The 103,269-nt window shown below is 37.5% G+C and overlaps 1 protein-coding gene across 2 annotated transcripts; it reads left to right on the top strand.

Moving 5' to 3' along the window:
* Positions 1-14,263: 14,263 nt before the first annotated feature.
* Positions 14,264-102,374, top strand: cdc42ep2 (CDC42 effector protein (Rho GTPase binding) 2). 2 transcript variants are annotated; one of them, XM_039769045.1, is made up of 2 exons: positions 14,264-14,341; positions 99,894-102,374. In XM_039769045.1, exon 2 carries the CDS (start codon positions 100,241-100,243, stop codon positions 101,015-101,017), a length of 777 nt encoding a protein of 258 aa, XP_039624979.1. In that variant the 5' UTR covers positions 14,264-14,341; positions 99,894-100,240; the 3' UTR covers positions 101,018-102,374. The 2 variants fall into 2 exon arrangements, with proteins under 2 accessions (XP_039624979.1, XP_039624978.1); XM_039769044.1 differs by lacking the exon at positions 14,264-14,341 and adding an exon at positions 63,857-64,058.
* The last annotated feature ends 895 nt before the right edge of the window (positions 102,375-103,269 follow it).

Genomic DNA, 103,269 nt, shown 5'->3' with positions numbered 1-103,269 from the left:
GATATTAGCACTGCCTTTACAAAAGCACACCCTGGATATAAACTGTTGGAGATGCAACACCTACCTGGTTAACCTAGATGTGGTCTTCTGGTAGTTGAATGCCCAGATCAGAGCCTGGTGGTCTGTGTAGACTTCAAAAGTTGTTCCCTCCAGGAATTGCAGCCACTTCTCAGTGGCCCACACAACAATGAGGCATTCCTTCTCTGTGGTGGAATAATTGTACTTGGCACCCTTCAGTGACTGGGAGGCATAGGCCACAACTCTTTCCTCCCCCTGATTCATTTGGGAGTGGATGGCACCAAGCCCGAGGTCACTTGCTTCTGTGTGGACGTGGAAAGTCAATGTGGATCTGGCTTTGCCAGGACTATTGATGATGACTAGGCCTTCTTCAGCGCTTCAAATGAGTCCTAGCAATCCTGCTACCCACCACTTCAAAGGGGACCCCTTTCTCGGCAGTTGGAATAGAATATCTGTGATGTTGGTGAATTTGTGGAACCACCTAGCCATCCCCAGGAAGCACTGGAGACTTTTAACCTCATGGAGTGCAGGGTAATCCAAAATGGGCTTAACTTCTTGTCCACCCAGACCCCATCCGCTGACATTACATAACTGAGAAAGGTAAACTGGTTTTGCATAAATCTACACTTCTTGATGTTTGTGAGGTGAGCCTTGTGAAGTCGCTAGAAGATAGTATGCAAACATGTTAATGGATTATAGTTAGAATTATATATGAAAAATCAGTTGAGAGATGAACGTAAAATCAGAATTACTGCTCTTATGAAAATTGTCACAAATCTGCTGCTAGACACTGATATTGCCAAGAAGATAAACACAAAGTACTGGTAATGCTGTAGAGTAATCCAGAAGAACCTATACTGTGTAGTGATTTGTGAGGTGCAATTTTTTTCTTTAAATGCAAAGTGCTACACTATACGGGTTAAATAAGAGAAACACTAACCAATACAAGGGTGACATCAAACTGCAAGCAGTTTCTGAAGAGTTGTGTATAATAATTTTCTCATCCTCCTCAATTGTGGTCAAGTTTTTAAAGAGGTGGGATAATCTTTGATCCAGTTCTGGCTATACAAATAAATAAAACACATAACAGCATTAACTTCTGTTCTGCAGTACATGTCTATATTAAAAAGCATTTTCTACTATGACAAATTAAGGAAACTGTTTGTATTCAGTCCTGAAAAAAGACCTATGTGTGTATCATATCTAGAACCAAAAATCAGAGACCTTTGGGAGTCTGCAACAAGCTGCAGAGGATATGCTGAAAGCATTTTAGAACTTGCGTTGAGGAACTGGGCAGCGTTTGGGTTGCACAGTGATCTCCACTTATTTGTAAGCTGTTTATATATATATATATATATATATATCTATCTATATATCTATATATATATATATATATATATATATATATATCTATATATATATATATATATATATATATCTATATATATATATATCTATATATATATATCTATATATATATATATATATATATATCTATATCTATATCTATATATATATATATATATATATCTATATCTATATCTCTATATCTATATATCTATATATCTATATATATATCTATCTATCTATCTATATATCTATATCTCTATCTATCTATCTATATCTATCTATCTATCTATATATATCAGATGTGATAAAAAAATCCCCATCTTTACAATACTATCTTTAAGTAGTCAGACATGTTTACAGATATTATATAGATAAGTTGAACTGAGTTCTGAGTTAGCTTTATTCTTGCCAAACACTCTGGTTGGTGGTCTTTGTTTGAATTAACCAAATAAGTCTTATTTACATGACTCTTTCCCAATTGAGTCCTGTCAATAATATGTTAAAAACAAACCAAGCTGTGTGTGCTATACCTGTTTTACAAAGCTCAAGTGTGTATATTTTATATACTGTAAAGAAGCAAATTCAGTTCACAGTGCTTATTCTTGCAGAACAGGGTACAAACCCATCTCAAATTGCGTCTTGAAAACATTATGTGGACTTTTTTTTTTATATATATATAATAATGTTGAAGGATGTAATTATTAAGAAAGTATTAGAAAAGAAGCTTGCAATCATACAGTGTAACAGTTCCCCACTACCACCACCGCCTTTACTTCATAGATGCTGATTGAGATGGAGGTCTCTCAGTGTCTCCTGCAGTCCTTGTGACTTCTTTGTCATGGTGATGTTCAGGGACAAATTGTTGCCACTACTGTCGTCTGGTGTGCCACTCCTACCTATGTATAGTCTTGTTGTTGGATGTTACTCTAATCACTGTGGTGTTTATCAGCAAATTTTATTATACGATTGTTAAGTATCATTTGGTTGTGTAGCCATGGTTGACCCTAAAAGAGATTCTTCTTCCTTTGAAGGCACTTTATCAGGCACATATTAGTAGCTGAAACAATCAAGAAGGAATCAGGTTAATAACTATTAACACTATCTCCCAATAGATAGGATTCAAATAACTTTTATTTAGGTACCCAAAACAAACAAGATGTATGTTTCATTGTCAACAAAAATAAGAGCAAAAACAAGTTGTCTAAATATTTTATCCAGTAAAGTAATTTGTTCTTATGAAAATAGCATCCACCATGGTTCTTCAGTTTGGTCCTAGTGAGCCATATTGTTTACTTCTCTTTATAGCAAGTGATCTTTTAATTGGATATTTAATCTCCGTACTAAACAACTATAGCCTCTAACTGTTTGCTGTTCTTCTAGTGTAACTTGTGAGACATTACAGGGCATGTTTTGCTTTCTCAAGAAGAATGTTAGTTCCCAGAACTGACCTTTGGCTCCTTCACTTGCTTGTTAAGACCACTCCTGTGTTTACATTGTACTTTGGTGTTCTTTGGAATGTGACTAATTCAGGTGAATAGACGTAAGTGCAGCTGCATGTAGGTGTCTGTCCTGTGGGGGAGCAGCTAGCTGATTCTCATTCAAAGTTGTGTTTTTATAAGACCAATTCCCTACCTTTAGTAATGTCTTATCTAAAAACAACAGAAATAATACATGCATTTAACAAATGTCACAATGCAATATAATTTAGGAGCACCAAAACTGTCTACTGTACCTTGGAGGTGGAAGGTGGAGAACCATTAAATAATACTGTACTTTTAAATTATCTGCAGTTTCTCTTTGTCTATTGTATTCTCTTTGTAACTATTTGGAAAGTAAAAAAATAAAACAACTAAATCTTCTTAATGACATTAGAAATAGGGAATTATGTCTTAAATGTCTTAAATTTCCCATAAATATACAGTACATTTTGCATAGTACACATTTTATTGCCACACAGTGGTTTATTAGTGGTGCAACAGAGCTCCATAGATGTGACTTTTATTCCCCTTATTACCTGCCCAAGTGGGGTTTTTTCTGCACACTTATGTTTTCTACCCAAAAACATCTTTTTTTTTAAGTTGTATGACAGTCAAGTGGTTGTGTGTCTGCACAAGGCCTTCAATTAACTGATGTCTTATCTAAGGTTCTTCATTTCCCAATTGGTCCCAATTCAGCCTGCAACCATCGATTGGCTTAATCAACTTCAGAAAAATGTGAGTTATTATATGTTTTTATTCTTCAGTGGATAAAATGACATTTGAATATCAACCTATTTTGTCCCTTGCAATGTTTTGTAAATTTATTTCAGTATGGCTTTCTGACTTTCTGCATGTGGAAAATATCTTTTTAGTGAAAACTGTATTTTATCTACTGTATATATAAATTAATTATATATATATATATATATATATATATATATATATATATATATATATATATAATATAAAATGTATTGGTATTGAGAAAAACAGAATAAGTAACTGACCAGATAGAAAATAACCTGATGGCAGCACAGGGTCATGACTTACATGGGATGCTCATCCATCTACATACACAAGCACAGCCGGGCCTGATACTTTTAGATTTGCCCATCAACCTGGTTGGTCTGTGGCTGTGAACCTATTTCTGGATGAAAGTGTAATCGCCACAACTGTTGCATCACAGGGTGAAATTAAAAAGGAGTTTGAAAAGGTGTCATACTGCAGTTTTGCCTGCTGCAATTATCACTCGTTTTTTTGTGTTTTTTTTTTCCCCATTTCTTGTCAGTATTGTAATTGTGACAAAAGGAGGAAGAACTTCTCAGTGACTTTCACCTGCATGTTTATATAGATTGTTCTGCTTTAAACAGAATGTGAGGAATGTCTATATAGGCATGCCCCTTATTCTCATGTTTGTAGTAAATGCTTTATTTCTTAAGGGTGGCAAGGTGGTACACTGGTTCATGTGCAGCTTCATGGACTCGCCACTCTGGTTTTGAGTCCTGTGCTCGATCTCTTTTTATGTGGACTCCCCCAACCGATACTCTGGTTTTCCTCTCTCATCTCAATGACACGCATATTAAGTTGCCTGAGAATTCAAACAGTCGTGCACTAGTGTGCTTTGTGATAGACTGTTGTCTCGTCTGAAGATGATTTCTTCTATTTGCCTAGTGCTGCCTGGATAGGTTCCAGCCCCTGTGATTCCTAAATTGGATTATGCAGATCTGGGAATTTTACCTTATTATAGGAGTCTGCTTGTTTGTTTAATATGCGGAAACAGTTAAGAGCAGAAATTAAATACACCAATCAAAACACTACCCCCAAGGTTTGGCTTAGAGATACTTTTGCTGTAAAACCATCACTAAGTGGGAGAACCCATGGCACTAGATACATAGGTAGAGGGGATATAAGAAAAGCTTTTAAAAACTGGCTAAATGATACATTGGGGGAGATAGATAACCAATCTTGATTGACTTTAAAGCTTTCTCTGGTTTGTAAAAGTTTAAATAAATTTCTCCTTTTGTGAAAGTGCAGACACTTCACATGACAGACGTTGCCAGAGGTTTGCAGATGTTCTAATGCCACTGCAGCGAGTTATTTCTCTTTTATGTTGATTTAGTAGCATTAGAGTGTTGTTGTTACAGGGCAGTCACGTTACCAAACTAGCAGGGCCTGTCTGCCTAATAATGCACACATCTGTTCACTTTATAAAATACAATGGATGAATAATCTGACTGTTTTAATTATGCACATGTATTATTATTCGTGTTAAGTGTTTAGAACATTAAAACCTTGATAGGTTATCAACAGGAAAAAATATGCAGAAGTGAACTGAAGTGCATGTTTTCTGATTGTCAGATTTATGGGGAAATATGATAATTAAACCTGCCCTGCCTTTAAATAAGTTCACACTTCAAATAAGGTTGTTTCTCATTTGTTTCTGATTAGTCACACTATTAGTTCTTTTTCATTTTTGCATACCTTACAGTGACACAGTGTATGAATTGTCTTAACGGGATGCTAGGTTACAATGTGAAATAATAAGATACATTTTATATGTGTATTTTTGTTTGTTCAATAGTTGTTTGTCTTACAGATTCCATTGTTGTTGCCCAAGTTCCATTTTAATTAATTTTGGAGAAGTTTAATTTTGGTACCATTTTGGTTAAATTGTCATGGCAGCATTGTCTCACAATACGTAGAGTATAATTTTGTGCTGGTATTAGTCTGTGTTATCCCTTGGTGGATAAATGTTTTGTTTCATCTAGCCTAGTTAGCCTTTTTTCAGTTAGACACTAGAGGTAGGTTTGTTTTTGGCTTTTTAACTCCTTTGATTACTGGTGACTTATTTATGACTCATGTACAGTATGTCTCTAACTTTGATACCATCCTCAGGTGTTTTCATTCTTGGACAATAAGAACAGCGTCAGTGCACTTTAGTGTTTTTTTGAATTAGTTTGTTTGGTTGTTTGCTTTTGTTGGTTTCTTATTTATTTATATTTACTCTTAAATTTTTGTATCATTGTTTTAGTGACATCCTTTTGCTTTTATTATCAGTGCCACCATTTTGTGTATTTGTTTGCATCAGTGCCACCATTTTGCTTGTCTGGTCATCATAATGTTGTGTAGCTGCCATGCATCTTAGTGGTCATTTTATTTCAAATGGTCGCTCACATTAAATACTGTATGAGCTTTGGGTAAACTCATCACCAGAGAATTGTGCACAAACAACAAATCAATTTAAACTATAACTTTGGTTTCAAATTCATATTGAGTATAAGTTTTGCTTTATTCTTTAAACTTATGTACTGACCTTACCTTTAATATTCTTGTGAGACACCATAAAGAAAACTCTGATCTCTAACCACTCATTCTATCTGTCCAACGGGTCACATTTAGTCCTATTTGATGAGTGTTCATATTGTAAATATGTGACATAGTTCTGACGCAAGGAATTGCATTATTTGGGGTGTTGATGGTGATGGAAAATGCTGTCCCAATTGCCAGTCCAAAAACTTCCATAAGTACTAATCAGGACTGACCTTTATTAAAAGACCTGTATTAAGAACTGTACAGGTTTATGTGTGTGCCAATAAGCTAAATCAAATGTATTAATATGTTAAAAGCATTAACTTTTGAACTTTAATGAGAGAGTGGGCTTCCAGCCACGGGAGGCCCTTTTCATGCGTCTGGCTTGTTATTATCTCCCTGTGTCAGTTGTTAAAGTTTTTATTTGAGCTTTTCTAATTTGAGTGTCTAATCTGTCCATCTCTGCAACCGTTGCCCAACATGAGTATGGTGGAACACACTGAGCCCTGTCATTTTTGTATGTAAACTTAGCTGCAATAGACGGGCTTCCAATCCAAAATTGGTTCCTGTCTTGTTACCAATAGCTCTGTGCAACCTTGCAATATTAAAAGCTGGCTATTAAGACTCCTCATCTCACTGGGAGAGTGGATCAGGTAAACAATGACATTCTTAAACTTGATTAATCTAATTCAAATTCATGAAGCGCCAAAGATCAGATTATCCCAGCAGCACTGGACAAGCAGCCTCCACTGCTGGGCCAGTTCACACATCTGGTTTGGAATCATCGACCAACCTAATCAGCACAGCTTTAGGTATGATGGAGAAAATGCTGAAATGAGGATCAACAGTAACACAAGAAGGCACAGGATTCAAGGCCAGGACACTGGTACGTGAAACGGCATCATCACCTGCTGCACTATCTAAAATATAACTGTGCTGATTTTATATAAACTGTAGACATAAACACTATATTGTTATATATACACATTATAATAACTCTTCAAGGGTGCATTGTAATGATGATCTCGGGTCATTGTAAATACATTAGCTCTAACCTACATACTGTGCCTCGTGTCGTGATACTATTTTCTAATTCCTATTAGACGAATAACATGTGGTGTGTCAACACGCCAGCATTGCATTAACCTTTGAAAAAATAAAAGTGATGTCAGTTTAAATGGGAGTAAGAGATTCGTTCAATGCAAATGCACAGGAATTTCCAGATTACATAAAAAAAGAAATACTGAAAGTAATGTCACGCATTACCAGGTGCACATAGTTTATGGTTTTGAGTAGCATATCTTTAGTGCTTTACATTCCTGAGACTTTTTAGCTAAACCAAAACCAGCAAACTGGAATATTAATATTGAACAAATAGGAAAGGACAAATGCCTGGTTGCATGTTCCTACTTGGCTCTTTCAATATTCTCTGAATTGCATTGTTGAAGGTGGATGTATCAAATGACTTAAAATCAGACCAGCCATTGACATGGTAGAAAAAGTAATTCCTGCATGCTGTTTCACACATGTAATTCACTAAAAGGGTTGATGTCACTTTTCATTTGGCTGATTTTGTTTCTTTACTTTCACATTTTATTTTTAGAGTGCTTTTCCCATGCATAAAATTCTTCATAAATATTCAAACGGTGGCAGTAAGAATAAAATGACAATACAAAAAAACTAAAGCTGGTTATAACAATAGCTATAAGGTAATAGCTGAATATGGTATACCAAATAAATCAAATGCAATATTCTGTTTTAGCAGAAGATTAAATAAACACAAATAAAATATGTAGTACTAGAAGATAGTGGACATGTACATCTAGTTCTAGGTTACACAACAAAAACCTGTTTAGACTGAGTGACTGTGAGGAAGAATGATAAGGGTGGCATCACATTAAACAGATGGGCCTTAAGTTGCATTTTAAATGAGTAAACATGTTGCATGTTGATTAGCACATATGTGTAAAGAAAATTTCACATGACAATGACCCTATAAAATTGTAACTTTAGGATGATCATTCCAAGTGCTGAAAACTCCATCCTCCATGGAATATGGAATAGTCAAAGGCACAAGAAGACTAGCTTCCATGTTCAGTTAAAATGGGAGATACTTTCTCAGTCTGGAAAATTACAGACAATTAAAATTGACATACTGAAGTGGTGCCTGTTTTAGATTGTGAAAGGTAAGGGTATAATGGTGTTTTCATGAAATGATACTGAATATGAGATTCGGAAATGTTTTGAGTGTCAGAAATTACTGTACAAAGTTAATCTAAGTGTTGCTTGCATTTTGACAAATAGGAGGGGGTACCCAGAAATAACCGGAATCTGTACCTGGCGCGTAATCTAGACTTAGTTGTGAATTTTGACACCAGGTGTAGCATATGTACAGTATTCTGTGGCAGTTTGCCAAATGGTGTTGCTCCGTATTGTTCGTACGGCATTCCATCTCGGTTTTTCTTGGTGCTTATTAAATGTGTTCTGCGATTTTTGTAATGGGTGATCATAAAGAACAGTGAGTCTGCATTAAATTTTGTTTTCTCTTAGGGAAAACATTTGCTGAAACTGTACTGATGCTTCAAACTGCTTTTAAAGAGGAAGCTTTAAATAAAATGCAGGTCTACGAGTGGTTTTTGTGTTTCAAATGAGAGGAATTGTCACTTGAACACCAACCAAGATCTGGCCGACCTTCCACAAGTACAAATGACACAAATTTTGGAAAAAGTTTGCAATGCGATTTATGACGATTGTTGTCTGACTATTGAAGAGATTTCTGAAATTACTTGTGTACTGGAGTTCTTGCCACCCTCCCTATTTGCCTGATCTTGCTCAGTGCAATTTTTTTTTTTTTTTTTCTTTTTCCCGCATTTGAAAAAAGAACTCGATAGAAAGCGTTTTTGTACCATGGAGGAAGTAAAAGAAAAATCGCTGCAGGGCCTTGGACAACAATCCTCTTCAGCAGTTCCAAAAATGTTCCCACCATTCATTCACATGGAGAGTACTTTGAAGGAGACTAAAGTTTCAGTAAGTAAAAATTATTAAAACAATTTTTTGGGTACCCCATCGTATATTAAATTTCTGTTGAAACCTGGATTCAACAGAAAAGTTATCTTTTATGTCTCTAAAGTTGCTGAAGGGGAAACTCACCTTTTTACCTATTGCAGATACCTACTGAACCAACCCTTCCATTCCATCCATTTCTGGAATCTGCTTAATCTATTCCAAGGGCCAGAGCCTTTCCTAGCACCCTGATTTGCAAGACAAGAACCAGAATATCCTCCACAACAGAGGAGGAGCTCATTCATTAACAAACTAACCAATTTCAATTCCACGCTGGAGGCAAAACTGAAATTGAATTAGAGTTTCAGGAATTTGGATTCAATTTAATGAAATTCTGTGGAATTCCTGGCTTTGTGCTTTTTTCTTAGCAAACAGCATATATGAAATTAATTGTATGATACATATAACAAAAATAAATAGTTAAATGCACTATTCAAGTAGTAAGAATATGAGGTTAAAACAAATAATAACTTCTCAATTTTATTACAATTTTCAAATATACCACTTATACAAGCAAAGGATTACAAAAATATTTTTTTTGTTTTATAAATATAAATTGCTAAAGCTACAACATAAGGTGGTGTATAATGCACTGCCTTTCTTGCTTCTGATACATGATTATTCAAACCATAAAATACAATAATGAATCATTCGCACAGACACATTAATGTTCTCTCATTCATATAGTTTTACTTTTTTTGCATCAAATCTTTACATGTTCAAGTTTCAAATCACTAAGATTGCACCTCTCTGGCCTAAATATCTTGCCAGTAACCCTGGGTGCAGATGAGGCAGGAATAGCTAATTATTGGGCTTCTGGTACCAGTTCTGGTTGTCTTTCCACTACAAGAGAGGACCAGACTCGTCAGTATGGCTTGGTAGGCTTAGGTAACTTGATACCTCATGTGATGTTGGTACCTGTGTGGTTGCAGATAGGACCTGGATATCCATAAATGCATCAAGCTTTTGTTCTTCTCTGTGGGGATACAGAACAATCCTTTGTAGTTTGGGGGAGAGTGAGTGAGTAACTTGTTTATTTGTATCTCCTTGACATTGTGGCATTGGCATGCAGGCAGCAGAAGCTACTCCATATTTTGTAATTTAGACAGGCATTTTTCATTTGAAGATTTCCTTAGTGTGACCATTTTACTTAGTCTTAAGATTTTCACAGAACTCCAAAAACCTCTTAAAACGTAGAATAACATAACTTGTAGTTACAACTTTATCAGCTTTGCATTGATCTGTTTCCCTAGTGTTTCACAGAGGTATTTGATGAGCTTCATCTCATTTACTGTGAACTGAACAGAGGCTTGCAGCTTTGACAATACATATGGAGGCATCAGAACAAATAACCTTATCATTTTCATCATTGATATTCTTTCTATTTGCATTTGGAGCTGGAGGCGCTATATGTTTTTCATGAATTTCCACTGTTCTTGTTGATGTGTGGCTAAAACACGTAAGCCTCTGTACTTTTGCCATCACACTTTTTTAGAGGATCAGCTTGTTCCAGGGCATCACAGACCACAGTGTAGAGGAAGCATGGGCTTCTGTCTGGTGGCAAATAATCCAGTTCATTAGTTACATAGATTTGTACAAGGTGAGCTCCATCACCATTATTATTCTGCAAAGTTATTGTGCGGAGTGAATGATGCAGATAACACATCCACATTTTCTTCACATGGAAATGAAAATAAATGATCTTGGATAACCTTTAATACGTACAGTACATTATCGTTGAGTGTATTTGATGTGTTTGTATTTTATGTGATTCATAATATTTGATAATTTATCTTGACTTGTTAAATACAGTATTATTTATCTCAGAAGTGGAATTTTGTGCTGGATTCAATTCAATACCAGTATGCATTCAAGAAATGGCATTCGAATTTACCATGCAGTTACAATTCAGTTCATGAATGGTCCCAACTCTGAGCCCCACACATGCACTACTATAGTGTATTCATTCACGCAAAACCAATTCAAAATGATCACTGACCCTGACCTGTATGCCTTTGGGGAATGGAAAGCTGCTCTACCTGGAGAAAACCTACATGAAGTGTGACCAGGATTGTATCTGAATCTGCTTTACTGAAGCTAGGGAAAACTGTGCCACATATTGTGACATGGGAGTCCCTTTCTTGAACCCCAAAACGCGAGGCTCAGTCTCAGTACTTTAGTAAAACCAACTTTATTCAGCTTGAAACAAGAACAGCACTTTTATTTATTGTAGCAAGATCTACCACTCTCCTGTACACAGACACAGTAATCAGGCAGGGTCATGACCATGTAATCCTGTTCCCTGCATTTTAATGTTCCTTGCATCACCCATCGACGGCAAGCACTTATAGCACAACCTAGTTCAACTCAGATCTGCTTTAGCTGCAAGCTGCTACAGCGTTGGTAACCCGCAAATTGTCCATTAGGGGGGGAAGCCCAAAAGACTTTAAAAACCTTACCATATACTTTATTATAATAAGGCATGAAGTTCAGATGTGATACCTTTTAATGAAACAAATTTTAGTTTACAGGTCACAGGTGAATCTGTACCTTGAAGTTCCCAAATGCACCTGGTTAGCTGCTAGACTAATGTCTCATATTTGTTATATCATTACAGAATTAAATAATATGCCAAGATTGCAGCTGAACTTTCCAGCTTTTGTACAGGCATTGGGGCCATCAGGCAGCAAATTATTAGATGTCCAATTAGTTCAAGCTTCTGATACTTTGGAAATGTGAAACTCTGCTGCAAAGTCTATATGGAGTCATGTAATTTGTTATCCCCTGACGTTTCTATTTGTGGAATCTGACATCCTCAAGGCAACGAAATCCTGCATTGCAGCCACCTCCCTCTGACTATAACTTGAGTTATATACTACAAGCTTCATCGGTCATTCCCTGTTATTCTTGCATGAAATGGTCGACAGGCTTCAGTCATTACATCATATTTCCTGTGCCTGTATAGGTTTTACCTACCAGATCTCAGACATGCATGTTAAGGCCATGTCACATTTGATGATTTTTCCAGCGATTTTTATATCATATCCTTCATTTACATAACATTAGTAAGGCAGTCCCATGAAGGTCAACTCACTTCAACTAGTCTGTGACTCAACCTGACAAAACTAAACAGGTTTGAGCTTATCTTTAGTTGTAAAGGTGGGCTCAGCGTGCATGAGAGCTGACAGCCATTTAATGTTCCTCCTGAGGTACAATACATATAATGCAACAAGTAGGAATAAGGAACATCTGTGTTTTGAGCCTTGAAAACAAAAAAGAACTTGTTTTGTCTGATGTGTTTTACGTACTACAACTGAATGGAGCAAAGAACAGAGCAGAGATTGTAGCTGAACTTGCCATACCTATTAATGCTTTGTACTGCAATGGATTCGGTTCTCGGAAAAAAGGACAGGCTGGACAGTGCTGTAAAACTGCAGTCAGTAATTCTGACACACCCTCTGACTAGAAGTTGCATAATGTGGCACTGGCTGCAGGCTTTTTGGAAACTCTAAAGTGGCCCAGTATGAGTGTGTGCGAGTATACTCTGTGATGGACTGACACTGTGTCCAGTGTTGGCTGTGTCAATTTACACTGTGATTGGCAGTGGTTTCCTGTGACTCTGACCTGGACAAGCAGGTTAAAAAATGTATGGATGACTCTTTAATAATGAACAACATTTCTAAACTACAGTGTGATCACTGCATGTTACTTACATTTTCCAGATTCGTAGATGAAGTCATTGGTGAGAACACAGAGGTTAGCTTATATCCAGTTCTACACCTGTGCGCCAGGTTTAGGCATACTGTAGCTGGATCAATCAATCAATCACTTTTCTTCTGCAATCACGTGTACATATATCAAAACAGATTAATCTCTCTCTCTCTCTCTCTCTCAATCTTCTTCATTGGTATAATCACACTAAAAGTAGAGCTAAAAAGATGCACCTGAGTCTTTCATGGCAGAGATGATAGAACACCAGTGAGTGCGGATTTGTAGCCGTCTGTCTAGTGAAACGGTTGAAATTAGACAATAGGTTTTGATATAATGACGAAGGGTCATATGCTAACAAGGCTTGCCATTATAGCCATTGATCTGTAGAGTATTCGCGTAGCTTTCCCTCGCGCTCACTTTCCCAATCCAGAGAACAATGGCTTTGTTGCCAAGGCGACAGTTTAAATGGCAGATGGATGTTGGCTTAGAGGCGCGCAGACAGCATTTTCAAATTTAAACAGCCGGACTTTCAAAGAGAGCGTCCTCACCGCTGCCGATGCGCCGACTGTTTAAGAGGTAAGTTCCAGTGCATGGCGTTCTCATATTGAGATACGGTTACAGCAGGTTCAGTAACTAATCGTAAACTAAACTTGAAATCAGAATGTGTTAACATGATGATGGAGTAGAGCCAGGCTAGAGTGCTTGGAGCAGTGGTGTGGTTACACGGTCCGCTACTGCGAAGAGAGGATGAACTTTGTGTGCAGCTGTAAATAGTACGGAGGAAGAAGTGATGAAATGGTAATGCGAAAAAAATAACGACACAAATATTGTTTCCCCGTTATATGCAAGGGCATGTCAGTTTTACGAAAGGATATCTTGGGAGTGTGGGTGGGATGTAGCAGTGTTAGCTGAATCAGAAAACTTAAAAAAAAAAATAAAAAAAAAAATAGCACGTGCTAGTATAAAATGTTATCCGTTAATGAGGCACAAAACAAAATAGGTAACTAGTATAAAAATAAGGTTGTATGCAAACTGAGGCTGTACGTCTGCGTTGATGCTACTGGTTATGAAGTTCATGTTTTAATTTTCATATTTCGCATTTCTTTTAATGTAACTAAAGTATTGAATATACTATTGGACACGTTTCTTGCATGCTGATTGGACGACGTTTAATCTTTTAATTCGTTATAATGTAAAGGCCACGCGTTATGCGACGGGGAAGTGCCAAGGGAAAAAGTAAAGAAAACCGATCTCGCTATTTGTCACGCAAGTCGAGTTGACTGTGGGCGATTCAAACGTAAGCGCGTGCGCAGAACGTCTTCTCGTGGCCAGTCTCGTCGTCTTCGCTGCGCTCACAGTGAAGTTGTCGGGAACCGCGAGTGCATGTATACAGCAGGAGTATACAAACTCGGGTAATAAATATTTTATGTATTACAGTGTGTTTTAACTTAGGTATGTGTATACACAGAATTAAATAGATTATAGTGTACTGCGTAACACTAGTGCATCTACGCTATGGCACCTGTGCTCCCAATACCAGCACGGTGGACTCTGCACGCCATCCCTGTGCGTACATGGGAACTCAAATGTTACTTAGTTTTAACGCATTCGAAAAACTAGGGTGTTGGGTTAATTCTAGAAACTGAAATGCTTCAGATTACCAGTGTGTAAAACAATGAACTAGCTCACGTCCACTCCGTAGAAGTGATCAATTTTGAAAATTGACAGGCGAGCATTGACAGATACAGTCGTACAAAAAGTACATCGATGGAGAGCTTTTCTAATTCTGATGGATTCACGAAGATGGGTGAAAAACAAACCGTAGCGCATTTTACTGTTAATCTTAAAGATGTGAATGTTACTAAAGTACAGCTACAGTGTAGTTTTTATACAGTAAAGAGGCACTTAACCGTTTAATCTTAAAGATGTGAATGTTACTAAAGTACAGCTACAGTGTAGTTTTTATACAGTAAAGAGGCACTTAACCGTTTAATCGCATAACAAACCCAACTTTAGTTTGTACTGCACCATGGGTCTCCAATACAAATACAATCACAACAAACCATATACGGTAATATTTTTACAGTAGTTAACAGTTTCAAAGTGTATTTTAACAGCATTTTTGCCAGTTATTTACTGTAAAAAGTATACTTTTACAATGTGGTTCAGGCAGGCAGTGTGGCGTAGCAGTTAAGACTTTTTACTTCATATTGTGGGCTCAAATCCAACTAATGGATTTGTGTGACCACCTCATCTGAACTGGAAAAACAAAAGAAAAGTAACCAGGCATAATCCAAATAAATTAATGTACTGGCGTAATTGTTATGTTTCCAATTATTTCAAACTAAAAATATTTTACCATTTAACATTGATAATTTAGAGTATGTACAACCATTTGTCGGTCACTTGAGTTACCAGGTAACTAATGTAAATTGAGAAGATTCCAAAAAACTACTATGAACTGGATTACAAGTACAATACAATGTTTCTGTAAAAAGAACAAGAGCTGTATTTATTTTGTGAACAGCCTGTATTTTTGACGTCTAAAATTGCCTTTTTTTATAACACAGCATATTGTGATAATGCAGAGATAAAAAAAAAAAACAAATACGGTTGCATTACTCTTTTTAACATAATTTTAATATTATTTGTTTGTACAACTTATTCCTTACACTCTGAAAAATAACTCAAGCATTTTAAAGATTGGTTGTAGGTCTGAATGAGAAGATAGCTCCTGTGTGATCTGGGAACTCGGACACCAATTTTCATTGGCCATGCTTTTCCAGCAGTTCATTTTGTGAGCCCACATAGTCCAAATTAGGATCAAAAGATGCTAGCTAGGCCTCCACCATGAAACAGTTACTGTCTGAAAAGAGACACCTTGATACACAAAATGCCTGTAAATTTCCATTACATGCTATCTCCTTTTTCTGAAAAATGATGCACTCCTGAAAGATTCCAGTTTGATGAAGAGTTCTACAATGTGTGCCTTTAAGAAATTAGAGTGACTAGTGATATGAGTAGAGAACAGTAGGGTCTCTACTGTCTGCTGTATATTTACTGATCAGGTGGGACTGATGCACTTTGTCTTTGTATTTTTCCAGTTTCTTATTAATTAATTTACGTGGATTAGGTCTGCTACTGGATTCTACAGACACATTGACAGTATACTTCAAGTAACATCGTGTTAATTTATGACAAATAAAGTGACAGGTGTTTGGTAAAAATGTCTTGACATGACTTATCTGTCAGCATCTTGTTACCCCGTGCACTGTTTCAGATTGTCTATGCAAAATTCAATTTATTTTTGATTGTACCTTGTTTAAGAAGTTGTAAAGTACTAATAATAAATAGTGGAAAGTATTAGTGGGTCAATGTGTCCAAAATCAAAAAAGAAAATGAAAGGATGCATTTTGTTTTCAATAAAGTGTGTGATCCATACTCACTGGAGTCTCCTGTATGTCAGGGGAGTTTTGTTGCTTCTATAAACACTAAATTTCAGGAATTATCATGTAGTCAGATTTTGAAGCCCATATTTATTTTACTATGTGGAACTCATCTTTGTTAGTCCTAAAAATGATATGTTTTAAAAAAGAGAATGTAAGTAAACAAAGCTATCTTTGATGAGGTTTCTTCCTTTTTTTGTAAATGCCAGATGAAACGATGATGGACAATGCATTTTCATCATTACTTTTACCCAAAAAAGTTGATGGTTATGCTTCAGATTATAAAATTTGAAGGACTGATGAAGAGACTATTGACATTTACTGCCCTCTAGGTGGAAATTAATATTACAATGCTGTGATTTTTATCATTCCTGCTGATGCCCTACTGAGCTAGACATCTGCACAATAGTGATTTTGTCTAGATGGTTATGTTTAACATAATAATGTGGTGCAGCTCAAAGATTCAGCTAGTAGTAAAAGAATGACATGTTAATCAACTCACATCCCATCACCGCGAACATGAAGAGGGGATATTGTATGGGAGCAAAGTCCCTGGGCAGAGTAAGGGTTAGGAAGTTTGGGCTAATTGAGTTGTGGACTGAGCAGAGAGTGTAGCAGAGTGTGTTGATGTAGTTATGTTAGTGCAAGTGCACTGCATTTGACTTGAGGTTTTTCTAAGGTTCCTCACATTGTGTTTCTTGTCTTCAATTAGACTAAAAGCCATTCAGAAGCTAAATAGGTCAGTCAGTCAGTCAGTTTTTTTTTTAAATATGATCCTCTCTGATTAGCATTGTTATAAGCACAGTTCCATTGAAACTTCACTTTAATCACCTGCAGTTTATGTCAGTTAAATTGTTTATGAGGCTAGCCAGATCATCTCTTTGTTTGGCCTTTTGTTCTAGTAAGACTAAAATATTGCAGTAATTAACTGTCAGACAGACAGACTTTGCATTACAGCAGCATGGACAAATTTTCACTTTGTTTTTATTTTGCTGCATCTTGCTTTTGTATTATGAATAATGCAATTAAAGTATTTGATATGTTTATGTGATATGGCTAAAAATAATTTTAATTATTTAGAAAGCAGACAGACATTTTAGAAAAAATATGAACAAATCAAATTAGATAATTTCAAATATGGAAAAAGAAAAAAATATTTTCATACTACAAACAATTAGTAATAGACTATTACTGAACTCGCAAAAACATGAAAAAGTACAACATTTTCTAACCCGCTTAATCCTGAACAGAGTCGCAAAGGGGTGTAGTGCAATATTACCATTAGAAAATTCCAGACATCCAGAATTTTTTTTATTATAGATCTTGAAGTTATTTTAATCCATTGTTCTTCCTTTATGAACTTGGGGTATTTTACAGTTTGGAGAGATGTTTCATTTTTGGTGTGTCTATTCCATGTTGCACTGAGAACATTCCATGAAATAGGCTGATAACTAACAAGAAAAGAGTAAAAGTACTGTTTTAGCCAACATGTTTTGAGACTGTAGTCTTTCTCAGAGCCAGTTGCGTAATACTGTTAAAATATCAAACAGTTGTTTTTCACCAGAAATTAAAACCGGGTCAACACACATTGACGTTGATAGAGTAAATAACTTTAAAATAACAGTTGAGAGTGTTAGCAAACATCACCTTTATGGGTTTCCGAGCTTCAGTCTATAAAATACAGTATATTATACAGTAGTAGCCAAAGAAAATCCAGAAACCTATGCTAATCCATTTGGATGCTTGGAATTACCTTAGTAATATTGTTGTAATATTTTTTATGTTATGTTTGAGTTGTATGGCATTCTATTACTGCTTGTAGTATAAATTTTTTTTTATTTTTGTTGAGCTAATGTTCTGAATTCATATTATTCATTGATATTACAAGAGCTACAGTGAATATAAAGTGTTGTAATTTCTACACGTTGTGACCAACATTTATGCAATTACCCTTAAATTAATGTCTGCCATGTGCACTTTAATCACATCTAAATTGTTTTATTTGTAATTTTAAATTGTGGAGCAGAGGGGTAAATCAAGGAAAATTGTGTCTTTTTCCAAATTTTAGTGGACAGGACTATATGTTTTTTCTAAAGTTTTCAGTTGCTTCCTTAATAATTATGAATCTCCCATAGCATTACTGAGGACAGTTAATACCTTGTGAAAATGAATGACAAGAGAAAGTGGGTAAAGTAAGCAACTATCAATGGCATCAATAAAATAAAAGTAAACTATCTCGTACACAACAACATAACCCACATCATCGGATTAATGTGCAGTGTTTTTAAAATACTGAATCATTGCATCTAAATTAATAAAGCTGCCATCTGTACAACGGAAAAATTTTAATCAATCCATCCTCTTTCAGTTCAGTTTAATGTGACTGTTGTATTGTGAGTAGGTAGCATTTTTCACAGGACACACCCTTACACAGACCAGCACTCACTCACGCTGTATATGTACGCATCAAAACCAGAGGTGATGGAAAAAAACACACGGACATAGCGATACATATGCAGTGGCTGAACTAGGATCTGAACTCAGTCTTTTTGAGCTGTAAGACAGCAGCACTAATCAATTTCCCACAATGTGCCCTGACAACAAAATCTATGAAGATATACAGTATTTTAAAATAGTGTAACATTCTCGAACATGCTTAACTTTATTGATGGTTGTGGAGGTCTGGAGATAATCCCACAAACCTGGAAAAACTGCTGGATAGGGTCTTAGAACCTCAAATCGTTTTGGCAAAACCAAATTCACACTCACATACCCATACTTACTAAATGTAATGTTTGGAAGGAAAACCAGATGACCCAGTGGATATGTGGAAAATACACAAATTCCACATAGACAAGAACTGGGCACAGGACTAGATCCCTATATTTGTGAGGCAACACTGCGTATTACTAACTCCAATCTTCTTTTACAAGAGATAAAAAAATATATATTCAATTTTTTCAAAGGAGAATCTAGAAAGAAAGTAAATAATACTATGGTAAAAAAGACAAAAAACATTCAGGTTTTTAGGGAGTAAATTGTTAAATAAAAAATGGAATTTGTAGGGGTTGTTCCTGATGTTTGTGCCTTTTTGGGCTGTGTGGAAAAATTTTTCTCTGTCTGGCTCTTGTACAGCTGCGGGAAACCCTGACCCCAATTATCCTTGTGGCAGCAAATGTGATGTTTGCAGCCCCAGTTGTTGTTTTACCTACAGAACTTTTTCTCAGATGTTGTTTGTTGTCATATCCATGAGGCAAGCTCTACATACAATACATTTATTTGTGCACAGACCTCAGTTCTTAAGCTGAAATATTGCTATATCACTGGTAATGATGTCAAAAAAAGAAATCAGTGCTTTCCTCTTTTCTTTCTGATTTTTCCTGTCCATCTCTCGTTTTGCTTATGTCTGAGAAATGTTCTGTCATGATAGTGAGATGTGTTGACTTTAGGTACACTTAAAGGAGATCTTTTGTTTCTTCTTTTCTCTCATAATTAATGTGATGCATACTTTTTCTAAAGCTACTGGTCAGTGCAGAGTATTCCAGCTAATTAGTTTTCACTGTGCATTAAAATGTGAAGTCTTAGTTTGCATCTTACATTTATTTTTAGTTAAGTAAGTATAAAAGTAAAGCACAGATTCTCAGCTGTTAAATTTTGCCAGATACATATTGTGAATTGAATTTTAAAATTGGTTAATGCATCAATCTTTTTGCCATATTGATTGGTTCTTTTTGCATCAATTATTGTCCAATAAGAAATACAACTAATAAACAGAAGTGAAATAATTCATAATAATCAATAAATTGATTCCACTTGGACACAAATAGTTCTGTTCACTTGCACTGTTAGGACAGCTTGAACATATCATTTATACTTATGCTGATCCTCATCACTTTGGAATTCTATTTCATGTAAATATTTCTGCCAAGAGCAGAACATTTACTGGCATCCAAGCATGCATAGTTGCACAAATAAGATATAATTGGTAAGACGTTTGTCAAGAAATAACCTCAAAATGTGACAACAGGGATGCCACACTAAGGTTTACACAGCTAGAACTCTCAGCATATACTTTTTATCAAACTAGTACAGCACTGTCAGGGCTCTTTGTGTATGGTGCACTCTAAAGTAGAATTACAAAAGTAAAACATAAAGGATTTGCTCTTTTCACTGACAATTTTTTGCATTTGCTGCTGTTTGTTTGAAGTTTGATTTTGGCTTTGTATTTGTTAAACAGTATTAATGCATTGGCTTGTTGCAGGTAAAGGTGTCAGCACAATGCCCTCTCTTATGCTTTTTCTTCATTCCAGTGAACCTCACCCGAAAGAAAGAAATGAGCCTTGATATATACCTAGGGGCCTTTACTTAGGCTGCCTGCCAATATTGTGCAAACCATTTGTTTAATGTTATTCATTCTTTAACTGATACCAAAGCTCACAGCTTGCGAATGTAATATCAATCATCATAGCTAAGCAAAATGAAAATACTCACAGTTTGTGTTTTTAATGGCCTATGGGAACCAGTAGTTGAAGGAAAAAGTGCAGAGCCCAAACAGCAAGTAAAACCCAAGGATACTTTGAATTATGAGAAACAGACCATCATACTCCCCTACATCATGCACAGAAGTTATGAGGCATTTACTTATTTGCAAATAAATACAAGTACTAATATCCAATTCTGGAATGGATTAATCAATTACACCCAGTGCTGCCAGAATAATGATCTGGTCTCCTGTGCTCCTGAGTTGGATTAAACTGGTTTTAAAAGTGAATAAATGGATAGGTGAATAAAAGTTACAAATCACATTAATGATTTAAAATTAACCAAATAGTTTTAATGTAAGTCAATAATACAAATACAATACTTAAAGCATGGAAGATACAGTAAGCCACTGGACAGTGGCCCAGCTAGAAAGCAGAATATAATAGTAATAATTAAAACCAAAAGACTATTATAAATTAATATTTTAAATAGAACTGTCAGTACTTGTCTGAAAAACTTTACATAAAGATGTTTACAGCACAAAAGACAATATATAACTGCAGTATATTTTGTAGGAATAAGCAAAAGATACAATATGCTGACTCTAAAATAAACTACATTGCTGTTATTTTTTAATGTGATTCATGGTGTACAGTTTGAACAAAGGATCATACAGAATAAGTTGTTGTGGAGAGAGGCAGACATTTTTGTAAAAAAAAAAACATGTATTCAGGAAGTCGTGAGAATACTACTGGATGACCTTGTATGTGGATTATGCAACATGAGTAATGTGGGATTTTTTTCATGGACTTTTTTGGGACTAGTTTGCTGTTGATCACCATAGATAGCTATTCTATCACAAACTTTATTCCCATTCTGCATGAAAATACGTCATTACATTTTTTTCTTGACCATTATTACAAAGTACATGGAGAAAGTAACATTTAAATATCATTTTTGGATGGAGTATTCCTTTAATCTCTATTATTAGTATTGGACTGCTGTCACTTGTCTGTGAGAGACATACATTCAGGAATTTCAGTGTACTGTGTTCTTACACACTTGGCAATATGTTTAAATCTGAATAAGGGTACTGATCAGTGTTGATTGATAACATTTGTCAAAGTGTTCTTTGCAGCAAATATGCTGTGTTCATCGGTGACCATGTTTGCAGAATATTTTCCTGGAAATTAGCCATGTGAGCTGTCGGAACAATGTGCAAAACTTTCATGCATGCGTACTCAACTGCATACTTAAGTTGCTTCCCAATCTGCATCTTGCATAAGTGATGTAACTACTCCGGACAGATTTTTACCCCACATGTGTTATTAATAAAATAAAAAATAAAAAAACTAGCAGTCTACACATATAGATCACAATCAAAAACGTGCTATCAGTCTCTGATCTATGCTTTGCATTTTTTTTTCTTCCATTAAAATGATAGGAATACTTTGTAAATAGCAATAAATATTTCAATATTATTATTATTATTTTACGGGGTTTAAAGTTTATTGAAAATGCAATTAGCCCACATCCCCATCCCTTATGCGGACCTGGGGCCTCATGTATAAACGGTGCGTACGCGTAAGAACTTTTCCACGTTCAAATCGCGATGTATAAAACCTACACTTGGCGTAAAGCTACGCACTTTTCCACGGTACCTCATGGCTTGTCATACGCAAGTTCTCCGCTCGGTTTTGCAAACTGGCGGCACCCAGCGTCAAAGCAATGGTACTGTTCTTGTGTGATTACTCATTATTTTCATGACGCGGCTTTATAAATACACAGAAACTAACCGCATATTGTTTATTAGTGTAATGCATCTGATTGTAATTCGTAACAATATAATGATCCAGGGAACAGCCATAGTATTCCAAATACCATAACTGCTTTAGCGTTGTTACTCTCACTTCTTTTTCTTCTTCTTCTTCTTCTTTTTTCAGCTCCTCCCGTTAGGAGTTGCCACAGCGGATCATCTTTTTCCATATTACTCTCACTGCACCACTTGGAGTATTTATATCACTGTATCTGAGTGTGAATCACAGCAGCAGCTGATCGGAAAGAGAATTATCGGTATACAGCTTTAAGGATACGCTGTCTCCGCCACTGCAAAATGTTTTAAAGCCTTTCCTGTACGGACCTCGCGGTTCAGAAACAGTTTAATCCCAAGAACTTTAAATGCACTCAATCAATTGCTCCTTGTAGAACGGTTTGTACTTAGAAGTACAATCACCCCACTGTAAACTTGCACTACAGTTATAATATCTCACAACCTGGGCCACTTTATAAAGCGCGTATTTACATATGATGACGATATAATTTTTAAGGTGAAATGCAGCAAAATATGTTTGTTAAATTATACACATAAAACTTTAACTTCATTTAAATAATCTATATTCTTCACTGGGAGTGTCGTGAAGGATTGAATAATTAAACATGTACTACGAAGATATTTCAATGTTCTTTAAACGTTTTGAAGAATCGGCGCTATGCTTACAGATGGCTTAACGTCTATTACAGAGCTGATTGTATGGCGATCGGTTACTTGGGGTTAAGAAAAGCAAGGACTCTTGGGCGTGCACCAATATATATTGAATATAAAACAGAAAGAGAAAATAACAACACAGCTAAAAACGCAGCGACAAATTTCGACAAAAGATAAATGCTTGTCATGAGCACGAGGCTCATGAAACACATGTTTAATAATGTGCTTTAGCTCCTATCATCATGAAAATGACATCACGTATACATCTCAGTATTTTAGTTATTCAGAGAGCTGTAATATCACAAATGTAATGGACTCTGTGTCCAGTTGGAGGAAGAGAGCCAGTTTAAGAAGCAAGTAGTGATTCACACACATAGATCACATACGAGTAGAAGATCAAATACAAAACAAAGCATTTAACGTGCTACTTTAATTACGATGTAATTTTGAGAAACTGGTTAATTAAACGATTTTAAGATGAAGTTTATAATGTTCTACTAAATGACAAAATAAACTACGTGATTAAAGTGGAAAATTCGAGATTAAAGTTGGCATTTCGTGCTTTTCCCACCGTGTGCCTTTTTCTCTGTACCCTAATAAGCTTTCATATGACACTCAGACAGTGGGCTTACAACTCGGCTTTCCACGGCGACTTTGATATGTGACTTCTTTTTTATTTCCGGCACTGTGCGATTTTGTGGATGTGAGCTTTCATGTTTCTCCAACACGCTATGTCACTCGATCAACTTCCTTTTGTTGATTATACCACGGCTTATTTGAACAAATAGTATATTTTTTCTTTGCCTCCACTTGGTATTCGCTGAAATTCTTATATTTTCCCCGTGATTTATATTGATTTACATATTCAAATAGGCGTAATTCTGGGAGGATTTGGGGCGTTACATAATGCACGTGCACGAGCGTTAGTTTTCACGCTGATCGGGATTTATGTAACGGAAGGACGTGGAAGTTAGATACGCACAGATTCCTGCATCTGGATTTTTCTGTGCGTAAGCACATTTCGGCTTTTGTGCTTACGCCATGTTATAGTGCGAGTTCTACGCAAGGCGTTATACATGAGGCCCCAGGTGAGTGGGCTGCAGCTATGTATATACATTATTTATTTATTTTGTTTCCCTTATTGCTAGGTTGTTGCCATTTGTTGTACTTGTAGGTACTTTTCATAGGGACATCCACTGAAGCGCGGCGTGATAAGTCACCAGAGTGAATTCGCGACCCAACAGGCAGTAACAAAGATGGGTCACCGCCCACTAAATGGCCAAAGCCTCCCTCTCCAATGCCGCATACCTGGTCTCTCGGTCCAGCAGTTTCCGGCTTAAGTACATCACGGGGTGTTCGACACCATCGACACTTTGGCTCAACACAGCGGCCAGGCATGTGTCTGAAGCGTCGGTCTGGAGAATAAAAGAAAGACCAAAGTCAGGTGTCCTTAATACTGGTGCTGACGTTAGGGCCTTTTTTAGGTCACTGAATGCATGTTCTGCCTTGTCATTCCATACCAACTATAAGGGAGCGCCCTTCTTTGTTAAATTGGTCAAGGGTGCTGCCCTTTCGGAGAAACGGCGTACGAACCGGCAGTAGTACCCCGCCAACCCCATGAAAGCCTGCACCTGTCTCTTGGTATTCGGAAGGGGCCATTCCAAGATGTCTTTGATTTTTGAACATTGTGGCCTCACCTGTCCTCGTCCAACTAGGTAGCCTAAATACTTGGCCTCTTTCAAGCCAAAAAAGCACTTACGAGGGTTTATGCGGAGGCCGGCATTAGCTAGTGTCGCAAGGACAGCGGAGACCTGCAATAGATTTTCCTTCCAGGTGCCGGAATAGATGACTACGTCATCCAGGTAGGCGGCACTATAGGACTGGTTGGGCTTCAGCACTCTATCCACCAGACGGTGAAGGGTCGCTGGGGCCCTGTGCAGCCCAAATGGGAGGACCTTGATTTGCCAATGTCCGTTAGGGGTGCTAAAGGTGGTTTTCTCTTTTGCAGATGCCGTTAAGGGAATTTGCCAATACCCTTTCGTCATATCAAGAGTAGTCAAGTATCGAGCCGTACCCAGCCGCTCAAGTAGGTCATCTATACGGGGCATCGGGTAGGCATCGAATTTGGAGGCCTGGTTTAGACGTCTAAAATCGTTACAGAACCTCCAGGAGCCGTCTGGCTTAGAAAAGAGGACGATAGGACTGGACCAGGGACTATGGCTCTCCTCAGTAATGTCCATGTCCAACATCCGATGCACCTCCAGTTCCACTTCAGCGCGTTTTGCCTCCGGGAGTCTATAGGGTCTCTCCTGGACGATTACTCCGGGGTCCGTGACAACCGAGTTAAGAAAATATTACACTTGCTTTAGTTCATCCAATACCTTGAATGTAATACAACAGGCTTTTGAGAATGCAGCAGGGTTCTGTTAAATAAAAAAGAATATTTTGGTAATTGCATGATAGATTGTTATTTGAAAGACAAGCTTAAATGAGTTATTTAAATTTTATGCAGTCTAGACCTGTCTCTTTAAGGAATTCAAATAGTATATATGACCAGTAGTTTATGGATTATACAAATGCATTTGAAGTCAGTAATAAATAAAACAGTACGACTACCATTTCCTTTCAAGTATAATTAGTATCATAATAACAACCCATTATTTGAGCACAGCTGCATATGAATCTGCAAATGATGATGTTGCACATCAAAAAAGCTTTAAACAGCTAGAGAAGAAACCAAAATGATGACTTGATGATTACAGAAAAGCAATGATGGGCTGTAAGCTAACATTCTGTTATAAACACTGCATTTTTCCAAACAATATCAGTAACAATTGGGCTAAGCAACAGGCTGTATTGGGGGGTATTGTCAGAATAAAAAGAGAGGATTCAGCCTGCATTCTTTTTTCAGTAATTATCACTTTAGAATTTCTCTTTGCTGGTCTGTGTCAACATTATTTGGTTACTTGAAATAGCCTGAAGAAGAACATAAATTATGTTATGAAATTATGAATTACAAAAAATAAATTGATGGAAGGAATTTGAGTTATTGTGCACTGGTAAGGAGACTGAATTTTGTTAATGGATCATCTTTTTCTATATCGTCCTGTCTTCTGCATCTTGCTCTGTCACACCTATCACACGCATGTACCACATTGATAAATCTTCTCTTAGGTCTCTTTTCCGTTTGCCTGGCAGCTCTATCTTTAACATCCTTTTTCCAATATACCCAGCATCTCTCCTCTGCACATGTCCAAACCAACACAAACTTGCCTCTCTGACTTTGTCTCCTAACCGTCCAACCTGAGCCAACCCTCTAATGTAATCATTTCTAATCCTGTCCATCCTCGTCACAGTGCAAATCTTAACATCTTTAACTCTGCCACCTCCAGCTCTGTCTCCTGCTTTCTGGTCAGTGCGTCCGTCTCCAACCCATATAACATAGCTGGTCTCATTACTATCCTGTAGATCTTCTGTTTCACCATTGCTGATGACCGTCTGTCACAAATCACTCCGTGACACTCTTCTCCACCCATTTCACCCTGCCTGCATTCTTTTTCACCTCTCGTCCACAATCCCTATTACTCTGTACTGTTGATCCCAAGTATTTAAACTCGTCCACCGTCGCCAATTGTACTCCTTGCATCCTCACCATTCCACTGTCCTTCCTCTCATTCACACACATATATTTTGTCTTGTTCCTACTGACCTTCATTCCTCTCCTCTCTAGAGCATATCTCCACCTCTCCAGGTTCTCATCAACCTCCTCCCTACTCTCAGCATGATCACAATTTAGTCTACTTCTCTGCCACTCCTGACTCTTCTCAAGGCATCCTGTCATATGCTTTCTCCGGGTCCACAAAGTCACAATACAACTCCTTTTGGCCTTCTCTATACTCCTCCATCAACACCCTCAGAGAAAACCTAACATATGTGGCGGTCTTTCTTGGCATGAAACCATACTGCTGCTTACTAATCATCACCTCCCTTCTTAATCTAGCCTCCACTACTCTTTCCCATAACTTCATGCTGTGGCTCATCAATTTTATACCCCTGTAGTTCCTACAGCTCTGCACATCCCCCTTATTCTTATAAAGTGATACCAGTACACTTCTTCCCCACTCCTCAGGCATCCTCTCACTTTCCAAGATTCCATTAAACAATCTGGTTAAAAACTCTACTGCCATCTCTCCTAAACACCCCCATGCTTCCACAGGTATGTCATCTGGACCAACGGCCTTTCCATTCTTCATCCTTTTCATAGTTGTCCTTACTTCCTCCTTGCTAATCCGTTACACTTCCTGATTCAGTATCTCCACATCACTCATTATTTTCATTCATCGGCCTCTTGAAGTACTCTTTCAATCTTCTCAGCATACCTTTCTCACTTGCATATCTTTCTCAACTCTGTTCATCTGTCTAGCCAATCAGTACAGGTCCTTTTCTCCCTCCATATTGTCCAAACTCTCATACAACTCATCATACACCTTTTCTTTAGCCTTTTCCACCTCTCTCTTCGTGAGAGTGTGCTGAGCTTTTTAATATATTTATATTTTTATCCAAATTTAATGTATATTTACAATGCTTTCTATATTGACAGGAGTCTAATCAAACTAGATAGTAGAGACTCTATTCCCCTCGTCCTTAACCTTTGTTTAGTCTACATGTTGCCGAATCATTTTCTACATATAGATCTGATCCATGATGAGTTAATTCATTGTAATGAAGAGCTGTCTGAGTACAATTCGCAGTGATTACTTCAAGCAGATAAAATCTGCAGTTGCTACCACACAATTGTTTTTAAAATAATGCATGCCTACTTCTAGTGTTTTTTTTTTTTTTATTCTTCATCTACTGTCTTGGTTGTTACATGTTTGGTTATCCCATTCATAATCCCATGTGCCTTTGACCTAGTTTACACAAACACAGATACATTTGAAAGTGCATCTTTGTTTTTTTTTTTTTTTTTATTCATTTTGACCTTTAATCAGTACAGAAATGTAGTTTTCGACCATTAAAGAAGTGTTTAAATTTGAAAACATTAGGTCTTCAGGTAACAGTGTAGATTTTTTAAAGCCTTTTGAAAGCACTGATATATAATTATCATTATCCTGTCATCTCATTTTTAATGTCGCTGAAATTCCTTACTTAAGTTCTGTGCAATTGTTGATGGGTACTGTGCCTTGAAATGCTCAAATATTTTGCTGCATTTCTTTTGGCAGGACTCCCAGTCCTTATTTTCCAAGGCTTTCACGGCCTTATCCTTGTATTGTTGGTGAACTATTCGCAACTAAGGCAATGGCTCCAGCTGCAAATGAAAGTGCCGGGAATGTGGTGGTATCCAGGTGGCGTCTCCGCCCCTATGCCTGTTGGGAGAAAAGGGCCGGACCCCGGCTTCCCAGGAGTAGGACCCGCTTCGGGGGAAAACTGCCCTCGCAGGACGTGCCGCACCTCCCGAGTGGTCTTCGCTGGCAGTGGGGCACTGTCAGAGGTGCCAGGGGTGACGACCGGGCCGGGACGCCTTAAAGGACCGGAAGAGGGCGTGTGCCCGCCTTGGGTCATGTGGGGGCCACCACCCTGGTTGCTTTGGGGGCCACGGGCTGAGGGCATGGAAACCCAACCCTGTAGGGGCCCGTGGTCACCGCCAGGGCGTGCCCCAGTGCCTTGGGAACCCTGGACCCCAGTACTTCCGCCACACCAGGAAGTGCTGGGGTGGAAGAGAATCAGGGACACCCAGAGAGCTTCCGGGAGAACAGCCGGCACTTGTGCCACACTGGGGTATGTCAGTGGGAGATTGCCGGGGAGCACCTGGAGCTCCTCCGGGTGCAGATAAAATGGGCTGCCTTTCTTCATTCGAGGTGAGAGTCGGAAGCGGAGTGGACTGAGCCTACTGAAGGAGGCGCGGGTATTTTGCAAGTGTGTATATATACACACACACATATATATATATATATATATATATATATATATATATATATATATATACTAGTAAAATACCAGCAGCATGAGAAGTAGTGTGTTAAAGAAGCAATGAAAAGAAAAGGAAACATTTTGAAAATAACGTAACATGATTGTCAATGTTATTGTTTTGTCACTGTTGTGAGTGATGAGTGTTGTTGTCATATATATATATATATATATATATATATATATATATATTTACACACACACACACAAACATATATATATATATACATATCTATACATATACACATACATATACATACACACATACATACATACACACACATATATACACACATATATACATATACATACATATCTACATATATACACACACAGCTATTTCGTATCAGTGCAATACGCTGCTTGTTAAAACGGATGATACCCGCTCTTACGTGCAAGTCTGCGTGGATATTATGAACTATCGTATTTGTTCAAGTTCTATTTAAATTTTAAATAGAAGGAATTTTTATTTAGTCGACAGAAATATCTTTGGTAGGAATGGTAAAAGCAGACAGGAATATTATTCCTGAATAAATCAACTCAAACCTTAAACAACTTATAATATTTTGCTCTCTATAAAAAATATCCTGTCTAAATTATACAAGTTAGAAATAAAGTAAACATTAAAAGAACAAACATTCAAATTTCTTTACTCTTATGTAATTTTATACTTTATAAAAAATAAACTTAGATTTTAAATATCCCAAAAGATTTCGCTCTCCATAAAAATATATCCTGTCAAAATGATACAAATTCAAATGTGCTATCGAGACCTACTTCACTCACGCTCGTACATTTTCTCCCCATTTCGCTCTCAGGCAAAGATGATGTGGCGGACCGTGGTCCCGAGGAGTCTGGACTTTCGCCCATCTGATCCAGGTCAGTCTCTGAAAAGCCGTATCTTGAACTTGGGCTTGCCGATCTTAGTTTGGATGTAGCTTTAGTTTTCGGTTCTTTCGGACCCCCTTTCTTGTTGGCCATGTTTATATATGTTTGCATATACTGTAGTAGTGCCCCTCAGGTCAGATAAATACAGGGTATCTCAGGATAATAAGCTATAATATGAAAAATAACACCGCTGCTAGCGGAGCTCCGCTTCAGACGTCCATCTCTCGCAATGGACGAGACCAACCAACTAAATCAAACACCCCAGAAATATTATCATTGGATGCAGAAAAAGCATTTGACATGATTGAATGAAAATACCTTCTTACTACATTGGAGATATTTGGGTTTGGCCCGAACATTTGTGCATGGATCAAATTACTGTATACCAATCCAGAAGCTTCAGTTTGTGTTAATAACATTTGTTCAGACTACTTTAAACTAAAATGTGGCACCAGAAAAGGATGCCCCTTGTCACCGCTACTGTTTGCAATCGCCACTGAACCACTGGCAATACACTGTCAAAACAATGATCAAATAGAGGGGATTATCAGAGAAGGACTGGAACAGAAAATTTCTCTATATGCAGATGATATGGTACTGTATATATTAGACCCACAAAATTCTGTGCCAGCAGTCTTAACAGCACTCGCAGAATTTCAAAAGATCTCCGGTCTCAGAATTAATCTGAATAAAAGTGTACTCTTTCTAATGAATTCTCAAGCATATAAAATTAGGTTAGGTACCCTACCTTTTATCATTGCAGAACAGTTTAAATACCTAGGGGTAAACATCACAAGTAAACATAAATCTGTTTATCAACAAAATTTCGCCATCTGCCTGGAAAAAATTAAGCAAGACTTGCATAGATGGTCAACCCTTCATCTCACTCTAGCTGGAAGAATTAACACTGTTAAGATGAATATTCTTCCTAAGCTCCTTTTTTATTTCAAAACATCCCAATATACATCAATAAATAATTTTTTTAAATTTATTTATTTATTTATTAATTTTATTACAATCAATACATAGCAATCAAGTTTTTACAAAAAAAAGAATTATGCTAAGAACAGATCGATCCCCACCCTTGAGAGAGAGAGCAAGCCAAACGGTGTAAAATTTAAGGCTTTTAAAAATACCTAAATCAACAAATTCTCTGTGCTTTATAAAATCATTTCAAAATATTACTGATTAGATCCTGCCATGTTTTGAAAAAAGTCTGCACAGATCCTCTAACTGAGTATTTGATTTTTTCCAATTTTAAATAATATAACACATCAGTTTCCCACTGACTTAAAAGAGGAGAGTTTGGGTTCTTCCAGTTTATCAGAATAAGTCTGCGTGCCAACAGTGTAGTGAATGCAATCACAATTTGTTTGTCTTTCTCCACTTTAAGACCCTCTGGAAGAACCCCAAACACAGCTGTTAATGGGTTAGGAGGGATTGTGAGTCCAAGACTGTCTGAGAGGTAATTAAAAATTTTTGTCCAGAATAATGTTAATTTGGAGCAGGCCCAGAACATGTGACCTAGTGAGGCTGGGGCTTGGTTGCAACGTCGCAGGTTGGATCATGCCCTGGAAACATTTTGAGAGTTTTAGTCGAGACAGATGTGCTCGATATATAATTTTGAGTTGTATAATTGTATGCTTTGCATATGGAGCTTGAGTGAATTCTCTGCATTGCTACTTTCCACTCCTTTTCTGATATATTAATTGAGAGGTCATTTTCCCAGTGTCCTCTTGGATCTTTGAAAGGAAGGGATTGTAAAAGGATTTTATATATTGTAGAGATGGAGTCTAACTCCTTGAAATTGAGCAATAATTTTTCCAGCGTGGATGAGGGTGCAAGATGAGGAAAATCTGGAAGGTTCTGTTTAACAAAGTTCCTGATTTGAAGATAGTGAAAGAAATTTGTAGCTGGAATGTTAAATTTGGAATGTAATTGTTCATAGGATGCAAAGGCGTTGTCTATATAAAGATCTCTAAGCAAGTTAATTCCAAATTTTTCCAGATATTAAAACTGCATATGTTTGTGAGGGTTGAAAGAGGTGGTTCTTTTGCAGGGGTGCCACAGAAAGAAGCTTCTCCGTCTTAAAATGCTTTCTACATTGGTTCCAGATTCTAAGTGAGTGGAGCACAATTGGGTTATTAGTGTATTGCCGATAACGTGTGTTTATTGGAGCACAAAGCAAGGAATACAAAGAAGTACTGCAGGATTTTACTTCTATTGCGGTCCATGCCTGTGTATGTTCTTCTATTTGTGTCCAGGTTCTTATCGACTGTATATTTGCGCCCAGTAATAAAACTGGAAGTTAGGTAGAGCCATGCCACCTTCTGCCTTTTGTCTTTGTAGGGTCGCTCTTTTGATGCGTGGATGTTTAGAATTCCAAATAAATGAGGTTATTGTTGAATCTAATTGCTTAAAGAACGATTTATTAATGTATATTGGTATGTTTTGAAATAAAAAGGAGCTTAGGAAGAATATTCATCTTAACAGTGTTAATTCTTCCAGCTAGTGTGAGATGAAGGGTTGACCATCTATGCAAGTCTTGTTTAATTTTTTCCATACAGACACGAAATTTTGTTGATAAAGAGCTTTATGTTTACTTGTGATGTTTACCCCGAGGTATTTAAACTGTTCTGCAATGATAAAAGGAAGGGTGTCTAATCTAATATTATATGCTTGCGAATTCACGGAAAGAGTACACTTTTATTCAGATTAATTCTGAGACCAGAGAGCTTTTGAAATTCTGTGAGTGCTGCTAAGACTGCAGGCACAGAATTTTCTGGGTCCGATATATACAGTACCATGTCATCTGCATATAATGAGATTTTCTGTTCCAGTCCTTCTCTGCTAATCCCCTTTATCTGATCAGTATTTCGACAATGTATTGCCAGTGGTTCAATGGCAATTGCAAACAGCAGTGGTGACAAAGGGCATCCTTGTCTTGTGCCACGTTCTAGTTTAAAGTAGTCTGAGCAAATGTTATTGATGCAAACTGAAGCTTCTGGGTTAGTATACAGTAATTTAATCCATGCACAAATGTTGGGCCAAACCCAAACTTCTCCAAAATAGTAAAAGGTATTTCCATTCAATCATGTCGAATGCTTTTTCTGCATCCAATGATAATAATATTTCTGGGGTGTTTGATTTAGTTGGTGAGTATATTACATTAAACAGGCGTCAAGATTTGAAGATAAGTGTCGGCCCCTAATAAATCCAGTTTGGTCTTGTGATATTACTGAGGGAGCACTTTCTCCATCCTTCTAGCTATGATTTTAGAGAGTATTTTAACGTCGTTATTCAGAAGTGAAATTGGTCTGTATGATGCACATTGTAATAAGTCCTTATTTTGTTTTGGAAAGACAGTGATTAGTGCTTGGCGAAAGGTTTGTGGAAGAGATTGGTTATCTCTGGCTTCTGTAAATGTTGCTAATAGGAGGGAGCTAGCTGAGCGGAGAATTTCTTGTAAAACTCTGCAGGGTAGCCGTCAGGGCCTGCTGCTTTTCCACCTTGGAGTGACTTTATAGCATCCAGTAATTCTGATAATGACAGAGGTTTATCGAGCTCCTCCACACTAATAGCGTCAATTTGTGGTATCTGTAATTTATCCAGAAATGCATTAGATTGTATATTGTCTTCTTTAAACTCAGTAGTATATAGGGATTTATAGTAGTCTCTAAAAGTGTACATTATATTTTTGTGTTCGATGATTTTATCTCCATTCGTGTTAGTAATTACGAGATTGCGTTGTACATCTTGCTTGTGAATTTGTTGCGCTAAAAGCTTATTAGCTTTCTCTCCATGTTCATAATAATGATGTCTGGATTTGTAAATTAGTTGTTCGGTTTCTTTAGTTGTCAAGAGGTTTAATTCTGAATGTAGAGCCTGCCTCCTCTTATGTAGAGTCTCGCTTGGTAGTCTGGCATGTTCTTCATCTATTTTAGTAATTTCGCTTTTTATCTCTGCTACTTTCTTCGCTCGGATTTATTTCTGTGGGAAAGATATGAGATAATCTGTCCTCTTAAGAAGGCCTTAAGAGTTTCCCAGAGTATTCCTGCAGAGATCTCAGGGGATGTATTTGTCTCTAGAAAGAATTCGATTTGTTTGGATATAAATTCAGTACAATTCTCGTCAGCTAATAGAAGCGGATTGAGGCGCCATCTGCGGGGTGAGTGTATGGGGCTTAGTAATTTCAGCTCCAAGATCATCGGAGCATGGTCTGAAATAACAATAGCATCGTATTTACAAGATTTAATCTTAGGCAAGAAGTTATTATCTATAAAGAAGTAATCAATCCTTGAGTAGCAATGATGTACTGGTGAGTAGAAAGAATATGTTCTTGAATTTGGGTTTAAAACCTCCAGGGATCTGATAAGTTGTGATCAGTTATAAACTTTGTAATTATCTTTGCGGTGTTAGTTGCGTTCCCCTGTGGAGGAAGTCTTATCTAAAAGTGGATTTAGAACACAATTAAAGTCCCCAGCCATTATAAGTTTATGAGTGTTCAGATTGGGAATGGATGCAAATAAATTTTGTATAAATTCCTTATCATCAACATTAGGTGCATAAACATTTATCAAAATCATTTTACAGTTAGATAAGTCTCCCATGACCATCACATATCTCCCTTCAGGATCCAATACTACATCTGATGCTACAAATGGTACTGTTCTATGTATGAGAATTCCCACCCCTCTAGTTTTCTTTGTAAAACTAGAATGGAACATTTGGCCAGTCCAGTCTTTTGCAGCGGAACTGATCCTTACTTAGTAAGTGGGTTTCCTGTAAAAATACTATTTTAGCATTTAGACCTGTTAGGTGAGAAAGTACTTTCTTTCTCTTTAATTCGTGATTCAGGCCTTTAACATTCCAGCTTACGAAGTTAACTGTCCCATCATGGAGACACTGATTCTGAGTTTTTGGTGTCATATTATAGTCTTAACTGGAAGTGAAATAGTTTAGGTCTTAATTTCCTATTCCCCCAAGAGTTGTTGCCATGCAGCTTATTATTACGTTGATAGTTATAATTATAAAGATTGAGATGATAGATTAGATATAGATCAAGCCTGCTCTCTTTCTCTTCCCCTTAACCCCCACCCTCCCTTTTTGCCTCCCCAGGTGAGGCTAAAACCCACTTCATGCAGTCCCAGTCCTCTGACATACCCAGAGACAGAGCACGTCCAAAGCACATCAAGCCCCCATGCAGTGGCGCTTTAAGGTTAAAAGATAGAGATATCTGTTACCAATATAGTCTTTAAAAGAGGAAAAAAAAAAAAAGAAAAGAATTTTGCACTTAATATATATATATATATATATATATATATATATATATATATATATATATATATATATATATACATATATATATATACATACATATATACATATAATCTTCATCAATTTTAGTGCATTAAGATGATATCCCCAGATAATAAACCCAGGTGATGGTGTTAAAGATGTGTCCAAAACAAGCATAACAAGTCTTAATGCAGTAATAGCAATAACAGCAAACCAAGGGTATGATATTGAACAGTCTCATTTAGGGTACACATGAAATAATTAGAAAAGAAAAAGAGGAGGAAAACGTAATTAAGCACAATAAAACATAAACATTTAGCCCTAGTAATACTAAGTAATGATAAGTAATAAGTAAGTAATAATAATATAAGAATATGAGAATATATGCTGATAAAAACCCGTATTTTAAAACAAATAGATCAGACAGTAGATTATTAATCCTAGCTTTATCATTTACCGCCATGACTCACAATTATGTATCAGAATAGTCCGGGATCAGCTTTCTTAACTCATTTTCTGCCTCCTCCTTGCTAGCGAAAACATAGAAATGACCCTGCCATTCCACTTTCAGTTTTGCGGATACAGGAGGCCGTATTTGACATTGGCTTGCCGTAGCAGCTGTTTAATATTATAGAAGGCGGCGTTTGATAGCTGTTGCTGGAGAGAAGTCAGGGAAGACGCGAATGTGGCAATCTTCATATATAATATCTTCCTTTTTTTTCCTGAGGAGTTCCATCACCTCTAACTTAAATGATAATCGTTCAAAACGAACTATAAAAGATCTTGGTCAGGGTCTGACGGTGTTTGATCAGCGTGACGCGTAAGCGCTGCTATCTCAGATTCTGCTTTAAAGTCGCCCCCGATTATTTTAGAAAAAAGTTCAGTTCGAATTTCACCGGGTTTAAACTTTCTCGATTCTCCGGCAAGCCTTCAATTCTGACATTATACCTTCTATTCCCATCTTCTAAAGCAGCCAGTCTGTCTCCAAGTTTTTCTCCGAGTTTTTTACATTCCGAACTGACATTTACTGCTCTTTCCTCGGCACAGGCAGCTAGATGTTCGGCTTTTTCGATCCGATTCGTGAATGTCTCACTAAGATGCTCCAATCGATCAGCAAGCATGCTCAGTTTAGCCGAGTTTTTCTCAATGCGCTCTTCAATTTTACCCAGCACCTGTCGAAGTTCAAGTTGTACCTCTTGACGCAGCCTTTCATTTGCCTGTTGGAATTCCTGTCGCAGCCTTTCATTTGCCTGTTGGATTTCCTGTCGCAGACATTCATTGGCCTGTTTCATCTCCTGTTTTAATTCCTGTTTCAGTCTCTCAAGTGCCTTTGCCGTTGCTTTCTCATTAGCCTTCTCGCTTTTCTTTATATCTTGCGTGAGCTCAGCGAGCAACACTTTCAGTTCAGATAGCTCAAATGTGCCTTCTTGTACCGTAGATGAAGCAGCAGAAATTTTAAATAATTTTTAAGCAATTAGATTCAACAATAACCTCATTTATTTGGAACTCAAAACATCCATGTATCCAAAGAGCGACCCTACAAAGACAAAAGGCAGAAGGTGTCATGGCTCTACCTAACTTCCAGTTTTATTACTGGGTGGCAAACATACAAGCTATAAAAACTGGACACAAATAGAAGAACATACACAGGCTTGGTCCGCAATAGAAGTAAAATCCTGCAGTACTTCTTTATATTCTCTGCTCTGTGCCCCAGTTAATGCAAGCTATCGGCAATATACTAATAGCCCAATTGTGCTTCACTCAGTTAAAATATGGAACCAAAGTAGAAAGCATTTTAAGATGGAGAAGCTTTTCTCTGGGGCACCTCTGCAAGAGAACCATCTCTTTCAACCTTCGCAAACAGGCAGTTTTTAATATCTGGAAAAAATTTGGGATTAACTTACTTAGAGATCTTTATATAGACAACGTCTTTGCATCCTATGAACAATTACATTCCTTATTTAACATTCCAGCCACACATTTCTTTCACTAGCTTCAAATTAGGAACTTTGTTTAACAGAACCTTCCCGATTTTCCTCATCTTGCACCCTCATCCATGCTGGAAAAAATATTGCTCAATCTCAAGGACTCGGACGCCATTTCTGCAATATATAAAATAATTTTACAGTCCCTCCCTTTCAAAGATCCAAGAGGACACTGGGAAAAAGATCTCTCAATTAATATATCAGAAAAGGAGTGGAAAATAGCAATGCAGAGAATTCACTCGAGCTCCATATGTGCAAAGCATACAATTATTCAACTCAAAATTATATATCGAGCACATCTGTCTCACCTAAAACTCTCCAAAATGTTTCCAGGGCAAGATCCAACCTACGAATGCTGCAATCAAGTCCCAGCCTCACTGGCTCACATGTTTTGGGCCTGCACCAAACTAACATCATTCTGGACAAAAATTTTTTTTTACCTTTCAGACAGTCTTAGGGTCACAATCCCTCCTAACCCATTAACAGCTGTGTTTGGGGTTCTTCCAGATGGGTTTAAAGTGGAGAAGGACAAACTGTGATTGTATTTACTACACTTTTGGCACGCAGACTTATTCTGCTAAACTGGAAGAATCCAAATTCTCCTCTTTTAAGTCAGTGGGAAACCGATGTTTTATACTATTTGAAATTGGAAAAAATCAAATACTCAGAGGATCTATACAGATTTTTTTTTTTAAACATGGCAGGATCTAATCAGTAATTTTTTAAAATAAGCTCTTAAAGCACAGAGGAAGCAGTTATTTTTGTATTTCTTTTTCTTCCCCATTCATCTTTATTGACTTATCAAACTTATCAATTAAGGTATGCTTACAAGCCTTAAATTTTACTCCGTTGCCTTGCTCTCTCTCTCAGGGGTGGGGGTTGACTTCTTCTCAATTCCACTTTTTGTAAAAATTGATTGATTTGTATGGAATGATTGCAGTAAATTAATAAAAGGTAAAAAATAAATAAATGCGCAAGACATGGAAATATTTCTCTGGAAGAAATATGCATTGCCTGTCATGATTGTTGGGTTTGAGGACAAAGGTAATACAATGTTTAATCTAGCTAACATTTGGTTTATGTTGTAATTTGTAACTGTTTTTCATTTAACAAAGTATATCACATGCAACTTGTAGTATGCAATAGTTTCCGTTAGACTTATTTAGTTGTAAATATACTTAGAAGATGCAAAACATAATATAAAATGTTTAAAATTAAACTTAAATTGACTTTAAATTGCAATGCTAAATAAAAGCTGCGTGATAGGTGATTCTGGCAACTGCTGTATGTTTAGAGGTCGAGCTATTTATAAAGTTGCAATTTCTAAGCATCCATGCAAAACAGTTGTTGGGAAAAAAAAGAAAAATCAACAAACATCGGCACATCACAATAGGCTGACTAAGTAGATTTCCAGTAGAAATTGCAACAAGTCGGTCCATCTTACAGCCTGTTTAAAGGGTAAGCTTGCTGTTTTTCAAGTCAAAGTTATTTCTTCACAATCATGGTGTACAGTAATCCCTCGCTATATCGCGCTTCGACTTTCGCGGCTTCACTCCATCGCGGATTTTAAATGTAAGCATATCTAAATATATATCACAGATTTTTCGCTGGTTCGTGGATTTCTGCGGACAATGCGTCTTTTAATTTATGGTACATGCTTCCTCAGTTTGTTTGCCCGGTTGATTTCATACAAGGGACGCTATTGCCAGATGGCTGAGAAGCTACCCAATCAGAGCATGTATTACATATTAAATAAAACTCCTCAATGATATACGATATGCTTCCCGCGTGCTGCTTCGTACACTTAAAAGCTCTAACAACCCGTATTGATTTTTCATTGTTTGCTTTTATCTGTGTCTCACTCTCTCTGAGAAATACAGGCAGATACTTATCCATCATGCAATACCATCAGGGAGACGTATGATTGGCTCCATTATCTGCTCCTGACGGAGGGGCTGTTTGCACAGTTGAAGTTTGCTTAGAAGATACAGACGCGCCTGTAAAAAAATGCTGAAAGGCTACCTCCACATTGATCCCTTCATTGCGCCGCTTTATCGCGGTGCTTGCATACTTAAAAGTTCACCAGCCCTATTGATTTTTGATTGTTTACTTTGTTCTGACATTCTCTGCTCCTGACGGCGCACCTTGAAGAGGAAAAGGGTGTTACTTCATGTCTAGAGGGCTCTAATAATGTTAAAAACATATTTAGAAGGTCATAAACAGGTTTTCAATGCTCTAACTGCGAAAATATTAGATTTATAAATAAAGAATCGTACTTCTTGGAAATCCATTTATCTGGCTGGAGCGGATCAACCGCTATAAACGAGGGTTTACTGTATAACTGTGCGGAGAATATTTATAAACAGTGTGGGAGAGTTTCTAAGAGCTTAAAATATATAAAAATAACCATACAAACATATGGTCTCTACTTTGCGGATTTTCATCTATCGCGGGGGGTTCTGGAACGCAACCCCTGCGATCGAGGAGGGATTACTGTATATTAATTTGCCAAATAAAATTGTGTTCTAAAATGAAACATTTTTTATAAACATTAAAAATTCTTTGTCTGTTCTTGCAACTTACAATAGGCATTTTCCCATCACAGGAACTTTGTTTTCCGGAACCAATGAGTTTCTTCTTGATGTAGGCACTGGGCCACTTGTGGTCCCTGGCCACCTTCATGTGTTGCATTCCCACCACACAACAGGAACTGTAACCTTTATGTAAAATATGTGATGTGCAGGGAAGAGTGATGTGGTGCAAGGTGAATCTCATGCTGGAGTTCAGAGGGGAGCCCCCAAACCCCCCCACCACAACAACTGAAAGCTTCAATATGGTGTATGGGGCGGTACACCAGGGAGGCAGCTATGAAGAGTGATTCGGTGCAAAGTGTGGCTTGATCGGGAGTTCACTATATCGTGACTTCATGAGAGAGAGGATCTCTTTAATGCAGTGCATCGTGTTATGCTCCAGGAAGGCAGCAGTGAAGAATGATGTGGTGTGAAGTGCATTGCTCTACCAATAACTCTCCAAAGTCCAAAATATTAACAGAATTCATTAGATGGCTCCAGTTCCTTGACTTTTGGTCAAAGAATGAGTACAATTTATCAACCGAACCCTACTCATGATAGTTCTTCACTAAGTGATAAGTATGTGCCCTGTAGTAGGAGATAAAAAGCTACCAGGAACTACAAATGGCCTGACTTTCTGCAGTGGGAATGCTACAAAGGTTTCTAACTTTCTAAAAAGTCCCTGGTTCCTAAAAAAAAAAAACACATCGCATCACCACACTGTTTATCAACCCCCCAAGTTGCCACAGTCCAGGAGATCAAACTTCTCTTACTGGATCGGGACAAAAAGTCCCATTTTCCAGTCAGTTCGGATGATACCCATCTCCCAAATGGAAGCAAAGATTGCTTGCAAAGCAAGGAGGACAGCCTTACCACAAGCTTAGAGAAGCTCACCCTGGATACCACAGATCCCTGCAGCCTTCCGTACCTTCAGCTGCTTCACCACCTGCGCAATCTCAGGAAGACTGGGTGGTTCACAGCTAATTTGAGAATCAGCCTCAAGAACTGTGGACCCAGAGATGTCCAACGTCCAGGCTGGAAGATCAGCATTAAATAGCTGCTCACAGTAGCCAACCTAGTGGGTCACAATTGCAGCGTCATCCATAATGTCCGTTCTGTCACCTGCCCTGACTGTGACTCTAATGCGTAATGCTTTGATTCCTACTTTAAGGAGGATGTGGGTCGCTTGCTAACAGATTCCTCTAACAAATGCTTCTTTATCTGCCCTCAGAGCCCTCGCAGCTGCCCTTCTCAGTTCCAGGTACAGACTGGAATTGCCATCAAGCCATGCACTGTGTCTCCTATCGATGATACCCAGGGTGTCCTGTGAGATGAAACACCTTCTTCTGGGCACACTAGTAACATCAACACAACCCTCGGTACCCTTCAGGGTCTTTTCATGGAAAGTCTCCCACATCACATTAGGATCAGTAGTCACACCCAAGTCTAAGTTCCTCACACAAACTGTGTGCAAACTTATTAGAGACAGCCTGATCTTGGAGTATGTCTAGGTCCAGTCTCATTCTCCTAGTAGGTGGTAACCAACAGGACTTAAGGTGGATCTTCAGAGTAGGAACAAGAAGTCTGTGTTCATAATTCACAAACTGGAAACTTCTGTAGATCGTGCAGTTTTATAAGAGCCTCCAGCATCTGCCCATGAGGATGTGATTGATCTCCTTAACCACTCTTGCCAGTACTGTTAATGGCAAGTCCAACGATCTGGCTCTGGGCGCTGGAACCAGCGGTCCGCAGTCCCTGAGCTTTTGCAAAGTCAAGGAACATGTCCTGGGTTTGATTTTAAACTGCATCTGCCCTGCAAACGATCTTCCAACTTGTAGGGAAGACTTGGAGGCTAGTGGCAGGATTGCTACTCCGGTCACCATATATATAAAAACTTAACAGATTTCCAAAATGACAGACAGGACTTATTTCTGCTCTTTGTGGGAGTAGCTCTGCTGCAGTCACCCATCGGAAAAGTGCTTGCATTGTGAAATGAGTGTGTGGGTTTTACCATGAGTTGCTGCAATAATGTTGGGTGAAAAAATCGAACAGCGATTTTCTCTTTTTCCGTAAAGCAGTTTTTGACTGACAAAAACATTCCTGTCCCTATTCTCCCGATTTAGCTTTATGTGATTTTTACTTGTTCCTGAAAATCAAAAGTGACCTGAAGGGAACAAATTTTTCTTCAATGGATGAAATGAAGACAAAAATGGCAAGCCTGTTGAAGAACCTTAAGCAAGATAAAAGATAAGATTAAATCAAGACAACTTGAAAGAAAATGGCGTTATAAACCGTCGGTGCTTTCTGTGATCCTGGGAAATGTAAACTCACTACCAAATAAGATTGACGAACTGGCAGTGCTGGTGAAAAATGTCAGAACCTACAGAGAATGCAGCTTGCTGTGTTTTAGTGAAACGTGGCTAACGTCTATCATCCCAGATGCTAACGTGGAGCTACCCGGGTTTAGCACAGTTAGAGCGGACAGAGACGCAAGTAGCTGTGGAAAGAAGAAAGGAGGAGGACTCGCTCTCTATGTCAATACAAAGTGGTGCAACTCAGGACATGTAAACGTTAAAATCTCCACTTGCTGCAAGGACATCGAACTGTTGGCCGTAAGTCTGCGTCCCTATTACTTGCCCAGAGAGTTTGGACATGTGATTGCTGTTATTGTTTACATCCCCCCTCAAGTGAACGCGGAGATGGCGAGTGACATCATCCATTCCGCAGTTGCTAAGTTACAAACGCAGCACCCTGAGGCTCTTGTGCTAATCGCTGGAGACTTTAACCATGTAACGCTGGACAAAACATTACCTGCCTTCTCCCAGTATGTGGATTGTAACACTCGGGGAAACATGACTATTGACCTACTATATGCAAACGTTAAAGACGCATACAGTGCCACCCCACTGCCTGCGCTTGGGAAAGCAGATCATAACCTGGTTCTGCTTCAGCCTCAATACAAACCAAGAGTGAGGGCGCTACCTACAACAACACGCTCATTCAGGAAGTGGTCCCCTGAGGCAGAGCAGGCTCTGAGAGACTGCTTTGGAACTACAGACTGGGATATATTGCTTGGGTCACATAGTGAGAACATTGAAGAGGCTGTTGAATGCACAACTGATTACATCAACTTCTGTATGGACATTGTAGTTCCAGTAAGAACAGTATGCTGCTATGCTAACAACAAGCCATGGGTTACAAGTGACATCAAGGGCCTTTTGAACCAGAAGAAAAGGGCTTTTAAAGGTGGTGATCAGCATGAGCTCAAGTGCGTGCAGAAGGAACTCCGAGTCCAGCTCAGGGCGGCAAAAGAGCAGTACAGGAGAAAGCTGAAGCAGAAGTTGCAGAACAACAGCATGAAGGAAGTGTGGGATGGGATGAAGATTATCATTGGCTGCAGCTCGAAGCGGGTGCCGCCATTGAGACAGACGTGGAGAGAGCAAACCAAATGAACAACTTCTTTAATAGGTTTGATCACAGTAACCCACTCTCACCTCGGAGTACTGCATCCTCCAACCATCCTTCTGCTGATACCAGCATAGGTGAGACATCCCCACCCACAATTACAGCAGCCTAGGTGAGCAGAGAGCTGAAAAGACTTTGTGCCAGCAAAGCAGCGGGTCCAGATGGTGTATCGCCACGACTGCTGAAGGCATGTGCGTGTGAACTGGGGAGTCCTCTACAGCGCATCTTCAACCTGAGCCTGGAACAGGGGAGAGTCCCAAGGCTTTGGAAAACATCTTGTATCACTCCTGTCCCAAAGGTATCACGTCCTAGTCCTAGCTGAATGACTTCCGGCCTGTTGCTCTGACGTCACATCTGATGAAGACCATGGAGCGGCTGCTGCTTCACCACCTGAGGCCACAGGTCCGTCACGCCCTCGACCCTCTGCAGTTCGCATACCAGGAGAAGGTGGGAGCGGAGGATGCCATCATCTATATGCTTCATCGATCCCTCTCCCACCTGGACAGAGGCAGTGGTGCTGTAAGAATTATGTTTTTGGACTTCTCTAGCGCCTTCAACACCATCCAACCTCTGCTCCTTAGGGATAAGCTGACTGAGATGGGAGTAGATTCACACCTTGTGGCATGGATTGTGGACTATCTTACAGACAGACCTCAATATGTGCGTCTTGGGAACTGCAGGTCTGACATTGTGTGCAGCAATACAGGGGCGCCGCAGGGACTGTACTTTCTCCGTCCTGTTCAATCTATATACATCAGACTTCCAATATGACTCGGAGTCCTGCCATGTGCAAAAGTTCGCTGATGACACTGCTATTGTGGGCTGCATCAGGAGTGGGCAGAAGTAGGAGTACAGAAAGTTAATCAAAGACTTTGTTAAATGGTGCGACTCAAACCACTTACACCTTAACACCAGCAAGACCAAGGAGCTGGTGGTGGATTTTAGGAGGCCTAGGCCCCTCATGGACCCTGTGATCATCAGAGGTGACTGTGTGCAGAGGGTGCAGACCTTTAAATATCTGGGAGTGCAGCTGGTTGACAAATTGGACCGGACTGCCAATACTGATGCTCTATGTAAGAAAGGTCAAAGCAGACTATACTTTCTGAGAAGGTTGGCATCCTTCAACATCTGCAGTAAGATGCTGCAGATGTTCTACCAGACGGTTGTGGCGAGTGCCCTCTTCTACGGTGGTGTGCTGGGGTGGCAGCATAAAGATGAAAGACGCCTCACGCCTGGATAAACTTGTTAAGAAGGCAGGCTCCATTGTAGGATTAAAGTTGGACAGTTTAACATCTGTGGCAGAGCGACGGGCACTAAGAAAACTCCTGTCAATCATGAATAATCCACTGCATCCACTTAACAGTGTCATCTCCAGGCAGAGGAGTAGCTTCAGTGACAGACTTTTGTCACTGTCCTGCTCCACTGACAGACTGAGGAGATCGTTCCTCCCCCACACTATGCGACTCTTCAATTCCACCCGGGGGAGTAAATGCGAACATTCATTTTATTTTAATTTTTTTCATTTTTATTACTATTTAATTTAATATTGTTTCTTTGTATCAGTATACTGCTGCTGGATTATGTGAATTTCCCCTTGGGATTAATAAAGTATCTATCTATCTTTCAATCTATCTATCTAAGAAGACTTCCGCACTGTTTCAATCAATGGAAGATAAGTATGGAGCGGTGTAGAGATCGGGAGGGGTAGTATATAAAAGGTGACAATGTTTAGAATGTTGTAATTCATCAATATATATTTTTATTTTACCAATCCAGATATTTTTGTGTGTTGATCCACATCTTGAGACTACATGTATTTTATGAAATAGCATATCCATGATGTGTTAAAAACCTAAAAAATGTTAAAAAAAATAAATAAAAAGAAATAGCATATCCATGTTGTTTTAAAAAGCCTAAAAAATGGTAAAAAAAATAAATAAAAAGGTAAAAAGCACAAAAACATTGTGACAATTGGCTCTCTTTCACTTACATTTTTTCACTATACTGAAGCTTTTTTCATTATTTCAGTGGCTGATTCCACCACACAGCAACAAGTCAACTCCCCCCGAACCCCACAAACCATCCCCCAATCAAGCACCTGGGGTCATAGGCAAACACTCACATTAGGAGCACAGTCTCAGTCAGTATTTTGTTTTACCAAATATGCAAAATATCCTAGTGATCTGTCATGTGAGGTATGCCTAATAGAGGCTCCAAACAAGCTAATATTTTATAGGCTCAACAAGTGCCACCATCTGTAAGCTCTCTTTCCGGGGTTTTGCCAGGGTTTGCCAGAGTTTTATATGTTCTTCCTGTGTAGTTACAGATTAATTGGTCTGTGAGTGTACTCAGTCAAACATGTTGTCCTAAGTTCTTTTATTACCATATCGTCAGAGTGTGCGACTAATACTGCATTAACCCTAGGCTATGTAAAATAACAGCACAGAATCTAATGGGCGAAAGTGCTGTTTAGGAAAAAAAATAATCATGTGATGCGAATATGCCTCTTTCTGTTATTACAAGCCATGGTAGAACATAGCTGTTGAAAAATAAAATTGCAGAAGCAAAAGTTGGATTATGAGTAGACTGTATCTTGAAGCTAGGTGCTTGCTGAGGCTGTCATAACTTCACTCTTGATGGAGACTGTGAGAAGACACGCAAACAGGAAATGTATTCCTAACATAATAAAAATAGTTCCAAGAATCTGTTTTGTTTTTCTTAAATTGAAAACTTTTTCTGCTTCTAAGTGGACATATTTGGTAAGTTTTAATGCTTTTGCATTCACCTTTGGACCTGTGTATCCATTAGTCTCATTGTAAGCTGCAAGAATAGACCAGGTATTTTTAAAGTTAATAAAAAATACTTAACAATTAATTTATACCTTGATTGTGAAGCAACAGCTTCCACTTGAAACGTGCCCTTTTATTCAGCTCTTTCCAAATACAGAAATCATGCATCTATTTGCATACCTACTTTACTTTAAAATAAATCTTTGATTTGGTGAATAATATTGGTCACTAAATAAAATGCTTTTAGTTAGAGTGCGTTATAAGTGGGATATGTCTTCACTGGGCAACTTTAGTTAGGTGCAATTTGCAAGGTAAATTTGGGTCATTTAATTTGTTTTATTTTATTGATTAATGATAGTGTATCAGTTGTCAAAAATCATGAAACATAAGTTGTCATTTGCAGATATGTTAGTTGGGAGCTGTCAGGGCTTCTTGCTTGAGATGCCTGGTTTTATACCATGAATAATAAAATATAAATTGTTTTATTTTTTCACTTTTGTTATGCAAAGTTTGTTTGCAGAAACATTGTGAATGTATGTGATATAAATACAGAATTCAAAATAAAGTCCCAAATTAATTAATACTTTTATGTCATATTGCAGTATCAATGCACAACAAAACTTAATAGAATAAGAAAAGGGTCTAATATGTAAAGTATCCTGATGGAGAATCAGTATATTAACTGTAATTAGGTGGTTAGCGATTAAACATTTATTTATTATGGGTTCAACCTGATTTTAGCAGTCTTAAGCTTGACAGTGGCATAGAGATTGTCTTAAACAGAAAACATTTGAGTTGTTTGGTGATCATCAAAGGCAGAGAATATGACATATGAATTAATTTTGATCATGCATGTTGTGCACAGACTTCAGACCAAGACCATGATTCGTGGCTTTGTACATTAATGCCTCTCAGCAAAAAGTGGATTCAGGCCCAGTAAAAGGAAGTAAATGAAGTGGGAGCCTCTGGGGGTGGGGGAGGTGATTGGAGAGGCCTTTTTATTATTTAAACAGTTAACATCTGGAGTTTATTCCGTGTTTGGAATGAATGGAGATGTTCAGTAAAAACAGGAACAGAAAACTTGGCTTATATCTTGATGGCTCTCAGCCACGGTTGCTTAAGGCTGGGGGGACACCAAACAATTCTTGTCAGATGTTCTAATTTGAACATTCCCAAATGTAATATAGAGTATGGCACAACCTTCACGCATTTATGGTGACAATAATCATCTGTTGAGTTTTGAAGCACAGGATGGTGTAAAGCACTTATAATACTTCTTTAATCACTAGTTAGATTATCAGGAACACACTTCCAGACTGCTGATGGGTTATATGGTCTGTAAGTAACAACATTCTTAGTAATGTTTTATAGATAAGAAAATCTAGTTAGAGAAAAAGTGCTAATTAAATTATAAGTTGTAATAGTTTTTACATGTTTAAATTGGATTTTAAAGTACTGATAATTTTTAACAAAATGGAGTTGAATTTTACACACAGATTTATTACTGCCTAGAAAGTAAAGATTTAGAATGAAAGCTATAAAGGTTATAAGTTGAAAACCGAAACAGTCCCTCTCTGTAACCACAAGTGAATTGCATGAAATGCTGATTCAAAACAGCAAAAGTATGATTCCATACACAATTACTGTATGTTACATTTTACATGGAATTGCCTTTGGAGAAAGTTGCTCAGCGGAAAAAGAATCCTGCTCAGCTCAGCATGCTGCTAGAAAGAAATGATGATGAGGATCTATGTCTAATAAATGCTGACATAGAAGCTTATTTAATAGAGAGGATGTTGTCTAATAATTAAACATTAAAGTATCTTTTTCCAAAGGTGGCATTATAAAATGATCTCTGTGTTTAAAAGGAGTCATTTTTTTCATGTTAATAAATATTATCCACTTTTATAAATAAAGATATCTAGTGATCTACTAACCATTTCTACTATGAATATATAAAATTGGATATATTGAAGTTCCTTAAACGTTCCCATCTCCAAAAATGACTGGCATATTTTTTTTAATATTAAATTTCAAAAAGTAGGTTTTTCTTCCACCAGTGTTAAGAAACTAGCTGTTCTGGTAGCATACCTTTTTTTTTCTCTCTGTGTTTTATAACTAAAAAGGATCAAAGCTGAATAGTCTATTCTTAGATTTAACTCTCATGTCTTTGTCCACTCCCATTGATTCTGTGTTATCCATTGTTCAATATTTTTGTTCAAGTTATACATCATAAGTCATATTCAAAAGTGACAGTGATACTAGAATATACTGTAGGTATATCTGTTGATAGAATACTGTATGTATAATCCATGTTCTTTAATACAGTATTATGTTGAAATATCATCTGAATATTCCAAAGTATATATTCAAGTAAGAATTTCACTTTACCTTGCACACATTATAGATAGATAGATAATAATGACCATAAAAACCTATACATTTTATCCATGCAGAATAAAACACAAATTAAACCTACTGTTAAAATCAGTGGTTTGCAAACCTAAAAATGTAACTGAGATACAAAGTTGAATTATTATGTATAATCTTTAGGGCATAATTTAAAATTTCGATTTTCATGAAATTTCCCCCTCATAAAAAATTCAATGGAAATTGAAGAAGGAGGTTATTAGAAATCTGTCAAGGTTTCTCCCATTCGGGCATTATAGAAATGACCTTTATGTTTTTAAGGCGGGGACAGTTCTGTATTTTTTTTTTTGTAACTCTAGGCTATTTGCCAAGGACTCCACATTCCACCCAACACCTGCTCATGCTTAGGAAAACCCTCGAGTCAGGCTGGGCTAAATTAGTCCTAATCATCTGGTGCAGGACAACGATTACAGTTGCTTTGTCAAAGGCTTTTCATTGTTTAAATTGTGCAGGTCAAAGTATATCATAAATAATAATAATAATAAAGGAGCATGGAACAGGAGGTCTTTGGAGTGCAGTGGATAATAAAGATGTCTCACAGCCTCGGGAACCTCTGCCTCAGTTTTTTGGCCCAGTCAATCAATGTTTGTGTGGAATTTTGTCCTTATATCCATATGGATTTGTAGCCCAGTGATGTGCACTTCTAATGCATTTTGCCATTACAGAAGTCCGCCTTTTAACTACTAATTAGGCATGGCACAATTGTGAACATTTCAAAGCCTAATGTTGTACAGAGTATTGCAGTGGTGGCACTGATTGGTTCTACTACTTCACTGCCCTGAGGGCACAGCTTTGATTCCACATCTGGTCTGTCTTTGTGGAAATTTTGGGTCCCCTTCATATTCACACTGGTTTTCTGTTGGTACTATGTTTTGCTCCTACATCAAAAAATTTAATATTAGGTTAATTGGTGTCTCTGGTACATGTATTAGAATAGACAGACTGGTGTCCCATCCAGATATACTGTAACATCTGGCTTGCCTTGCCCCTATATTAATAAGAGTTGCTTCATAAAATATGTAGATAAATAGATGTAACTATTGTTTCTTTTTCCATGAATAGAACAGATCTAAAATGTAAATTACTTATTTTAAATTTAAAAAACAAAACATAATCTAATAATAATTGTAAAAAAAATTGCAAATACTGTATTGTAATGTGTTTTGGAAAAAAATCCATCAAACAGCACTCTGCTCCTACCCAATACTAAATTTTAAAGAATGGCAAAATGAATTTAGCTTGAGATAATTGTTTACATTTTTCCTACTGCACAACTTTTGCCATATGTTCAGTGCAAATACCATCACCACTGTCCCTCCATATATGTTGATTTGTAAATCAGATAATAAAATCATCAAAAGCCTAATGTCTGGTTCTGCTGAGAATGGCTGCTTTAGTTGCTTCTGGACTTTCTAAACATTACATTATTTTCTTATAAAGTCTTTTTTACTCTTATCCATTTTTACGGCCACATCTTCCCTTACCTAAGCTGCAATATTTGGTCATTTGTTCAGCCTCATAGGACAAATAGTACAAATCTTTTGAGCTAAAGTTATTTGTATTGGTTCACCAGAGGTCAATCCCATTCTGTTAATTTGAGCACATCTGGAAAAGGTTATTCTTGGCCAATAAGAGCTGAGTATTCAGGTCCTGAAAGACTGTTGTAGGTTAGACATAATGAATGACTGCGAAATGTTGCCCAGTTCTGTAATGAGTTTAGTCAACTATCACTGCTGGTGTGTTTGTGTAAAGAGCTTGTGCTGGTGAAGAGAGTGGGTTGTATCGTGTTAAAACAGCCCATCTTGTAATCTGCATTCCTAGCCAGACACCAGGAGTAATTCATAGTCTGTGAGGTCAGGGTGTTTAAGTATTGGAGAGATTTCAATTAAAAATTACAGATGGTGCAGAGCTGCTCTTTTCTTTGAAAAATTCATTTTTTTAAAGATTTCTTCATTGTCGGTTAATGACCAGTGAATTTGTTTGCCTATGTTCTTTACTCTAATGTGAGGCAGCTAATGTGTATTGGTGGGTGAGCATGTATATTGCAGCAGTGTGATTAAGGTGGGGGTAATTTGTTTTCTATATCCTATGCATACTTGTCTTCTTCTAGACTGTTTTTAGACAGTGAGAATCTTTATTGCCCTTTGTACTTTGCAGTGCTTTGAGATTTTTGCAAAGTTTCTCTCAGTCACTATAGTTGACTAAATCTACACATGCTACAGACATACAGAATCAGACTGCAATTATAGTAAAATTAAAAATCAGTCAGTGATTTTGTAATCTGTTTAGACCTGAACAGTGTTGTGGGGTGTGCCAGGGCCAGCCCCAGCTAGCGTACACACACCAACCATACACTAGGGCCAATTTAGTATTGCCAGTCCACCTAACCTGCATGTCTTTGGACTATGGGAGGAAAAAGGGGGGCACCTGTAAGACTCCCACACAGACACAGGGAGAGCATACAAATTCCATGCAGGGATGACCCAGGACATGAGCTGTGGTCTCCTTACTGTGAGGCAGCAGCACTACCACTGCACCGCCCTGAAATTAGAATTGATAAACTTAATAAAGGAGAATTGCTGGTTAGTCTCCACATCATACCAGTATAAATTTGTGCATATGGTTATAATACCAGACTAGGTGATTTGCAACTGTTCTAAGTTAAAAAGTAATAAGTAGTGTTTGTTTAAGCTACTGTATGTCAGTACATGCACTGCACATATGTAAGAGATGACAATGTTGCAAGTAAGTCTATTTAATAAATTGTTTTAATCATACAAAGCTTCATTTTTTCATGTACCCAATAACTTTAACTTCTCTTAATTATTATTATTCAGAAAATTGCCATTAGTTAGTATATGTATCAAGGCCTTTTATATTGCACATTGGGCTTTATTGACCACAGTTCAAGTCAGCACAGTTTCTAGTAGGGCATGACATTTTCTAGGCTGCCGCAACATCAGCAGTAGCCTCGTTACCTGCTCAAGTTGTGTGGTTGCTCTTTATAGTATGGGAGACACTAAGGCCAATTCTCAACTCCTCCGTAATTAAATAGAACCAGTACTCCAAATGTGTGTGTGATTGATATATTTATACACACACATACACACCCAGACCTTCATGTTTTATTATATGTATTGTACGAGGAGAGAGGGCATCTCTGATGAGACGGTAAAAAATATCTGAAGCTAGATAAGGTAAGGATTAAGAAATATACACAAGACATTTTAATCTAGCAGACTCAGCAGAACTAATTACTGTTTTTACTTAATATGCTTTGATAATTGAACATTCTTAATCAAATACATAAAAGAAAATTGAGTGGATTTCCCTGACTTTAAAAAAAACTCTGTGATTGGTAGTGTAACATTCATATCTACTGAAAGATTAAACATGGATTGCAGGCAATCTAGTTAACATAACAAAATCATAGATTAAAACAGATGGGAAACACACCATAAACAGAATAAATGCAAGTTTTAATTTTGTTTGAAATGTGATTTTGAATTTCCCTTGGGGTTAGCCAATATCAGCAATATAATACAGAGCTAGCCAGGTGTAGACTGACTCACCCTGTCTACGATTTGCTCACTGCCTCCACCTAACCCCAAACTGAATTAAACAGTCAGAAAATGAATGGATGGTTAGGCTAACCATTCTTCTAGAGAAGATTTTAGTAAGGTTCAAGCATTTCATTTGTGTGCCAGATGAAGCAATGAAAATTATAAGTACAAACAGAAAGAAAAACTCAATTTATTGAGTCAAACATATTGTTTTTTATTTATTTCTAACAGTATTAGCTGCAGAAGCCAGCTTTCTCATACTACCCATCCCCCTCAGCCCACAAAAAAGGCAGGACCTGCTTGAATGTCCACAGCATCAAGAAACCCAGTAGAGTTGGATCTAGAGTGTCCCGTGTACGTCAAGTACTGTAGCGATAGTAGTAGAAGCAGAGTTAATTCTTGTGTATTTTGCTTCCTGTGGAAGTTTGTTTTTGAAAGCTGGGAGAAATACATTTCTGTTAAAACTGGATTTTCCTAATATCTGGCTTTGGAATCTGTGTACAGGATTTTAATAAAATGACACATTTTGGTTGGGAATGCCTTATTCTTTTAACTAATAGCTATTATCATCATGAGGCATAATTATATTTTTTTATGGTTTAACCCCTTTTGCAATAAATTGCATGCCCAAAAATAAATGGCTGTTCTGCTTATGTAATAAAGGAGCTGCAAATGGTTGAATAATAGTGAGATACATACACCTAAACCTCAGCCACTTTTGAGTCACAGGTGGAAGTCACTTGGTCGAGAGCACATGAGACTTTTTCATAGTTTATTTTGTCCCAAAACCATCATTGACCCAAAAAGGATCTTGCTTCACCAAGAACTTGCTTCATAGTCCCACATATTGATTTTATATCCCATTAGTAAACACACTCATTTCTGTCTCCTGAGGGGTCTTGGGGCACACATGATTAAAACAGAATAAAAAAAAAATGCACAGCACAGTCGATCCCTTTGGTGGGCGAGAGGTGTGTGTACGGGTCATTATACCGTGAACAAGCTGAAAAGCCTTTTTATTTTCTCTCATGTGCTCAACATGCAGTAATGTGAATGTCATGATACAGGGGCATTTAATCAAAGTTGGGGGAGTCCTCACATAAGTCTTTGAGAGGCACAAGTACAGTGTAAATGTACTCACAGGAACGCTAAGAAACACTGCCTGCACTCCAAGTTGAAATTGAAAGAGCACCCTCTAAGTAAACTAATATAGGGAGGACAGGCAGGACATGCTTGAACTGACTGTAAAACTACAGGCCACAAAACTTCAAAGTTTCTCTAATAGCAGTACAGTACATACAAATCAACACAGCTTCAAGTCCTTCATCAAACGTGTTCCCAATAGAGTCAAAACTGTGATCATAAACCGACTAAAGCTTTGTGCATAATATGTAAAAATAAGCTGTCGCACAAGCAATTTATTTCCAGTCTTTTACGCAAGGCTGTGACATGTATTATAAATGACCAGACGCAGACAACTATACATCATTAGAATGGTATGAAACTCAGCTATGCAATTGTAATGTGCCTTTCACCGTATTTGGCATGAAGTAGGTGGGATCTTTGATAAAATTAATTGTGACGCACTGCTCACCTTGGGGTATATGTGTGCAAATCACATTTTAATAATGAAAGATGTACTATAGTCAGGTACATTGTGAATGGCAAATTAGAAGCTAATTTAAAATCTCAGAGTTGCTTATATTTAGTAAACCCCTTTTACAATAAATAGCAGTGATGCAAAGTAAAATTATCAAAACAGAAAGATGATGAACCTTGTCATATTGAGACAGTAGAAGGCAAACCTGTCACCCAAGTAACTTCTTGTTCTGACATTGTAACAGCATGGGGAAGAATGTCACTCATTAACCTATCTTGATGAATGGAGGATGGGTAAGTTGTGCCATAAGTAACTTTCCAGACCAGAGTAACATTCATCAGTCTGTGTGGCCAATATGATGTGGGTAAACAAGTGTGCACAACACAAGATATACTTGAATTCGGTTTTCTTTTCTTTTCTTAGTCTTGAGGTCTTCAAAATTATTTTTTCCCACTATTGATTTTTGAATCTAACTGTAGAGATTAGGAATATCATTGAATTTATTATGACCACAATAGGGCATAACTATGGTATCTCCTATTTTAATCATTGCAAACACTTCAGATGCAGCAGTATATATAACTTGTGAGGACTTAGTAGATTAAGACTCATTCTTTTTAATTTGAATCTAACCCAAGCCATGTGTAAGTAGTTAGATCAGGGGTACTCAGCTTAATATGACCTTGTTTTGTTAAGTGACTCAGAAGAGCATGTAACTCTCAACTTCTCTAGATAATCACTATAAAAGTGGGTGGTTTCCTTTCTGTGGTTTGTGGTATAAAATTTCTATAAAAAAACACATTTTTTGAAAATGTATTGCAACTTTTGCAAGAGTCACTATAAAAAGTAGTCGTCCACTTTTAATCTTTATAATATTACACACAGAAAAGGCATTATACAGAGTAGGCAAACTTTCATGATGTATTATATACTTTAAAAAATACATTTTTATGCATGATTCTGCAAAAAAAAAAATAATCTCTATTCTTGTTTCATCGACCCTTGTTTGACATCTTGTTTTCATACTCCATTTTCCATTCATTAAAATACTGAACACCAGGAAATGTTTTGTAAAAATTGACTGAAAATATGGTACAACTTGCCACCCTGTAGTAATGGCATGAGAGTGACATATACTGTACATAGCTGGGTAATCTTATCCCTCTAGAAATAGTACAGACCTCCCCTTAAGAGGGTATGTTTGGCATTGATGAGGTCTTAAGACTTCTACATGGAATTTTATCTCTGGCAACAGTGATTAAAAAAAGTCATTTGTGTTACAGCATGATGTTTTTTGCTTCAGTCAAAGCCTACTAATCCAAAGGCAAAAATTAATTGTTAAGTTAATAATTTTTGCAGTAATAACGTTATGATGAGATACTAATAATTTTCATTGTAATGATTTTCAAGGGAATTAAAAAAAATTACTTTTATTAGTATAGGTTGTTTATAATGAGAAGTGAAGCAAAACAACACATTTTATTGCATAACTAAAAGGAGTATAATATCCAGTCTTTCAGGGCAGCTGAGGCCTGGAGGGGTCAATCAATTGGATAGTTTACAGGCAAAAAGTGGTAGCAGTGCTGCCTTAGAACAAGTAGACCAGGGTTCATGTACTGGGTGTTTTATGTTATCCCTGTATCAACACTGGGGGCTCTGGTTTCCTCTGACAGTTAAAAGATGTGTAGGGTAGGTGGAATGGTAGTGCTAAATTAGCCTGGTGTGTCTGAGTGTGTTCACCCTGCATTGGACTAGCATTAACAACATGCATTGAATGAGTCTGAGAAGTAGTAAGACAATATGTTTAAGGCAAGTGATATCAAATATAAAATATTTTTAAGTACTGTATATTCCATTACCTGTCAAAGAAAGGTAACGTAGCTAGTTAAATATATTGTTGGTATAAGACATTGTTGGATGGTCTTCTTTGAAAGCTAAAATAGCCTTAATGCTGTTTGTCATCATCAGGACAGTGAAAGTGTTTACATATACATACTGTAATGCTTTAGTCCTGTGCAAAATAAGTTACATATTTTTAAAGTCAGTTCACAGTCATGGTATATATTTGTTTGCTACATGAAACTGCATTTTAATGTGAAGCATTTTATATATACTTTTTTAAAAATAACTGGCCTGTACTAGCATTTATTAAGGGTTCCAACGTGAAAATAACAGCCTTAAACTTGCCAATTTTAAGCAGCATAGTTTTCAAGCTAAGAAAATGTGCCTTCCGCATTTCCGAGTCATGATTGTGACAACAGTAGATAACTAGAAGCAGTATATTTTATTACAGATTCTTAATAGAGTGATTTCCATGTAATTTGTACAGTGCATTCTTAATTCAGCTAAGTCATTCTTAAAGGTACTGTATACGCTGTTGTGGTGCAGCCTTTGTTGTCCTCTCCTGCTTTGGGGTGCATTTTCATTGTGTAAATAGCACTGTATTTTCATCCTCATAGCAGCATAATGTTTCATTTCGCCTTCCAAATTTCCTATGCCATTTCTCTCTCTCTCACTCATACCAAACACTGTGTCTCATCTCTCTCATATTAAGATGTATGTTTATCTGTCTATCTCAGAAGACTTATGGTTTCTCTGTCAAGCTAACAGAGGTGTCATCTCCTTATACTGTGGCTTGATGGCTATTTTAAGTAAGGTTACATAAATCAAAAATCAAGTGATAAATTCCCATGGTCTGGTCTCTTGTTTGTTGTTATTTTTAGCTGATTATGAGAGACATATCAATTACAACGTTCCCAATTACCTGCTTCAATTCATCTTACAGGCATATACTTTGGTTAGTTCATATATGCTTAAACATGTTCATTCTAGTTTATTCACTTAAAGCTACATCTTATTTAAATGATCTTAAAATAAAAATTCACTAAAATAAAAAAATTTAATATTACAAGTCGTAATATAAAAACAAGTTCTAAAAAGTAAAAATTTTTTATCATCATTATATTTTCCATAGCCTTCTTTACTCTCCAGTGGAGTCTTACACAATAATGCTGACTTCATTAGCAGCAAAGTTGCTCTTCTCTTAATGCTGCAAACATCTTTATCTGTTCTCTCTCCTCACTTGAAAATCTTCTTCCATTATTGCTTATGTTTAGAACTTTCAGCTGCTCACATCAGGCCTGTACTCCGCTCCACTATCCAGAATTGGAGTAATGCAATCTGGTTGTTTAAGGACTGGGCAGTGGCAAGTAATATTTCTCTTTTCTTTTCTTTTTTTTTTTAACTTTTTTCTCAGTTCTTTCTGTATAGGTAACAGCTTCCCTCCTGGTCTGTCAGTGGTGTAGTGCAGGGGTTTGTGGGCTTTCCATTATTATTGTTTCAGCTTAGTATACTGTAATATTCTATTTCTTTTTTTTTTTTTTTTGACATGTATTTTTTATACATTTGGATATTCTGTATATTATATTCTAGCCATTAAAAATGTAGATTGTAAAATAAGGTCCTAAACCCAAATAATTTTTTCTGTCAGTTTAATACTTACTTGAATAACATATTTATTTGCTGAAGACAGTGCTAATAATTTGACTAATATATTAAGTTTGTGTTTTGTAGAGCCTGTGTGACCCACTTCTTAAATCTTTGTTCTGCAAGATGGGTCACCACATAATCCTAAAATATGACTGTTATAGTGTAAAAGCTCATGGTATTGAAATTTGATGGACTGGCATCCATTTCAAAGATGGGTCCTTCCTTAAGCTGCAGAGGTACTGTAGGTTGCAGCTTAATAAATGTGTTTGGAAGTAGGCACTATGACATATTAGATGCTTGCACCTCTGTATATAATATTTGCTGTTAGAGATCTTGGTAGGCACAGTATATGTTTGTTTTTTGTGGTTTTGGTTTGTTTCTGTTCATATGATAGACAATGTTGACTCCTCATTTTTAACAGATGTTTCATCTTAAAGAATAAAATAATTTTCGTATTGTTTCATTATAGTTTTGGTGTCACTTCCTTGATTAACTTTTTTCTCCTTGCAAACCCTTATACAGTTTCCATCTACTGTATATCTTTTTGTTGTAACAGTATTTTAATTGGATACGCATCACAAATAGTGTTTGATTTTAGAGATTTTGTATATTTAGAGAAGGTCCATTATTTAAATTTATTATATTAACATTGTTTGTTTTATAGGTGATGAAATGACTACTTCTTTTGTATTCTAGGTACTGAAATGAATAATGTATTAGTAGGTATCAGTGGAGCAAAGTAACATTCTGGCAGCAGTTCACTCTACTCACACTACATTCATACATTTATTTCCCTGTCCCCTTTAGAGATGCCTCTGGGGAAACTGCCACTTACATACCATCTTCAAGTTTCAAGAGCATCAGATGTCCTCTGGTTAGTTCACTTGCATAACAGAAGGTCACAGCCAGCAGAGAATGTGCTTTAGTCGAGTTAGATGAACAAGTGGTATAGTCCATGGCTTTGGACCAACAGATCTATAACGAACATGGCACAGCTTTGACTGCTGGACAGATGCTGTTTATAGCTGAATATCTATATACTTGTTGTTTCCGTCATTGAGCAACACTACCCTTGCACCCCTCCCCACCTTCACAAAGCATTTCCAGCTGACAAGTTCCTGAAACTGAGAATTCATGAATAAGGACAGATGAGAATATGTGCAGTGTGTGTCACATGAGATCTCTGTGTTATGGATGATTTGTTTGTTTCCTGTAGGAAGGGTATAGTGTTGGGAATGTTGGATGGTTTGGGTTTATCACAAAGATGTGGAAGAATATGATTATGGTATATTTTGCCTGTTAGTGCTTGGGTGAATTTTAATAAAATTCATGCCACCAGGGGCAGTCTTTCAGAGAGCATGGTAATAACAGATGGCAGCATCAGTCTGATACTAGCAAGAACACCTAATTATTAACAAAGTTCTTAAATACTTATAGAAACTTTAAACAATGTTTAAGACACTCAATTTCAGCTAAGCATGTATAGCAATTATATTGATATGTTAGGCATTTAATAGTATTAACAGCTTGAGTTCTCCCAATACTTTTGGAATATTCTTTAAGATAATATATTTAATAAAATTAATCTGTCTTACAACTAAATTATATTATAGAAGCCTTATTGTCTGATTAAAGTAACTTTTAATTAGTCACACTTTGTTGAAAGTACTTGTAAACCATTGGTTTGATTTCCATAAAAAATGTTATATGCTAATTCAGATTTGAAAAAAACCTGTTAAATCTATTATTATAAAATATTCAACGTACATTCCGTCATTCACATATTATCTTCAATTAATAAAATCTGAAACACACAGAACTAAAAAGATTTGAAATCTGATAAATTTGGAAACTCAAGAAAATACAGTAAACATTTACTTTGTACAAACAAAAAGGCTTTCCAAAGTTAATAATTATTCGTTACTCATTACAGCAGATAAAACCAAGTCTTGCTTTTGATTTTCCAGCATAAATAGATTTATTGTAACTTAAAAGGCTCCTGTTACTCCTGCTTCCTCAGATTTAGCTCTTGTTAGAAATTTAATGACTAGTTTGTAAATAAATAACATTTTTTATTAGCTGGTCATACTTGTTCAGATGCTTTATCCAATAACTGTAATTTCACTTTTATTAGTGTGGCTAACTTAAGGTAAATATGTAATGTTCGTTATAATCCATTGTACATCCTTCTTCATTAATCTCATTAACCCCATTTACTCAAAAATACCTAATTTAGATGCATAATAATTTTTTAGGTATCTCTGAAAATTTGCAGTATCATTTAACAACTAACAATTTCTTTGAGCAGTCCCTTTCAGTTGTAGAGAAGCACCACAACTACCTTGGTTTGTGTATTAAATGGTCTGTTACTAAACTGTCACTTGGGGTCCTGCTTCTACTTCAGCAGATTTCGAATCAGTTGATTATCACTTAGAACAGTGTGCACCTGTGCCTGCTACTATTCTTAAATGGCTAGGTTCATGAACTACTTCTGTTTACTGCTGAAAATAACCATAAATACAACTGTTTCTCCCTGTTCTGGTGCTACCCAAGGCTACTAGGTAATATTATTCGTAAAACAGGTTTACAATTTCGCATTTATGCAAATGACATTTCAACTCCAAAATGACTATAAACAATGACCCTTCTGTTGATTTTTCTATGCTCTCATACTGTTTTAATAAATTTCAGTCTTGAATGAGTTTTACTGTTTCACATTTGAACGTGAAATGTTGTGTGAAGGAACTTTTAAAAAATGTGAAAATGTTATTTGTTAATTTTCTAAATTTTGGACAGAACAAAATAAATTTTATTTCCTAAAATGCACAAATACAAGCTACAGTACTTGTAAGTCTGCATACATCTCCTTTAAGGAACAAATCACAAATTTCTCTGAAGTTTTTCATGCTTTTACATTTTTTTTACTTGGATTATTGCAGTGTCTCATATAGTGGGCTTCCAACAGGATCATTACACCAATTTCATATGGTACCTACGGTACAAAATTTAGCTGCTTGTTTTAGATGATCATGACTTTCTAATCCAGTATTGCCCCAGTTCTAGATTACCTGCATTGGCTCCCTATTCCCTCTTTATTTCAAAATTTCACCTAATAACATGCAATGCTTAAATGAGAAATCTTCATATTTATCAGTTTTAATAAATTGGTATGGAGTATATTAACTCATATAACATATCATATGCCTAACCCATGTTCATTCTGTTCGTTCTATCATCTATATATATATAATTCACTAAGGCAAGACAACCATGGGGATTCACTAAGCCGCCGACAAGTGAGACACCTATGGCGCACGCAGGAAGGAGCCACGCCCACCAACTCCAAGCCCATTGGATACGACGATGACTCGCAGGGCCACGCCCACCAACTCAGACTTGACGACACAGAAAAAATGGCGTCATTAATATTCGTCTGTCGTAGAGGCCACATGCAGTGCAGGTCAGGTTAATGTCATGTGCATGTCATGCACCTCCGAGCTACGTTGACTGTTCATAGAGGCATGTTTCTCGTGGAGGTGAATCGCCATATGCAGCGTGTGAAACGGTTTGCGAGGGGTATCCCATGGGATCCTTAAAAAAAATCCTTTACAACAAAGGTTAAAGCACAATGAAGTAAGCAGTCTTTAAAAACCGACTTTTCGGTTACGACGCACGACCGTGTGCACCATAGCAAACTGTTTTACACGCTACATACAGCTCTTTGCTTCCACGACAAACCTGCATCTTCTTAGATGCTCCTGCAGGAACACAGAAGACGTTTTCCTGCCCACCAACACTACTTTTTCACCGGCCGGCGTCTACTCTCGCTCTCTAGGCATTCACACTGCCTGCCCATTTGCCCAGACGCAAAAACTCACCGACCACCCAGTTAGTCCCTTTCGTCTGTGGTAAGAGTCCACATGCACGTCTGAGCCACATGGCGTTTGTTATGCCGCGGGTTCACTATTGTGTTGTATTCTGCTCTCTCCAGAGTTCCATCTTTTCATTCACTTACTGTTGTATTCTCACACCAACCCGTTTTAGACATCCGTGTCTTTCCAGAACTATTTAGCATTCAATAAATAATTATGCACAAAATTGACCGTGTGTCTACCCAGCACAGAGAGGCGTGGGTAAGCCATGGAATTCCCACTAAGTGTGACTCATACGCTCCCACTCATCACGTCCCTACCCTTTGTGCACACCCTTCTCTTACCGTGGTTGGGTATCTTGGTGGATTATATATAGAAAAGCAGCCAAAACCGAGGGGTATCCCATAGGGTCCTTAAAACATTCCTTTACAACTGAGGTTAAAACACAATGAGTAAGTAGTCTTTAAAAACCGAGTTTTTGTTACGACACATGACCGCGTGCACCATAGCAAACTGTTTTACACGCTACATACAGCAATTCGCATCCGCGACAAACATGTGTCGTCTTAGATGCTCCTGCACTTTGTTCACACCCCCCATTATTGCATTACATACATTATATATACAAAGGCAGCCAAAACCGCACAGAGCAATGAAAAGTCTAGAGTTCCATCTTTTCATTCACTTTCTGTTGTATCCTCAAACCCTCCCTTTTTAGACAACTGTGTCTTTCCAGAAGTGTTCAACCATCAATAAATACTTATGCGGCGTTTGTTATGCCGCGGGTTCACTATTGTGTTGTATTTTGCTATTTCCAGAGTTCCATCTTTACATTCGCTTACTGTTGTATTCTCACACCAACCCATTTTAGACAACCGCGTCTTTCCAGAAGTGTTTAGCATTCAATAAATAATTATGCATGACATTGAGCGTGTGTCTACCCGGCGTGGGTAATCCGTTGAACCCCATTCGGGCTGCACACCGTGGAATTCCCACTAAGTGTGACTCATATGCTCACACTGTTTGCGTCCCAACCCTTTGTACACACCCACCTCCCACCTCGCTACTACCGTGGCCGGGTGTCTTAGTGGATTATATATAGAAAAGCAGCCAGATCCGCACAGAGCAATAAAAAGTCTAGGTTAGTCACACGTACATCTGGACTGTATAAAGATGACGACTCAAGTGACGAGTTGGAGGTGGGCACATGAGCAGGCAGTGCATACTAAACGAGAAATCAGCAGACTAGCATGACGGACGGAGCTGAATGGACGTCCTTCTCTCCTCCCGTTCCAACCTCCACGCCATGCACCCCCATCCCTTCGTCTGGCTGGAGGAGGCACGAGGACAGTCCGCCAGTTTTCAGTCACGGACGATTGTGTGTTGGTTCGTTCCGTGCATTGTTACAATGTTGCTTTTCTTGCTGATTTATTACAATACCGATTTTTCAAATGTTACTTTTCTCCCTGTGCTTAAAAATCATTAAAAAACCGGCCTGATTATGCAGCGTATGGTACGCCGCCGGTTGGCTAGTATAAATATAAAACAATCAGTGTTAGGCCTTTCTGAAAATCTGAATTTTAAAATAGCATACTCCATTTTAAAGGTTTGGCTACAGGTGGATATTTGACTGTTCAGATAAGAGTAAATCACTATTGATTGATCATGCTTGTAAACCAGAAGCTTAAAAGGTTGTTATTTAGATTTTAAAGTTTCTATTCTAGCAGCACCGGAGACAACATAGAAACCAACACTGGATAGGAGGCCTGTGACTATGAAAGCCGCTTAGATATACAGATTCATGTCTAACCTATTACTGTTCTGCTTCTACAATTCTTTTACCATTTAATTACATTTGCTAGCAGTTATGCTGTGATATACTGTACATCAAGCCTTCACTGCCTTTACCAGTTCCCGACTTATGCAGTAGTTTATTATGCTCGCTTTATCTCTTTCATTGCCTGTTTCTTTTTCATATCACTTATATTTCATGTGATATATTTTTCCCTTGAGGACTTTTCTAGTTATCCATGCACTATTTCCAGTTCACTCTTTTTTGTTAAAGTCTCACAAACACTTTGTTAAGCCCCTTGTACAGTCTCCACACATTTACTGTCATTTTTATGAGCTACATTCTGTGCTTTATGGAGATCTTTAAACAACACTGTTTCATATACTTATTGATTTAATGTAGGCAGTGGCTAGGTTAAGTTTTGAATGCAAAAATGTTGCTGGTTCAAGCCCCAGCAACTCAATCTCTGTATAACTCTTGATTAAGTCAAGAATCTGTCAGTCATTTAGTTGAAGGAAAAATGTAAACAACTTTACAGTTGTGGTTTATAAAATACTTTTGGCATAATGAATACATATAAATTAACGTCCATAATAATGTAAGTAAAATTTATTTGGAAGATGCGCTGTTCTAAAAGAGAGACAAAGTATGTACTAACAGCACACTGTAAAGTCAGAAGAGCCTGAGCCAGATTCCAGTTCCATATTTGAAGAGTGCTTGTGCTGCAACTGAGTTGAGCTCAGCCCTCCTCCACCCCCACCTCTTTCTTTCCCACAGTGCTAGAGGGCTTTGAAAGTGCAGCTCCAATTCAGCTGATCAGCACTTGGCTACGGTAGGCTGTGGTGTCAAGTAAGCAGCAGGAGTGGGTGCCTGCACACTGCCAATTATTTATATGTTCTTAATCCCGGTGGAGATAGGAATGTACATCTGAAGGAAAGGAGACAACAGACATGAAGAGGGACATTCAATTTGATTCTGTGCTGAGGAGAAGATAAAACAGCCATACATGTAAGTGTCACAGTATTAGACAGGTACTGCAAAGAGGTGGCATGCTGTACAGGTGTGTGTTCTGTGCTAGTTATCGGTAAAAATGTCTCTGTGCCATTGAAAATGATGAATAAATTATTGTTTGTAAAGCATATCTGTACAGGAATAAAACACTGTGATAGTAATTGTCAAATAAATCAGAAAAGATAATGTGAAAGGGAATTTTAAACTAGTCTTTACATAGAATATTGTTTGTTTGCTTCTCAGCCCTCATGTTGTTCATGTTCAGATGTAATTCATTAAGATGACTGAAACAGTGTGTTATTTTTTATAGATAATAAACATAAGTCCCTGTAAGTAAGTCCTACTTCTATTCGGTTACAGTGAAATCATCTTTCTTAAGTATAGAATGAATTTTTAATAACTGCAAATGTTAAGACAATCGATAGCATTGTTGTAGAGTGCACTGGGCTATCAATGATTTTTTTATGGGGGCTTTATTTTCCACATATCTTGTAAACTGGAATGCAACTTTAACAACTAGGTGGGCACTGTTCAACTCAGATGTTTTTTAGTACTTCTCAGATATTTTATGACCCCCCTGGATTTTTAATGTTCATATCTATTAGGAGGAAAAATGTTATTTCATCCTCAGTGTTGTGTGGTTGTGAAGTTTGTGTAGGATTACACAAGCGTAGGACAACTGCAATCTCGTAAATTCCAGTACCAGGTACAGAATTGTGAAGGGGCGTGTGTCTGTGCTTTTTCTGTGTACCTCCCTGTGGTCCTCGCTGATCAATCTTCTAAAAAATTCCTGTGCTCTTTGAGCATGCTATGGAATGTAGGGTGTGATATGTACAAAGGTTCAGTGATCCTGTTTAAAGAAAGCAAAGCTTGTTTTATAATTATTTTAAAATTCTTTTTGTTTGTAGACTATGGAAGCTTTTACTAAGTTTGTATATGATCATCAGCAGAGATAAAGTGCAAAGTATTATTTGCTTCTGAACCTCGGCTTTCATTTCTCATTTTTTACTTAATTAAATAATTTTTAATGTATGTATTAGAGGTAATTTTACATGGCTTTTATATCAATGCATCAACATGTTATCTTAATCCACATTTTCCATTACAAAGTCTCTAAAAGCCAAAGCCTCTATCAGCAGTATTGGGCGATATTCAAGGAAACAGCCATTGCTGGGGCTATTGTTCATCACAGGCATACGCTTGACTATACTCGTACCAATCAGGCATATAGGAGAAAGTGGGAGTATGTAGAGAAACAAGTTTATGATTGTAGAGAAAATGTGAAAACATCACACACATAGTATCCAGCTCACAATTTCAAAGTGAGATTCCTCGTATACTGAAGCAGCTGCACCAGCTGCCACAGTAACGTGTTCCTCCTGTGTTTTTATATACAGATATTATATTCTGTTTTTTCTGTATTTTATTTTGTTTGTCTTTGACCAGTCAGAGAGATACAAAAGTTTTGTATGCTACTGTTAAAGATGTGCCTTGGCAAGAAGGCAGTTATTTTCTGAATCTACTTTTTCTTATATATTGCTGAAAGCAAACCTGGCTGGAACACTAAACATTGCAGGACACAAGCTTCCACACAATTGTATGTATTCACAATACATATTCTAACAAATCATAAGTATGGTTTTATTATGAAAAGTCTAATTAAAATCTATATTTTAAGCTCAATTTAAAACTGATGTATGTATTAACTGTAATATTTTAGGTATAATTTTATTGTGTTTACCACAATAATTTTTAAAGTATATGGAGCTAGTTCTATAACAGTGTAATGTGCAGACACTCTGTAATGTACAAGCATGTTGGTGATACTGGGTGTGGGGGGGTGGTGCTTTAGCTTTGCTATATTGAATTTTGAATGCAGAACTGGTATCGGGGTGGTTTTACATTTGAACATTTAATTTATCCTTGTAGGGCCCAGTTTTAGTGAGGAGTAACATGCTCCTCACTGAAACTTAATTTTTTTCCTGGCATCTGCTATATATTTGTCACTTTCAAAGAATGCACGGCTGTTTGTCATCATGCTGCCTATTTTTTTTAATATGTGAAATCATACTTTGGATGGATCATAAAAGCCTACTTCTGTAGAATTTTCCATTTTTGGCTTGCATGGAACCTGCTAGAGAATATAGTTTAATTTAAAATTTAGCTAAATTAAAATTCTGGAAGTTCTGGGGACTGAAAAACAGAGAGTAAAGAGGTGTATTTGATTGGTGTGGAGTAGAAAAGATGAAAATCATGTAGTGTGGCTATGAATGCCTGGATGAAGATGTTCAAACTTCAAAGTCTTTAAATAGAGTGTTAAGAAATGAAATAAATTATAAATTAGACATATGTAAACAAAAGATATGTGTGTGTTTCTGTATGGAGCAGTCTGCTTTGCTAATGCTCAAACACAGCCACTAGATGGCGCATTCATGCACGGTTAATTTTTCTCGGCGCTTGCATACACCTTACTTCTCTTTCAACCCAAGCAAACAAACTCAGCTTTGTGGTGTGTGTATGTATATATATAAATATATAAAATAATAATTCTTTGCATTTATATAGCACTTTATATATATCTGAGGCTAAGGATCTGTGCAGGTATCCAGAAGGTTGCCAGTTCGAATTCCCGTCACTGCCAAAAAAGATCCTACTCTGCTGGGCCCTTAAGCAAGGCCCTTAACCTGTAATTGCACAAGGGTCGCTGTACAATGGCTGACCGTGACGCTGTGTATATATAAAATGAAAACTTGACTCGCTCATCAACAAAACACTATTCCCCGTTTAGTTAAAAAGCTGAAACTTGGTACATCTAGAGCTGTGGGTATCCACTAAGAAAGGACATTTTGATATAAAAACACCTCAAAATCTCAAACGATTTGGCTGATTTAATTGAAATTTGGTGTTGTTACAGAAAAAAGAAAATTAGCCGATATGCGTTTTTTTTAATGTGTAGCAGGTGGACTGTTCTTATATAGGGCTTACAGTTCATGCAAATGAACGCCACCACTGACAAGGCTGAGGTTGTAATCACACAGAAAAATGGAGCTGCCACGTTATGTAATTGAATGCTACTACGAGAAGTGAATGGAAGGAAGAAAGCTATTCAAAGCTCAAAGAAGACCTGTTTTGCAAGCTGTGTCAACTTCCTGTTCTGTTGGTTTCTTCTTACTCCTCGTGATGCGTTATAATGCATACAGTTTCGAATTGGGTGGTTGTTGTCTGTGGATTTGTGAGCATGCGTATATACATATATTTCAGACAATTTGGAGGGAGACAATAGGCCTTTGGTAGTGAAATAAATGCAATATTCTGGAGAAACTGGCATGTCCCCTTGGAAGAGGATGATTTGCCATTATGCTTCGGTTTGCATAGCAGAAGTGCGGAAGTCCCAGTACAGTGTATCAGCCCACTTCAAGCCCTGCCCTGAGTACAACACAAGTCGTAAAATTAAACAGTTACACAGCTCAGTAAAGGGTTCCCCCGTGGACAGAACATAGAGGAGGAGGTGCTATGATGGTCCAGGTTGGCCCCATCCTCCCTGTTGCATCCGGGGAGCCTCTTCAACCCAGATCATTGATTGTCAAAACAGAGATGAGCTGGGCAAATGAGAACACAGTTACATGTAACAAGGAGTAGGTGAAAAAGTGAACAATGCTTTTATTAAATCCATCAACAACAAATCAAAGTGTCCAAATAAATTGTGCAGTGCAATACTTCTTAATAAATGAATAATTCAATAAAAACAGTGTTAAATAGTGGAGACTAAAATCAGTTCAAGCATATAATCCATAAAATCTTGAGGGTAGAAAATCTCAGTCACTGGTGCATGCCTTTAAAACTGATGTCTCTTCTACTTGCCACGCATGGGGCCTCGCAGCAGAGATAATAGCCAACTGATAGGCACAGCCAACCTTCTCTTCCAGGTCCCTGCTGGCCATGACTCCCAGCAGGTCATCACTCCAAACCCCTGGTCTCCTAGGCTTCGGTACCTGCAGCCTTCTGTGGCCCCAGCAGGGTGCCATGCTGAGACTCCCCTTTCTGACTTACGTTGCCCTTCCTTGCTCTTACACGGAGAGTGCATTCGCACCGTGCACCTGACTGGAGCCTGCATGTCACGATGCATGATTATTTAAAATCAGCACAGCGCCATGGACCACTTATCACAGGTGGGCATTGTGCATATTTTATGATATTATTTCTTTTCACTGGTTCTATTATGTACAATACAAAGCTTGAACACTTTCAATTTATTGCATTGGCCACGTAAATGTGCAGCCTGCAAACGTCAAAGCTGTGTAATAAGTTAAAGTAAACCTGATTCAGTGTGTACTACTCAAAACCCTCTAAAACTTTTTAATGGTACAAGATTACAGTTCAAAGTGTTTTACAGGGTGAAATTATATTTATGTTGAAAATTCCTAATTTAAAAAAGTCAAAGTCAGTCATGGACAAGTGTATGTAGCAATCTCAAGAGTGAGGAGCTCCAGTGAACTAATCATATTATATAAAACTACATATATTGTATACAGAAAAGTACTTGTGTAGTGCTTTTGATCCATTTATTTAACTGACACCAATATAACCAGGCTGGGTAACACAGCTAGTAAACACGTGGGTTTGGGGTATTGGGCATCTAACAATACTGTGTGTTTTTGCCTTGCTCAGGAGAGGGAAAAATTGTAATGAAAGCTAAACTGCCTATTACTTACTGGTTTTCTCATTGTTTGGCTTAATGTATTTTTTTAAATTCCAGCATTCATTGTAATATCCTTTAAAAAAATATATTTCATTATTTATACTTCTTCGGACCCGGTGTTACTTTTGTGACTGTTCAGCATTATTATCTTGCTAAAAGTTTGACTCTTGCTAAAAATTCAGACTATTTGTTAATACTGGGAGTGTTTGAATTTGAACCTTGGTCTTTGGAACTATGAGGCAGACATTCTAACCAGCTCCATATAGCTCATTATAGAAAGAAAAAAAATGTGCTTACCACCCCATCATGTACACACAGAATGCAGATAAATGAATTTTTTCAGACCAAGATCTCTTGCAGTAATCCACAGTCAAAAATCAAACATTTGTGATACAAACTACAGGCCTTTTTGTAGTCTTCACTCACTGCAGTTGCTTCATTACTAATATGAGGATGGGGAAGGAGGTGCAAATCATTTCTCTGAAGAAAAAATGTGTTCAAACTTCAAGACAAACTAGGTGCAAAGCAGAAGCAATGTGCAGTATATTACACCCCATTTTTTCTTCATCAAGTATACATTTTATGCAGGTGAGCTATTAAAATAACTGAAGGCAAGATGAGCATATCAGGTGTTTGACATCCATAGAATAAAATGACAGCTTCAAATGGTTAAAGAGATAATGCAAGTAAGAATTGTATTCTACATTGTACAAATGACAACAAAACTTGAAGTAGAACTTGAATATACCAATTCAAAACCAGTTTTCACTTTAAAAGCCTAATAACCTTTCACTGCTTGAATAAATCAAAGTCAATATGGGGAATACAAAACTATATGAAACTGTCAAAACAGAAAAACCAAGTTTAACACATTTGCTTACATTATTTGATTGAAATTACTGGTTTTGTCTGTTATAATGCGGATAGGCGCTTGTGTATGAACACACAAGTATATTACTTTTGGTACCTTCCTAATACACTGGTGAAGGCCCTGTTCAGAGTCAGAACAGACACAGGTGTCATTGTTCATTTGCTGTATTCAGCAGAGGTTAAGATAGTTTGCAAGTTCTGCTGGACAAATGTAAAACATTGGGAGGAAGGTTTAGAACCAAACTGAGAAGGTAGTTTTCTCTGACATTCTTTTCATGGTACAGAATTTTCCAGCAAAAATTTGAGGATGTCTTTAACCAGTCTTCTACCACTTTTCTTAACCTGCTTTTCTACAAGTCTTGGTGATGTTTGGTCAATCCCAGTAACAAGTATAAGTAGGAACCTCCTCAGTCTTTGCAGAGTACTGTGATTTTATTATTTAAGCAATAACAAAATGGCAGAAACTAGTGTTAGACTATGCATGTTGATATCTGGGTTTGAGGAGAAACATCATTGTGGTTGTCAGCAGTAAAGAAGCAACACATCATCATAATTATATATAATAGAGTAGAGCAATATGTCCTAGTAAAACTGAAAAACTTTTCAATTTGTGGATAAAAAATTTTGTCTTAAGAAGACAATATTACAAACGTTGCTGCAGACAGAAAGGATTAGGCAATGTGTAGAAAGTAAGATCAGCTGTAAATGCTTCTGGTACAGCATAGCAGCATTAAACACTACGTGACACCTCATCTCTCAGTGTGCACAAAGCGTCAGTAGTACAGTAATGCATTGTAGGTGTACAGTTTAAAAGAATTTACAGGTAATTTGAACTTTATTCTGTCAAACATATAGCTTATACAGTAAATGGCAACCAGAGTTAATTTACACAGTGAAAAATGTAAGGAGCTTATTAAACAAAAAAAATTGTATTTTCCATTCCTGAAAAATTATATTGTGCTTTATTATATGAAATTCCTTAAAAATGAGAATTTGCCTTTGTCGGCCATACATCATTATTATACAACATAATGTTCAATGTTTATTTGTACTTTAAGAATTTTCTTTTTCGTTAGTGCTTGTTTCTAGTCATTCAGCATTCCATCAGATAGCACAAATGAAAGCATGCGGATTCATCCCTTATTTGTCACGGAGATGTTTTTAAAACATTCACATGCACCACCCTTTCATAAAACATTTTTTTTTCCTTTTTTTTGAAAAATTTAAAAATTGGGTGACCAGTTTTGTCATTGGTTACTAGCAAAATGGGATGAATAGCACACAACTATTGTATATTGTTGGGTAAGAGAAAAGAGATTTACAAGTAGGACAGGTCTTGGGAATGTGGATCACTAAAATCCTATTTGTTCCAACACTTAGTTTAAAGTGTATAATATGATTTAAGCAAAAACTTGATGAGGAAAAAGCATTCTTCAGAATTTTCAGTTAAGAACGAAACAGGTTTTTGATTGTTGTTACATTTTAAAGAGTTGATTTGCATGGCAAGCCTAATTAACATTTAGGATATTGTTTCTTAATGATATCTCTTATGCTTTGCTAGATATCTCAAAATAACTCTCTGTATGTGTTCAGATATCTGAAATACATTTCCAGATATTTTAAAATAGATGCAACATCCTGTTGCAAAAAGTATTAATTTTTACAGGAAGTTACTGACATTACAGATGTTTGGACTAAGAGAGCTTTATATTGGTTGCAATGGATTATTGTAGGGTTGTGCAGTAAAATAAGTAAAAAATAATAAATGATTACTGCGTGTTTAAGATTGATATTATGGCAAAACAGTAATGATAATGAAGCCATTTAACCCTGTGGTAAATCACAAAAAAACAGTGGATGCAAACTGTAAATGCATCATGAATGAGCAGAAAGCCACATATATACTTTGCATTAAGTAATGTAACAATACACACTCACTTACAAGTGTTTAAAAAAAATGGTAAAGGATTAAAATAAATCCATCCATCAGTTTTCAAATTTGGGACTCTTTCCTGGCAATAGTAGGCATATGGCAGTAATCAACTCTGGATGGTGTGCCAGTCCATTGTAGGGCTATACACAACCACACACACACACACTCACAGAGGGCAATGTTAGAGACACCAATTAACGTAACACACCCATCTTTGGGAATGTGAAAACAAAACAGAGGAAAACTCATAAAGCTTGGAGTGAAAATACAAAGTCCACACAGAGAGTGATCCGGCTTGGGTGCAAACTCAGGGTTCTGCAGCTTTGAGATTGTAGTGCTGACAACTTGTATGTTTTGAAGAGATAATATACATGGACATTTTTGATGCAAAGTAAGGTGAAGTCAATGAAATGTTTAAAATAATAGTGTGTAATGTTATGCTTTAGAAACTGACATGTTACTAATTTTTAACACAGTACTTTTCCAAGTTCAAAGATTGCCACTTAAGTTTGTACTACTAAAGAGAACCATCTGGAAGCTATTACAAAAGAAAACCACAATACCAGTGGTGGCTGTAGAGTTCAGTGAAACTAAAAACATTACATACAGTAGTCTTAAGGTATAGTTTTCACATTTTTGCTACAGTGTTTGGGTGTTACAAGCACTTTTATGACAGAGAGAAAATTATTCACATATGAATGATTGTTTGAAGTACATCTTACTAATATTCTAATAGTTTTAAAGATGTAACAGATTGCATATTTTAGTATAAGCATGCAGAATATTAAAATGTTTTGATCAGATTGTTAAAAGAATAAATCATTTTACATTTCTTTCTTTCCTGAAGTACGCAGTTAAAAATGTGTGTTTTGTGGTTGCATTTGATTACTAATTGTCAGTAACTTTGAATTGCATTTCTGTTTTAAAAGAAGCATTATGACAGTTTGAAAAGCTCAGTGGTCTTGACAAATTTCCCCATTTTTCTACAAATTGAAATTGTCAATTACACCATAATAGCTGAACGGGTTATCTATTACCATACATGCTTCTTAAACCGACCATTATCATGCCTGCTAAATCACAAATATCCAGAAACTCTTTCATAAACTATTATATCAAATTACTAATTCAGGCTTGTGGGATCCAGAGCCTAATTCAGCAGAACCAGGTGCAAGGCAAAAAAAAAGTAATGAGAAGGTGCCAGTCCATTAGAGGGCTACCTCACACACAGACCCCTAACCCAATACACCGGGCCAATTGGAATTGCCAATTAAACAACCAGTCTTTTGTAATGGGGGGGTGGGGGGAGAACCACATAGACACAGGCAGAGCAAGCAAACGCCATATGGATATTGACTGGGTGTGGAATTTGATCCTAGGATACTAGCCATGCAAATGAAGCAGTGCTACCCACTACACCACCATGCTACCTCTTGAAATGATGATATTGCAGTCTAATACAAAGATATAATGAACAAACACAAATATTTAAAATGTACTTATAATTCTAAGTTTTGACCCTGTACTGTATGATATATGGCTAGCAATTTATCGTGGCCAATACCGCCAAGCTGCCAGCTGGAGCCCTCCCTGCAACATGGAGGTGCCCCGAATTCCAGCACGGCCTCATGGACCTTGGAGTTTTTCTTCTCAGCCCTGCTGGATACCATGGGGGCTGCCAGGGGACGCTGCAGGGAGGCTCAGAGACTTATATCGTGCATATAGCCCAGAAGTAATTCCCAGTTACAGGGACAGAGGAGATGACATACATCCAGGCTAAAGAGAAGAAGTAATTTTCATCTGACCCAGAAGTGCTGGGAAATCACATGGACTGAAGGATAGAAGCACTTCTGGACTTAAGGACTATAAGCGAGTTGAGCTGAGTTGGGAGGAAGTGTGACAATGCGTCTGGGAGTGGAGATTTGTCATTGATTATTGATTGTTTATTGTGTAGTGGAGGTGCTTTGTGCACTTTATTATTGTAAAAATAAAATTATAGGGACTTTTATCTGGTGTCTGGCGTCTGGTCCGAGGGTTCAGGGGGACGACAGCGCCCCCTATCTGTCACAACTGCAAATCAGTCTTTGGCAATTACTGCTAGAAGTTTTTATGGATGTACTATTTTTGCCATTTTTGCACCGTGTGATGTTAATGCTTTCGATTGCCAAGGCTTTGTTTAATATGATCAATGGATGTATTTTTTCAGCATTCATAATTTTGGTTAAACTGAAGTCTAGGGTTTGACTTTCTCTTTTACATTTTAACTCTGGCTTTATACATCTGCTCTTTATCAAGCTCTGTGACTTGCCATTCCTGTTTTTATCCCTTCATCCCTGTTTTGAACTTGTGTAATCCTCTTTGTTCTGATAAGTTATTCAGTCCATGCTGATTAGAGGCCTCCTTGTAACATGATGCTGGTATTGTAATGACTGAAGGCTTGGGAGATACTGGTGGTATGATGTAATACCTTTGGTGTGCACCACACATAAAAGCTTTTCAGTTATGTGAACTCGGCTCAGCTACATCTTTTACTTATAAACTGCAAAAATCATTTATGTTCATAGCATCCTATTACAAGAGAAACATACCCTGAGTCTTTCTGAGTAATTATTTCTTTCTTGCCACCTTATGCTAGCTTTGAAGTAAGAACATTGATTCCAATGGCGGATAATATATTATTGTTGGCTTCACTTTGGCATTTAATATAACTTCCTGCTGCATCTGTAAGAAGGATAATGAAAGCCTAGCAAGGTAATTAGGGGAACAACAGTGTGGGCTGAAGAGTGAGATGCTGCTTGTTTGGAGATGATCTCATGACAGGGTTAAAATGATTTAGGGTTTTAATGCCACAGAGAGGAACATTCAGGTAACCGAGAGAATGTATATACCTTTAAAATGCAACTATGTTACAAGCTATCATCATTTTTATTTTATATTTTCAAATCAGTAGCATCATTTTACTTTATTTTCAGTCAATTTAGAGTAAATGATCTAAATACACATCTAGTTAAGATGGTAACATAGCATGGAAATTTCACAAAGTGGTGAGTAGTTTTTCATTATATTGTATATACACATGAGGACAGCTTACATTGTTTGTCCTTCTAAGATTTCTTTGGCATTCCTGACAAACCCAAACAAACACAAAAAGAAATTTCAAGTCTCTGCAGCACTGAGAAAATAGCTAAATGCACAAGGGCACACATCTTACTCATATATTTTTTAATTTTTTCTTTACAGAGTTCTATGTAGCACGGTACAGTATATTTCAGTGCACTATTTTATATTTTAGAGTGCTTTAGCAAATATTAACAATTGTCCAACAAGCAGGTTTCATCAAGGAGTTCCAGTACATTTCCAGGTTTTAAACAGTGGCATGTTTATAAATGGTTATTCATGAATGGGGAAACATTAGCACTATAAGTTCAGTTAATCTATTTAAATTTCAGTTTATACATTATTGTGCATTTTCCATTCATATTATCAAAATACCATTTACACTATCAGATATCGCCAAAATTAAGCTGAAAGGGACATTTAGTTAAAAACAAACTTGTAAAAAATATTATGAAGTACAGTATGTGTATAAAAATACATCTGATTAGCTTTTTAGTAGTAATATGAGTAAATTACTGATGTTTGGAATTTTGATGTAATACAAGGCCAGGAGAACTGGTGACTTCAGCAAGTGCCAGAGACCAGGGGACAGCCGATCACAGTTATGGTGATAAATATTTAAAAGCAGACTTAGCAACACTAACAAGAGGGAATATGGTGCTTAAAAATCAGTTTTCTTTCTAGATTTAAATGTTAATGTTAGTGAAAAAGATGATTACAGGATGCTGGCGTTAGAGGCAGAATTTCAAAGAAACAGCCTTTAACGGAAAATGGCAAATAAAAATAAAAGGTTAAAATGAGCAAAAGAACACAGCCATTACATGGAAGATGACTGGTATTATGATCAGCATCCTGGAGTCAGCTGCAATAATGCAATTACAAAAGTTTCTGTAAAAAACAATTAGCATTTAAAATGACCAATTAAAGATAAGGTAAGGGAGCTGACCATTAGAACACTAAAGGAATGGCTGCAGCCATATGTGAATAATTAAATTAAAATCAGTCATATCAAGCAGCAAGAGCCGTCAGAAATACTAGTAATGCCTTAGTAACTAATGTTATTAATTTGTATTGCCGGACATCGTTATTACCATTCAGAGTTGCATGGATTAGAATTTGTCCAGATAACATCCGGTGCAAGACAGGAGCCAGTATTCTTGCACACCCATACTCACCCAAAGTGGAATCCCCAGTTAATGTAACACAAGCATTTTTTGGGGATACGGGAGACAAACCCATGTAGACACAGAGATTCTAAAAGACAACTAATTTTGGGGAGCAGTCACACTTGCTACTGTGCAATGGTGCACATGTTTATAATTATATATATATTTTACTTCTCATGGAATGGTAGGGTTTTTTATATTCTCCTGTGTTCAAATAAATTTAATTGTCTCACACAAAATGATTTTTAAATAAATAGCAGTATTTTCCAATCCATGTTTAATATTGGACTATATACTATACTACTTAGTATGAGTCTTTGCAAAGATTAGAAATTATGCTTAAAACACAAGCATTCAGTCACAGCCCATGATACAAGTAGCAGCAGGAAAACTAGAGTAAACAAAACTTCAGGATGTGTCAATATTTGTTTTGTTTTAACATTGGAACAGGAGACAAAGAATCTTTCCTTATCCATGAAATTGTACATAACATGGAGGCTGGTTTGGCAATCCTCCGGTATTTAGATTAACAAATAACTAACTGCACATCTTCAATTAATGTTCTTTTTTTTTGCATGGGGTTGTGATTTGGTGAAAGGATATCATTTTCTTTTCATTTCATAGTATTTTTGCTGTCAATGAAAATACGAGTATTTATTTGTCTAATATGGTAATTAGTTGACAGGGTTAGTATAGGCATGGTTCTGGTACAGGATGGTGGACAGTCCCAGTGTGGTACATCATTTAAATGAGGAACCCATTGGGGCTTGCTAGAGACCAGCACCAAGAGCCACGGTCAGTCCAACTGAATTCTTTAAATGAAAACAGGAGATCAGATATTCGGAATTACCCGAGACAACCAGACGATTAATGCCATAAGATTGCCACATGACTTTAAAGAAGAATTTCTAGCCTAGTAAAGAATTGTGAGAGCCTTCCAGGATATATTCCCTGGGAACATTTTGTAAGTTGTACATTGAGTTTGGAGGGAAAAGATGAATTGGGACAGAGAGGTAGTGTTTCTGGAGTGTTGACAGACAGGCAGACTGGTGATGAGTGTAAGAACTATGGTTAGTGTTTGGGGACTGGGTTCAGGGATTTGGCACTGTGTGCTGTTGGTTAGAGTAGCATGTAAGGAAGCACTTATTTTCCTGTCTATTTGTTTTAAAACTTTCTGTTAGAGTCAGCAATAGTTTCAATTGGTCCCATATTCGAAGTTCAAGTTGAATTTTATGATTTTATGTATATATTACAATGAAGTTCTTGCTTGTCTTTTGCTAATAGACTAGTGACAGCAGTAGAGTAACAACCAACAGTGAATGCAGCATCAGACAATAAAAGCAAAGAACACATCCATGCATTAGTGTGCCTGTTGAGTAGCTTTTTCTGTGGGTAAAGTCTGTCCCAGAATCTGATGGTTTGAGTCCTGTGCTCTTTGCTAGAATGGAGGAAGAAGAAAATTGTTTGTGTGGGGTAGCAGAGATCTTTAATAAAATAGTTTTCCCTTTCCATAAAACATGTAATATACAGTACATATAGTCATATCTGGACAGAAAGGAGCGCTTCAGCAGTAAATGTTTCTATCACAGGAAATTGACATTGTTTAAAATAATTAACAAGCAAGGCTTCTGAATTTAGTTTTCACTCCTTGTAAAATGTAATACATTTTAATTGCCATAGTGATTAATCTTTTTTTTTATCAATGCTGCCATTAAAGGTAATTGTTATCTTTGTGCTCAAAACTGTAATTATCTGCATTAGTCGCAGGGAAAACATTATGAGCTGTTTAACTTGCCATGTTGACAATACAACACAACTGCCAATGACAATCAACAAAATTTTTATAAGCCCGTACCGAGTTGGAAGTCAACATGTTTCTATGTTATTACTATAATTACTGTTTTGTTTAGATTTTCCCCACACTTTAATGATATGGGAAGCTTGTTGAATTTTTAAGTCTTTATTAGGAATCACTTGGATTTTCTTGTTTCCTCTATATTGTTCTACTGCAGGGATTTACAAAAAAGTAAAAGAATGCTTTCATTTTGCCAAATGGATGTAGCAGGAACAGAACATAATGAAAAGGCACAAAATCCCCAAATCGTAAATATTACATTTTGAGAGAGGAAATGGGGCTCTCTTTAGCTACAAGGGCAAATACCTGCACTGGAATATTTTTGGATTCTAAAAAGGTAACACAATGTTATGTGTCTGGGAACTTTCAGGAAAAGTGTTATATGCAATAAAATGGATTAGCTATTAAACATGATGTCAGTTTGCTCCATCAGCCAGTGTTTCTTTGAGTTTGGAATAGTGCCTACAGTATAAAATAGATTTTTCACTTCAGAGCATTGCTTTTATGTGCAGCATGTACGAGATGGTGAGCTTCTATGGGAAAAATACAGATATGTGTAAGCTGTATAGAAGAATGTTGCCATCAAAAATATTCATGCCTGTGAGAATACAATTTATAGTCATGAAAGATATTTAGTGCTAAGGTGGTAATGAAAGGAATTTCATATTCACATGAAAGAACTTAACACTCACAGTGAAGCTAATAGCTGTGATTTAGTGTTGTAACAAGATTGGTGACAACATTGCATTACCATTCAAAGGTATTAAATATGAGCCAGGTTAAGACTGAGGCACTTGACACTACTGTTTGTGAAGTACTCGTTGGTAATTTGAAAAGGAGGACAGGTCAGTAGTTAGAAAAATGTTAAACAAAAAACCTACAATTGATTCTCACCTTTAATGCTAACTAATCTCAAAAGAGAAAAAAAGATGAAGAAGTGTTTAAGAAATGCTGTTAAAATGCATGAAGCTTGACAATACTTGAAGTGTCATTTCTTGATTCCAGTGCAAGCCAATTCATTCATTTCAGAAGACCATGGAAAGCAAACCTATAGAGCAGTTAATTGTTTGCATGCTTTTCAGTATTGAATATCTATTTTGGCAATCCAAAAATTTCCAGTCTCTTCATTAATATAGCATATTTTTTCAGTAAAATATTGACAGGTCCTCGTGCTATGTATCTGTGTCAAAATAAACATACAATAAATGCACTGCTATTTTCTGAGAAAAATGTTGTACATAATGTATGTGCAAAGAAGAGAGACAGAAACCATTTTAATTTTTGTATAATATTAAGATATTATCCTGTGATCAAATGACATTGTGCAGCCCTGGTCTTAGCATTTTCGATGATATAGTGGCTACTGTATGTCCACATTGGTTACAGGTGAGAAGAATTTAAAAGAATTTAAAATAGAGGTATATGCTTAGCAGTACAGTGGAAAACAGCAGTGTGGACAGCTTTATGTCTTTTATTAGGTGTGTTTCTGTGCATAAGTACATAATACAACATTATATTGGAACTAGACATTAAGCCTGTTACAATAACGGGCGCTAGAACAGTAGTGCATGAACAGTAGGAACAGTCTATATTAAATGGCAAGGGACCCTGAACTCATTCGGTTTCTTGTCTTAATTTTTTTTTGTCAAAAATATTTTTGCAAGAAGCCTAAAGTAAAATAATAATAAAAATAAAATAGAAATGTATATGACAATACAGTAAGTATAATTAATATTGCCTTAGTGTAAAACTTTGTAACAATCTGTAAGACACAATATCTGAAGAAGATATTTAGATAATATTTTCTATTTTTTTACCTCATGAAATTTTTCTATACAATTTCATTATAGACAACATTTCTTGTAAATATTCTGTCTAAGTTTAGGAACAGTTTGCCTTGTTCAGGACCATCTACAACATTGACAACAACATCTGGAAAACTTCTAACTCTTGATAATGCAACATATAACTGACCGTGGCTGAATACTGGTTCTGGCAAGTAAATGGCAACTTTTTGTAAGGTTTGCTTTTCTGAGTCTCTCTCTTTTAGTGTTTTTCTGACGTCATTTTCTTTTTCTTCAATTAGTCTATTTACTCGTATTTTTCTTTGTCTTTCAGCCTTTCTTTTGTTGATGTTTACTTGTTGAGCTGACCGTTCTTCCAGGAGATATTGCTTATATAGGATTTGACTGTCTGTCTTTTGTCCTACTTGACGTGTCCTTTTTTTTGGGTGGCATGTTAGTAGATAAGTCCGTAATATTTTCTCTTACAGTAATACTGGCTTGTATATGGCTGTAATATGCAACACTGTATTGTGTGTCTTTAATTTTCTCTCGCAGTAATACTGGTTTGTATTTCTGTAAAATGCCTGTAATTTTCTCTGACAGTAATACTGGCTTTCATATCCGTAATATGACTTTAATTTTCTGTCACAACAGTGGGCAATCAGCAGGGTGTCCCGAGCAACTGATGTAATGTGTGGTGTGTAGCTGATAATCGTGCCCGTGATGTCTCCCCAGCAAGTACTGTTTAGTTCCCCAGCAAGTATTTTAATCTGTGCTGGCGTGCAGCTGATTATTGTATGTGTGGCGTCTCCCCAGCAACAGATTTTATGTGCGCGGTGTGACGATACGGGTTTGGCTTCACACTCCCATCACTGTTTGAAAGCACTTGAACCCAACACCGTCGATAATGTCACCGAGTTGAGCTAAACACTTGAGCAATGGGGTTGGTTCAAAAAGGTGCTTTTATTAAAAATTGAATCAACAATCAAAAAAAACAGTGTTCAATAAAGTGCAGTGATTCAAAAATAGTTCAATAAATAATCCATAAAAACAAAAACGTGGAGGTTTAAAAATCAATAAAAAGAAAATCTTCTTAAAACAACGAGGTTAAAATGTTCAACAGGAAACAGTCTTTAAAATCATTAGCAAGCCCAGCGTCTTTCACTCCAGCGTCTCTCCTGCTTCACCCATCTGGGCGCCGCAACAAGTGAGACGCTGACCTTCTTTATACCTGCTTCTGCTGTCAGTTGTCTTACCGATCCTTGGCTCCGGTCGGCTCCTCCGGACAGCGACTTCGGAATTCCCCACGACCAAGGCTCTCACGCACGGAACACCAAGTCCTGACTCTCGCTACCTTCTGCGCAGAGTCCTGCACCTTCCGATCACTCCCACCCTTCATATCTAACTCTATAGGAGTGACCACAACTTCTCCCAGGTGTTGGCCAAACACCCAGGCTGCCTTCAGCTGCCTGCAAGCGTTTGCTCGCCTGCTTCCTGCTGCACCGACTTGCTCTCTCCCTCCTCACTGCTTCCTGCTCCAACCTCCGTTTACTTCTGTTCTTTTACTTTCCGATTTGTTCTTTTCCTCCCCCCAACCAACCCGCTCTTCTGTTCATATTGCGAGGGGCCATAGCAGCTGCAGCACATTAGCCACAGGAACAATCACGGATGTGGGCAGTCCCTCACCTGTGCACTCGGTGAGAAACGCCCACACCGCAGATCGCCCCGTGGCTTGCTACGGCCACTACACCCCCTGTAGAGCTGTGGACCCATAACACCACACGCGGCCGCGACTACCCAATCAGTACTCTCCCCAGCAATGGTGTCCTTTATTTCTTATCATGCGCGGCAGTGGCATTCTTTTCAAAATATTAGTAAATCAGAGTTTACACTTTGAATACATTGCTGAAGACTGATTTAGTAAGCATTTCCCAAAATGGGGTTAAATTAAAACTCATGTTAATTATCTATTGTTCACTGCCATCTATGAACTGATTGATGACTCTCCTCACGTGTGCTCTCAATAGTCTGTTCCTCTTTACCCGCTGGGCACTTTCAGGCTCTTATACAGTATATTAGTGGTGGTACTGTATCACTTTCTTTTTGTATAAACCTTTGCCACCTACACATTATTCCCATGGTGTTTTATCCTTGTTCACTGTTAAAGCAATAAAAGTGAAATGGTCCTATTTAAACTCTGATTTAAAAATATCTAAAATATTTTTTTACTACTTACTGGATATATTTTGCAAGCTGTGTCTCTCTTTAATTATGCTGTCTTTGGGAATGAAAATGATTATTTAAGTATGCTTTTTCCAGCATGGGAACACTATCAGTCCAGGGCAATCTGCCATTCTTGTGTTTCTCTTGGGAAATGTACAATGTACTCTTCACAACTAATGTAAAAAATCATCAGAATAATTTCATTTTCTACCAAACACAAGTAGTATTTTAAAGACATGTCCACCTTAATGGCTGTTTTTATCAGTGACTTGCGTGACAAACAGTGCACTAACCAGTGGTGTTAATCTGTGAAGCATACAAAGAAGACGATTGACCGGTTTTCATTTTTGTGCTTTTCTTTTTTTTGTGTTTTATTCTGTACAGCGCTTTGTCATTTTGAGTAAATTGTACTGTATGGAACTGTTATTGCATATGTAGCTGATGCTTTATTCAAATTGGTTTGCCGGATCAGGATGCAGTATAATTATTTATGTGTAACTGGAGCACAGATGGATTAAGTGACTTGTTCAGGGTCACACTTTGAGTTGGAAGCAAGACTTTAATGTCTAATGCTTAAACAATTACAACACCCCACCAGTTACAGTTGTCACTAGGATGTTTGGCCACCCCTTTAGCAGCTGGTTTGCACAGATAGGGCGAGATGTGTTATCTTGGAAACTGTTAGCACAAGTTACACAGGTCTCATAAATCACACTTTGTAATGGAAGGTTGTTTAAAATGAAAAGGAAGTTATCAGTCATTATTATTTTTACAGTATATCCATATATTTGTTGTTAGTGTAGCCGTAAGTTTAATAAAAATCAAATTAGATGCTGCTGTTTTTGTTAACAATTATAAAAAATAAAATACATTCACTGTTGCTTGTTATCTAGTCAACAAAGAAGCTTACACAAGGTTAAAGACATTTGCCAGCAGTCTAAGGTTCAGTGTAAGGAAGCAGGACCCTTCTAAATTCAAGGCCTTTAAAATCATGTTACAATTGCACTGTTGAGTCCTTACACAATTGTTGTAAAAGCCCAGCCCCAAAGTCAGGAGGCAAAAAGCCGCACCCCAATTGCAACTGCCATAAAGCAGCACCCATTATGCAAGTTGAAAATTAGAGCAGAAACACTTGTTTCTGTGGGGCCTGACCTAAAAAGAGGGTAGGACACTAAGTACAATGAACAAGCATTATTCAGTTATTCATATATATAACCATTCTTGGTTTGCTGAAAATATAAAACAGTGAAGAATAATATAAGCCATTCTATACTTACATAAATAGAAGTGCACATATCCACTTAAAGTTTAGCTTTCACTAAAACAACATATACTGATTTCAGCTTGTAGGAGGAATTACATTACCATCCTAACAGTAGATAGAGGAGATGCCTCTAGATCCTCAGGGAAGTTCCTTTACTTTGGCAGGATGGTCACTGTGATGGTCTATAAAAGTCACATATTCAGAAGGAGACAGCTTGCCTCATGAACTACTAAGAATCCATGTCCCTTATGTCGAATACAGTATATAGTATAAAGCTGAATGTGTGTTTGTCCACTATGGAAATCCACAGCATTAAATGTGTCTCTGCCATTTGTAAGTTATGCTTTGTTCCAAAATTTTCTTTTTAGGGAATTTATTTAGTGGTGACCGCACCTGCGCTTTATTCTTCCCAAGGCAGAGTCACGTACCCCTGCTGATACATACAAACCTATGTAAAGGTTAGGATTGCAGAACATTGATTTGGTTAGCCAGCTCACACTGTTCTTCAGCATTAATGTATCATCCTATGATATTTCAATTTCATTATCCTTTACATTTGTCTGAAATCCTAGTGTTTGTCTATGAATTGTTGAAGCCTATGCTTTGGCAGGATGCCTTGACAGCCGAATAAAGTGGAGAGTAAGCAGATTATGCTCCATAGATCCCAAGGTGAAACCTGCTGCAAGGAGGTAAACGATGCTAACAGAGGAACTTCAACAAATCAGATTGAATGGCCAGCATAGATTCTACTATAGAAAACCCAAGAGCAGGCAGGCGGCCAGTTGGCTGAGATCTTCAGGACTGTTAATTTGTTTTTGACTTTCTCTTTGGCAGTTTTAATGTCCTTCATTGTCAGCTGGCCATAGTTAATCAATTAATTAATGGAAAGATATTGTTGGTTTCTATTTATTTTTTAAGTTTCTACCTTGTCCTCTGTTTGTTTTAAGAAATGTGTATTTAAATGTGAACTAGTTCTATTTGTAATTAGTATAATCTATACTTATATTTTAAATGATAATTGTTCACAACACACTTTAGTAATTAGTATAAATTATACTTATATTGTAACTGATAATTGTTCACAATACTATTCACCTGCACTTAGTAAAAAAAATGCTATACAAAAATAAGTTGTATTGTAAAGGCATTAGCACATATAGAGTGCTCAAGTACAGTATATTTTGTGCCAGGAGTGTAGAAGGTTAACTTTCTGTCCTACCAACAGGTAAGATATTGATTTAATGAAAAAAGCTGACTACAGGCGGCATTACTTTGCCTGTGAAAACCAATATGAACATTGTCATGCTAGCACCCCAAAGGCAGAGTGCATAGTCTGGAATTATCCTCCTCTTATTACATACCATGAAGTGGTATATTTTAAGTGTTTTTTTAAATTTTGGACTCCCTACCCAAACCAAAGTGACTCAATATACTGATTTGAAGATACTGTTTGTCACAAGTAACAGGTCTGTAGACATACAGCAAACAGCATTCTGCTCATCATCTTCTAGTGCAGTTAGTTGCCTTGTCAACTAAACTGCACATATTCTACGCACTTCTCACTTTTAAATCAGAAGTTCTGGTTGAATTACCTTCCAACATGAAAATAAGCTTGGAGAAGGCTGGCATAGCGCCTGAATCTGCTGCCAATGCAAATGGAAATAATTTCCTCTTTCAGAGGGGACTCTTTGCATCATTTAGGCTTCACTTTGTGGATTTTTCTTCTCTGAGTAAGATATTCTGCATTCCAAAATTCCTGGGCTTATCCTTAAATGACAGTTCTCATATTTTCCTCAGATCTATAGAAATCAGAGTTGCTGCTGAAGACAATAGTACAATCTGGCTAAGGCTAGGATTCACTGTGAAGACTTTGACTGGTTGTACAAGTGCCTATATTACAGTGAGGTAAATTTGAGCAAATTCATGTTAAAAAAAAGTCTTAAACCTGTAACCATCACAAGAGAATACTATATTTTGACAGTTGACACACCAAAAACTTTGCCGGGGCATGCAAGTTCTGCCTGCTCTTGGCTTGGTTTCAGTTGGAGTGTCTCAGTTCCTTTGTGGCCCTGACGCAAATCTGCAGTTCATTATTTCAAAAGGTATTGTGGTTTGACAGGTTTCATTCTTTTAAATAACAAAAGAGTGTGTTTTTAATTGGTTTTGGGAATCATAAGGCATTACATTTCTGTTGAGTGTCTTACATTGTACATTATTGTAAAACCTCATTTCCTTAAGTAAAGCTGTTAAATATCACTAAAGGCATCATACATCTTTAGTTTTGCTTAGTACAGCCATCACTTGTTAAGTGTGGCTCTGTGGTAACAGTTCAACTAGACAGTATGTGACTTTTTTCAGTGGGCATTGAGCACTGCAGGCTTCGTAACACTGCTTGTGTTTCATGGTCCAGTTTCAGAGATTGTGCACCATTGTTAAGTACTTGTGTGGTTTTGGTGGGATGCATTTAACAAGTGAAATCAAAATATTGCTTTTATTTGTTGTTGCAAGAGATGATGCATAATATTTCAGTTTGAATCTGGAACAAATGGGATACAAAAAATATAGATAGATAGAACTTTATTTGTCCTTTCGGGAAAATTTGGCTTTTTACAGAGGTTCTTTAAATAAATACACAGGTAGATGTACATATTTATATACGTATAGGTATATATATATATATATATATATATATATATATATATATGTATGTGTATATATATATATATATATATATATATATATATATATATATATCTTTTCTGACTGTTTCTTCACTAGTTTTGCATTTGACTACAGTCAATGTCACTACTGGTAGCATGAGGCGATACCTGGACCCTACAGAGGTTGCACAGGTAGTCCAACTTCTCCAGGATGCCACATCAATACGTGTCATTGCCAGACGGTTTGCTGTGTCTCCCTGCACAGTCTCAAGGGCATGGAGGAGATTCTAGGAGACAAGCAGTTACTCTAGGAGAGCTGGAGAGGGCCATAGAAGGTCCATAACCCTCAGCAGGACCAGTATCTGCTCCTTTGGGCAAGGAGGAACAGGATGAGCACTGCCAGAAACCTACAAAATGACCTCCAGCAGGCCACTGGTGTGGATGTCTCTGACCAAACAACAAGAAAGACTTCATGAGGGTGCCCTGTGCTTTTTACAGATGAGAGCAGGTTCACCCTGAGCACGTGACAGAAGTGAAAGGGTCTGGAGAAGCTATGGAGAACATTATGCTGCCTGTAACATCATTCAGCATGAGCAGTTTGGTGGTGGGTTAATGATTGTTTGGGGAGGCATATCCATGGAGGGTCACATAGACCGCTACAGGCTTGACAAAGACACCTTGGCTGCCATTAGGTATCAGGATGAAATCTTTGGACCCATTGTCAGACCCTATGCTGGTACAGTGGCTCCTGGTGCACGACAATTCCTGGCCTCATGTGGTGAGAGTATGCAGGCGGTTCCTGGAGGATGAAGGAATTGATACCATTGACTGGCCACCACACTTTCCTGACCTAAATCCAATAGAACACCTCTGGGACATTATGTTTTGGTCCATCCAGTGCCACCAGGTTGCACCTCAGACTGTCCAGGAGCTCAGTGATGCCCTGGTCCAGATCTGGGAGGAGATCCCCCACAACACCATCTGTCATCTCATTAGAAGCATGCACCGATGTTGTCAGGCATGTATACAAGAACACAGGGGCCATACAAAGTGCTGCGTACAATTTTGAGTTGCTGCAATTAAATTTTGGCAAAATAGAATAGCCTGCCACATAATTTTTTCACTCTGATTTTTGGGCGTCTTTGAATTCAGAGCTCTGTAGGTTGATCATTTTCATTTCCATCAAACGATGTGGCATCCTTTCGTTCCTAACACATTACCCAGTCTATATCAGTATAGATATCCAGGAGGATTTCTTTTTCCCATTGAGATCTGATGTGTTTTCAAAGTGTTCCTTTAATTTTTGAGCAGTTTATATATATATATATATATATATATATACACATACACATATATACATATATACATACACTAGCAGAATACCCGTGCTTCGCAGCGGAGAAGTAGTGTGTTAAAGAAGTTATGAAAAAGAAAAGGAAACATTTTAAAAATAACATAATATGATTGTCAATGTAATTGTTTTGTCACTGCTATGAGTGTTGCTGTCATGTATATTTATATATATATATATATATATACAGTGTATATCACACACAGACACACACATATATACTGTACATATACATATATACATACATACATAAAGATAAATATACATATATATATATACACATACATACATACATACATATATACACACACACACACACACATATATATATATATATATATACATATCTACATATATATATATACACATACATATATACTGTATATAGCAAACTCCCCGCGCTTCGCAGCGATGAAGAACTGCTTTTAAATTTTTATTAAGAAGAAAAGAAAACCTTTTTAAACTGAGGGAAAATATACCAATAACTATCTGTTAAGGATCTCTTTGTATACCACGTTGTCAGTTCAGCACTCCGGTTGTAATATGACCAAGCTGTGCACTGAGATTACTTTTGAGAATGCAGCGTATAGTTTTGTCCAGGAGGAAAGCAATGTTGCCTCAAATCAATGGCAACCTTTTGTAGGGTGTGTCCCTGAGACTTATTAATTGTCATCGCGAAGCAGAGCCTTACTGGAAATTGGAGGCATTTGAATTGAAATGGGAGATCAGAGGGTATAACGGTGATGCGAGGAATACTTTCAGAGTGTGGCGCCCTGCTGTTTTTTTGTGTAGCTGCCTTCCTCAGCTTCTCCTCTGCTTTATAAACGAACGCCATATAAGGCCGTCGTTTCTTCTTGCTTCGCGGTTCTGTACTGTTTTATTGTTCGTTTATTATGATTCTTAAAGTTATTGTGTAGCTGTTCGAGACTAACTTTACTGTTCAGGTACCCATTTCCTTTATTTAATATGCGGCTTGTACGCTACTTTTTGTTCGTTTATTACGATTATAGATATTTATTGATTCTCTTCTTTAGCTGACTGCCTGCTCATATAAGACACTCCGCTGTTTTTTTGTGAAGCAGCCTTTACACAGCTACTCTGCTCTTTTATAAACGAACGACATATAAAGCCATCATTTTTCCTTGCTTTGCCAAGGAAGCTGCCTTTTTATTTAATCCACTGGTTCTCTGCTGTTTTATTGTTCATTTATTACGATTATTATAGTTCTCTTTATATATCACGTTGTCACTTCAGCACTCTGCTTGTAATATGACGAAGCTGCGCGAGCTCACTCTTGAGCATGCAACGTATAGTTGTCCAGGAAAAAAGCAAGCTTGCCTGAAATCAATGGCATCCTTTTGTAGGGTCTGTCCCTGAGACTTATTACTTGTCATTGCGCAGCAGAGCATTACTGGAAAGTGGAGGCATCTGAATTGAAATGGTAGATCATAGTGTATAAAGGGGATGCGAGGAATACATTGAGTGTGGAGAAACTCTAGAGCTAGCGTGTGTATTAACTTGTGGATTTTTCTGTATTTGGTGGCAGCGTGACGAAGTTGCTTCTGCTAGACCGCGTTAGCTGTGGAGCTCAGCTCTGAGCATATTCTTTTCCTACCTCGTCAATTATGTAATGCGTTTTTTGAACAGGTTTAATGCATGGAAGTGATCACTCGTACTGCGGTCAGTCAGTTCATGTGAGCTGCTCTCTTGTGTGATGTTGCGATGTCCACGGCTTTATTTAATGTTAGCTAAGACCCGGCACTTAAAAATTTCTCGCTACAGCAATTTTAACTCCGTTACAAAGTGATCCAAAGTCTCGTTTATACCTCGTGTCTTCTCATTAATCTTGTATCTCGCGAATAAAGTATTTGGCGTTTTTCTTCAGCGCTGTTTGGGAGCTCTTCCTTCTTTTCTACGTACTGCGGTCACAGTCAGTTCACGTGATTACGTGGGAGGCGTGATGATGTCACACGCAGCTCCGCCACCCACGGCCATCGAGCTAACGTCCATTACAGTATATGGAGAAAAATAGGTTCCAGTTATGACCATTATGCGTAGAATTTCGAAATGAAACCTGCCCAACTTTTGTAAGTAAGCTGTAAGGAATGAGCCTGCCAAATTTCAGCCTTCTACCTACACGGGAAGTTGGAGAATTAGTGATGAGTGAGTCTTTGCCTTTTATAAGTATAGATACATATATACATACACACACACACACACACATATATATATATATATATATATATATATATATATATATATATATCTTCATATATACACACATACATATACATTTACAGTCGACCCTTGACATATGACCAGCCTGACATGCGAACAACTTGATTTACAACCAAAATTTTTGTTTTGATTTACGACCAACGTCTTGTGTTACGACCCAAATGCGGTCACGTGTATCACTTGTGCGATTGTAAACAAACAGCCGAGAGCGTTCGTAAGCATCAGTCGGAGCCCAGATACATGTGTTTGTGGACGTAATTTCGGTCAGTGCAGTGATTTATTTATTATAATTCACTAAAACCATGGCCAGCATGACGCATAATTGCTAAGGAAGGAAGAGAAGGGTAACAAAGGTTAAGAAAGCGATCACAATTGAAACGAAGAAGGAAATTGTGCGGAAATATGAGAGTGGTGTTCATGTGATCGATCCCGCTAATACCGTATTTACTCATGTACCACGCACCCTCGTGTAAGACGCTCACCGTAATTTTTACAAAGAAAATTGCGGAAAAAGTTTTGCCCCGTGTACGATGCGCGTTGTGACTGTATAGGAAGCGTTTAGAGAGAGAGCGCAAGCATTGTCATGCGAGTGGACGAGCAAGCGAGAGAGAGCAAGAGAGCACGAGTGGCCGAGCGAGCAAGCGAGCGAGAGAGCGCGAGCAAGCAAGCGTGCGAGTGGGAGAGCAAGCGAGCAAGAGAGAGAGCATGAGTGGGCAAGCAAGCAAGCGATAGAGAGAGCGCGAGTGGGCGAGCAAGCGAGCGATAGAGAGAGCGCGAGTGGGCGAGCGAGAGAGAGCGCGAGTGGGCGAGCTAGCGAGAGAGAGCATGAGTGCACAAGCGAGCCCAAGCAGAAGAAGTTTCCTTGTGTATGACTAGCACCTGATTTTCTAATGCTAATTTTTGGGAAATAAATACGGTATGTACAGCATATTGAAATCCACCATCTCGACAATTTTACAAAGAAAAGATTTATATAAGGAGGCTCCTTCTAAACAATAACCACCTTCCGCTTCATTCTCCTCCTCCTCTCTTCCTGCAGCCCAAAGATGTTAAATTAAATGGTGAGTACAGTATGAAATTGTTGTTTCTGGTAGGCTAGGCACTTTTTATAACTTTTTGGTTAGTACATTAGAAATATTATTGGTGTTTTGGTAAATTATGCACATTATACAACCCTTTTTTATGAAAAGGTTAAGTAAGTGTTGCAGTGGGAGGTTCGGAGCGCATTATGGGTATTTCCATTATTTCTTATGGGAAAAATAGTCTTGACTTACAACCAACTTGAGTTACAACCAGCCCATACACACATACATATACACACATAAATATACATATACATACATACACACACATATAGGTTAGAGGTAATGAAAGTACTAAATGATGTTAAAGATCGCATTAGCGCAAACAAATGGAAATTATTGCTCGGTGAAATAACGGAACAGTGAAAAGAGATTGAATATATTGTTCGGATTTAAACTTGTAGATCGTCAAATTTGTGTTGCCATTAGGGAAAAGTAATGTTTCTTCCCAATGAAGAGGCGTATCCATGAGAACTAAAAGATTTGTTGTTTGGTCAAAGTGAAATCCACATATGTGAGCATTAGAGACGTGAAGTGGCTGGCACGTAGCTCAGGCCGGGGGTTTGGTGAACGAAGCCCCCTAGTATATATGTATGTATGTATAAGTGTGTATATGTGTACATGAATGTGTGTGTTTATATATATATATATATATATATACTGTATATATATATATATATATATATATAAGGCATATCAGGCAAGAATATCTGAACTGGCGCTTTTTTTTTTTTTAAATACTTCCTGCCAACATCTGCTTTGTAAAATTCTTTCCTTCATCCTGCCTTTTATTTTAATGGTAGTCACAGAGATCTAAATAAAAAGGCAACAGATAATAAGAGGATCTTCTAAGAATAATATTCTAATAACTTTATCCAAATCAGATTGGTTCAGATTTCTACAGAAGCTTCATTAATTGGGTTTGGGAAGCATCAGTGTGTAACCCTGGAACTATCAAATTATTAATAACTTAAAAAATAATGAAGTCAGTGGCAACCAGCTGCTCTACAAAAATCAATGTGAAGATATCATACTGTATCTTTCCTGTCTGTAATATACCACCTTTCATGTCTTTCCACCTCCCTTTATATCTGTTATTTAAGGCTAATTATTACCATGGTGGAGTTCTTCTCAGTTTTGTCCACAATGGGACAAGTAATAGTAGCATAGAAACAGGAATAAAGGAGTACATCAGGTGGGCTGATTTTCCCAGTTTGCTATGGCATCGGAGAATTGCAGTATGCTACATGTTGGTCACACGTGCAAGTAAGAATTTCACTGTACCCTGTACACATCACAGGATGACTGCAATTTGTACTAATTATTTTTTCTTTTCACTCCTTTCTCTCATCCTTATTTAACTACAAGCTAAATACAAAAAAAACAAGCTAAACATTAAAATTATGTAGTGACATTTGTGATGTAAATTATTTACAAGAGCCTAGAATACACCTTGAAAGTTTAGAATAATGAAATCGGGAATCAAAAGAAAATTCTCTTTTTTATCAGTCACTGGTTACTCTGCAGATATAGAAATATATGAAATATATTCATGTTTTGTGTCACGTAAGAGTCTCATCTGACATTCAGATTTTCTTAAGTTAGCGATCTGTGGTAGGACAAGCATGCTGTTGCCCTGTCGTCCATTTGCTGATCCCTACAAGGTGCCCATCTGATTACTTTTTACCCTGGCACTTCATCTTCTTACAGATTTACTCTCATAAAGCATTAACCACAAAAAAAAACAGAAAGAGTTTGAATTGGTTTGATTTTTATCAGAGCAGAACAAGCAACTGGGATTTAAAGAGGTGACTAAGTATAGCGAGGTAAGGTAAGATGCTGGGGTCAGCTCTTAGGGGAAGCAATGCCAGGAAGGGACAGACATGTTTTATGAGTGCAAGGGGTGGAACAGAGACTAGAGCCCAAAGGGAAAGGTGAAAGTGCACAATTATCTCATACAATTCCAGAAGCCTCTCCTAGCATATGAGTGACAGAACAAAATGGACACATTGAAAAGAAGGAAGTGTTCCATGGTGACTCACTGCTTAGCTTCTGCCTCGTCGCCCAAGAGAGCTAGATTTGAATCGTAGCCCACTCACTTTTTGTGTGAACTTTGACAAGGTCCTCACATGTCTGTGTGGGTTTTCCTCTTTATATCAAAGATATACAGGTTGAGGTAACTCGAAATTGCAGTAGTGCAAGTTTAATTTGCAAGTTTGTGCTCTTACTTCCTGCCTTATGCCCTTGCTAACAGGACATGTTGTGGTTTCTTACAACTTTGGAATGAATAAGGTTGGAAAATAGATGGGTGCACTCCTGGCCTGTATAATATGTGGCGTTTTGTACCAATGATAGCACCATGTCAGAGCTGCTGTGCCAGTCTGTTGACAGTGAAAAGAGTGACTATCATGTAATTATTAATCATGGAGGAAGTGTGTGTGTGTGATTAAAAAATATTTGACAAGAAATAGGAAAGGATGATTTTCATTTTACCTTATAGGGACATTTCTAGTTAGTTCATGTAGAGACAGGTTCTTCAAGCTTTCAAACTGAAAAATTTGTTTATGTTAAATATAGTGCGATTACTCCAGAAGAACTATTTCTTTTAGATTTTACACTAAACAAACGCAACTATGGAATTTTCAGACATTTCTCTAGTTTGTTTGAGCCATTTAATTAATACAAATCCTTTAGTATAATAGGGTGGCACGGTGGCGCAGTGGTAGAGCTGCTGCCTTACAGTTAGGAGACCCCTGGTCCTCCCTGCGTGGAGTTTGCATGTTCTCCCCGTGTCTGCGTGGATTTCCTCCCAAAGACATGCAGGTTAGGTGCATTGGCGATCCTAAATTGTCCCTAGTGTGTGTGTGTGCCCTGCAGTGGGCTGGTGCCCTGCCCGAGATTTGTTCCTGCAGCAGACCCCTGTGACCCTGTTTTAGGATGTAGCGGGTTGGACAGTGATGACTGACTTTAGTATAATGTCTGCTTATGAAACACAGAATAATTTTTACATAAAGTACATTTGTAGCAGAGCTGCTGCTGATGTGACAGAGGATTTATTGTACCTGTGGAAACAAACTTTAATAAATAAGATTTAAAGTAATGCAGGTTTTGGTTCATCATAAAAACAGCATTCAGAATTAATTAAGTGCAGACTCGCATAGAGATGAGAGTAGCAGTTTGGTGTTCCACACGCACGACAGATTTCTTTTTTCTAATACACAAAGCAACTGAACTCCTGCAACAAACTGATAATTTTACAAGATCTGCAGAACTGTGAGGATATGTTTATATGTTTTACATGTACTGAAGGTTTTCCTCCCACATTCCAAAGGATGTTAGGTTAACTGGTGCCTTTAAAATGGCTCTGAGCATGAATGTGTCCTGGTATGGAAGTTTTCTTCCTCATGCAATGCAACCATTTGATTTCCTGAACCCTTTTGCTGGACTAAGTAGAAAATGAAAACGGACAGAAGGAGGATGGACCATCACAAACACGTTAACATAAAACAGAACAATGCAGTGAACACTCTGATCATAGTTCTTTACTTTATTGGCATAACTACTTCAGTTACAGTGAGTTTGATGTAGTGAAACCCAAATAAAACATCAATAACAAATTTAAAATATAACAACTAAAGACATTATTTTGTATGTGGATGGAGAACCACAACAGTCTCAAGAAAACTCAGGCCATTAGACCCTCAATCCAGTGATAGTCAACTGCTATTGTTGACCTCATTGACAGCCCAACTGCCCTTAGCCATTCAGTTTTACTTGAACAACCTACTTTTCTTTTTGTATAGCTGTTGTAAATCTCAAAGTTTGATGCTAGAACCATTTTATGACTTTAATATAGAAATTTCAATATTTACACAGATGTCTTGGATTTTCATTGACCTTGGCTATCAACTGTACAGTATATTCAGAGTTGCAGCAATAAGGTCATATTTATGCAATGTGCTTAAAGTTTTTAGCATTTGTAGTTTTGAAGCACAGCAGTCTGATGTTTAAAACTTAGAAATATTGTTACCTGCTATGCAGTCCACAGGATTGAACACAACTTGAAGACATCCATCCACTATCCAACCCGCTATATCCTAACTACAGGGTCACGGGAGCCAATTCCAGCCAACACAGGGCACAAGGCAGGAAACAAACTCCGGGCAGGGTGCCAGCCCACCGTAGGGCGTGCACACCAAACACACACTAGGGACAATTTAGAATCACCAGTATACCTAACCTGCATGTCTTTGGACTTACGAAACCGGAGTACTCGGAGGAAACCCACTCAGACACGGGAAGAACATGCAAACTCCACGCAGGGAGGACCCGGGAAGAGAACCCGGGTCTCCTTACTGCGAGGCAGCAGCACTACCCACTGCGCCACCGTGCCGCCCAACTTGAAGACATTTAGTCTTAATTTATTCCAGAGTCTTAATTAATTTGAGTAATCCATGATTATTATTATTATTAATTTTCGGGGGTATTTTTTGGGATAGTCCCCTTGTTACTGCCTTGTATGTGTTTTAACGGATTGTGTTTTTGAGGAATTTCTTCACTGTGTGACATGCATTCAACTTCCTGCTTTGTGGAGTTTCATGTACTGTTTCTTTATTGGTTTATATGTAATGTCTGCAGGCTTTTGTGTTTTTATGTGGGATGACACCAGTGGTGCATACAACAGTTAGAGCAATGACACTTTGTCCGTTCTCCACCAGTGCCGTATTTCTTCTGTCAGTTCCGAGTACCTCTGCATTTTATTTGTGGGTGTACTTTGTAAGTTATGTGTGATTGGTAAGACAATGTCAAAAATATAAGTAGTCTTATTTTGTTTGTCTACCAGGTCTGTTATGGTGGATAGTCAGTATAGTTCTGTCCCAGTATAGTTTGTGTGGCATTTTCTTGTACTGTGATGGGTGTGCATTTATATGGTTTGTAAGTGTCAACTAGTAGTTTGTGTTGTAGTGCCAGTTCTTGATGTCTAATGTTTGCCATCTGATTGTGTCTGTGCATGTAGTTGATCTCTGTTAGTAGTCTTCAACCTGAGGTGATCACCTGGATTGTTCTTGTTCCTTTTGGCAGTATCTGCATGAACTGTCTGTAATGTTAGCCTCATTAAGAATATATTTTCTGTAGTTTTCTTGTGTTTATGACTTGATCTTGTGTATGGCCCCTTCTTGTACTCTTCTGTTTCGACAAACATATCACCATGTCTTGGCCAGCTATTTGACAGAAACTTACACACAAGGCTGATCAAGTTCATGAGGATGTTTGTGTGGTTGTTCTGTCCTCTGTGATGTAACCTGTAGTATGTAGGCTATGTGGTGTGCACTTTGTATCTACGTGACTTGGTGTAATTATTATTAATTAGAGGGTCATACCCTGTCACATGCATGGAACCACATTGGTTTGTAGATTTTTGTGTTTATTTCAGAATGACTCACTAGCTAATAAAGTACATTTCATTTAGTAGAGCTACATATAAATTAACAGTGCTTTCCAAATTAGCATTACACTGATGGTTTTTTTTCATGTATTGGTAAAGCAGGGTAATTCCTAATTTTAAAGAACACTTTCATTATGAAGATAAACAAACTAAGTTCAATGAACAGAGTATTCTTTGTTTTCAGTTGAACTCTCCCAACATTTTAATGGTTAATGTAGACAACGTGATAGAGTGGTGATAATCGTATGAAGGTAGGTGTAAATTCTGCACCACTGCAGGATAATGAACTCCTTTCTAAAGGTCGCTCCTTCCCAATTGTTGTTGTAGGAAACCAAAGTCAGTCCTGGCAACAATGGATGTACAACAGACAAATTATTCACATGTCACCGTAGCATACAAAATGCAATGTGTGAAATTACATTTTATGTGCTGTGAAATACTAAAATATTAAATACTGCATTAAACAAACTACAGCTTTTTCCATAACACTTATTTACTCCTATGGTCACCAAATGTTGCATTCTAACATTATGAACCTTATTCTCCAACAGGTTGTGTGAGTGGGTACATTGGGTTTAGGGTCCATAAGTGGTCTTGAGATTTGATAGACTTTGACTCCAGGAATGTCTTCGATTGGGATTTTAAAGTTCTGTCTGTCAGACTGATAATAAATCAAAGGTCAGAAGATGAGATGGGGCCTCACTGGCTGCTGCGAAGGGTGACGGTGCTTGATGAGTATCGGAAAGAGGAGAAATTAAGGTGCCTCACTTGCTTGGAAGAGTAACACTATGTATAGTTAGGCCAGATGGGGTTGGAGGCTGGTTTTTTTTGTACTGTTTATTGGATACTTTTGTTTTTACTTGCAATTTCTCCATGAACTGTAGAAAGTGTCTGAAAAAGGGAGGTTGCACATAAGCTCCATAACCACACACTTGGATGCTACTGTGCACATACTTCCATGCATGAATCTCAACAGAATGCCATTAAAGTAATAATGACAAAATTAGGGTTGATATATACATTGTCTTGCCTCAAATGTACATTTAATGTAGCACTGTTGTTGCTTATTTCACTGAACAAACTCGTTGACAACAGTAGTCATATTCATTTCGGAAACAAGCCCTCTATGTAGTGTACTCTATGTGGGCAGGTAAACTGCACAGCAGAGAAGAGATGGGTGGACCAGCATCCATGAGACACTAAACCGCTCCATACTGGAGTTCATCACATGATTTTGTTTTTCTGCTTCTTCAAGTATAACGTAATGTAATTGCATACCAGGTAACTGCATTATTTTCATTTACTCAATCTTGTTTTTCTTGTTGTATATCAAAACAACTGATTTGTAGTGCAAAGTAACAAAATACATCCACCCAGTATCCAACAGTATTGGTGCCTTCAAAAATATTAAAAATATATATATATATTGCAGTGTAATTGCTGTGTAGGTTATGTACAATATAATATAGAATAAGCCAAAAAGTAGCCTGGGCTCAGGCATGGGTTTCCCATGTATTGCATGGCTTTAATGACACCTTGATTTTAATCTTTTCATGTAGCTGTTCTGGATTGTACTGACAATATACTTCTTTACACCACTTACAAGAATGCTTTACTTTGATATTTTTCTCTTTTGTTATGTGCCACATAATACTATGAACTTCAACAAAGTCAACTTTGTAACAAACAGCCTTCTGTTCTGTGGCGGGCACTGCATCCTAGTGTCAAGCTTTATGTTGAGAATACATATCCTTTATAGGATTAAGTCTCCAGATTTTGGTTCCAGATTAATGTACAGTGTGTACACGCAATATATCTTTCTATTATATAAAAAAATCCTTTCACGCAACAAGACTTTTTGGTAAAGAGATTTTTTCAAGTCCCGCGAGACAAGACTTTTGCCTTGAGATTTTTTCAATTCACGCCCTTCTCTCAAACATTTTCAAACAAGACCACAGTCCTCTCACCTCTCATTCGTGTAAATCCTTTTGTCAGACACACATCCTGCGCTCTCAGCTCTAATACATTTTAATGTTTTCCTCACTTTAAGTTCTCAATTAAAGAAGACGTATTATGTCCAAATCTTATTGAAGAATTTCCTCACGAAGGGTTATTAACATAAAAAATGAGTACACAGCAGTCCTAGCACCAAGAAACTAGGAAGTCAAAGAATTAACGCCAAAAATGACGATCAGTTACGCAGCAAATTGGTTAAATGCATACCAATGGACTATGCTGAAACAGTTGGTGGTGATCGTGTGGAAGATGAAAACAACAACTTACAATATTCCGAAGAATATCTACAACCGTTAACACCATCTGGTCTTCCACCGCACAAATTATTGTAGAAAGAAAGATGTATCCAAGAAAAGTAATGTAGTACATCTTCCGCGGATAACATTACACAACAAAGGAGATCTTGATATGGCATTCGTATTAAAATGTTCACAGTTTCCCGTTAGAATAGCTTTTGCAAAGACAATTAACCAATTTCAGAGCCAAATATTCGAAAAAGTTGTTTTATTTAATAGATAGAGAAACACAATTCAATCACGGGCAGTTATACGTTGCGTTGATGCATATGTAACAATTCCCATGAAAATAAAAATCTGTTTAAATTGTACATCTGCATCCCCATACATGAGTGGGACAACCTCAAAGAGTGAAGTGAGCAGGGTGCAAAGCCCCCTAGTTTAAAAAAAATCAATGTGACAACTTTTACTTTTGCTAGATAAGCATACTATATCCACCAAAGTATAAATGCAAAAATTCAAGTATTATGAAAAATAAGGGAATTATAAGATTAAAGGGGTATTTGTTATAATGGAGATGTCCCAGGCCAGTGTACGTTGTGAAAAAATCATTTAAAGTTTATTTGGGGGCAAGAGTGCAACAAAGGAACTATTTTAGAATTACAGTAGATTTGAGGCACTTGTATTACTTATGTTTATGTTACCGTTTCTTATGCGATTGCTCTGTTCTTCATATTGTGAACCTGCTTATCCTAGTATGGAAGGTATTGGCTATCCAAGTAGCATTAGGCTCAAAGTGGAAGCCAAAAGTGTACAGTATGTGGCACCAGTTCAATGCGCGCACATTCTTCTTACATACTGTATGTGGTGTGTTATACAGCTTGTCATTTCAGACAGTGAGTTAGCTAATTGATCTGTTTTGACAGCCTTCAAACATACTTTGGTTTTAGGATTCAGTGCATTGAGACGTTTTAAAAAATATGTCAGTATTGAAGAAAAGAATATTGTGTTTGAAGAACAAATAGGATAATGAGTCAGAAGGGAATAGACTTTGGCCAAAAAAAATATGTTTCACTCGTATGTATTATAGTTTTTTCTGCACTGTATGCGCAAGCCAAGCAATGGGAAATTGTTTAGCAGCATTTCATTTTAGCTATCTAAAATGTATGTTTGTGCCACTATACTAAATGCATGCAATCAGTAATGAAAGCTTATCATTTTTATCTAGCAATCCCTTGCCCAACCCTTAACTTGCCAAGTTTGGACACGAAAAACTTGTTTGTGAGAAGACAGGACCTTGAGGGCTTTGTTTAAATTTTATTAGCCGTTTATAGAAATAGTGACATTTGTTTAGCACCATTCTTCTGGGTTCTTGACAGCTGCTGTCACCCGTCCCTGTTCTTTTTGAACATGTTTGACTGGTTGCTATAGCTTTATCTGTATTTTTAATGCACATAATTTTGCAATGGCTTCAACTGGGAATTGATTTTGTGTTGCACTACAGAGAGGCATTCAAAAGGAAAGAAGAGTTACAAACCACTTTTACGCTGAGCAAAAGAAGTTGGGAAAAGCCAGGCTTCTAGTTGGCATTACTTTGTTTCCACAGAAGCCCTTGTCTGTTTACTTATAAGTACGCACATTTATCCAAATATTTCTCTTTTGCATTACACATTGCAGTCACTGTAAATGCTCCATTCTTGCTGACATGTCTTGTGGAGAATTTACCTTTTAAGATTAGAGTGGGCTTTTTATCACACTAAATAAATGGTAGCCCATACCTGGCTGCTTCCTGCTTGTGGGGATTATAGATGTGCATAAGACAGGTTGACCTCACCCTTGGGTGCTTCGTCAGTTTCTTTTTGCTAACAGGATCTTTTATTTTTTTATTGCAGAGCAGAAAGCTGATCAAAGCCACTTCCTAAGGATGTCTTTTCCACCACGATGTCCACAAGACATGCTTCTTCGCTCATTTTAAATTACTTCAGCCAATCAATGAACCACAGTGAGAGTTAATTTAACTCTCGGAGTTCTACAAAAAGCATTTTAGTAAGACTCTCCACTTTGGATACCAAATATTTCCATTGCGTGCAAATAAATCTAAAGAAACGGTTTGGATTTTAAAGCCTTGGGATCTACAACTCATTGAGTGTAATAAGACCCTTTCATATTAGACAAGCAGATCTGTAACTGATATTCATCAATTTCTTGGACCCCACAGAATACACAGAAAGAATCAGAGATGTCTACCAAGGAGCCCATTTACCTGAAACGGGGAAGCCACAAAGGTAAAAAGGGAAAGCTTCGGGACATTCTGTCCTCCGACATGATCAGCCCACCTCTGGGTGACTTTCGGCATACCATACATATTGGCAGTAGTGGAGGTGAGAATGACATCTTTGGAGATATGTCTTTCCTTCAAGGCAAATTTCACCTTCTTCCTGGCAAACAGGGTCACAGCTTATCTCAGAAGTCCAGCCAACATAAAGCACCGTTTGAATTCACACGTACAGCCAGTGTTTGTGGCCATCAACAACAGTCCCAACTAGAGAATACATCGCCTCTCTTGAAAAATGCTATATCTTTGCCTGTGTTTGAAGTTCAGTCTCAGACTCTGCCATCTGCCCAAGCACAAACGCAGGCCCCCCCTCCTAAGCCTCCCAGACTCCACCTGGGAAGCAGAAGTGACAATCCAGGTGATAAAAGTGCCAAATCAGAGCCAAACCAGCCAATCCCTTCTCAAAGTAACAACAATATCGACCTTTCCACTAAAATCCCAAGAGTAGCAGAATCTGGTCAGACATCCTTTTCCCCTGAAGGCAAACAAGTTTTAGTGGAGTCCCAAAATGACCACAGAGAAGAGCACTCCTTAGATGAGCCCTACCTGTCACATGCAGGCTCCCTCTTGTCACTGCACCTGGACTTAGGACCATCAATTCTGGACGATGTCCTTCAGATCATGGACAAGCATCAAATGAGCAGGATAAATGGAGCACGTCTTCCAGAGATATTCACCTAAAGTTTGGGAATGCCTGAAAGCAGAACTTAAAGAGAAAGCAGGGAAGCGTGTTTTCCTTCCCTCTTGACTGGTTTAATTTTTTTTTTTCAAATGTCCAACACAATTTTTAAATGGACACTAACATTAACTGGATTATCTAAAATGTTCCACTGAAGGATTAAGCAAATAAAACAGGGTATGGCCCAGTTTTGCATTTAGGATATGTCTGAGGGTCACGTTGTTGTGCTAATGTACTCTGAAACCATGGAATATCTTTTCTGACTGTGTGGCTTCGTTGGTCTTGGTGAAATTGCTTTTGTAAAGTATTTCATGAAGCAGGGTTATAAACCTATTTCTTGTGAGCTGGGAACTGTGATCTGATATTAGAAACCCGCACTTGAATAGCTGTTCAGTATTTCACAACCTAAAGAGAAAAGGTTAGCAATAAACCGAAAGGCCCCACTTGGCACAGGATGTTTTGGAAGACAGTGACTTCCTGTGTAACACTGCAGTAAACCTGATTCACGTAAGGACTGCTTCTCAGACCTGGATCTGCTCTATTTGTTTGTCAGTACTGTAGATTCGTAAGGAGAAGAACTGACGAAGGCTGTGATACATTTTGGAGATGAAGTCAAATCTAAACCCACCTCCTCTTCAAACTCACTTAAGCACAGAAGCAGTCAAACACAAATTATTTGATTTAGCACCGGTCGGTGGCCAATACCAGTAGTACAGAGCTAAGTGTTACGTAATGAGGCAGTGGTGGTGGTGTTGTGTTTTACAGTCCAGCAGCTAAGCCACCAGATGATGGGGTCCGCTTCTGTTTGATTTATATAGCATTTGTCCTGTCTGTCTCAGCATAGATAACTTTCAGAGGCCCGCACTGACACCACTGGAGCCCTCGGCTTAGGTGTTCACTGTTATTTCTCCTTGTGTGACAAGGGTTCAACAGAAACTCCAACTTGATATTGAACATTGTGTGCATGTGCTTATGTATCAGTCTTCAACCACACTGACCTTTTTGTTTTATTATTATTATTTTTTTTATAAAGTCAGTTATTCTGGGGCTTGGTGGAAATGTGGCCTGTACTGGTAATGCATATCAAGTCAGAATTGTCCAGTGTGATGCCCTGCCATGGTTAGTAGATTATGTTGTCCTTTTCATGAGAAGTACAATCAGAATGTCACTGCGCTTCTGACCCGATTGTTCTTATTAAACAAATCAAAACTGCCACAGAAGACAGGGTTGATGGGTAATTGCAAAAGCACACTGAATAATCCTATAGTCTAACAAGAAATTTCAAATGTTTATTTTGTAACATGACATGATGTTTTTAAAACAGGAATAAATCTCCAAGTCGGTAAATTATTATTTAAATGTGATCTTTCTTAACTTTTTTTTCTCACTGTTTCTTACTTTTTTCCCTTTTTTCACTCTCCAAAAAATGCTTTTTTTTAATGTTGCAAACAGAGGAGCCATCATCTGGAGGATGTAAAGGCTTTTCAGCAATTTGGGCATCCTTGAAAACTAATTATAAAACTGGAAGGATGACAAACGCTTGACTTGTGAGTAGGACATGTCTCTAGCCTGCTGAAAATTAACTAGCACATTATAAATCTGAGATGGCTCAGAATTTCTCATTACTGCATGGCAGTGTAAATTATGTTTCTTTCCGGACAGGACATCTGTTGAATTGTGCAGAGACTAAACAGAAATGAGGCTTCTGTAGTAACAGTATAGGGCAATAAATTAAACTCTTAGCCAGGGTGCCACTCGGAATCTTTGAAGAAATGACACCAGATAACAAAACCTGTAAAATGACTTATTGTAACCGCGCTAGTGATGGAAATCAACATAAACAAAGTCTACATGTTTCACTTGTCTGTCCACGGGACTTTTAGCTTACCATCTATCATTTGCAAAGTTCTGTTTGTTTTAGGTGCTCTGACCTCCCAGAGGTTTTGCAGGTGCCTCTTGTTTGAAGTCACCTGACTATTTATACCTTGATCTGAGGTCACTTTAGAGGTCACCGTAGATCTTCTTCATCGGCAGGCCTCTTCCTAATGTCCCTAGGGGCAAATAGGGGAAGCTTTCTAATCTTGAGGGGCTTTCAGCATAGGATTATAAAGAATGATATCAACATATAATTTATATTAGCGTGTAAGTGGGGATTCCCCCAGTGTAACAACAAACGGGGGGAATTCTATAATGTTGGGAGATTTTAACACGGCATGATATCCTCGTGGACAACCCGATTTATCTTACCACGTGC

This window comes from Polypterus senegalus, chromosome 11, assembly GCF_016835505.1.
Source record: "Polypterus senegalus isolate Bchr_013 chromosome 11, ASM1683550v1, whole genome shotgun sequence".
In the NCBI taxonomy this organism is placed as follows: Eukaryota; Metazoa; Chordata; class Cladistia; order Polypteriformes; family Polypteridae; genus Polypterus; species Polypterus senegalus.
This window is presented reverse-complemented; position numbering and strand designations above follow the sequence as displayed.

Excerpts from the sequence above, each read along its gene's own strand:
- cdc42ep2 (XM_039769045.1), top strand. The coding sequence starts at position 100,241 with ATGTCTACCAAGGAGCCCATTTACCTGAAACGGGGAAGCCACAAAGGT.